The sequence below is a fragment of the Mustela lutreola genome, chromosome 17 (genome assembly GCF_030435805.1).
Source record: "Mustela lutreola isolate mMusLut2 chromosome 17, mMusLut2.pri, whole genome shotgun sequence".
NCBI classification, from domain to species: domain Eukaryota; kingdom Metazoa; phylum Chordata; class Mammalia; order Carnivora; family Mustelidae; genus Mustela; species Mustela lutreola.
Genome location: NC_081306.1, coordinates 44,368,233 through 44,508,151, shown reverse-complemented (window position 1 = coordinate 44,508,151; position 139,919 = coordinate 44,368,233). Strand labels below are relative to the sequence as shown.

At 56.8% G+C, this 139,919-nt stretch overlaps 2 protein-coding genes and 1 long non-coding RNA gene across 5 annotated transcripts; 2 read left to right on the top strand and 1 right to left on the bottom strand.

The window, feature by feature from the left end:
- The first annotated feature begins 55,828 nt into the window (after positions 1-55,828).
- On the top strand, positions 55,829-104,371 carry CASTOR2 (cytosolic arginine sensor for mTORC1 subunit 2). Its single transcript, XM_059154406.1, has 9 exons — positions 55,829-56,189; positions 87,307-87,377; positions 93,194-93,387; positions 93,793-93,925; positions 94,415-94,538; positions 95,219-95,329; positions 95,598-95,680; positions 98,821-98,915; positions 99,017-104,371. The coding sequence occupies exons 1-9, from the start codon at positions 56,077-56,079 to the stop codon at positions 99,080-99,082; spliced, it is 990 nt and encodes a 329-aa protein (XP_059010389.1). The 5' UTR covers positions 55,829-56,076; the 3' UTR covers positions 99,083-104,371.
- LOC131819379 (uncharacterized) lies at positions 74,818-80,331 on the top strand. The gene is made up of 3 exons (XR_009349173.1): positions 74,818-76,874; positions 77,894-78,039; positions 78,961-80,331. It is a non-coding gene; the product is annotated as an uncharacterized LOC131819379 (long non-coding RNA).
- A 2,623-nt stretch (positions 104,372-106,994) lies between the features above and the next one.
- On the bottom strand, positions 106,995-131,636 carry RCC1L (RCC1 like). Of its 3 annotated transcripts, XM_059154748.1 has the most exons (12): positions 131,259-131,636; positions 129,029-129,158; positions 124,226-124,354; positions 123,333-123,399; positions 122,043-122,094; positions 121,597-121,701; positions 121,180-121,264; positions 118,747-118,928; positions 115,936-116,023; positions 114,695-114,868; positions 112,672-112,757; positions 106,995-107,720 (listed from the first exon to the last, which is right to left on the bottom strand). In XM_059154748.1, the coding sequence occupies exons 1-12, from the start codon at positions 131,577-131,579 to the stop codon at positions 107,643-107,645; spliced, it is 1,497 nt and encodes a 498-aa protein (XP_059010731.1). In that variant the 5' UTR covers positions 131,580-131,636; the 3' UTR covers positions 106,995-107,642. The 3 variants fall into 3 exon arrangements, with proteins under 3 accessions (XP_059010731.1, XP_059010732.1, XP_059010733.1); XM_059154749.1 differs by lacking the exon at positions 121,597-121,701 and having other exon boundaries at positions 131,259-131,634; XM_059154750.1 differs by lacking the exons at positions 121,180-121,264; positions 121,597-121,701; positions 122,043-122,094; positions 123,333-123,399 and having other exon boundaries at positions 131,259-131,635.
- Positions 131,637-139,919: the final 8,283 nt, after the last annotated feature.

Genomic DNA, 139,919 nt, shown 5'->3' with positions numbered 1-139,919 from the left:
CCTTCCTTCAGAAAGAACCTACCTTGGGGAACCTTGATCTTGACTTCCTGTCTCCAGGGCCATCAGACTATATCTGTCTGTTGTTTAAGCCACTCAGTTTGTGGTACTTGCTACAGCAGCTCTCGCAGACTAATACAGACTACAAAGAGGCTTGGGGGGACTTCAGAGGTGGTAGAAATGTTCTATACCTGGGTTAGGGTAGTAGTTACATGAGTATACATATTTACCAAATCTTGCCCAACTGAATCCTTAAAGTAGGTATATTTTATTGTAATAATCCATTTTATTTCAGTAAAGCTGATTTGGGGATGCCCGGGTGGCTCAGTCAGTTAGGCATCCAACCCTTTGTTTCAGCTCAAGTCATGATCTCAGGGTCCTGAAATCGAGCCCTGCATCAGGCTCTGTGCTCAGTGGGGAGTCTGCTTTTCCCTCTCCCTCTACTCCCCCCTCCACCCCCCATGTCTCTCCTGCTCTCTGGAATAAATAAACAAATGATTTTTCAAAAAATAAATAAAGCTGATTTTTAAAGTGTTTTAACAAAAAACTCAGGGCCCCTGAATCAGGTCACATTGAGAAGCAAGGAGAGCCCTCCCCCCAAACTACTAGCCATGGGCCTCAAATACACTATCACCTGTAACCTTCACAGTGGTCCTTTGGCAAGGGTACTGTCTTTCTCATTAGGGAGGCTCAGATGCCCTTTAACAGACGAATGGATAAAAAAGATGTGGCCCATATATGCAATGGAATATTACGTAGCCATCAGAAAGGATGAATACCCACCATTTGCATCAACATGGATGGGACTGGAGGAGATGATGCTGAGTGAAATAAGTCAAGCAGAGAGAGTCAATTATCATATGGTTTCACCTATTTGTGGAGCATAAGGAATAGCATGGAGGACAATAGAAGAAAGGGAAAATGAAGGGGGAAAATCAGAGACAGAGACAAACCATGAAAGACTACGGACTCAGGGACACCAGCTGAGGGTTGAGAGGGGAGGGGGGTGGGGAGGATGGGTGAGCCCACTGATGGGTATTAAGGAGGGCACAGATTGCATGGAGCACCAGGTGTTACATGCAAACAATGAATCAAGGAACGTTACAACAAACACTCATGATGTACTATATGGTAACTGGCATAACATAATATAAAAAAATTATTTAAAAAAAAGAAAGGTTACTTGCCCCAGGTCACACTAGCTGAAAAGTAGCAGAGCTGCCTGTCCCTTGTACCCAGCCTGTCTGACTTCCTGCTGCCTTCAGGCCAACCTGAGGTTCAGGTGTTAGTGGGTTCGTTGCAATTTTATTTCTTCCCCAATATCCTGGAACTCTCAGGATCCTATAAATACAGATAGCTCCTAGGCTTTCCGCTCTGCAGAGAAACAGACTTTTGACAGCCTTGCCTCCACCATGATAAAGGACTTTATGAGACCAGGAATAAAAATGCCTGGAAGCCAGCCACCACCTGCCTCGGGGATGCAGGCGTGACTCAAAGAAGATGCCTCCGTCCTCTCTTGAACTCCCTGTGTACGAGAAGGGGAAGGGGCCCTGCAGGAAAATAAACTAGAGAGATGACCCTGAAGCATCGAGAAATAATTAAAAGAAGATGAAGGGAAGACAAGACATGGCAAGAGAAGGCCCACAGGAAGTCGGGCAGCATGTTACGTAAGGACTATCAGGCGGTGTTTGGTCTAGTTCGGGGATTTTCCGAAAGGACCTGTTTCCTTGAGCAGACTGGAAGCTTCCCTCGGTTCTGGCCTCTACTACCTAATGAGTTTCAGCCCTGTACATCTCATATGAGAAGCTGTTTGCTCACTCAGGGAGGGTTTGGGTACCAGCCTCTTGGGTGGGGTCCAGAATGTCTTGACAGAGTCCATTGCACAAGCTGCAAAAAGCTGGCAGTTGTCCTGGATCGAAGGGTCACACAGAGAGAGGGAGGGGACCCCACGGCCTGAGCCCAATTGCCAAGTGTATTCATCCAGGGGGACTTAGAATCAGAAGAAAACTCTGAACCACAGTTCTGTTCATTTGCTCCCCCAGAAGCAGAGCCTGAGACAAGGATTGAGACCGCAAGTAGCTTCTCGGGGAGGTGGTCCTAGGAACCTCTGGTAGGAGACAGGGAAAGCAACCAGCCTCTAGGACACTGTGTAGAACACGCGTCTTGGAGTTTTCCCATCTGAGGGATGAGGAGGCTGGGGCAGTTTTCCCTCCGACCCCCACCAACATTGGTGAGGACTGTTGGGGTCATTCTCCAGAGCTTAGGGTCCATTGGGTCCGCCCAGAGAAAGCCTCAGGAGAAGGAACAATGCTGGCTGTCACAGGTGTGGTAGGTAGAAGAAAAGGGAAGTGCCCAGGCGATACCAGTGGGGTACTGCATGGGTCAGCCAGGGCTGCCGTGACAAAGTACCGATCTCCTCGAAGTCCTGGGGCCTGAAGCCCGAGATCAAGGCGTCAGCTGTCGGGGGGGACCTTCTGAGACCTCTCGCCTTGGCTTGTGAATGGTTCTCCCCTCCTCTCATCGCTGGTCCTCTGTACTTGTCTGTGTCCTGATCTCCCGTCCTTACAAGGACACCAGACAGATTAGATCAGGGCCCACACTAAGGATCTCGTTTTAACTTAGTTACCTCTTTCAAGACCCTATTTCCAAACACGGTCACATTCTGAGATTCTGAGGGTTAAAGCTTCGACCTGTGAAAGTTAAGGGGACACAAGTCAGCCCATAACAGGGGCCACCAGCTTCTGCTACAACACTCAGCAAGAGGTGTCAATGGAGGTCATAATTTAGAAAGTCGGGGTCAATATTTATATATCAAACCATTATGTGGTGCACCCAAAATTAACAATTAATCATCAATGAAATTGATAAATAATAATAACAACTAAAAATCATAATTTAATAATAATAAAATAAATACATCATAAATTTTTATCATTTAAAATAATATAAAATATTACATATTTTATTACTGTATATAAATAATATATTCTAAACAAACAGTATAAAATATTTTTATCATTTAAAAATGATAAAAATGGCTCAGTGGGTTAAAGCCTCTGCCTTTAGCTCAGGTCATGATCCCAGGGTCCTGGGATCGAGCCCCACATTGGGCTCTCTGCTCAGCGGGGAGCCTGCTTCCTGCCTGCTTCTTTGCCTGCTTGTGATCTCTGTCTGTCAAATAAATAAATAAAATCTTAAAAAATAAAAATAATATAAAATTTAAAAATTTTATGATTTAAAAATAGTATAAAATTGTAAAATGAATATAATACAAAAAATGAAATAAAAATAATTTTTAAATTGATAAATAATTTAAAAATAAAAAATAAAATTAATTATAGCTCAAGGTTTTTTTTTAATGTTAATAAAGACGGGCAAAGTCAAGGTGGGCATCAGGTTTGAAACTGAGCGGCCCTAGCAGAGAACATGCCCCACGCCATAATCCCAAGGGCTGTTGGGGACTCATGTCGGTTAGGAACAAGAGCTGGGAAGGAGGCCATGGTTCTGGAGCATTGCTTTGTGTGCTGTTGAGGTGATCAGCATCTGTTGGCTCCTTGGGCTTCCAAAACTACGAGCAATGGGTCCCAGACCCTGTCACTCCCCAGTACAGGCTAATCAGCCAGCAATCGGATAGGTCACTTGCGCCGGTGAGCGCGGGAGAGCCCACCGAGGCCCTACCTTAGGGTTATGGGCTCAGATCTCCTCTCTGTGGGACAGCAGGCAATTCGCTTCACCATCTCAGCCTCTGACCCCTGATATGTAAAATGAGAGGGACAAAGTCTGCAGTGATCATAGCCCAGTGCCCAGCACACACCCAGCCTCAAGGTTCTCCGTCTCCCACAACGTCCCTGGGCGTTCAAAACAGTCTGACCACCTTTCAGACCGGCTGGACGGTGCCTGTGACAGCTACAAACACTGCCGTCCTATGACCCAGCCCCTCCGCTCCTAGCGATGAACCCATCAGAAAGGACGGCCTGTGTCCACCGAAAAGTTATATACCAACCACATTCACCGTCAACTTCCCCACGTGCATCTGCTGGAGACCAGGTGCAGACAGCAAGAAAGGCATAGTCAAAACATCCCAAACGGGAATGTGGGGAAATAGCCCCGGGAGCTCGCTGCCCCCATACGGACAACCACCGAGAGAATGAAATTTCCAAGTCAAGGCTCCGGGCCTCGTTCATCCCTATAGTTCAGCACGCCGTGCGGAACGGGTGCCCGGTATGTGGCTTTTGGAACCCACAGATGCCTTCGCCTGTGTCCGCCCCCATCCACAGCCTTCGAGCCATCCACTCGCCTTCAAGCAAGACGAGTGCCAGCTGCCGCCATGGTCCAGGTCCTGGGAAAGGACCTCACGCTGGCTCTGCAGCCGGTGAGCCAACATGAGGCGTTTCTAATCAGCTCTCCCCACGCCGCCGGCGCGTGCAGCAGCTGGCAAAGCCCCACTAACCCCACACCCCGAGGCGCACCGAGGCGACGAAGGGGGCCCAGGGGTGCGCTTCTCCAGGGTGGGGGCGGAAAGCCTCCAACAGTGCTCTGCTCCTGCGTCGGGCTCATGGCTCTCCAGGCTCTAATTCCGCCGACAGTCCCTGGAGGTTGACCTGGCGTGTAGCAGATTTGCTCACGGATCCCAACCATCCAGCCGAGCATCTGGAGGCTGACCCCGAGGGCGGTGTGTGCGGCTCTAAGTCTGCGCTCAGCCCGCCCCAGGGCAGAGGGATTAACAGGGGGGAGCGCGCTTGAGAAAGCCCGGTGACCCCGGTCACCCCCACGCCACCAGAGCATCGCGCGGGGACCTCTCCTAATGCCCCTCTCCCCGCTGGCCCCGGCTTGCAATATGACAGGAGCAGGACTTACTCAGAGGTGGGATTTCCTCCAGCTCCTCCCGTCTCGCCACCTCTCCCTCATCCTGCTAAAAAAAAAAAAAATATCTTTGTCAGCCGGCACCGGGGTCCTTGGGATGCCAGGCGAAAAGAGCTAAATTGATCTACGTAATGGAAAGGGGGGTGGGCGTGAGATACACCAACACCAGCCCTGAGGAACGGAGAGCCTGGGCGTGGCAGGTGATGGTTCTAGAACTGCCCCTGGAAATTGGAAATGCAAGCAGGAAAGGGTGGCCAGGGTTTCTAAGGTGGGACCTCGCTGGTGTTCCCTGGGACATCCCAGCTGGCATTTCTGTTCATTTCCCCCGAAGGGACCCGATTCTGCATCAAGCACTAGTCGGGGGAACCTCTGCTTCTATTTCCGTTAGATGGTTAGCGGGGTCATGAGCTGATTGTCACGCTAGACTGCGAGGTCCCATCCAACGGCTGGACCAAGTCCCACCTGCGAGGACCTGGAGGCGGGCCAGGTCAGGGTGCCGCGTGCTCGTAAATGGGTTCACGGGTGGCCTCACGTCAGAGCCTCTCTGACAGCCGGTACATGTCTACATGCCACATGGGAATCAGTAGAACAAAGACCACCCTGTCCTGTCCCCTTGATAGGAGCCTACGACCCCCTGACCATCATCAAATGATAGCAAATCTGGACGCAGTAAGGAAACCGTCTATGCAAAAGGATTATTGCGGGGGTGAGGGACTTTTGGAAAAGGAAGAAGGCTCTGACCCTCAGGTCTTTGAGCTTCTCCAAGACCTGAGCAAAGAGATCTTTCCTTTCACAGGAAGGTTACGGAGGAGGTTCGAAAGAATGAACGTTGTGCGGGGAAGTGGAGATGCAGTTGGATGGGAGACTGAGACAATGTCTGATCCCGAAGCCAGGCTCCTCTCGGGAGGGGCTCTCGGCTGCCAAAGCTCAGGAGTCTGGGAAGAGAGCAGGTTAGACCGAGGGTGGTCGATAAGCATTTGTCCCAGTCAGTTAGCGGGGACAGCATTTCAGCGGATCATTTGTGAGGGAAAAGGTGGATCTTCGGAGGCTGTAGGTCTGGCCTTGTCCCGGGGAAACCACGGGAACGTCTGTGCGTCTTCTCCGAGGCGTATGGAGAAGGGTCGTTTTCGGTGGGAAGCCATTTTCCAGAACACAAGAGGGCGAGGAAACTTTCCAACCTACAGGGAGAAGTCAACACTGTCAGAATGGGCCCTTGACCTCGTGAGCCCATAATGGCTCCCTCCGTCCCACAGTTGAGCCACGTGGGGAAAGACCCGTTCTCGCCGGCCAAAGCTTCACCGAAGCACAGGATGGCGGATTTTGGTGGTGGCAGAGACACGGTGTAGACGGCTCTCTGTGGTCTTTCTGCATCAGTAAATAGTTGAGGGGCGCCTGGTCAGTTAAGTATCTGCCTTCAGCTCAGGTCATGATCTCAGAACCCTGCATCGGGCTCCCTGCTCAGCGGAAAGCCTGCGTCTCCCTCTCCCTCTGCCTGTCGCTCCCCCGCTGGCGCCCTCTCTCCTTCTCTCTCTGTCAAATACATAAACAAAATCTTTAAAAAAATAAAATGAAATAAAATTAGTCTAGTATGAAATGCGGCAGCCCTACCGCGAAAGGGAAGCCATCCGTGTGTCCCCGTGCCCCTGTCCCTGCTCTCCGAGGAAGACGATCACTGTCACTGCGGAGGCTGGCACATCCCCGGCCCTGGCAGGGGCCATCGTGAGCTCGGCAGAGAGGCGCAACGGTCCCCGTGACCGCATCAGCTGTCGTGTCGCTCTTCCCAGTCTCGACGTCACAGAGAACAGGAGACGGCAGGGGAGAGCCCCGACAAGGGAGAAGCGTTGCGCTGAGCCCGTCCCTCTACCCGTCCCCACGCATTTACAAAGAGACACCCACGAGACCCCTGCGCGGACTCCCTCGACACATGTCTAAACTGGACTCTGATACTTCATTCCCACATTCATTCACTATGCACGAAGCCCCGCCGTTACGGGCTGGATTATGTCCCCCCCAACTCCAACCCACAGGACCTAACACCCAGGACCGCAGACTGTGACTGTGTTTGGGGAATGCGCGTCTTCGGAGGGGGGTAAAGTTAAAATGAGGCCCTTTGTGAAGGCTGTAATTCAGCCTGACCGGTGTCTCCATAAGAAGAGGAAATCCGGACACGCAGAGGGACTCCAGGGAGGCACACACACAGAAGACCTCACAGGGACACAGGAAGGATGTGGGGTCATCTGAGAGTCGAGGAAGACGCCTTGAGAGAAACCAACCCTGTCGGCCCCTTGATCTCAGACTCCAGCCTCCAGGACGGTGAGAAAATAGATTTCTGTTGCGTAAGCCGCCCGGTCTGCAGTCCTGTCGCCATGGCAGAAATCTCTCCAACCAGACCAGCATCCTGCACTTATCTTTACTGTGGGGAAACCCACTTCTCTATCCAGCCAGCCCTGGCAAAGCCGTGCCCTGGGAAGTCAGCCAACGGGCCATGTCTGGGACACGAGGCAAGGACCAGTGTGCAGGGGACAAGGCACTGAGCTGGCAGTGAGATCACACAGGGCATGCCCCACACACAGTGACACGACATCCTCCAAGCCCACCGTCACCATAAGACACTTTGTCAGCGCTCGGCCGGACACAGAGTGGAGACTCCCAGTCTTTTATTATTTGGAAGAGGAAAAAAAAAAAAAAGATGTGTAATTGGCAAGTGTTTGTAGCATACAAAATAGTGCCGAGTTCAGCCCTCAAGGAGCTGATAAGCAGAAGGCTTTCCACGATGACCCAGAACATCAGGCAGATGTGTGATCAAGGGACACTGGTCGTTAGGGCAGAGCGGGGCTGCAGAGTCTAAGAGACGGGAAGCCTGGGTCCCTGATTTTCTGTGGGCCTCTGAGCAGCCCCTCTCTCCCTGGCAAGACCTTATTTCACCGACCATTGACCTTCTGACTCCTGGTCTCCCACAAAGTGTTATAGATCTGATCCCTGATCCCAGCAAAGAGGCAGGACAGGATCCCCCTGTCCTTTGGCCTGAAGGAAAGACACTACCATCAGAGGTTAGACTGGCTTCAGATCCTGGACTCGCTGGGGAGGGGGACTTAGGAAGCATGTGGGGTCCCAGCTCCGGGGTCCGGTCCACACACCTTGGGCCCTCCTAAGTCTCCGGGGCAAGCACTGAGCTTGGGCAGGAGTTGGGGCAAGATGGTGGAAACCAGCTGGGGCTCTGGTGTCATAGCGGGGGTCTTCAGAGAAGCAGAAGCAACAGGATCTATACAGATACATAAAAAGGGGTTCATGATGAGGGATCGGATCACGCAGTTATGGAAGCTAAGAAATCCCACAACCAATGTGAAGGCCCAGGAGGGTCAGTGATGCGGCTGCGGTCCAGACCCATAGACCTGAGAACCAGGAGCGTCCATGTCCAAGAGCAGAAAGACATGGATGTTCCAGCTCAAATGAAGGACAGAGTCACTCTTCCTCCCCTCTTTGTTCTATTCAGGCCCTCAATGGAGTGGAGATGCCCACGGCACTGGGGACCACACTTCTTCATCATTCAGGCTACCAAGTCCAATGCTAATCTCTTCCTGAAACACCTTCAAAGATGAGGCCAGAAATAAGGTTTTACCAGCTATCAAGGCATGCGTTGGCCCAGCCAATTTCACTCCCGGGCTTGAGAATGTCTCCTTGCCAGCATGTACCACCCGCTTTCCAGCCCCCTTTTCCATACATCTCCTGGCTCTTCCACCACCCATTCCCAATAATTTCATCCTTCATCTGTGAGAACAAGTGTCAACTCCAGACACCATGACCTACTCCAGCACTGCTCCTCAAGCAGACCAAGCATGTCCCCACCCCTGGGTCTTTGCACTTGCTCCTCCCTGTTCACCACTGGGAACACCTTGTCTAAAGGAGCACCTCAGCCATCCTCAATCACTCGCCCCCCCCACCTCTGCTTCCTTTTTCTTGAGAGTCCTAATCCATGCCTGACAAGACAGTATATGTTTCCTGTTCATCCTTCTGTTGTCTGTCACCCATCGAGAAGAAGAACTTCTTGTGGTGATGACTTCAACTGTCTTGTCCATTGCAGTATCGCTACCACTTCTGATAATGCCAGGTACACAGTAGGCACCCAGAAATATCTGTAGGATGGTTGGATTATGTCCACAAACTGCCCTTGAGCAGGTGTTCAGTGAGGTTAGATATAATGGTGACAGTCATAGTGATCAAAATTCAGTGAAAGCTCAAGGGCCTGGGTGGAGGGGTGTCCCCAGAGGATTTATGCCTTTCCTACGGGGCGGTAAGAAAATCTTCAAATGCCTCCCTAGGGCCAGCCCAACTAAGACCTCAAATGAATCCTTCCAAAGGTATCTAGGCTTAAGACAAAAGAATGACATTCAGGACCAAACTGAATCCTGAGAAAAGGAGCCAGGCCTTCTGTACTTCCTGCTAGAAGAAGTAAGGTGACCCCATTCTACTCTTCTCAGACTCACAAAAGCCCTTAAGTCCTTAAGAAAATGTCAAGTGCCTTCCACGTGTTCAAGGGCCAACCTCAATGTTTCCCCACAAAACCAGCCTCCCTTTCACCCAAACTGAAGCTTTGTCCATACTGCAAGTAATTGAATCTGCCTGGAGACCATCCAAGGGGGCAGAGACTAAGCTGGTGGGTACCCTGGGATCCCCATGCCCTCCCAGGAGGCCCACCCCCTCTATCTCACACGTACTTGTGTCCATGTGTGTGCACACACACACATATGGGAATGCACACACCACACACATACACATGCACACACACCACCTGTGTACACATTCCCCTTTGACTCCCTCCCTGGAGCTGAACCACTGCCCCTCAAAGACTTTGGAGAGCCCAAGATACTAAGCGGTCCGCCGAAACCCGCCTGGCGAGCTCAGGCCATATGGAAATCAGACGGGGTCCTTGAAGACATGTGGGAAGAAAATACACCCAGGTCATGTCTACAGGGTACCAGAAACCGCTCTCACTGCTACGTGGAATCCTTAGCTAGAAATAGATCAGAAAGTAAAAATGCAGGGCAGAAGAGCATTCCCGATACGCTCCAATCCCTTCCAGCTGGTGCGCAGATGTGAGTCGCAGACAAGCCAACAGGGAAGTGGGGGCTCCGCTCCCGGGGCGTGGACTGTGTGGGGCTGGATCAGAGCCCCCTGGACAGCCGGCTCCTGTTACAGATGAGGAGACTGAGTCTCTGAGAGCCCACCGCCCCTGTCTGCCAGCTTGACACCGTCAGCCCAATCTGGGGTGTCCTCAAACTCGGCATCCCCATACCTCTGAAAACTTCTGGAAGCTTCTTTCAGGATGCGGGACCCTAGGTGCCCTCCTCGCTCTTCTCCTTCCCGGTCTGCTTCGTCCTGATGGCCACACTGGAGCAGAGCTGGGCAATGTGCCCCCATGGCCTGGGCAATTTGCTCCCATCTCCAGGCGCTGGTCTCCCGTCGGTACCATGGGAGGGTCGCATCGGTTCCCTTCTGGCTCCGAAGCTCCCTGACCCTGTACCACCCCACAGAACCAGCAAAACTAAGAAGTCCACCCTCTGTTGCCGTTATGTCCCCCCTTCTCAGGACTTGCTTCTCAATCTTGCTCTCACCCCACAGAAAAGCCCAAAGCTCTAGCGCTATCCCAGTTTCTTGGTCACAGAGAAAAGACCCCTAGGAACAATGTCTCACAAGATATAGGAAACCAGAGCTCCCCGGCGTGGCAGGAAAATAATCAAGCCCAACCCTAAAACCGGGCCATCTAACCTCCAGCTCAACGCCCTCCCCAGGCCACCTCCGCTGCCTCCGGGTGGATCCTAGGGTTGCAACGGCCCCACACTCAGCGTGCCTCCATCTCGGCCTCCTGGGTCCAAGCGTCTGACACATGCACATGTTCCAGAACGTTCACTAAATGCAGATAACAGGTCCTGTGGGGGAGACCCCCCTAAGCATCTGACTCTGCCAACTCTCGTCCAACCCTTGGTGCCATGCCTGCCCCCACGGGACCCATGCTGTGGGAGTTTAGACCACCTCCCAGGGCCACCATCTAGTGTCGGCTCCTGGCACCACGCTCCTCTCCGTTCCCATGGGGGGCCGCCCTGTCGCCACGTGGCAGAAGACCCTCCAGGCCCAGGCCACGTATGCACCACCTGGAAGGAGGGCAATTAATGCCCAGCAGGGCAAAACTGGCCAACAGGAGCCTCTCGAGGGGCTATCCTCAGAAGAAAGAGGGGACAACCTCTGGGACAGCTGTCCCCTCCACTCACCCTGCCCAGCCCGCACCAGCTTCTCAAACAGGCTCTGCCCTCCCCGCTTCCTCACCGCTCTGTCCCTCTCTTGCTCCCTGGGACCCCCTCCTCTCTCCTAAAGCCAGAGCATGCTGTGCTTTCCCAAGAGCCCCGACTGACACCCTCGGTGGACTTCTGTGTCTCCTCTGCACTCACAGGACGTTGGCATGTTGTTTGCCAGGTGCTGTGCTGGGCACCGTGGGGGCCAAGAACAAAAGCCCACAGCTCCCCCCGCCCCAGGGGTTGGCGGGCCCAGCAGAGAACGGACGGACACGCAGAGAAACAGCCACAAGGAGGCTGGTGACACCAAGTTCATCTCTTCCTGCTAGAATTTCCACCTGAGTACCAAAGCCATTTGGACCCACACGGCTGGGCAGGAGGAGGCTGGGAAGAGAGAGAGGCTTCTCCAGACCCTGGGTGGGTGCACCCCTGCCTGTCTGCCCGCCCATCTCCGCTCCACCCTGGGGCTGCATGGCATCACCCACGCAGGCTCATCTTCCCAAGGAAGGTGACAGCAGTTAGAAGAAATGCCTTTGGGATAAGGGACAGCTAGGGGAGCAGGAGCAGGGACTCTGTGCCCCAGTTTTCCCATCTATAAAATGGGTACAAGGTACATACTCGTCTTAACTTCCCGTCCCAAGTTCAAAATGAGATGGTGGCATGAAGTGTTTAGACCAGGACCCAGTACCTAGCAAGAGCTCAATAAATATGAATCCTCATTATTCGTCTGTTCCTCCCAGGGCACATATGTGCACAAACACACACAGAGACAAGCGACTCAGATTGCACATCCCTGTGAGAATAAAGTCCCCATCATCTCTCACAAGCCATCTCTCTGCCCTCCCAAGGGGCTACGTACTCCCCCATTAACGGTGCTCCAGCCCTGCTGGTCTGCATACACACCAGGCTCACTTCTACCTCAGGGCCTTTGCACTTGCTGTTCTGGCTACTCTTCCCCCCAGAGGGAAGACCAGCTTCTCATCCAGCAGCTCGTACCCGCCTTCCCGGCCCCCCGGTCTAACCCAGCTCCTGCCCCTTCCTCCCACCTCTCCAGGGCACCCTCTCCACATCGGTTTCCGTGTAGCAGCTTCAGCACCTGGGGTCTGGCTTGCTTCCTGCTGTGTCCCCGACACCTCGAACGGTGCCCGGCACCCAGGAGGCTCTCCATAAGCACGCTGAGCGCACAGACAGACACGGTGCTGCTGGGCTGACAACACAGACAGATAGTGAGGCTTTCTAGAACACAGAAGAATACTCCCCATCCTGGCCCTCTGAGCTGATCTGCCGGAGAGGACCGTGGTGAGGGGGAGGGAGACACGAGGGGGAATGGGAAGGGCCTGGGTCTTCGATATCTGCCCCCAACACGTGCACACACGTACACACCTGGAATCAGGCAGCTGGAGTGGAGGTTAGGCACAGCGGAGTAGGGCCACGGAGGGGCCATCTCAGCCCCAAGGAGGAGGGTATAGACCAAAAACCCACTGACTCTGCCCCTGCCCACCCCCACCATGCTGCACAGCAATGCCCACATAGGGTCAGTCGTTTATTCTTTCAACAGTGGATATACCAGAAAGACCTTTGCCCCTGTTCCCAGCTGAGGCCTGATGAGCGGCCCTGGCCCTCCAAGCCTCGGGGTCACCTGTCCCGAAGGCTCACTTGTCCCCTGATGACCACGAGCTAGACCCGGAGCTGCGCCCTCACCATGCACCGCAGCTGCGTGGCAAACCCACAACCCTACTGAATGCCACCCTACATCCTGCTGGTCCGGACGCAAGCGAGGGCGGCGGTGTCCACCCCCATCTACCTGCCACAGCAGGGCCAGGCCTGCTGGACGGACGTGGCTGACGGCGGCACCCGGCTCAGGGAGAGCAGAGCCCTCCTTCCTAGCCGCTGGTTCTGGGGCCTTCCCCAGGGGCATGCGGTTCTGGGAGCCTGAGCACACCGCGCCTGCAAACCTTCTCCATGAATCAAGAGAGACACCTGGTGGCGGTCAGGAGCGCTCCTGCCACCCGCTCAGCCTGGCCTTCTGGACACCTCGGCCCAGATCCCACCGTGCACGCAGCCTGTCCCAGCCGGCCCTCCTCCTGGGGGCCAGCTGTCTCCGAGGGACTTCAGATCCTGCCATGCTGGGGGCGGGGGGGGGGGGGGGGGGACTCAGCTCTGAAACCCAACCCATGTGGAGTCCAGGCGTCTTCGAGCGGAGCTGGTGGTCCCGCTCCAGAGGGAATCTTACTGGCAGAAGAGGGCAAATACATTTCCTATGAGTAGAATTTCCCCCATGGGGAACCCTCAGAAGTCTTGCCCTGGGTCCAGGAGGCCCTGTGCATCCCCTCTACCTCCCCATTAAGGGGACCTGGAAGACCAAACACCCCCACCCCAAACCTCCCCAGCTCCTGTCCCCCAGAAATGCAGCTCCCGCTTGTGGGAGGTCCGGATAAGGGAGGTACTTCATTCTTCATCTTTGACTGGACCAGAACCTTCTGGACTTCCTCCCAGCATGATCCGACACTGTGAATTTTTTTTTTTTTTTTCAGTGAATGAGGACTTTGAATGCATGGTTGCAAATGGTGGGTTCTACAGAAGATGTATGGGTTTTGTTTTGTTTTGTTTTGTTTTTTTAATTGTGGCAAAATACACAGAACACGAAATGTCCCACCTTGACCATGTTTCGGTCCATCTGCCTTGCCCATCCCCACCATCCATCTCCAGAACTTCCCCATCTCCCACCAGCAGACACTCCATCCCCATGAAAGACGTGCTCCCCATCCCCTCCCCCGGCCACTGACAACCCCCCACTCTCCAGTGAAACCGTGAATTAAACTGCATCTATTTTATGTTTCTTTTGCCCGCCCCCACGATGCGACGGGATTTCTCTGGTCCCTGCACACGCATTCTGTTCCCAGCGCCAGGCCCTGCCGGACCCAGGAGGACGGTGGACCCACTAGAAGTTCCTTGGTTCCTGCGTTTCAGGAACATTCTTGGAGCCTCCCACATCCGCTGGTGTTTCTGGTGCTGGAGACACGTTGCTCTCTGGCAGCGCTCAGGGAGCTAGGAGGGCGGGTGTATCTCGCTGGGGAAATCAAAGAGGCTTCCCAGAGGAAGTGTCACGTCAACGGAGTCCTCCCGAGAGAGAAAGAGTGTCCTATGAAGGAGGAAGAACAGAAGAGGCCAGAGGTATCAGCTTCTTGCTGCTGCTGTAACAAGCATTCACAGGGCAGTGGCTGGAAGTGACACAGACCCGTCCCTCTTCTGGTTCTGGAGGTCAGAGGTCTCCACATGGAGATGTCAGCAGGGCCGGGTCCATCTGGAGGCTCTAGAGGAGAAGCCACTTCCTTGGCTTGGCCAGCTTAGAGGCCACCTCCGTTCCTTGGCCCGTGGCCCATTGTCCATCGGCAAAGCCAGTTTGTTGTGGCCTGTCCCCCGACTCCTCTTTCTCTCTCTTCCATCATCACATCTTTCACTCTATCTCCAATAACCCTGTTTCCTTCCCTCCTTTATAAGGACCCTTGTGACTCCATGGAGCCCACCTGAATAATCCAAGACCTCATCTTACTGGAATGACCCACAACGTCCTCTCCGCGGGACAGCTTCAAGGTCAGGACAAGGGCACCTAGACAAACCGTGATTCTGTCTCCCACAGGGGAAGCTGGGCATCTCCTTTCTCAAGGGGGCAAGGGATATGTATGTCCCCGCGGGGAACGTGATGGCCACCATAGGGCGGGACCCCTCTTTCTTGCTGCCATTTATTAAGTGTATGATCTCAGCTGCTCTTTCTCATTTAATCCTCTCATGACCTCGAGACGTGAGCAGCGCTGTGGCCACCACCCCCCTCACTTCCCAGGCGGATGCATGGGAGCCCGGCAGGGCACAGAGAGGATGCCCTTAGCACCCAGCCTGCCCCGTGGCGAGGCCGCAGCAGAAGGTCATGGTGGTGGCCATGCGGGCAGCCGTGCTGGTCCCCCGTTGTAGGGGCACCCCCTCCTTCAATCCGTTAGCCCCCCACGCCGCAGTGGGATGCACCATCCCCGCCCTGACCACTCACCTGCTTCCTCCCACGCCAGAGCCCAGCCCACTCCCGAGCCTCCAGCCTGCAGCCCCCCAGCCAGTCCTCCCGGAGGGGCACCTGCTTCCACTGGAATGTATGGAAATGCAAGGAATTTCTGATTCTCGTCCAGGACCTGCTAAGTCAGAAATGCTGGCCATGGTCCCCCACTCCAGGTTCAAACAAGCTCTCCGGGTGATTCTGTTTCCTTTCGGGACCCTCCCGACCCCGAGCTCGGATGGGCACAGAGGCCTGCGCCAGGGAGACCCTCACCACCACACCCCACGGGGGCTCTTCGCTAGCCTCGTGGGGGAGGGGGGCAGCGACGTCTCCCAGCTTCTCTCTAGCCTGGGAGCAGGAGGGAGACTTTGACCTAGCCCTCTCCCCGTCACTGTGCCTGTGTGCTCTGTACACGTGTGTGTGCGTGTGTGTGTATGAACGTGTGTGTGCGTGCTTGCACACATGAGGACACGTCTCTCCACGCTCCCCACTCCGAGCTCCAAACTCCTCTGGGGCCGGGCCTGAGTCTTCACGGTGGATTCGAGAAACAGAACAGACACTAGTCAACCAGATGTTAAGCGAAGGCCACTTCCCTGTGGGACTTCCTGAACCACGAATGTGGATGCCAGGCACGCTCTAGGAATGGAGACGGGGCACCGACCTTACTCACGACCGCGACGGCACCTTCCTCGGTGGCTTTGGAGGAGCCGGCACAGCTGATGGGCCAAGAGAAGGGCTCCATCTGCCCTCAAGGCTGGGATCACGGGGCCCCATCCCCCGCAGGTGCCACAATCCTGTCTCTGCGTGAACCGCCCAAGAGAGCGAGCCTGGTTTCTTCTGTGGTTTTCCAACCGTGCCCCATGCAGCCCCGAGAGTGCCCACGGAGGAGAGGGGAAGGCGAGGACCACAGACAGACAGACAGAAAGCCCCCAGCCACCCGGGCTTTGTTTCGTCCACAGCATCTCTGTGTGTCCCAGAAGCTGTGTAAGAAAGAGAAGCAGCGCCCCGTCACGGAGGGGCAACAACTGTGAAGCAGTCTCATCCATGCGTGTGTTGGGAGCCTCGCTGGCTGCCCTGGACACGCTCTGTGGGATACTGTACCCCCGGCACCCTTCCAGGACGTCTCAGACGACCCCAGCATCTTCCAGGCATTTCTGGCTACTCCGGTCCAATCCCGTCACTCAGCGATGCTAACTCACCTTTTCTTCTTTCCTGGACATCAGGCTTCCTCCCACGGGTCTCGAAGTGGGGAGAGAGGGTGGTCTCCTGGGCCCTTCCAGGACCCTGGCCCCTCTGCTGTGTTTGGGGTGGGAAGGACAGAAGGACAGACAGCGTCAGCATGAAGGCAGAGGGTTGCCTTGCTAACGAGCAGCCCACTGTCGGTGGGTCCCACTCGGGTCTGCGCTCCATTGGGCATGGGGGTCCCTGCAAAGGGTTTGCAGGTGTCGGTCATGATGAGCAATGACCTCGGCCACATCAGGCACCTCCCAGACCTCAACTGGCCGAGGCACGCACCCCCCCCCCCGCCATGTCACAGGCTGCTGGGTGTGGGCTGTTCGCCACCCACTGTCTCAATATTGCTCCAGAAGGAAAGAGAGACCCAGCAGGCACGCCGGCTGTGCACCACGTTGGCCCAGAAGGGACTCAGTCCTTTGGCCAGAGCTAGTCAATGGCCCCAGCTAAACTTGAAGGGAATCCTGGCACCGCTCACAGACTGTTGAGTGAGAACCAAGTGCATGTGCCCAGCGTGCAAACGTGGGGGAAACTATCTCCCGGCCTCCTCCAGCCCAGGGGACCCACAGAGACAGGGACCACCAATGGGCTCTGCTGCCAGCCCCTTTCCGGGTGTGGTGGCCGTCCGTCGGATGGCCGTCCCATACCCAGGGTCCAGCTTCTCCCCCACTTTCTCCCATGGAGTCACAGAATCCTTGGGGTCTCCTCCCAGAGCCACAGAGAACTGGGGGAGGGAGGTGCGTGTCTTACAGCTGCAGAATTCTCTAGACCAGAGACAGAGCACAGTCGCGTCAAGGTCTCCCAGCAAACCTACCGGCCTGCCGCAGGCCAGTCTGATGTCCGGGGCTGGAGCACTTGAGCAGACGCACAGCTTAGCCAAGGCAGGAGCAGGGAGTGAGCCCCCCTAGCCCACCACCACTCCCAACCCCCTCCAGTGATTTTTTTTTTTCCTGCTCTCTAAACTTGCTCTGGAGACGGTGGGCAGGGCGGCCGGGGAAGGACACAGGGAGACGCCGGAGAAAGCTCTTTACCTCGATTTTGACACTTTCCTCTCCACCATCAGGTACCATAGACCCAAGAAGGGGTGGAGAGCAGAGACAACACACCTTGGAGATAGTGTAGGTTTGGCTCCAGACCACTGCAAGTAAAACAAACATTGCAGTAAAACAGTTATAATCAAATTAAAACAATTAAAAAATCAAAGAATTTATTTTAAAAATGAATTTTTCCTTCCCGGTGCCTAGAAAAGTTAGGCTTCCACTCCACTCCATGACGTATGCCACAGCATTATGTCTTCGTTTTGAAAAATACCTTCTCGGTAAAAACTGCTAACCATCCTCTGAGCTTTGAGGGAGTCCTAATCGCCGATCACAAAAAACTCAATCATGAAAAAAAAAAAAAATCGAAATACTGCCAGCCTTGCCAAAAGGTGCCCCAGCGACAACCAGCGAGCAAATGCTGTTGGAGACACGGTGCAGAAAGACTTGCTCGACCAAGGGCTGCCCCACCCTGTCAGGCTGGAAAAAACACAGTATCTGCCCAAAATGGGGTATGTCTGTGCTGTTTGGTTCCAAGAGGGCGTGGCGGGGGCCGGAGGGGTTGGGCAGAACTGACAGCTCTCTCTGTGCAACGCGAGGGAGGCAATAGCTTCCTTCCCAAGTCAAAGCAATAAAAAAAAATTCGCTGTTCCACCAAAGCCCTCCATAGGAGACGTCACCAGGATGACACGTTTGCAGTTCGCGGTGATGGTGACCCAACCTAGGGGGGGGTCTACGTGTTAAAGGGGCGCACCTGGGGTACGTGAATTCTATCTCAATGCTTTCAACGTGAATGGGAGAAGATGTCACCAGGAGAAAGGATGCTAAGGCTGAAAAGAGCTTCAACCCACAAGGCCGGCTGCTTGTCTACACCCGGGCACAGGTGTGCTGTGGCCGCGGGGGCTCCCCGGGTTATTAATGGGGCACCACTGCCACCTAGTGCTCATCGGGGTGAACAGCAAGAAAATGAGAGTTGGGATGTTGCGGAGGGGTTGGGGGGAACCCAAGGCAGGAGAGGGGCTGGGACAGCCTCCATCCTTCTCCTGCTCCCCCCCCCAGAATGTTCTCACCTTCCCTCCTCCCATAACGACACCCCAGTAGGGATCAGGCAGGTGCGTAAATAAAACTTGGTGAGTACAATTCGAACCCACTTCTTTGGGATTATATGAACCAAACGGGGGCAGCTCTAGGCCCAGAGAGCTCCTGGACCTGCTGTGAACCTCTGGATCCCTTACTGCTTCTAGAAGCTTCTATGGTTGTCTCAAATGAAAATGAAGAGGGTGGACCCATCAGGAGTTGCCTACTTAGTGCCCGCCTGGCCAGGCAGGCTCCCCCGGTGAGGGGTCAGGCCAGGTGAGGCGCCGGCATCCTTCCCCATCTCCGTACCGACAGACCAGCTCCAGCAGGATCCCTGGCCCAGGGGGGCCAAAGCATCTGTTCATGAGGAGAGACAGGCATTGAGACAACAGGCGACATCCTTCATGTTTTTCTTTGTCACTGGTGTGTTTTTCAAAGTCTTTGACCAGAAGATCATCCGTTATGACCTATCCCTGCCACAAAAGCATAAACCTGCTTGGAAAAACATCAGACGAACCCAAACCTTGGGTCATTCTACGCAACTACTGGCTTGTGCTTCTCACAGATAACGAGATGGAAAAAGACAGAAAAAGGTGGCTAGAACTAGAACGGATAGTTTGGGAGAAAATCACCAAAACTGAATTCTGTCGGTTAAAGATTAGATAAGGGTATTGTATCACAGCTGCCTGCATTTTGTTTTTTAAAAGACTTTTTAAAGTCTTTTTTTTTTTTTAAGTCTTTTTAAAGACAGAGAGAGACAGAGCGAGAGGGAACACAAGCAGGGGGAGCGGGAGAGGGAAAAGCGGCTTCCCGCCGAGCAGGGAGCCTGATGTGGGGCTCGATCCCAGGACGCTCGGATCATGACCTGAGCCGAAGGCAGAGGCTTAACGACGGAGCCACCCAGGCACCCCAATTTTTTCTTTAAGACGGGAAGATCCAGCCCACAGACCACCACTTTCCACCCTCAAAGTTAAGTGTCCTGCTGCCAGGGGCGTGCGGGTCCGACACAGCGTGGAGCAGGGCAGCCTGGCAAAGCCGGGGTGTAGGAGAAGCCCGGGGCTCTGCCTCATCTCACCTCTTTCTCTGCTCCTCGCTGTCCCTTCCCTTGCTCGGTGGGAAGAGGAATTCCTCTTGTCCTTCCCTGACTCACAGGCAGGTCCGAGGTGCTGCGCTGCGCAGGCGACCGTCCCCGCCCGTGAGCCCGCGGTCCAGTCCCCACGGTGCCTCCCAGTTCCCCGCCGACCTTGAGTGAGTCCCGGTTTCTCTACGTAAGAGGGGGCAGCCGCCCGAACAAGGTGATATCCAGGGATGGGGGGCCAGGTCTGCACAGGGAAGCCCGAGGAGGGTCCCATGACCCTCGGAGCCACCCGTGGGGGGCAGGAGTGTGGGGAGGGAAGGCGCATACCCCTGCCTCCATCACACCCAAGTCAGCCTTCCTGGTGCTTTGGCTGCTTTACATCCTTATAGGGTGGGAGGTGGGGAACAGGAGCGAATAAATCCTGACCGCTGGGTGGCAATGCCCAGGGGACAGGGAGGACAGGTGCCTTGGCCACCCCCTCAGGGTGGCACCTGAACTTGACCGGGTCTTCGCACGCTGCGCCCAGCTGCTGTCTCACACTTCCCGGGGCTGCTGAGGGCCCTGGGGTTGGGGGTCCCTGCCCTTCAGGCTTTAGGGCCCCAAGCTAGAAACCAGGTCCGCCCGAGAGCCCCATATCTGATCAGCCTCTCCCATGGCTCTCACAGCCCAGATCTCCCCTGCGCCCCTGCTGCGTGGTCCTCAGGCTCGTCTTTCAGAACAATGTCAACATCTCCAGTCTGCTCCCTGGTCTGGGCTCCGAGCTGCCTTCCTACTGCAGACAGCACCATTTACTTGGGAGAGGGAGAGACTGCGTGCACGAGAAGAGGGAGCAGTAGAGGGAGAGGGAGAAGCAGCAGACTCCCCGCTGAGCAGGGAGCCCCATGCAGGGCGGGATCCCTGGCCCTGAGCTGAAGGCAGACGCTTAACCAACGGAGCCACCCAGGCGTCCCTAAACCATAAGAGATGCTTAAGGACAGAGAGCAAGGGTTGCTCTCTGAGGGTTGATGGAGGGAGGTGGGTGGGGGCTGGGCTGGATGGGGGCTGGGCGTTCAGGAGGGCACTTGTTATGGGCCCTGGGTGTTGTCGGTAATGGGGAGTCCCTGAGTTCTCCTCCTGAAACCAATACCACCCCGCATGGGAACGACTTTTTTTTTTTTGAAATTTTGGAAGAAAAAGAAATTGTCCAACAGTGCCCGAACGCACAGGGTCCACCCCACCCTGGGGCACTTCATACGAGGGGAGAACATACCAGGAACTCAACTGAAACGCATTTCAGGTCTCACTCCTTCAGTGCTTTTGGGGGTGTTTTCGGTTGAGGACCGGCGCGCGCGTCACTTACAGATCCAAACGCACGTGTCTCAAGGGAGCCTGGTTGAGTCTTCGACCCACAAGGGTGCACAGTCCGAAAAGCCGGATGAAGGCACAGACCCTGCTCTGCCCGAAGTCTCCCAGTGACGGAGCCAAAGGTCAAGATCCAGACTGTCCAGCCCCAAAATCAGCACGTCCTCCCCGCCGGCAGGCGCCCGGGAAAAGGTGGGAATGTCAGGAGCAGAGTGAACCGTTAACGGATTCGGATCAGGCCCTTTGTGAAGGGAGGCAGCCCCGCTGCGAGGAGGGGTCTCGTCTCACTGGGGGCTCCGTGCATGCCCCTGAGCCCCTCGTGCCTAAAATTCACCCCTGCCCTCGGGGGACCCGTGGCCACAGCCCTGTAACACTGCTGGGGGGTGGGGCCAGGAGTCAGGAAGCTGGGTTGGAGCCTGGCGGACTCACCCATGGTCCCTCTAGGGGCTCCTGGCTTCCTTCTCCTGGTCTACACTGGAGATCGGGCTCAGCAGTGCTGGGGTCCATTTCCTGCTCCCGAGCGCTAATGCTCCCGGTGGGGGACCTGCCTCACCTCTGCTGGTCCTCCCTGGCACACCTCCCTGCGCGACAACAAGATGTGGCCAGACGCCCCCTTCACGCAGGCCATCCAACCCCCTGTTCCAGCCACCACGGTTTTCTCAAATCAGCACAGTTTTATTTTCAAAGAAGCCCATCTAATTCTCCTGGGGAAAGAAATCTTAAAAAACCATAATAATAAAACCCACAAAACTGCGTATTACCAGTTAGTATTGTTTGCTGAAAGAATGAAGTGATATAAAATGCGGGCCTCCTAGAAAATTCTGGATTCGCCCGGAAGCTTCTTTCGGCTGTCCGAGACCGTAAATCCCACGGACCCCCTAGGCTCCATCCACCGCCCTCCAAAATACCAGAAACTGAAAACCGCCAGTGAGGACGCTGGCCTGGGTAGGCACGGTTGTGAGTACACTTGGGGAGGGGCGGGTGCGGTTTCAAGTGGCTTGGAACCTACTGTGGAAAGTAGTTCACGGTGTAGACACTGTCCCCACGCCTATTCACACACGCTGAGGCTTACGGGCCGACCCATTAGTTCTGCCCTGGAATTCGTGGGCCACATGGAAGACAGACAGGAAAACGTGATTTAAATTTTTCATTTAAAATGACTTCATCAGGCGCCTGGGTGGCTCAGTGGGTTAAGCCACTGCCTTCGGCTCAGGTCATGATCTCAGGGTCCTGGGATCGAGCCCCGCATCGGGCTCTCTGCTCAGCGGGGAGCCTGCTTCCCTCTCTCTCTCTCTCTGCCTCTCTGCCTACTTGTGATGTCTGTCAAATAAATAAATAAATAATCTTTAAAAAAATAAATAAATAAAATAAAATGACTTCATCGTTGGTTTTCCCAGAGGCAACAGGCAGATATAACCCGGTCCAGAAGCCCAGCTCGGGTCACCCCCGTGCCGCCTGAAGGGGAGCAGGGTGGGCTATCATTAGGGGCTCTCGCCCAGCCTTAGCTGGGCTCCTTAGCTCAGAGCCCCAGCCGGGGGGCTCCTGTGCTCTGTTCGGATGAGTGGGCGTGCGGCCGGACGGAGGCCGGGGGCCTGGAACAGCACAAAAGCCTCTGTCGAATTTTCTTTCTCCTCTGTGTAAAAGAGAATAGCGGTCTCTGACCGTTAGCGTTTTGCCCATGGGTTGGGACGCTGGGGACAAGACACCCGTGACTCTGGGTGGGGCTCTCCGGACAGGACGGACAGGGTCTCTGTGTGCCCTTTCTTGGTCCCATCAGCTCTGTGGCCAAGCCGGCAAGAACTTCAGGAGCAAGAAGAGTCCCTCCACCACCCACCCCCCTGCCACAGACCCGTATTCCTGCATCTAGTCTCCTGAGACGGACGGACAGACAGATGCATGACACACACAGGCGAGGCCCCCCAGCGAAAGTCCGTTGTAAGGGGGAGGTGGTATTTATTCCCGTCTTCCAGAAGAGGGAATGGGGCACAGAGAGGTTGAGTAACAGCCTCAAGCTCACACAGGCAGGAGGAGAAGAGCCGTCTCAACAAGCCTCTTATCAACTCCCAGTGGACCCCCCCGCCCCGCCGCAGGCGATGTCCCCCTGACCCCTGCCATCCCCTCCCTCACCTGGCCAAGGATCTGGGCAGCCTCCTCCTGGGGTGGAGTGGTCCCCCAAAGATTTCACAAAGTATTTTATGACCCCAATGAGAAAGTTCCCACCCCACCTGGGACACAGTGTTTGTGCCTAAAACGTGATTCCTAGAGCCGCGTGGAAAAACACCTCCCAGTCCAGCCTGAAGTCGCCCCTGTCCAGAAGAGAGACTGAGACAGACCAGCCCAGCACCTGCCAAGCCCCACCCCCGGCCCAACCCTGAACGAGACCGGAGGAGGAGGCCGGCTCCCCCGGAGACATGCAGGACCCGTCCACCCGGTCCTGCCAGGCCAGAGACACCAAAGGTGGCCCCCAAGAAGCCCAGAGCTCAGCTTGGCCCTATCCAGCAGCCCAGCCCAGCTGCTGAAGAAGTCTGGTGCGGAGCTCCCAGAGCCCAGCCCCGTGCTAGGCACAGCCCAAGAAATAGTCAGCCAAGGATCAGAGCCCAGCCCAGCCCAGCCCACCGTAAAACCAGGGCTGCTCAGCAGCATGTCAGCTACTGACCAGGTCGGGGCCACCACCTCCTCCCAGGAGCCAAAGCAGCTCAAAGCCTCACCAGCGGCCCCCCACCAACCCCCACCCTGCAGCCCAGCCCAGAGGGCCCCACCTCAACAGCCTCACAAAAGAGCCCAACCCCAGCCACCTCCCCTCTGCGCGGCCCAGCCTGGCTGCCTAGTAGCAAGGGGGCCTTCCTCGGGGGACAAACAAGAGGTCTGGGCCTTGGTAGGCAGAGCCGGCCGAGCAGACCGTCTGCAAGCTTCCAGCGGCAGCCCCCAGTGAGCTGAGCCGCCTGGAAGCAGAGAGGCCGGTGTTCCTTCCTCCCCGGGTTGGAACAGGTTCCCGAGGAAGGAGCTAAGAATGTCCAGGCGTACCCTGGACTTCCAGGTGTTCTGAGCGAGAAGTGGACATCCGGCGGCTTCTCTGGGTGAGGCAAGGATCCTGCTGCGGCGTCCCCGCGCTAAGCAGGGCTGTGATTCCCCAAAGTCCAGCACCACCCAAGGTGGTTGGAAGCCCCGCCTCTAGAAACATCACAGGTGACACCAACTTGACTTCCTCCTTCTGCATCTGGGGAGTGGACGGTCCGCAGGACCGCCTCTGGGATCAGATGATCTGAGTTTGGGTCCTGACCCGTCTACCTCCACCTGTGTGACCTTGGGCCACTGTCCCCACCTCTCTGTGCTCCCCACTCCCCTCCGCTATAAGATGGGAATAGACACGATGTAACTCAAGGTATTTATTTATCTGCTAGCATCACCCGGCCACCAACCCCACAGGACACACCTGTGCTGGGGCGGGGTCCCCAGAAGGGCCCTGGAGGGCCTGGAGCTGACCCTTCTGGTGGATCTCAGAAAAACTCGGTGACTAAGATAACTGGGGCCAGAGGACCCCAGTGCAAACGGACCGTTTGATAAAGCAGCCCTAGTTAGCTGGTACTACTCCACGCCAAGCTGTGTAGGGCACGGCCATGAGACCCCTCGGCCTGAAGGAAATTCTTGGGATGGGGTTCAGATTGGAAGTAAATGTGCCTTTGGACTTGAGGTCATTTTTGGAACAAATGGAGACCTCCGGAGCTCCTTGGAAGATACCAGGCAAGGAAAGGAAGTGCCTGGAAAATCATTTTTTCCACTTTTGTTGGGACAGCCCTGTGTGCATGGAAGGTGCACAGAATCATGGCTTGACTTACGGAGGAGAAAGGATGGCCACAAGAAGACTGGTTAGTGTCCACCATGTCATATCGGTTAAAAATATTTGGGTGGGGGGGCACCTGGGTGTCTCAGTGGGTTAAGCCTCTGCCTTCAGCTCAGGTCATGATCCTAGGGTGGTAGGATCGAGCCCCGCATCGGACGTCCTGCTCGGGGGGAGCCTGCTTCTCCCACTCCCTCTCCCTCTGCTTGTGGCTTCCCCTGCTTGCGCTCTCTCTCTCTCTCTCTCTCTCTCTCTCGCTCTTTCTGTCAAATAAATAAATAAAATCTTTCCAAATAAATAAATGGCTCCAAATTGAGTTTGTCTGTTGGGTCTAATATTCTAATAGCCCCTTCCAATGCCCCTCCTTTCTTAAAATGTTATTTTACAGGCTAGCCCCTCTTTTGCTAGATGGCGCCGCCGTAACAAGCAGGACCCCCCCCTTGTCTCGGTGACTCACAACGGCAAAGGTCAGCTGTGGCAGCTACCGTGGCACTGCTCCCTGAGTCTTCTCAGACGGAGACAGCCGTCCCCATGAAGAGCATCCTTGATGTGCTCACAGCAGCGGGAAAAGAGCAAGAGGGCCGTTAGGAAGTCACGGTGCCGCATAAAGCATTTCCCCGGTGGTGGTGCATGGGCCATCTGCGCCCATGCCAGTGGTCAAAGCAAGTCGCGTGACCAGGTCCAGTGTCAACGGACATGGGATGCCTCTTCCTCCCACAAGAAGAGCGGCCCTCGTATGGTAATGGACAGGATGGGTGATTCCCTTACAGAAAAGGGAGAATGAGTGGCTGGGAATGGAGACATCATTTCACCACGTTCCTCCAGGTGACTCTCTGAATCTCCTTTGGACAAAAATACACCGAAAATGCCTTTGAGGCTTTCCATATACACGTTACTCAATATATACACGAATCTGGAAATACTACACCTCTTACAGTCCTGGACCTCCCAGGCAGAAGCATGCATGACAAACAGGGTGTCGTAACGTCATAAATATCCCGCCTCCCTCTCGGTCCCTGCGCGTGTGAGTGTGTGTTGGCGTCCACCATGAAGACAAGCGTGGTTCCCGTTTGGATGGAAGAGTAAGTACAAAGATAGTGTATCGTAGAACTAAGTATCAAGTAATTATCGCTCTTCTGATGACAGGACTCCTTTCCGAGCTGGGGACCGAGAGGAGAGATCAGAAATGGGAAAGACCATCGGCTAAAAACCCCAGGAAAGATCTGAAAGGAGTACAGTGAGGAGACGGGAACTACTGGAGTGTGTCATCGCTGCCGGGATTACCAGCAAAGTGTTGATTTCGAAGTCTTAGAAGAGGCTGAGTCGTGCCTGGGCCTGGGGACCCCGACACCCATCCTGGGACAAGCAGGTTCCTCCAAAAGAGAAACTCCGCTCGCACGAAAGGGAATGCCAGTTTTTAAAGGGTCCCACCTCGCGGCGACCCTAGACATGCAAGTGAAAACCACAGTGAAGAATCACGAATATGGGGTAGATGAGCTCAGAACTCTTCGCTTCGTCATATCCGGTGCCAGCGCGGCCGTGGCGAGATGGGAATCTGGCAAACGTCGCTGGAACGGCGTCCGATGAGAAGAGCTCGACACGGCGCCTTCGAAGAGCATCTTGACCACGTACATCAAGGACCTCAAAAATGCTCGGACCCCTTGACCCGAGACGATCCCACGTCTGGGAACCCGACCTGAGGATCTTATTCAAAAGAAGATTAAAAAGCCATTTTTAAACGTGTGCTACAGTTTTGCTTGTAAAATCTGAAAAAAAAAGAAATACCGTCTTGGGGACAGAGAAGGGTCCGGTTTCCCGAGGAAAGAACAGACTCCCATCCCGGCTGTGCGTCCTCCCGTCGTGCCTGCATGTCTCACCCACCCTCTCCCAGCCCCTACTTCTCGGCTGTGCTTTGTAATAAACCTCCCAGGTGGTGGGCAGGACTGAGTGACACAAAAGACACAGCTGTTTTGTAACTGAACATAAAGGGTATTTTTGTTGTCCGGTCGTCAGAGCAAAGACTCGGGGAGAGCCCGTGCGAGCAGCGGTAGGAAAATGTCAGATATGTTTATGATGTCTCCCCCCCAGCCCAGGGGAAGCACGCAGCCCTCCAGACCGCGAGTACGGAGAGGGTGGAACAATCTGGAAGAACGCACCGGATGTGGTCCAGCAGGAAACAGTAGGATGTTACAACAATGTGAAAACTGTGCACACGGGGCGCCTGGCTGGCTCCGTGGGTTAAAGCCTCTGCCTTCGGCTCAGGTCATGGTCCCAGGGTCCTGGGATCGAGCCCCGCATCGGGCTCTCTGCTCAGCGGGGAGTCTGCTTCTCTCTCTGCCTCTGCCCCCTGCTCAGTCTCTCATTGTCTCTCTAATATAAATAAATGGGAATTTTGAAAGAGGGAAGGAAGGAAGCATGTGCACATGAATGAGAACAGGGAAGAAATCGGGAAGCGGGGCAGGAAGTGAGAACGGTTTCTGCGTTCAGGTGACTGGTTGCAGGCAGTTTTCCGTCTTTTTCTCTTTATCTCACTATTGCCATGATCGGTTTGTGCCGTAAACAAAAGTGCGGGTTGGGGGAGAAGAAACGCCTCCTCCCGTCTTCTGAGAGAGCCACGTGCTTCGTGACCTCTCCTGTGGACGGCATGGACGGTGGAAACTTGCCCCAGCGATCCCACACTCCGTCCCCGGGGGGACCCTCACCGGATCCTCGTGTATCCCGTTTCATTGGATCTGAAAACTTTTACTGAGCAACTACTTTGTACCAATTACAGCAACTAAAAAAGAAAGGAGCTAACGGAGCACGTGCCTCGGTGGGGGTCAAATCCTGGTCCTCAGAAGCAGAGAAGATCCATAGGGTAAGGGTGTCAGAGCCCAGGACAGGGCTCGGCACATAGTAGGAGCTCAATAAATACACGTGGCATTGAACTGAACTGAACTGTGTTGAATGGCGGAACCATATTTCCAATCAACCTCTTCTACTCCAGCCCAGAATCGAGGAAGAGCACCGGCCACCCTGGGGAGCCCCGTGTCTGACCCCCAGTCACGCCCTCCACCACGGCCTCACCCAAACCTCGGGTCCCAGGCAGTGTGCTAGAAAGAGGCCCTGCCTGCACCCTACAGACCTCCAGGTCTTTGGTCCTTGGTAGATGAAAACCCCATACCTGGGGAACACCGACAGAGAACACGTCCCGATCTGTACAGTCATTCGTAAAACACACACACAAAGAAACCAGAAACGATCACACTCCGGTTTAGATTTAACGACCCACGTTTCTTGAAAAGAACGAAACTACCAGGGAAGAAGATAAAATTCCAGGAGAAAACGGTGCGTGTGTCTGCCTTGTGCCCTTTGTCACTCATTCTCTGTAGGAGCTGGAGATGCGTCGTCCCGCCCCCCCCCAACTCGTCTGAAGGGCCCACCCCGACTGGTGACTGCTTATTCCTGTTAATGGTTTCCAGGGCGCTTTGGAAAGCCACGGAACAGTCCACGTGGCCAACCACAGGCCATCTTGCAGCCTCTGTGGTGAAGCCGTCTCCTGACCACACCGTAAGGGCATGCTGGCCTGGCGATGGTCACCTGTCTTTAAAAAACAGAATTCCTCTCAGGCAAGCAGGTCTGCAATACGTTCTTCTCTCTCTGACCTTGTTATTCACTTTTATGCTAAAATCACATTTTATGATTAAGGAATTCCAAACAGGGGGCGTCCGGGTGGCTCAGTCAGTTAAGCGTCTGCCTTCGGCTCAGGTCATGATCCCGGGATCCTGGGATCGAGCCCCGCTTCGGGGTCCCTGCTCAGTGGCGAGCCTGCTTCTCCCTCTGTTCCTCTGGTCCAGGAGAGGCTACCCCCGTGTAATGCGAAGCAAAGAGCGCCCCCTGGAGTTGTGCCATGGGGAAGTTCATAAGAGAATGGAGATGATCGGATTTAACGTTTGGTCTGATCACCTCCGCCCGACAAACAGCGGAAGCCGACACTGTCAGGGGAGACCAGGAATGAGACTCTCATCCCCCTACCCCCTCGCCCGCCCCGCCACCGTCTCGGGCAGGTTGCTACCCCCTCACCCGACAATCCCTTGCAGCCCCGACATCGTGATCCTGACGGTCGTTCTGAGAGCGTGTGCCGCTAACACTGTCCACCCTTGTCTCGGGGAAGATCCCCTCGTGAGCGCGTATGGAGACACATGTTGGTTTCTTGAGGGAGGTGATAATTTATGGGGAAATCAGAGACCCCTGGGGATGCAGAGACCCCTGGCTGCCCCATTTTTTCTCATTTCCTCTGGACTTATCTGCCCTGAGGACAACAGAATGAAACGGGGAAGCCTTCGTTTTCAATCCCTGCTTAAAGTCGGCCTTAGGGTTAGGGTCAAGGTGAGGGTCTGGCTTAGGGTTATGTTCAGGCTCGCCTTTTCCTCGACCGATCTATCTCCCCCACCAGCTTCGAGGATCACCCCGTTCGTTCTCTCTTCAGTCTTCAAACGCTGATGTTCCAGAGCCTCTGTCCCTCCTCATCGCGTCCTTCGAGATCCTGGCCTGCAGGACGCGATGGGGAAATCCACTACCCTTCACGTCACGTCCCCTCCTTCCAACTTCCAGCAAACCGTCCCAGCATGCTGACCCTGCTCCTCGGATTTCTTTATTTACAGTTAAACACCAGGATCTTGAGTTGACCGTCCAGCCATTTCCGACCAGCACACACTCCGGGTAACTGGGAACATCGCATCCCCGTAGAAAGTGGACCTGTGTGTGTTTACCCCAGGATCAACCGTTGATCCGGTTCCTGTCGCTATCAGTTGGTTTTTCCTGTCGTAGAACTTAATTGAAATGAAATCGCTGGCACCTGGGTAGCTCGGTCCTTAAGCCTCTGCCTTCAGCTCAGGTCATGATCTCAGGGTCCTGGGATCGAGTCCCGCATCGGGCTCTTTGCTCAGCAGGGGAGCCTGCTTCCTCCTCTCCCTCCGCCTCTCCCCCTGTTTGTGCTCTCTCTCTCTATCTCAAATAAATAAAATCTTTAAAAAAAAAAAAAGAAAGAAGAAGAAGTGTCTTATCACCTTCCACGTGTGGGCTGACCTCTGAAGGCCAGACGGTGGACACCACCCCTCCCCACCGCAAGGTTCGGGTGAAGGAGGTGCCCATCGTGACCACGAGCAGAGCTGCTGGGACAGAGAAGTCAGTGCTCGCCGAGCGTGCCACCTGCGTCCCCGTGTTTCCCAGCCTCGCTTACAAATAGGCAGGAACAGAGTAAAAGGTTTTGGCCAATGGATTATGAGCAAAAGCGACACGTACCTCTTCCAGGCCAGGGCGGCTAAAGCCAGCAAGCCTCGTGCACCCCTCCCTTCTCCAGGACGCCTCCCTCCGCCTGCCCTCGCCTCCCCCGGAAGTGGCGATAGGAGCAGTGGCACCTGTCACTCTCACTGGAGACGCAAAGGGAGCTCGAAGGAAGCGTTTGTGGCCAAAGCTCTTCTGTAGCGACAACCAGCAACAGTTACCCTGACCCACCCAACTAACTATGTATCAAGTATCTTCCAAACATCTCCCAGCAGCCTGCACCAGCCCCAGCAGGAACCCTCGTCAAGGACCAGTGTGTCCTACAAGCGTTGAACAGCTCCAAAGAATTCCCTCTGGAAGCACAACATCAGCAATGTCTGAAACACCTCCCTGCCTAGGGACCCCACACACACACACCCCCGCCCAGATGTCAGCTGTCGCCCGAAGCCGGGCGGCTGGCCACCGGTTCCATCGCTGAGACTGCACCTCATAAACATTTTATGGACCTGTTCAATGGCCAAGCGATCCACGCAATTAACTCCCATCATGGTTTTATTGTGGAAAGATGTTGCAAGCTCCAGCGTGAGAGCAGGACCCTGCGTCGGCTCGGGAAACGCGGCCGCCAGCGCCCAGTGGGGTCCGTCGTCAGAGCAGGTGGAGAGCTCAGCTCGGCGGCTCGCGGCTAATGGGGCTGCTGCCGGTCTTGCCCAGGGTTCAGCTGGACCTGAGCCCGACGCTTCATCCTTCCAGCAAAGGTCCTGGAAAATGCTGGACTGGAACCAGCCCCCCTCCCGTCTCCCACGTAGCGTGAGGTGATGCTGAATTCACCCCCGGAGGGATGCATGGGTCATAAAAAATCTGGGATGTTCGTTCAGCCTTGTTGGCCGAATCCTGTGCCCACGACAGACCCACTTCCTAGACTGCTGTGTGACATCTGTGGGGTAGCACCCATTAACGAATGACAGAAAAAGAGAGAGAGAGAAATAGGATTTGGACCACTGGCCGGCAGGTACCCCCTCCCCGGTCCAAAGCAACCGACAGGAGCGGTGTTGCCCCAGCAACAATCTCTGATTGGTCACCAGCTGATGTGAGTCCTGACTGGTGTGTCCTCAGTCCCCCCGCCCCCACCAGACAGAAACATGTAGAAGAAGCTCGGAGACTCCACTCGGGACGCCGCCCCCACCCCCTACTCCAAGGCTGGCGCAGACCTTGAAAAGCTCTAAGCATTGAACGTGGTGATACCCCGCTGTCTCCCCAGCCCAGCTCTGCACAGGTCCCAGCAAAATGGTATTTCTCCGAAGGACACTCAGTTTTATTAACGCTCGAATTCTAAGGGTCTCTTTCTCGATCGGATTGCAGAATTCGGGATGAGCTTCTCAGAAGGGAGCTCTTCTCCGGCACTGTGTGCGTGTGTGCTTTTGCGTGAGCGCAGAAACGTGCAACTGGGTGGGCAGGAGACAGCGTGTGTGGGAGTGTGCTCCCCCAGACTTTCTCCCTCTGAGGACGGCCCCCAGACGGGCTCTGCCTGCTCCGGGAAACCATTTGGTTGGGGAGGTGGCCAGAGAGTCAGGAGGACCTACAGAGCGGAAGCATGCCTGGCAGAGGGGGTGGAGGGGAGGGCGGGGAGGCAGGATGCCGGCGGGGCTGGACGTGAGGATGGAGGTCCTGAGGTCTGTCCAGCGAGGGTGCGTCCCTGGACGCCCACCCCCCACATCAGGTAAGTGGGGAGGAGGCACTCAAACCGAGCCTGCCTCACCATGAAGACGGTTTTGTTTTTGCGAGGCACCCTCCAGGGGCTAAGAAACCTGGTCTTCGTGGTGGCAGGATGGAGCAGAGGCTGGGGACAAGGAAGCCGCGCCGCCAAGCAGTGAGAAAGCAGGGAAGCTCATGAGAAAGGCCCTTCGGGGTCTTTCTGGCCAAGGAGCATCTTGGACCAAGGCATGCCGGGAGTCAAGCCGGAGACCCCTGTCTCTGGGAAGGGAGAGGGGGCAACCGGACCACCATCTCTTTTCTTTTTTAAGATTTTATTTATTTATTTGACGAGAGAGACACAGTGAGAGAGGGAACACAAGCAGGGGGAGTGGGAGAGGGAGAAGCAGGCTTCCCGCTAAGCAGGGAGCCTGATGCAGGGCTCGATCCCAGGACCCCGGGATCATGACTGGAGCTGAAAACAGACGCTTAACCCAATGAGCTACCCATGTGCCCCAAGGACCACCATCTCTTGTTGGAAATACTGCAAGTTCCAGCAAAACAGACTCCTCTCCCTCCCCAGTGTCAGCCACGCACAGCCCGGCCCCTCCCCGTCTTGAGTTTGACCATCTGCAGGGTGACAGCGATGTTCCAAGCGTCCTCACGACGGGGACCCATAGCCATAAAGTAACGTATTTCTGAAAGTCGGCGAAGTCCTTGGAGCCTCGCGGGTGCTCTGAAGATACAGATCTTTGAATGGCCGGGCCGGCCGCCGGATGGTCCCTCCTGCAGCTCAGCCCCAGCACACGTGGCCGCCTCGGTCATTCAGTCTGCAGGCGTCCTGCCTAATCACCGCTTGTGCCAACGTGGGGCCCTGACCTTCTGCTCTTTGCATGTGTCTCATTTCCCAGATCTGGGGATTCAGATCCTTCTCTCCCTCCAGAAAGGTCTGAAGACCCAGATCCGCCCTGACCTCCTCTGCCCCACGGAGAGAGGGACCATCATTCCCTGCTTTTCTGTCCCGCAGAACAACATTGGCTCAGGCGTGCTGCGGGGGGGACAATCTGCCCACCAGTGACACGCCACCTCTTACGAGCAGAGAAGGATCTCGTTGGGAGGACCAGCGAAGGAAGGACCCTGTGTTATCCTGGCCAGAGGCGGGCCTCACGGCGTGGCTTCACCTGGGGTGGGAAGCCACTGGTGCATCTGACCCGATCACCATCAAATGCGGGCGAGGTGAGCTCGCACATCAGAGGTTTGCAGAGCAGGGCCATGCGGGAGAAGAACATCAATTATCTGTATTTCCCCATTAACCACCTGTGAGCAAGGCCTGCCCTGCGTCTGGGTGCCGCTTGCCCAGATAGAAAACGAAAGCATTGGGCTAAATCATGGGTTCTCAGCGGTCACCAGTCCCGGCTTTGAGAACCGCTGGCCTCTGTCCCCTCCGGGTGCCCTTCCATGAGGGACCACCCAGCCCTCTCCTGGCCCCACTTCCCAAGCCCACGGGAAATTGGCTGTGATGAAGATGGTTTAGACCAGCACTCGGGGGCTAGGAGGCTTCCCGTCGCCAGGCCTCCCTGGTGCTCCCCGCCAGGCGGCTGTGTGCAGCAACGCCATTTCCTAGCTCTGTGCCACGGCCAAGTTCTTGATCTTCGTAAATGTCTGTTTCCTGCTCTATGATATGAGGCTCAAGGGAGGACAAAAGGCACGAAACAGGGAGAGCCCTTCGTGCCTGGTGCTTGCCAGGTTATCCTAAGTGTTAGCAGTTTGGCACAGGTGCCCCGTCCTTAATCCGCACCCTGGGGAAGCCGCCAGAAGAGAGTGTCCCCACCTTCTCTGCCTGTTATGGAGGGCAGCCTTCACTGGGGGAGTGAGGGTCAAAATGGGGTGTGTGAATCCTGGTACCCACAGGATAAAGGGGGCACCTCTTCCCGGATCCTCCTCGCGGTGGTAAGCCATTTCAAAGTGCTTCTCAAATTTTAATGTGTGGGGACAGCTGGTAGACCAAGAGGTTAGGCTACAGGAGCTCTCCCAGGAGACCATTCATCCCAGGGGGAAAGAAGCCAGCTTGACCCAGGTGCTAGACCTGCTGTCTTTTTTATTAGGGTAGGGCGCATGGTTCTGCATTTCTCATAAGCCCTCAGCTATGCCCAGGGTCCCGAGCCATAGACCACACTTTCGGTACAGAGTTCAAATAAAATTAAATAAAGATTTTTTTTAAAGATTTTATTTATTTTACTTGGCAGAGATCACAAGTAGGCAGAGAGGCAGGCAGAGAGAGAGGGGGAAGCAGGCTCCCTGCTGAGCAAAGAGTCTGATGTGGGGCTCAATCCTGAGACCCTGGGCTCGACCCCAAGACCTCAGGATCACGACCTGAGCTGAAGGCAGAGGCTTTAACCCACTGAGCCACCCAGGCGCCCCTAAAGATTTATTTACTTATTTGAGAGAGAGAGAGAGAGCATGGCAGAGGGAGAGGGAGAGAGAGAAGCTCACGCAGACTGCATCCACACCCAGCACAGAGCCCAATACAGGGTCTGATCCCATGACCCTGAGATCATGACCCGAGCAGAAAGCAAGAGCTGGACGCTTAACTGACGACACCACCCAGGCGCCCTGAGAAATAAATCTTAAAAGAAGAAAGAAGGAGGAGGAGGAAAAAAGGAGAAGGAATACGGGGCGCCTGGGGGGCTCCGTGGGTTAAGCCGCTGCCTTCAGCTCAGGTCATGATCTCAGGGTCCTGGGATGGAGCCCCGCATCGGGCTCCCTGCTCAGTAGAGAGTCTGCTTCTCCCTCTCCCTCTGCTACTCCCTCTGCTCATGCACTCTCTCTCGCTCTCACTCGCTCAAATAAAATCAAAAAAAAAAAAAAAAAAGGCACTCGCCATCATGAGGTCTACGTCACCGCCGCCGTGACCACCACCGGCTAGAGAACCCGTGTCAGAAGCCTTCTATGGGGCTTGGGGTTCATGGCAGCTGGCCAAAGTGGTTCATCCTGCGTCCTCTGTACACCCCGCCCTTGTTCCTTGGCTCACCCATCCTAGGCTCCCTCTCCCCCATAGGGTCAGCTCCCCCAGGGACCTCCCCAGACCACCCAACCCCCTCTGATCTGCCCAGTCTTGTCTTCCCAACCCTACCGCCTTGAAAGGGATGGCCACGTGGGTCCACCCCAGATGGCTGCCATGCTGCACCCCAGATGGCTGCCATGCTGCGCCAAGCCTGGTGTTGCCACGGAGAAAGCTGAGCAGGGGCAGACTTGGGTCCTGCCCCTGTGGACTCCTTCCCTGTAGACCCCAAAGCCTGACAGGAGGGCCACAGAGGAATGAACGACCACAGTGTAGTCAGGAAACTGAGAGCAGGAAAATACATGCCCAGCACAGAACCAGTTAGTGGCTCAGGATGGGCTTCAGAGAAGAAGGTTTTGAAGCATTTATAGGAGTTCGTCACAGGGCATCCTGGCTGGCCAGAAACTCCTATTTCATCGTTCTGCAGCCAGTGGTTCCCAGAGTTCCTACGCTTGTACCTGCACCTCTCCCATCTCTGTGTCTGTCTTCATGGGGCCTCCTGTTCTCCCCGTGACTGTCCCCTCTGGGTGTCCCTCTGTGCATGTCTAGGGACACTTGCCATTGAATTTAAGACCTGCGCAGATCATCCAGGATGACCTCATCTCAAGATCCCTAACTTAACTACGTCTGAAAAGACCCTGTCGCCAAATAAATTCCCATTCACAGGTTCTGGGGGTTAGGATGTGGACATGCATTTTGGGGGACCACCAGGAAACCCACTACAGTGTCATCAGGAAATTTTATTGATTTATTTGACAGACGGAGATCACAAGTAGGCAGAGAGGCAGGCAGAAAGAGAAGGGAGGAAGCAGGCTCCCCGCTGAGCAGAGAGCCCGATGCGGGGCTCCATCCCAGGATACTAGGATCATGACCTGAGCTGAAGGCAGAGGCTTAACCCACGGAGCCACCCAGGCGCCCCTCTTGAGCAAGTCTCTTAACCTCTCTGAGCCCCAGTTGCCTCTTCTCCACAGCAGGGGGTTATAACCTCTACCACCCCGGGGCTGGCGTCAGGAGGAAGGGCAGTCACATCCGCTCAGAACATACTGCGGTACCCTGCACACAGAGACCCATAACAGGTGCACACCCTCCTCCCCCCTTCTCTCTCAGCTCCTGCAGAAACAATCTGTCTCTCCACATTGTCCTGGGGTCACTACCCCGGATGGCAAGGGGTGGTGAGTTCTTCCGTGTGTCCCCTTCCTGGGGAATGCTGGAGGACAGCGGGACTCCGGGCTCCCACTGGACCTGTGTGCTCTGCAGGGCGGTGGGGGGGACCTCAATGCCACTCTGCACAGAAGGCCTCGTGTGGACAGTGCGCGGTCTGAACCAGAGCATTCCAGAGCATTCTCCGTGCCCCACACGCTAGGTGGCAAACACGGGTCAGGCCGCCTAGCTCTCCTCCCACTTTGTCCTCCGTCCCCACCGGAAAGCCCCCCTGGGGGCCTTTGCAGAGAAGCCCTCCCTGTGACCAGCATGGCCAAGCCACTTCTAGAACCGCAGAGGAAGTAACCAGGCTTCCCAGGCAGGGCATGGGGGTGGATTCTGAGGCTTTTGTTCTTGTTGTTGGAGCTTACTTAATAGTAGCTGGGAATTTTGCCTTAGTGAAATGCAGTTTTATCTTCTTAAAAAATTAAGATCCTTGTGATTTTCAAGAATATTTCAGAACATTCCAAAGTGGGACACAGACCCGTATGGTGTCTGAGCAGCACTACCCCACCAGAGAAGGACGTCCTGTTCGGAGCGAGGAGGCAGGGCAGAACCTTGACCTCCCTCATGGGCCTGTGGTCTACAGACTCACATGACTGCTTGGGATTGGTAGGGACAGAGGGCAGAGCTGGGCCAGGTCAAACCAGCTACTCTAAACCATGTGATTTTTGCTTCCGGTAGCAGAACGTCCAACTCAGAAACACCTCAAGAGTCAGGGGTCATTATTCCCGTTAACGAGAAGTTCAGAGTAGGGGGTTTCTTGAGTTATTTCCATGGCTTAGTGATATTACCCAAGACCCAGGAGTTTTCTGTCTTTTCCCTCTGCCATACGTCTGTCCTCATGGTCCCCTGATGGCTGCCACTGCTCCAGACTTCATACACAGGAGCAACCATGTCCACTGAAAAGAAGGGAAGGTCTTATTTCCTGCACATCTTTCTTTTTTTTTTCCCTCCCCATCATTCTGCTTCCTCCTCAATCCCTCTTGGCAATAATCACCATTCTGTCTTCATGATAATGTTTTCCTTGCTTTTCTTCATAATTTCACCAACTATGTCATCTATGCAAGCATTCTTGATCGGTATTTGGTTCTGCCTGCTTTCAGCTTTATATGCTCGGAATCCTGTTGTGCATATTCTTTGTGTCACCGTTGTTTTCAGACTGTGGGAAGAATGTACTAGAATGCATCTGCCCACTCTCCTGCCGGTGGATGCTTGGGTCATTCTGGGGCTACTATGAACAATGCTGCCGTGAGCGTCCTTCTGACACAGGCATGCAGCTGAAGCCCAGCTCCTGGGTCGTAGGGTCCCATAGGTCCCGTAGGGTCCCGAGGGCCACAGGTAAGCTCTAGTATTGATTTCCTGCTGTCCATACAACATCCGTTCCCTCCAGCACAGGGGAAGACTCGTCCCTCTGCATCTCTGCCATCCCAATACTGATCTTTCCAAACATGTGAACCAGATCTGTCATTCTCTTGCTTCAGGTCCATTTTACTTAGAATAAGATCCAAACCCTGGGCCTCGGGGGCCCCAGCTCTCCCATTGTTCCCACCTGTCACCACTGGAGAGCAGCCTCCCGGCTACCATGCCCTGGCCACACGGGCTCACGACGCTCAAACCAGCACCTAGGTAGAAATGGGAACCGAGGCGACTGGAGAAGGGGGCTGGGCCAGGCTCAGGAGCTATGCCAGGACCCCACGGGGACTTCTACCATACAAGACACCCCGTGGACCCTGCATTCTGCCCCTCAGGGGATCAGCAGCTCCTCAGCCCTAGTGGGGCTTCTGTGATCTTCCCCCCATGGAACATCCCCACCACCTAAGTCAACCATGTCACCAGGAGCAGAGACCAGTTCGAACCCCAACACTGGAAGAAAACCTGCTGCTCGGAGAAGAAAAGAACAACAGGGATTAAGAGAGCGTATGGACAGAGCCAGAGAGAGACCAGGAGAAGGAACCGGGGAGGACGTTGTGAAAGTGAAACCGAAGCGTCAAAAACTCAGACAACCGTCCTTCCAGAACATGTCAGAATCGATTGCTCAAATCCCAGATTTCCAGGAAACGACATATGTCAACCCTCTGTGAGGTCTGCGTTGCCTGGCGGGGAAGGGGAAGAGCTCTCCGTTTGGTTCTGTTTGGTTTTGTTTTTTTCTTACCCGAGCTGAAGTGACAAGTATTAAGTTGAGTTACTGAATGACACTTTAGGGATGCCTGGGTGGCTCAGTGGGTTAAAGCCTCTGACTTCAGCTCAGGTCATGATCCCAGAGTCCTGAGATGGAGCCCCGCATCGGGCTCTCTGCTCGGCAGGGAGCCTGCTTCCCCTTTCTCTCTGCCTGCCTCTCTGCCTACTTGTGATCTCTCTCTGTGTCAAATAAATAAATAAAATCTTTTTTTAAAAAAAATATTTAAACAAGGGTTTATCTTCACGAGAATCCTGACGGAGATCAGACTCCTCTCCCCAGGTACTTTGTCTGACTAAAAATGGGAGCTCTTCTCAAAGTCAACTGAAATGACTGGAAACCTGGGAGGAAGTTGGCCAAACACCCAGTCCAGGGCTGGAAGAGCCAGCAGGGAGAGCAAACAGGCTTTGCCCCATCCCCTGATCGTGCAGAAGCAGGAGCAGAATGAGTTAGGACAGGGCTTAGGCTGGTCCAGAAGGTATGGCCGATTGCATCTCCCAAAGATGGCCACAGCAGTGTCTCCCATCCCCTATGCCCTCACTCAAAGGGGCAAGTCCATTCCACCAGCAGGAGGTGGGGTCCGGGTCCCCTCCCTTGAACCTCGGCAGGCTCAAGACTGCATCTACCAAGAGAGTATGGTGGAAGTTATGGGGTCCCTCAGGCCTCGTCAGAGAGAGTCCTGCCTCTGCCCCCTCACTTTCTTGGATTGTCCACCCTGGAGGAAGCCAGCTACTAGGGCAGAAGTCAACCTCCCAGAAACTACCACCCCGGGGACCCCACAGCCAGTCGGCATCAACCGCCAGCCAAGGGAGTCCGCCATCTTGGATAGCCGGCCCGGTTGTGCCTTCGGATGACTAGGTTCGCAGCCCACAGCGACCTCAGCCAAGTGAGCAACCCCAAGGGAGAAGTGGCCTGCCGAGCCCTTTCCCAATCCCTGTCCTACAAAATAGCAAAATAAAAGAGGCACTTGAAGCCGTTTCGTGGGGGGGGGGGGGGGTAATTTGTGATGCAACAGGAATAACCCAAACCAGAAGGCGAGGGAGGGAACGTGGAATTGCAGTGAGGAGACAAGGGAGGGAACGTTGGCCACGGCAGCTCAGAGGATGGGGAAGAGCAAAAGGAAGACGAGACAAAGCTTGGCTGAGTCCCGCGTTCCTTTTCTGATTGGTTTTGCTCGTTTGCTCCCAGCCCTGGCAGCAAGGGGAGGGTCTGCTCTTTTCTCCTGGGTCACCAGGCTCTCCTGGAGTCTTTCTTTGACTTCATCACACTTTGATATACAATTGTTGGGGGGATGGAGGCGGGGGACGTGTTGGATCCCAAGTTCCTTTCTATCCCTTCCTTTCTCAACAGACCCTTCCAGAACGCACACACCATTGTGCTCGCGAGTCAAAGACAACCTTCCCTCCCCTGACCCTGCTGGCCGCTGGAGGCTGCCGGGAGTCTGGGGGGGGGGGGGGGGCAGGCAGCAGCCCGGCCATCTTCCTTCTTTCCCTGCATCTGTAACCACGTGACTACGGACAGCAAGCCAACTCCAACACAGGTATGTCTACTCCGTAGGAAACAAAAGCTGAAAACAAACCAAGAACAAGAAAAGCAGGATTTAGGAATTCGGCAAAGGGTGGGGTTGAGGTGTTTGGAAGAGTAAAGCGGGCATTTTGGCAATATTGCTTCCCCTTGGGGTATCTTACTGGATGCTCTTGCCGTGTAAACTGTCACTTTGAAAGGAAATTTCTCGCTCGATAATGACTGGAGCCCGGCCACTTGACAGAGAATCGGCAGAACGTAAAGGAGCTTCTTTGGAAACGACATTCTGTATTGTAATTTTCCTTCTGTTTTATTTTTAAATTTCCTTTTTATGACACGTCTTTCAAATATGCCAGCCAAGAAAAAGAGCGGGTGGGGAGAACTTGGCGGTGCTAGGTGGGCAGCGTGGCGACCGTGATTCGAGCTAGATGATGGGTCCATGGGGGTTCATTGAACTACTTGCTCTGCTTTCCGCAGATGGCTTCAGATTTTTCCGTTATGAAAAGTTCATTGTTTTTCCTTTTGTCTCACCGGAAATGAAAAAAAAGATATTCCATTTTAAATGTCAAAACGCGCAAGGCATCTCATGAGCATAAAAGCGCATGTGCACGCAAGGATTTCGTTGTTCCTCTCTCTCCAAACATACACTTCAGACCCACCCCACCCTCGGTTTGAGTCCCTTAATAAATCTACATCCAGCCTAATGTCTCCAACTCGAGCACAATTCTGTCCAATGCTCGCTGGAGGGCCATACGGTTTGATCTAAATGCAATGTCATTCAGCAGCCATGATGTCGTCGACACAACCCTGGGGACACCTCACATTGCTCAGCATTTAGTTGTTGATCCCCATCTTTCATTTTTATCTCAGTTTTGTTGCTTAAAAAATGGGCCCCCACATCCACGGAGTTGCTAAATTCAGCCACCGGCAGATGGATCTTAGGGGCTCTAATGCCCAGAGATGATCAAGGTGTTTGCTGGCGTGTCCATTCCACCAGCAGGAGGTGGGGTCCGGGTCCCCTCCCTTGAACCACGGCAGGCTCAAGACTGCATCTACCAAGAGAGTATGGTGGAAGTTATGGGGTCCCTCAGGCCTCGTCAGAGAGAGTCCTGCCTCTGCCCCCTCGCTTTCTTGGATTGTCCACCCTGGAGGAAGCCAGCTACTAGGGCAGAAGTCAACCTCCCAGAAAACACCACCCCAGGGACCCCACAGCCAGTCGGCATCAACCGCCAGCCAAGGGAGTCCGCCATCTTGGAAAGCCGGCCCGGTTGTGCCTTCGGATGACTAGGTTCGCAGCCCACAGCGACCTCAGCCAAGTGAGCAACCCCAAGGGAGAAGTGGCCTGCCGAGCCCTTTCCCAATCCCTGTCCTACAAAATAGCAAAATAAAAGAGGCACTTGAAGCCGTTTCGTGGGGGGGGGGGGGGTAATTTGTGATGCAACAGGAATAACCCAAACCAGAAGGCGAGGGAGGGAACGTGGAATTGCGGTGAGGAGACAAGGGAGGGAACGTTGGCCACAGCAGCTCAGAGGATGGGGAAGAGCAAAAGGAAGACGAGACAAAGCTTGGCTGAGTCCCGCATTCCTTTTCTGATTGGTTTTGCTCGTTTGCTCCCAGCACTGGCAGCAAGGGGTGACACAACGTGTCCAAGGAGATGGAAAAGCTCTCAAGAGCAGGAAGTCAGTGCTGGTGGAAAGAATTGGGGTCAAGGATGCTTTTTTTTTTTTTTTTTTTTTTTTTAATTCTGTATTTTGGTGCTGGCTATGAAACATGAAAGCCAAATGGAACTCATTCCAGTGACCCTGTTGAGGGGACGGCCCCTGCGTGGTCAGCCAAAGATGCTGAAGTGCATAAGCTTTGCAAGCTATAAAATTGAGTGGCTGGAGTTCAAGGCCACTTGCATTAGCGATGTGCATTCATGGCGGTAGGGTGAAGACTGTTACGGGCTGAGTTTATTTCCCCAAAATTTATATGTTGAAGCCCTAATCCCCAATAGCTCAGAAAGAAGTTATATTTGGAGATGGGGTCTTAAGGGGTAATTAAGTTAAAAGGAGGTCCTTCGTGTCCTAACTCAATATGACTCATGTCCTAATAAGGAGATGGGATTAAGACACCGTCCTGCGTCCCTGCCCAGAGACAAGAGCATGTGCGCACACAAGAAGACAGCTGTCTACACACCAAGGAGGGAACCCTTGGAAGAAACCAGTCCTGTCAACACCTTGATTTTGAACTTGGAGCCTCCAGAACTGAGAAAATGCATTTCTGGTGTTCGAGCCCCCCCTGCCTATGGCTTTGTTACAGCAGCCCAAGCAAAGCCTCTTGACGTAGAGAACTTAAATACGGATTGTATCCAATGCTTCCGCAGTACTGAAAATATTTTTTCTAATAATCTATAGTAACCACCGTGTAACTATATACCAACTCCAGTAACGACTCTAGTAACTAACCATGGGCATTAACTTCTTAAACCCTATTTGCATTCCCAGGGTAAACCTCACACGTTAATAGTGAATTCTTTTCTATTTATTTCTAAGTTCTATTCGCTGGTAGTTAGAAATTTTGCATCTTCGTGTATGCGTGAAATTCGTATGTGTTTTTCTTTTTGACACTTTATCAAGTTTTGCTATGTAAATTACTGCGACTTCATATAACTAACTAGGTCCTGGTTCATCATATTCTTCGCCTCGGAAGAACTTCAGTAATTGTAGTTATATGTTACTTAAATCCTAAAGCTTATTCACGAAGCAACACAAGGGGACAAAAAAGCTTAATAAGCGGGACCAGTCCATCAAGAGGCAAAATACTAGAACAAAACTTTCTTCTGTGGGCAGAATGAGGCAAGAATTTTGGAAATTAAAAAATAATAAAAGAATGAATTAATTAATTTTTTTAAAAGATTTAGGAAATATTGGGAAATGCTGAAAATCAAGGAAAGGAGTCATTTTTCAGATCAAGCTTACAACAAAAAGGCCGGCAGGTGCAGCCTTCCTTGGCCCTTGATGGTGCTCTGGGCTTGTCCCACATGCCTTATCAGGGTCTGAGGGACCTTATTTATTTATTGAAACGCTCCTGTCTCCATGACAGCGAGGATCGTGCCTGTCTTATCCACTGTTGAAGGCCCAGCGCCTAAAAAGGCAGCAAGTTGGCTCCCAATAAATATTTGTTTAATGAACGAACCGGTTCGGGGGGTTAACTCTCTAAGGCAATGCTGCTCCCTTTGGTGGCCACTAGTCCCATGCAGTTGTCCACATTTAGACGGAGTGCAATTAGGTTTCTTTTTTTTTTTTTTTTAAGATTTCATTTGTTTATTTGACAGACAGAGATCACAAGTAGGCAGAGAGGCAGGCAGAGAGAGAGAGAGAGGGAAGCAGGCTCCCAAGCAGGGAGCCTGATGTGGGGCTCAATCCCAGGACCCTGGGATCATGACCTGAGCGGAAGGCAGAGGCTTAACCCACTGAGCCACCCAGGCACCCCAAGTTTCATTTTTTTTTAAATTAAACTGACCATACAATTCACATGCCCAGGGGCCACGCGTGGGTGGGTGGCCTGCCTATTGGACTGACGGCCACAGACCCTTCCCCTCACTGCAGAGAGTTCTACTGGGCAGCACTACCGTCCAGGATCCAAATGTGTATGTGGAGGGGGCGGGGGGGGGGGGCAGCTGCAGACTCTCTCAGAGTCGGGGCGGGGACAGGGAGATGGGGGCACTGTTATCAACACTGGGAACGATGACCTCCCCCTCCCCCTGAGCACCTGCTGGATGCTGGCCCTGGCTTGGATGTGTTAGTAACGCTGTCCCTTCTGACAATCGTGCAGGACAAGTAACGTCAGCACTAATCACGACACGCTATTCGTGATACAGTAGCATAGGCCAGTGACCCCAGGAAAGAAAATTCCGGGTCGGGGGCCGGCAGGAGTGGGGGGGAGGGGCTTCAGGGGCCCAGCCAAGTTGGCCAGATCTCAGGGAGGATCAGCGGCCCTAGTGGGGAGCGAGAGCATGAGATGAGAAACCAAGGCAGGAGCTGCCCTCTGGGGCTGCGGTGCGTCACGTGGGAAAAGGAACCCATGTAAGTGGGTGCCCAGGGCTCTGCTAGCCACTGGGTCCAGGCCTGAGGCCTGAGGCCTGAGACTCAGGCCTGCCTCAATGCCAAGGAACAGAAGCCGCTGATCCCTGCACCGCCCAGGGCCAGAGCCCCGACCCCACAGAATGAGTATTCGGGACCCTGGCTGCACACGGCTAAGGAACGCTGGAAAGAGCAGAATGGCCCAACCTCCAGGGCGCCCTCGAGACCCCAGGGCTGGCCATTCCCAGATCTGTTGCCCGGCTTCACGGTCGGTTTGCCCAGTCCTGGAGCAGAGGACCTCCCGGACACCAAGCAGCGGGGAGGGCACCTGGGTTACAGGGACCTCAGTGCCCCAAAGGGGGGGACCTCCATCTGACGCTGGAGTCCCCCTGCTCCGGACAGGAAGCCCCAGGAGCATTAGCAGTCTGTTGCCGGGCTTCCACGAGAGACAGAGCTCTGACTCCCGGCTCCGCTCCCCTCCAGCGTGGGTAGGGGGGTGGGGAAGGTGGGGGGGGGGGTCCCATGCCACCCTCAGAGGGCCCCTGAGGACTGACCCTCTCTTCTTCTCTGGGGCCCAGGGAAGCCAGGCGGGAGGCAGAGGCCCTTTATGCACCAGACAGGACCGTTGTCAAGGGACTGCAAATCTGCTTGAGGTGTCACAGGTCTGTTTTTAGAACAAGAATGTCACATCAGCAGGAACCAGTGGCCAAAGATGGCGGGGGGGGGGGGGGCGGGGGGGGAGACAGGAAGATCAGTGGCAAAGAAAGGGGATGAGCATCTGCCTTAGAGTTTCGGGGCTGCTGCCCCCCTATCTGGGGCACTTTGCACAGCCCAGAGGGCTATCCACCCCCCAGCTTTACGAAGGAGGCCCTGTGCATGGGTTAAATCGCCGTCTGCTCACTACAAAATGACAGGCAGGTGGCATTGTCCCTGCACTGTGGACAAGGGCTACGGCTTCCGGGGCTGGGCTGAGACGGTGCCCCAGGCTCCCGATTCCAGGGTCCAGGATACAGCATCTGCCAAGGGCTTTCTCCCGTCTCTGACCCTGTTGTGCCCTAGAGGGCCAGGGACAAGTGCCCCAAAGGTGACCCTTGACGGGTGACAGATGGGAGTTGGTACCAAAGCCCGTCAACAACCTCTCCTCGCAGGAGGGACAGGTCTGAGAGGCCCCCACGAGATTCAGCTCAGCGGCCACCGTGGCGACTCACTTGCTTATGTCCCTTTATTGGCTGTCTTCCTTGTCCCTGTCCGGCTCCCCCCACCTGGGCTTCCGAGACATCTCGTATTTGAATCTTTGTCTCAGGGCCAGTTGCCGACGTCACTCAAGCCAAGCAGAGAAAAAAAGGAGAAAGCTGGCCATTGGGGGCCACGTCACTGGATAGCCTGGACAGACGTGGTCTAGGGGAGGGGAACCTGGCTCACGAGGCTGGCCAGCGGAGTGTGTGGCCCAGCAGCAGAGTCTCCAGGGAGGGAAGCTGCCCAAATTAGTGTTGGCAGAGGATTCTATTCTGGGTAGCCCGTCCAGATGACAGCAGGACCTGGGGACAGGGAATCAGGGTCCAGCCCTGGGCAGCTGGGCCAAAGCTTGAGGACCTCAGGGTGCAGCCTCGGTGCACATCCCAGCTGAGGCAGAGGCCCGGAAGCGTTGATACAGCACACCTTGTGGGTGAGAGGCAAGGCTAGCACTGGGGTAGAGATGGGATTCTTGGGCTTGGGGCCCACAGGACAGCTGACCCACCCAAGACCCCAACCCCAGGACAGCTGACCCACCCAAGACCCCAGCCCCAGGGGTCAGCATGAATGGTCTCAGGCAAAGGGCAGGTGAGTTCGGGGCAGAAAGGTCTCACCTGGACGAGGATAAGCAAGACTAGGGCTTGCACCCAGACCTCTGTGCCCTCCCCCTCCCCACCAGCAGCCCACTGCTGTGCAATCCATCACCTCTGGCTTGGGCCCTAAATACGTCTCCCTTCGTCCTCTCTCCCTCCTGTCCCGCCATCTCCACTGCCAGCTCTTCGGTCCCAGCCGCTGCCACCACTCTCTCTCCCAGGCTGGAGCAGGCTCTGAGCTGGTCTCCTCTCTCCAGACCTTGCCCTTCTCCTGTCCTCTGCTGCACAGAGCGGCCAGAAGCGACGGCCAATGGATCGAGTCTTTTCTTGACCTGAAGCCTTTGGTGGCCTCCAACTTCCAAGGCTCCCTTGCTCCTTGGGTGCTTCACCTTCTTGCCCTGGGACCCTTAGAGGCCCTGAACCAGTCCCCACTGGACCCCCACATTCCCTTGTCCCTGAATGACATCCTGCTGCCTTTCAGATCTCCAAACAGACATCGCTTTCTGAGAAGAAACTTCCATGAAGCTCCATTCAAAGAACCATCCTGTTACCGAAGGCATCCTGACCGCCACGAGGGCACAGAGAGCCAAAGGGAGCATCGCACAAGGAACAGTTAAGAGAACTGGAGGACGGATGGAGGGGCTTCCGCATTGACCTAAGAGACGTTCCAGAGGAAGAACAGGAGGAAACAACAGTGGAGAGGCGATAGGTAATGGGACAACTGCTGAGAATTTTTGAGAGCTAAAGACAGACTGTGATTTGAGGTCGCAAGTCAAAAATGCACTCCAAGAAGAGACAACATAAATTAAGATAAATCTGTATGTGGCTCTATGATAATTAAACCACAGAATATGGGGGCACCTGGGTGGTTCAGTCGGTGAAGCGTCTACCTTCAGCTCAGGTCACGATCTCGGGGTCCTGGGATCGAGCCCCGCATCGGGCTCTCTGCTGGGCGGGGAGCCTGCTTCCCCCATCCTCCGCCTGTCTCTCTGCCTACATGTGATCTCTCTTTCTGTCAAATAAATAAATAAAATCTTTTAAAAAAAAGAAAAAGAAAAGAAAGAAAGAAAGAAAGAATGTAAAGAGGCAATGTAAAGAAAAAAACCCAAATGCCCAACCAACCCATTAATCCTTCTCACTAGTAATCAGGGAAATTGCAAAATAAAACAATGAGGTACCATTTTACACTCATGTAAGCAGAAGTTAACGTCTGGTAACACAGTTATTGGTGGAGATGTAGAAAAATGAAACTCATACACACGGGAAGGGAAAGTGTCAGTTGGTATTAGCTCATGGAAACCACATCGAAGATGTTCATAGACTTTGCCTCACCTCTTCCATTTACTATCCTAAGTAAATATCCTAGAGAGAAATCTCAGCCCCTGCCCTCCAGAACACATTTATGTTTATTGCAACATTGTTTATTTTTTTTAAGATTTTATTTATTTATTTGACAGAGAGAGATCACAAGTAGACTGAGAGGCAGGCAGAGAGAGAGAGAGGAGGAAACAGGCTCCCTGCTGAGCAGAGAGCCCAATGTGGGGCTCGATCCCAGGACCCTGAGATCATGACCTGAGCCGAAGGCAGTGGCTTAGCCCACTGAGCCACCCAGGCGCCCTATTGCAACATTGTTTAAAACAGAAGAAAAAAAGCGACACAAAGTAATGTGTATAACTGAGTGTATACAAACAAACCAAGATAGAATGTGTATTGGATAGAATGTATATTGGAGAAGTATCTAGCCATGGAAATGAACAAGAGCTTCCCCTATCGTTATACACATAGTGTCCGTTTGTATAAATCTCAAAAATCATTAACGGTGAGCAAAATAAGTTGCATAAGTATACATACAGCACCATACCACTAACTTAGAACGCTTTTAGGTTCGATATTTTTGGCCTAGTTTACTGAGATATAATTTACATCCAGTGAAATTTACTCTTTTTGGCATACAGTTCCGTAAATTGCAACAGAGGCATACCGTCTGTGATCACCCTCACAATCAAGATATAGAACTGTTCCATCCCCTCTCCAAATTCCTCAGTGCCCCTCTGTGGGTGCCAAATCCTGTCCCATCACCCCCAACTGCTATAATCATACTCTATGTAGCCTTTTGGGTCTGACTTCATTCACCGTCCGTAATGTGTCTGAGATTCATCTATGTTATTGTGTATCACCAGTTTTTGTTGCTAAATAGTATTCCACTGTACGGATGTACCAATGTATTCATCCATTTAACAGTTACAGTGCAATGAGATTGTTTCCAATATGGGCAACTGTGACTAACCCTTCTGTAAGCTTTTGTGAACTGGTTTGTGTGCAAATGTAAGTTTTCCTTTCTCCTGGATAAACACCCAGGAGTGGGCTTGCTGGACCATCTGGTGAGTGTATATTTAGTTTTATAAGAAACCAGAGAACCAGGGTGCCTGGGTGGCTCAGTCAGTTGGGCGGCCACCTCTGGCTCGGGTCATGATCCCGGATCAAGTCTCGCATCGGGCTCCCTGCTTAGGGAGGAGTCTAATTAAATTTAATTTTCAAATGTTCTAAAATGAAGAGTACCATCTTAAATGGGATGAAGGAGACCCAAACTTCGAGTTATAAGATAAATAAGATAAGATAAGTCACTTATCTTATAAATCACAGATTTATAAGATAAATCACTAGCCGAAGACAGAAGTTACCACTGCTGGGTGATACACAGGGAAGTTAACAGCCAATCCTAAGAGTTCTGATCACAAGGGAAAAGACATTCTTTTTCCTTTTCTATTTTTGTATCTATAGGAGATGAGGCATGTTAGCTCAACGTAGGGGCAACCATTTCACAATGTGTGTAAGTCAAGTTATTACGCTGTAAACCTTAAACATATATGCCTTTGGGGGCTCCTGAGTGGCTCAGTGGGTTGAGCCTCTGCCTTCAGCTCAGGTCATGATCCCAGGGTCCTGGGATCGAGCCCCACATCGGGCTCTCTGCTCAGCAGGAAGCCTGCTTCCCCCTCTCTCTCTGCCTGCCTCTCTGCCTACTTGTGATCTCTGTCAAATAAATAAATAAAATCTTTAAAAAAAAAAAAAACAGAACAGGAGCTCCCTGACTGGTTTTGGCTGGTAGAGCATGCGACTCTTGATCTTGGGGCTGTGAGTTCGAGCCGCACAGGCGATGTAGAAATGACTTAAAAATAAAATCTTCAAAAAAAAAAAAAAGAAAGAAAGTAAGATTAAGAATGGACTTTTGGGGGGAGCTGGAGAAACAGGGTCTAGGCTGAACTCGCAGACCCTACCGTGGGGCAGAAATTCTGCAAACCACAACTTTTCCTAGGGACCGCCCCTTACTAAGTGGCAAGTGATTCCAAAAATGACTGAATAGGGGCACCTGGGTGGCTCAGTCAGTTCAGTTTCCGACTCTTGGTTTGGGCTCAGGTCATGACCTCAGGGTCGTGGGATGGAGCCCCAGGTCGGGCTTTGCGCTCAGCACAGGGTCTGTCTGGGATCCTCTCTCTCCTTCTCCCTCTGCCTCTCTCCCCAGCTCGTCCTCTAAACAAACAGATAGATGGATAAAATCTTTTTTTTAAAAAATGACTTCACTAAGAATTCCATCTAACTTGCCCCTCAAGGTGATTCTGCCATTCCTTCACTAAGAGGGGAAGCCTACGACACCACCACCCCCTCCCCACCCCCCTGTCTTGACTCCAGACAGATTGTGCCTGTTTTGACCAAGAGGGATACCATGAAAGTGACGCCATGGGGTATCTGAGGTTTAAAAAAAAAAGGCCCTATGGTTTCTCCCTGACTCTCGTGGAACTCTGCCTCTGGAAATGCTCCCTCTGGGGGTCCAGCCTCCACGCTGAGAAACCCAGGCCATGCACAGGAGAGCTCCCGTGGACAATCCCAGCTCAGCCTATCCAAGCACTAGCCATGTGAGGGCACAACCTCCAGATGATTCTAGCCTCCAAGCCCTTAAGTCACTCCCAGGATCCAAGTTCTCCAGGTGAAGTCCAGCTCAGTATCTTGGAGGCCAAGCCTAACCGCCCCCACGTGCCCCGTCTGCTTTCCCAACCTGCAGAATTCATGCATGGGCTCATAACAAATTGTTGTTCTGCTCTGCCAAGGGTAGGCTGCGTGTCCCACAGCAGTAGTCCCCAGGAGGAATCCTGCCACCTTCCTGTGCTGGGCTTCTGAACCCAGATCTGAGCCCCGTCTTCCGCTGGTCTGATATGCCCGCACCACAGCCAAGAGGGAGGTCTGGAAGCTTCTAGAACATGGGAAATCATCCAAACGTATACTGGGTGGCCACCACAGAGAGATGACCACTAGCTCCAGCCGAGGGAGCTAGTGGCTTCGGCTCCTTGTGGGGGCTGAGGGCTTCTAGCCAGGGACAGAAATGACCTCACCCGTCCCCCAGAACTTCTACAAGACTCCGGATCCAGCCACGTTGCTCAGGTGCTGACTTTGCTCTTCTGCAAAGGCAGTGGCTCTCCAACTCGAGACTATGTCAGCGTCTCCTGGAGGGCTTGTTCCAGAGACCTGAGGGTCCTACCTCCAGAGTTCCTGACTGAGCAGGTCCAAGATGGGTCCTGGGAGTTTGCATTTCTAACAAGTACCCAGGTGTTGGTACTCTTGCTCAGATGAAATTTGAGAGGTGGGTGTGGAGGCTTAGGGGTGGCGGTTTTCGACCCTGGGGGCACATTGGTAATCACAGGGAAATGTCCGATCCCACTCCAGATCAATAGAACCAAAGTAGCCCGAGTGAGCACGTCTCAGCCTGTGGAGAGGGGCCAGAACCTTCTCTGAAGACAGTAGACAGTAGCCCATCTTCTGTAGAGGAGGTGGGTTCTTAAGTTTAGGAACTCGAGGCAAAGGCCTTGCTAGGCCCCAGCCAGGCAGACTGAGAAGTCCTGCCTACCTTCGAGCATCGCTTTCTTGGGTCCGGAGACTCCAGACTTAAGTGGAAAAGGGGTTCCTGGCAACCACACTCCCACACCCCATCCCACCACAGCCGGGTGTTTGAGGCCTGGGGGTCGATAAAGAACAGAGGCCCAGGCTCGTTGAAGCAGGAGATGGCCTGAGCCTGGGTATTTCTACCTCCCATGATTCTGACACTAAATACAGCCTAAGAGCCACTGAGCTAGAAAAGCCCCGTCCAAGAAAATATAATGCAAGCCATATGGTCTTTGGAAGTTTTAAAAAAATGAAAAAGGAACGGATGAAATCAATTTAATGATATATTTTCTTTAACCCAATATCTAAAATACTATTATTTCAACATGCAGTCGATATTAAAAAATTGAGATATTTTGCATTCTTTTTTTAATGCCAAGTCTTGGAAAGTCAGGGTATACTTTATTTTATTGTACATCACCATTTGGATGCTTAACTTTCACCTACAATTCTTGATCTGGGTTTTAGATTTCACAAATTTCCATAACCAAGTTGTTTCATAGTCGTGTGATCAACGTGTCCTGGTTTACCCCATGTCCTGAAATCCTCCCCGGTCCCCGAGAAAAGAGCACAGTTAAGCACGCTATTCCAAACACACTTGAACTCTTTTTTTTTTTTTTAATGTTTATTTATTTAAGTCATCTCTACACCCAACATGGAGCTCAAAATCACGACCCCAAGATCAAGAGTTGCACGCTTTCCCCACTGAGCCAGCCAGGAGCCCCAAGAACATTTTCTAATAACTGCTACTCAAGTAGCAGTTTTTTAATTTAAATTAAAATGAACTGAAATTAAGACATCAGAGTCTCATGGCACTAGCCACATTTCAACTGCCCAATAGCCATATGTGGTTAATGGCTACCATATTGAAAATTGTTCTAGGAACCAGGAAGCTTTTTCATTTTACTTAAGACCAGCTGTGGAGGATCTGAGCTTAGTTTTCTTAAGAGAACTGTGGTTTCCTCCTGGGCCTTAAAGGACATCAGGCAGTGTTGTTACAGGGGGATAGGGTCACAGAGTAGAGCAGCTACCCTGGGAACGAGAGATAGATAGAACGGTCATTAGGACCTTCAGGACAGGGGAGTCATGCTCTGACATGGGATCGTGGTGGCCATAGTGGAGAAAGATGTTGGATTAGAGATATATGGTCTATAAAATCATTAGGACTTGGTGATTGTTCAGATATAGGGGTTGGGGTGGGGGTGGAGAGGCACCCAGGTGGCTCACCGGTTAAGCGGTCCACTCTGATTTTGGCTCCGGTCATGATCACAGCATCATGAATTGGAGCCCCAGGTCAGGCATCTGTGCTAGAGTCTGCTTAAGTTTCTCCCTCTCCCTCTCCGTCTGCTCCACCCCACCTTAAAAAAAAAAATCTATCTGTCTCTAGGGTTGGGGGAACAGGAAGCGAGAGAGAGCCATCTAGGACAACTGTACAATCAACTTCCTCCATTCCTCTCCCCCAAGTTGATCCCAGAGTGTTCCAGCTACGGACTGCGGATTACCAAGACATCTCGAAGTGTAGTGGCTTAAGGAACAACATGGATTTCATTATTGCCTCTCAGAGTTGTAGAGGCTGGGCTTAGCAGGGTGGTTCTTGCCTGGGTGGGGCGGAGGGAAGGTGTCTCATGCATTTGTGTCATACAAATTCTCCCTCACCCATCTGGTAAGGATGCTGGTGGCCAGCTGAACCTCAGTGGGGCCAGAGTAGTGCTATGGGTCAAATTGTGTCTCATGTCCCCAAAGTTCCAAAGTCGAAGTCCTCACCCCCCAGGACCTCAGAATATGACCATATTTGGAAGGGTGACCACCTTGGAAGGGTGATTAAGTGGGGTCTTTAGCAGGGGCCCTAATCAATATAACAGGCATCCTTATAAAAAGAGGAGATGAGGGCACCAGATACACAGAAAGAGGAAGACTGTGTGAAGACACAGGGAGAGGACAGACACCGACAAGCCAAGGAGAGAAGCTTCAGAAGGAACCAAACTTACCGACAATCTAATCTCAGCCTTTGAGCCTTCAGGCTGTGAGACATACATTTCTGCTGTGTAAGCCCCACCCCAGTCTGTGGTGGTTTGGTACACAGGCCTAACCAACCAATACCAACACCTACCTGTGGTCTGTGTGGCTCGTGCTTCCACAGAGCATGGCAGAATGGTTCCAAGGGAGACCATCCTGAGAGGACCAGAGGCAAACAGTATCACCTGTGAGGACCCGGTTTCAGAAGTCACAGTCCTGCTCAAATTCAAGGGGAGACAACATAGACTCACCTCCTGATTGGCATGTTGCCAGAAGAACACGGAGGGTGGAAGACCATACTGCCGCCATCTTGGAAAATGGTGCCACACCAGGTTGGTAACTTGAGAAAACAGGTCTGGTGTCCTTCACCAAGACAGGGATTCCAGGAGGAAGAGCAGAAGGGGAAGGTCAGAGGTGGGTCAGACAATGAGGTCAGGTTCAAACAGGTTGGGTTGGCAGAGGCTGTCAACGTTCAGAAGGGGGTAGCCAACCGCTAGGAAGCCAGACGCATCAGTCAGGGCCTCTGGAACACATTCTCATGGGGGACTATCAATCTGGGGACCATCAACATATCAAAGCCAGAGACTCAGTCCACCCAGAGTGAGAGAAGATGAGGATTGAATTATCTATTGCTATATAATGAACCACTCCAAATCTTAATGGCTAAAAATGACTATTTGTTATTTTTCTACAGGTTGGCTGGCTAATTGCTTTTCTGGTCAGCCAGCTTACTCGGGACATCGCATTCATCTGGACAGCGAGCAGGAAGGTCCAAGAGGGACATGTCGGGTAGTTGAGGCCAGCTGTAGGCCAGGAAGAGCTGGCCCACACTCGGGCCCCTCCTTCCCCGTGGTCTTTCATCCAGTCTTCTCCACAGCACGGTGGTCTCAGGGCAGCATTCCAAGAGGGCGAGTCCCACTGTATAGGACTTATCAAGCACATTGACCAAAAAGGTCCTAGAGCCAAACCCAGAGTCAACGCGGAACGACTTACCGGAAGGCATGATTCACCGGCTGCCATTTTGGTAAAAATACTCTGCAGGAAGGAACATCAAGGAGGCCTCCATTCATTGTAGGGTTGGGCAGAGAAGAAACCACAGCTGGCAAGTGGAAGAACCAGAGGGGCACCAGAAGGGCACAGCGCTAAGGAATCAAGGGAGAGGAGTGACCACCATGACGTCAAGGGTGCCTGGTCTCACCCTAGTCCCAGCCCGAAAACATCCCCTGGACTTGGCAGCCCACAGGACAGTCTCTCTAACAGCTCAACACTGATTTCTGTAGTCATCTCCCAAAAACTAGAATCACAAATACAGCTGAACAGAAGCGATTCTGCAACGCAAAGCCATACCATCAAAATTGCAAACGTTATGATGGTCTGGCTTGACCAGAAAACCCGCAGAACTGTCAACTGCTTTCGAGTAAGACCACAGTAAGAAACACCTCTGCAGGGAGGTTCGCATGTGGACACGCAGGCCAAAATTCAAGTTTCCTGCGACTTGGAAAACACAGTAACCTAGCCTTGCAACGTGCAAGGCCCCGTGCCGTTTTCTATTCTTGTTTTGTTTGGTCGTTAATGCTAGTCGGTCCTGCAGGACTGATTTCCCCGTCCGCTCGTGGGTCTTAGCCTACAGATTCAAAAAACACTGACTGAGGCCATCCAGTGCAGAAGTCAGAACGCAGACCGTGTCCTACCTTTAGATTCAAGTGCTTGCTTTCCTCTGCTGGTGGTTTTGTGGGGTTTTTTTGTTTTGTTTTCTTTTGTTTTTAATAGAATGTGATGCCTTCAAGCAGGCTTCCCTTCCCTGTTCTACTTAGGACTGTCTGATACCCAACTGGTTCACACGTCTCTAGTACTTGCCTGGGCCCTGAACGCGCATTTCCGTTTGTTTGGGCCTCGTAGACCCCTAGACCCCCAAAGAATAGGTTTTGCATTTGCGCACCCCATGAATATTGAAACGCCTGTGCCTCACAGGCCAGCCACATCGCAAGCAGTGGGAATTCAGCAGAGAACAGATGAAAGCCAATGCCTTCATAGAGGTGAGATTCTGTAAGAGGGAGACAGACAAACTAACAAAAACAAAACAAAAAGTAACTATATTCTTTATTATAGGGTGATAAATTCTTCAGTGAAAACAAAGCGGGAAGGGGATCGGCCCGCTGGAGGAGCTCCCAGATTGCAGGTTTCACACCCCTTTGTGGAAATCAGGGAGCCTCCTATGTTCCTACCCACCCGAGGCCAGCCTGGAGAGCCCATGTGGGAGAGCATCCCTGGAGTTTTCCCCCAGAGAGAGCCTTGACGGCCTGCCCCAGCAGCTCAGCCTGACCCACCCTGTCCCCAGGTCACTCTGCCAACGGGAGAAGCACCGGCGACCTTAACCTAGACCATCTCCCAACCAGCCGGCCACGACGGGGATGCGCCGCAGGCCACGGTCACCGCACAGCGGCCCCGGGGTGGGAACGAGCCCGCGGACTGCGGCCGACTGCTCAGCAATTCGGCCGTCACGGTCCCCGTCCCCCGCTCCCGCGCGGGCCCCACAGCCGCCTCGTTAGATCCGCACCCGTGACCCCTCTCGACCGGACTCCCGGAGACGACGCCTGCCTTATCTCTCGCCTCTCCTCCCTCCCATTTTCCGCTCCAGCAAAGCCAAACAGCGCTCGGCGGGGGCTTTCACGCTTCTGTGCTCCGGACACGCTGTTCCTTCGGCCTGGAAGGCCCCGGGCCGCGCCCCGCCCCCCTCCGCGGCGAGCTCCCGGGCGCCCGTCCGCGCCCCGCCTGCAGGACCCTTCCTCCGGGAACGGCCCCCGTCCCCGCCCCCCGAGCCAGACGCCGAGGGCCCCCCCCCTCGGTCCGCGGCCCCCGAGTCTGCGCGGCTTCCGTGCGCTCTGACCACCGGTTCCGCCCATCTCGCCCCTCCCCGACCCGGGCCTCCTCCCCCGGACCCCGGCGCGGGAGCTGCGAACCCCCGACCTCGGGGTGGGGGGGGGGGGGAGAGCTCGCAGCCAGCTAGGCCCCAGCCGCCCCCCACCCCAGGCGCACCCGCACCCCCCGGCTCCCCGCGGCCCCGCGGGCGCGCGCGGTCCCGCCTTCCCCCGCCGCCCGGCCGGCCCCCACGCGCGGCCGCCCCGCCCCCGCCGCCCCCGCCGCCCCGGCCGCGCGGGACTACAAGTCCCGGCAGGCCCCGCGGCGGCCGCGCGTGCGCAGCGGGCCGGCGTTTGAGTGGCAAGTTGTTTGTTCCAGCGCACACCAGCTGCTCCCCGCGCCGGGCGCCGCTCCGCCCGCGCTGCCGCCCTCGCCCGCCGCCGCCCGCCGCCGCCCGCCGCCGCCCGCCGCCCCTCGCGGCTCGGCGGGCCTCCCCTTTGTCCGCCCCGGGGCCGCCCGGCGCCGAGCTCCCGGTCCTCCCCACCCCCCCCCCCCGCCCCGGGGCCGGCCGGCCGCGGCGCTCGGTGCCGGCCGGGCGCGCAGGGGGCGGGGGCCGCGGCTCGCCCCCCGCCGATGAGCCGCGGCGGAGCGCGGAGCGCGGGCGGACGATGGAACTCCACATCCTGGAGCACCGGCTGCAAGTTGCCAGCGTCGCCAAGGAGAGCATCCCGCTCTTCACCTACGGCCTCATCAAACTTGCCTTCCTGTCCTCCAAGACCAGGTGAGCGCGCGGGGACGCGGCGCCGGCCGGGCGCAGACAAAGGGGCGCACCCGGGCGGCCGCCGGGCCGCGGGCGCCAACTCCGAGCCCCGGGGAGCGCCCCCCGCCCCGCCGCCCGCCTGCCGTCCGCGAAGCCGCCGGGCCTGCCCTCGAGCGGGGTCCCCGCGCCCCGGGCCGCCCCCCACCCCGCGCGCGGCGCACCCCCGCCGCTGTCGCTCTCGCCCCCTCCCCGCCCCCATCTCGGTCCCCTCCCCGAGATCCGGAGGGCCGGGGCGGGCGGGCAGGAATGAATGAACGAACGAACGAATGAATGAAAAACAGGTGTGAGGACGCGGCGGTGGCCAGCACAAACGAACGCCCCCATCCCCCAGGGCCTCGGCTGGGCCGGCCCCCGGCGCCGGGGCCGGGGGGAGGGATTCTGCTGAGCGCGGCTACCCGGAGCCGAAGATCCTAAAATCGTTAGTGGGTGTTGATCGCTAGGTGCCCGCGAGGGTTGCGGACGGCGCGGGGAGGCCGGGGGAGGGCCCGGGAGGGGCTGCGGGAGAGGGTCGCGGCGCTGCTTTCTCCTCCAGGTCCGGGAAGGTGAGGAAGTCGGGGGGGGGGGGGGCGGGGGGGTGTTGCCGAACCGTGGAAGGGGGAGGAGCAGGCGTGTTTATGGCTCAGCCTCGAGGCTGGGCTTGGATGCTGCAGGGGGAAAATAGTTGAAGGCCTTGGGAGATTGGGGAAGCAGCAACCACCTTTAAAAAAAAAAACCAAAAAAAACCCCAAGTTGGATTTTCCTACTGCCAGGGCAGGCTCTGACTTTGCGAGCCCTCCCCACCCCCCGCCCTCGCCGGGGATGCCTGGGGTGGGGTGTGTTTTTGAAGGAGCCCAGAGGAGTGTGAGCTGCGCGCTGGCCGCTGTAACTTAAATCCCTTGTTTGTCCATCATGGCACTGTGACCCGTCAAAGGGTGAAGTTGTTGCTGGTTGGGTTTTTTCCCAGGGTGGGGGCCGAGGGGGGTTCTCCCCGGCTGCAAAGTGAATGAACATATTCCAGGTCAAGGTTAAGGTTGAAATGACTGGCCCCCTTCGGCTGCCCCCCTTGGGCTCAGAGCTCCGGGAAGCTCTGGGGATGCAGGGAAATGATCCGGTCCCAGCTTCTTCTCTGCCTGTTAAAGTTCTTGCCTGGAAATCGCACTTTGATGTGTGTGTCTGAGCGGGCAGCTCGGTCCCGCCATTGTTTGCGAGAAGGAGCGAGCCGCTGGTGGCATCTTGTTTACTTTCTTCTCCGGCTGCTCCGTGGGGTATGGAGCGTCGAAATCCTCTCCTTCCCCCTCCTTCCCCCGAGCCCTGGCTCCTTTGATTGCAAAGGTAATTATTAAACAGGTCATTTGAAAACAAAAGCCGGCAGCTCAAATTCTGAACCTTTCCTTGCCCCCTTCCCCCCGACGCCCCCCACGCCCCCCCCTCCGTTGACACCCCCTACATCCCGCCTCTACCTGCCCTCTGCCCACCACCCCCTAGCCTGTCTGGAGCTTCCAAGGTTGGAGGTAAGAGAAACCGGCCTTGTTTTTCCAACCCTTTCCTCGGCCCCAGGCAGCCCCCTGGCTGATTTGTCGCTACCATTCAAACAGGGAAGATGACTCAGACTGCGGCTGGGGCCTGGGTGCCGGGAGGAGGGGGCATCTGGGGGCTTCTGAGAAAGGCAGCAAAGAGCCACTCCCTCTGCCCCTCAACCTTTGTCTAGGGACTGGCCCTCTTCCAGCATCCACCCCAGGGCCCAGTTTAGGAGACTGACATGACAGATAGACATGGGGGGTGTCGGGGGCCGGCCGGCAGGGGGGGGCAGTGGTGAGCCCCTGCTGACCTTCCTGACCGCGGGAAACCTACCCCTCATTGAGTTCCCCTTTCTCTCTCCCCTGCTGGAGGCCACGGGTCTGTGGCCCAGGTGTCCAGTCCAAGCTCAAGATGCCTCAGAGGTCAAAGGTCACCTCCTTGTCTCCAGGGTCTGGCTCTGGAAGGCACTGAGCAGCCCACAGCTGAAGGCCTCCCCCGCACCCCGGGCCGGGCCGCTGGCCTCAGGTTGTGGCCAGCCCCGCACTTGCCTGCGTGACTGTGGCAGGGTCCCTTTCCTCAGGGCCCCCACTCTGTCCCCCTGCCATGAAGACCCCCCCTCCCCCACCCCACCGTGCGTAGCATGCGGTGCTTGTGGACGCTGGCTTTTTAGCGAGGGGTAGTCGAGTGTGGATGTACTCCTGGAGCATTTTGAACAGTCAGTCCTCCAGGGCGAACTTTTGCTCCTGTTTGGTTCCCCCACCAGTGGTGGCCCATAGCCCTGTCACTTTCCCCACCCCACCCCTGACCTAAGTTTAGCTTAGGCTAGCCCAGGGGCCAGTGCATAACACACACACACACACACCCCTCAGTGTCCCCGTGCTGCTGGGTCACACGTTTTCAGCTGCATCCTGTAGGGTCGCATCCTCGGCGTGGTGTCTGAGGCCCGGTGGAATCTCGACCGGGAATCCTCGTCAGCCACTCAAGGCAGAGACTCTGGTGAGCCACAGTTTACTTAACTTTCCCTTCACACCCCTGTGCTTTTGGACTTCTGATCTTGCCTGGAAGCAGGTCCCTTTCCCAGTCAGTTTCTCTTCACCCTTCAAGATCTACTGATATCACCCCTGAACCTTGCCGGAACCCCCTGCCCTTTGCTTCACCCCCAGCAGACTGAATCACTTTTTCCTTCTTGTGTCCATCTGGGTGGAGCCTTGGGGAAGGACGAAGCATGGGAAGGTGCTCCGTCTGTGTGAGAGTGCGGCCGAGACTGAGCCATGCTGAGATGCCCCTCAGCTGGGGTTGCAGACAGGTCTGGGGGATTGCCATTGCCTGAGGGAGCCTGGGAAGCTTCCTGGAGGCGGCGGCACTGGATTTTAGGGCTTTAAAATAGGAATTAGCTAGGTGGGAAAGGGGATCCTGCTCCTAGATCCCACACACACCGCCGCACAGCTCTGTGAAGTGGGTTTAATACCCATTTGCAAAGAAGGAGGTTGGGGCTCAAAGGTGAAATGACTTGCTCAAGGTCACACGGTGAGCGGGAGAGGCGAGGGTTTTGAATCCGCATCTTCTGGCTTCAGCTCAGAGATTTGCTATTATAGGTTCAAACGATGCCCGTATCCAACAGTCCGTCCAGCTCTTCTGTGGGCAGCACACAGTTCTAAAGGCTTCGGGACACAGACCGGAGGCTCTAGGCTTTCTGTGTCCTTTCCGTCCTGCCTCTGTGGACCTTTTCTCTCCAGGAACGCTCGGCCCATCTCACCTACCGGCTCGCCGCCCCGCTCAGATGCTCCCTCCCCAGAACCTCTCATCGCTGCTCAGCTGTCTGTCACAGCATATTGTCGGCCTCTCGTGGTCCCACCCAGGTGGGAAGCCTCCCCCCCAGGAAGCTTTCTGAGCCTTGTTTTACCCACTGCTTACGCCCATGCCCGGCCAGCCCCGGAGAGAAGCAAGCCACCCGTTGATTTCACATCTCCCACAAAGAGGCAAAGGTGCCGGGTTTGGAGAAGGAACGTGGCTTGGCTCAAGGTCACCCAGCTGGGAAGAGACAGAATTGGGATTTGCACCAGGTCCTTTCTCTGCCGCGCTCAGCACACTGCTTTGTCGGTACTTAGTAACCGCCCGTTTGATAGATGTCCGACTCGTGCGTGGAGTGACCCAGATTTCAGCCAGGGCCTCCTGTGAGCGCCCTGGGGGCTGGAAGAGGCACGGTGGGCAGCAGCGCACCTGGAGAAGCTGGGCCCGGTGCCCCTGCCCCTGCGCCAGGTTCAGCACAGCATTTGGGTATGGCTGGACCCACGGAGGCCACTTATTCTAGGCACAAAGCCGGAGGGCGAGACCGTGGGCAAACAAAATCAAGGCTGCCCACAGAACCTGTCCTCTGCCCTGGTGATAGCCTGAGGTTCTGTAACCTGGCTGAAGGCCCCCCCACAGCCCACCCCACCTCTGGCTCTCCAGCCTCACCTCTCCCTGCCCCCAGCCACACAGATTGTCTCACCTGCGTGCACACACGTGAACACACAGACACACACATATACACACACGCTATGGTGTCCGCAACCTCAGGCCTTTGTTCTGGCTGCCTGGAATGTTACCCTTTGCCCTGCTCCCTTTATCGGCCTGCTCATTCTTTTGGATTCCATTTCACCTCCTCCAGGAAGTCTTCCCTGAGTGCACAGGCTGAGCTCAGACCCTTCTCCCGCCTGATGGGCTTAATCTCAAGCAGAGGAGATGAGACCAACCCCGGGATATCAGCAGGATGCTTTGGGTTGCAAATACTTTGCTGGCTAAGTTTGATAGGTTTGTGTGATAAGAGGCTGTGAGTCAGGTGCTCTAAGTGTGGTAACCTAAAGGCTTGATGATGTCCTTAAGGACCCAGGGCTTCCTGTCTGTGTTTGGCCATCCTTGGCATGGCAGTGCGGCTCCCTCTGGAATGGCCCCGGGCCGCTGTAAGCTTTATTGTCCGATGGTCGGAAACCCAGAGTTGGGAAAGGCTCCTTGCCTTCAGAGTGTCTCAGAAACCTCTCCAGGAGCACACCCTACTCCTGCACGACGTCGTCTCATTGAGCAGAACCGGGTCACATGGACAGGCCTGCACCAATCCCTGGCTCAGGGAATGAGACCATCACAGACCAATCAGGACCCACTGCTGCAGGGGGTGAGGAGGGGGAGCTGCTGCCTGGGGGCTTGCGGGGGGGAGGAGGCCAGGGGCAGACAGAAGCTCTTGCTACTCTTGTGGGACTCAGAGTCACTCCCTGCAGCCGTCCAAGGCGAAACTGGAGCACGCTGGCCACCGACAGTGAGTGTATAGTAACAACGAGGCCAACGCCAAGCTGGAGTTGGGATGTTCCCATTTTACAGATAAGGACAGCGAGGAACTTGAGTGCCCCGGAGCACACAGAAGTGGCAGAGCTGGGATTTGAACCCAGGAATTAAGGCGGTAAGACCTGTCCTGGTGGGCCCCTGGGCAGCACAGACGGTTAAGCGTCTGCCTTCCGTTCAGGTCATGATCTCAGGGTTCTGGGAAGGAGCCCCGCATCTGCCTCCTTGCTGAGCGGGGAGCCTGCTTCCCCGTCTGCCTCTCCCTCCGCTTTTGCTCTGTCTCTTTCTTTCCCACATGAATAAAGATCATCTTAAAACAAACAAAAAACTGTCCCAGGGACCACTCAGCCAGGCCTAGGAGCCCACCAGCTTGGTTGCCCCAGGGGCCACATAGCAGAGGTATTGCTGAGAGCTCGTCCGTCACCATGAAGGGGGCGGAGCAAGGTCATTATCCCCGAGTCCGTTCAGGTTGCAGGAACCTGCAACACACTTTTTTTTTTTTCCGCCAGTAAAATGCGATTGTCTTTAAAGTCCACTCTAGAAAGAAAGTCCCTCTCATTTGGTTGGCCAAGAAAGCACCTCGGTGAGTGTGAGGACGCCCACGCCCACAGAGACCCGCACTGCCTGCCTGGTGCCTGGTCCCTGGTGCCTCGTGGCCCGCGGTCGGGCGGGCGGGCATGTTGTCGCCTGCGGGAAATCTTGCCAGCAAGCCTCGGCGAGCGCTCAAGACTTCAGACCCGTTTATGGGGGGAAAAGCTCAGAATCGCCAACAGTCCATCCAAAGTCCATCGGTTTCCTGAGTGCGCGGGGCTGAGCCCCATCCCCCACCCAGCTTGCACCTGGCTTGACCGCGGCTTAGGGAAGGACGCGGGCCAGTGGCCGCGGTGAGAGGCCCCAGCACCCGGGCCCTGGGGCAGAATCCCGGCGCTGCCCCGTGCGACCTCGGGCCAACTGCTTGATTTAGCTGGGCTGTCACTTCCTTACCTCTGAAACAGAGATAACCATCGCGCCTGCTGCCTGGCCTCTTGCGAGGACTTTGTGAGACGGACAAGCACTTCCACAGAGCCTGGTCCACTCTTAGCCCCACCCGGCGCTTGCCGAGAGCAGGGGCCCTGGTTAAGCTGGCCAAGGCCAGGGCCGAGTCGGAGAAGCCCAGGGTTAGGAGGCTTTACGGCTCCGCACCCTCATACACTGATTCTAGCAAGGGGAGGTTCTTTCACGGCCCTCCAGGAACCTACCTGGGGACACAGGTCGCTTGGGCCTCTGCAAAGCGCCTGCAAGCCCGTAAGGCTTCCCAGAGGAGGTGGCAGCGGGTGAGCCGAGTCTAGACGGAATGGAAAGACGTCAGGAGGCGGCGGTGCTGGGGATGAAGGAAGACTGGTCCGGCGGGCCGCAGGAGTGGCCACGCACAGTTGGGGCTGCGGTGGGTGCGGGTGGAGAGCCCCAGGCTGAGCCCCCGTGTGAGCCCAGCTTGGGGCGTGGCTGTCCACGCAGAAACCCTGCACAATGCACCTGCTCCAGGCCGGGCCCAGCGGGGAACACACACGGAGCCTCCATCCAGTGGGAAGGAAAGGTGTGTTCCCCACCAGAGACGGGGGGTGAAGGCCCCAAAGACCCGGAGGAAAGGGACAGCTGGGCACGGCTGCCGCTCGCCCCACTAGAGTTTGGTGCTGGGGCGAATGACACGGTTCGCTCTGCTTTGCTCAGAGCCCTTCTCTGACTGCCCCTGCTTCTCAGCAGGCGTTGTGAACATCCCGTAATCTGATTTCTTCTCTCCTCCGTGGCTCTGTCCCGTGTCCACACCGCGCATACCTGATTTTGTTAACTGTCCCCAACCCTTTGGCACCTTTCTCTCCTAGAGCTAGGGCACCCCTACCTTTAAGTGGGGTCTGGATTAGTGACTTTCCTCCAACCAGCGGAAGGTGGCAGAGGTGATGGTGTAGGCCTCTGGGCGTAAGCAGATGGCGTCTGCCTGGCCGTATCTCCCTGTCTCTGTCTCCCTGTCTCTCTCGGATCTCTGGCTCCGTGGGGGCAGCTGCCATATCGTGGGGACACAGAAGTAGCCGTGTGGAGAGGGATCGAGGCCTCCCACTGACAGCCAGCCTGTGCCCGAGTCACCTGGAAAACAGACTGCTGCCCCGGGCAAGCCTTCCAGTGACCTCAGCCTTAGCCAGCACCTTGACCATGACCTCGTAAGAGATCCTCAGCCACAAGTGCCCAGTGGAGCCGCGCCCAAATTCCTCAACCGTAGGAACCGTGAGAGAGAGAAGTTTGTTGTTCTTCTAAGCCATTGAGTTTTGGGGTGATTTGTTAGGCAATAGGTAATACAGGGACCATATAATTTATCATCCCCACGGGACACTCTTGAGAATAACAGGGAGCCCTAAAAAAAATTACCCTGGACAAGAGGGCAAACCAGAACATGTGATCAGCAGTCCGACCTGACAGCCCTCACGGGTGCTCAGATGACTCTTAGAGTTGGTTCAAGCATCACCTCCTCCAGGAAGCCCCCCTGGGCTGGGTGTGTGGTTTCCTTGGATCACTTGGGCAGCGGGGTATAGGCTAGGAGGACCGGTTCCCTCTCCTCACTCCACATGTGTGTCCAGGCCTTGGACCAAGGCACTGTGGTACTGATGTGTCTCCCGTGGGACCAGAGTAGTCATAAAGGACAGAATTGGTCTTTCCGGAGCCTGCATATGGCTAACAGGTTTTTTTCCTTATTATGACCTCTGCTACAAGGAATCAGCCCCACCGGGGCCTGGAGCAATCGGATTCTGGTTGTCCGGCAAGCAGACAGGCCCGGGGAAATGTCCAGCAGCTGACAGTACACTAATTTTGGGGGGTGTGTTTGCTGGGAGCGTGTTCAGTTAAACGTTTAAGGGGAAACTTACCTTTAGATGCCTTATGCCCCTTAAATAGACTCTCTTAGATGTGCTCCAACCTCTGAGATCTGTGCTTGAGGCCTGGGGTCTGTCTTGTCCACTCACATGTCTGCCCGTGGAATTCACAGTAGCCCGAAGGTGACACCTCTCATGTCCGTCCACGGGCCAAGTGTGGTACGTACATACAGTGCAGTATTGCTCGGTCTGCAGAAGGAAGTCGATTCTGACCCCTGCTACGGCTCAGATGAACCCTGAGGACCTTACGCTCGTGCAGGAAACCAGTCACAAAATGACAAAGACTTCACGGTTCCACTTACATGGGATACTTTGAGTAGACACGTAGAGTAGGATGCCAGGGGCCGGGGGACCCCGGGGGGACGGAGTGGGGACGTTGTTGTTTGTGGCTACTTAAGTCTGTCCTGCAGCATGGGAAGAGTCCCTGGGATCGGCTGCACAACCGTGTGTGACACACGTAGCTCTGCTGAACTCTACCCTTAGAAATGGTCAAGATGGTGGCTCCTGGGTGGCCCAGTCGGTGAAGTGTCTGCTTTCGGCTCAGGTCACGATAGCTCAGAATCCTGGGCTGGAGCTCTGGGTCGGGCTCCCTGCTCAGCAGGGAGTCTGCTTCTCCCTCTCTCTCTGCCCCCTCCCATTTGTGCTTTCATGCACTCTCTCTCTCTCTCTCTCAAACAAAAATAAAATCTTTTTTATTTTTTTTATTTTTTTTTTTTAAAGATTTTATTTATATATTTGACAGAGAGATCACAAGTAGGCAGGGAGGCAGGCAGAGAGAGAGAGAGAGAGAGAGAGAGGAGGAAGCAGGCTCCCCGCTGAGCAGAGAGCCCGACGTGGGACTCGATCCCAGGACCTTGAGATCGTGACCTGAGCCGAAGGCAGCGGCTTAACCCACTGAACCACCCAGGCGCCCCAAAATCTTTTTTATTTTTAAATGGTTAAGATGGTTTTATATTATGTATGTTTTACCAAAAAAAAAAAAAAAAAGGCCCTAGGAACTTAGCATGTGAAAACCAAAGGGCAGTGCGGCGGCCGGAGGGCAGTGAGCCGGGGGGCAGCCCACTTGGTCCTCAGTACCGTCCACGTGTGTACAGTGACCGGCCCCATGTCTCTGGGGACACTGAGGCACCACCCAGTTCACTTGCTTTCCAAGATCCCAAAAACCAGTAAGGGAAGAGTCGGGTCTTTTTCGTAACAGCTTTGTGGAGATCTGGCTTGTGGAGATAGAGTTCACGTACCGTACCGTCGGCTCGCTTCGAGGTTTCCCTTCACGTGTGTCCGGTACGTTCCCAGCGTTGTGCAGTCTCATTCCAGAACGTTCTCATCACACGCAAAAATCCATACCCACTAAGCCATCACCCCCGGCCCGTGCCGGCACCAGGCTGCCGTCTGTCTCTGCGGATTTGCCTCTTCCGGACATTTCGTTTAAATGCGGGCCGACCGTGTGGTTCTTCGTGTGACTGGCCTCTGTCACTTCCCGTCGTGTTTCCAAACTTCCTTCCAGTCGTGGCATTGGCGGGACGCCGTTCCTTTTTACGACTGAGTAATACTCCCTTTCTGGCTCTGCTACCTTTTGTTCGTTGGTCCCCAGATGGTCACTTGGATCTCGTCCACGTTTGAGCTCGCGTGACTCACGCTGCCGGGGACATTTGTGCACCAGTGTTGGTGTGGACGTGTGTGGTCGTGCCCCCTGGGTGTGCGTACGCCGAGGAGTAGTGGCCACACGGGGTCCCGGAGTGGCTCTGTGTGTAGCGTTCTGCGGAAGCCCCGGGCTGCCCTCCACCCCCGGCATTTCACATACCTGAGGTGGAGGGACTTGAACCCAGCACCGCGGACGGCGCCCCCCCAGAGTCCCACACAACCACGTTACCTTAATGTGGGGAGGAGCCCGGAGACCCTTTCTGGGCGACCCCACTCTCGGGGACCTCCTGTTGGTTTGAGGGCAAAGAGGGTTACGGGGAAGTGGTGGCCCACACAAGCACCCAGCCCAGAGCAGGCCCTTCCAGGAGCCCTCCTGGTCCCCTGGGTCCCGAGCTTATAGGGATTCGGTGTCACCGACACAGGCACACCCGTGAGTGGAGGTGAGGAAGCTCCTGTGTGGTCCTGGTGGCTCCTGGGGCCCTCGGAGGCGGCTCCCACATGCCTGCTGCTCGGCGGCAGTCTTGAGCAGCGGGTGCCCGACTGGTGGGCTCCAGGAGGCGGCCACACCCGGAGGCTCTGCTGAGGTGTCCGTAGGTGGGGGGTGGGCTCCCTCGCCGACCTGAGCTGGGGGCTGCCCGGAGACGAGCAGGGAGGGAGCCTGGGAGAGGCCGCAGACGGGTCAGCCGGCCTCTCCACGCGGGCCGGCCGTGTCTGGGGCTCCGACGCGGGGCTCATGCTCGAGGTATGGTTCATTTTCCCTCCCAGGCTGGGTCTCCCCTGACACCAGCCCGGGGCCTCCTGGACGCTGCCCTGGACTTTCCCCTCCGCCCTCTGGGCCTCTGCCTAGCTCCGCCAGGCCCGCCTTCCTCATCGCCGACTGCCGTTCTCGAGCCGGAAAGACGGGGTGGAAATTTGTTCTCAGAGTTCAGTCTTTTTTCCATCGGGGCTCAGAAGTCCCCGAGGCAGTGAGTGGTGCAGGGAGCTTCACGACAAAGCCTAACCCCAGATCTTTCTAAAGAGCCTACTGTGCGCTGCGGCTCCGTGGGAAGGAAGGGGGGCCCACCCCACTGCCCAGGACGCCGTGCCACGTGCCGGGTGACACAGCAGACACGGAGCACGGTGGGGTTCACGCCGGCTCCCCTGCTCGGGGACGTGCCTGCCACGGTCAGTCCAAGGCCACCGCTTACTTGCTGTGTGAACACCGGCAAGTTGTCAGCTACCTCACGTGGGACTCAGTGTCCCCATCTTTAAAATGGGCGGCATGGCATCAGTCACTGGGTTGCGGTGAGGACGGCGGGGAAATTTCATGCCGAGGACTCGGCGCCCAACCCGAGGCAAGCTGCTGGAACCGGTGGATGTTCATGGAGCCCCGAAGTGCCCAGGGCTGGACTGCCGGCGTCAGCAAGGGGGCAGCTGCCCAGATATCTGATCCCAAGGCCTGCCAGTGTGTCACCCACTCTGGGGCTAAGTGTGGCCCTCGGGGCCCCGACCTCTGCACTCAGCCTCCCGAAGCCTCCCCCCTACTTGTTTCTTGCTGCCCATCCCCCTGCAGTGCCCTGTTCCCCAACAGGGACAACCTCTCGTCTGCCTGCGTGCTCCCCTGCCCGAGTCCCCTGCCCCCCACCTGGCCCTGAGGCCCTCGTGTGGAAGACAGTCGTGTTCTAGGCAGCCTAAAAGGTCTGGCCCAAGTGGGGATGGGGGTGGGGGAAGTCAGGAGACTTTTTGGACTCCACCCCCCTTAGCTGCCTTAGGGGTGAGGCTGGGGCAGGTCACTCAGGGACCGGAGATGCCCACCTCCGCCCCCCAACCCCCGCCCTCCGAACCAGGAGCTGGGACCCGGCTCTGATTCTTGTCTCCCCTTCCCACCGCTTGGTCCCAGGCAGGTGCAGCCCTGGGGCGGGAGAAGGCCTCCCTGGTGCCCCTGGCGCCCCCCAGACAGGACCCCCCCAGAGCTGAGTGATCCTTTAGGGACGGTTTGCCCATGCAGAGTGTCGCCGTTGGGAGCAAGGGGGCCAGAGCGCTTACAGGGTCACCTGTAAATGACCGGGTGTCACATCAGCGCCGAGAGCCCCCGCCGGGTGGCCCAGAAGTCGGGAGTACCCCGCGCTGGAAGGCAGCGAGACCACGGTCTTTTTTTATCTGCTTTTTTCCAAATTCTCTCCAGAGGAGAGCCCTTCACAGTGACCCCCTCAGCTTCCCTCTGGCCGCTTCTTTCCCCAGCTCTTCAGTCCAAATCAGCCTGGTTTAACCGTCTGTAGCCGTTTCTGCCGAACAACAGAGAAGGCGCCGGCACCCGCGTCCTGGGGCCACACGTGGTCCCAGTCTGGGGCAGCCGTGGTTGTAGGGCCCAGGAATGAGGCCCCTCTCGGCTCCCACGGCATCCACCCCTGCTGCGGGCCTGCTTCGCACCCCAGTCGCGTCACTAGAATGTCCCAGAAAAGTCAAGTCACTGGAAAAATGCCCTGTGTTAAGGCCCCAAGGACTGCTTGTCCCCGAAAGCCAGGACCCCTGCCTCCTCCTGTAGAAGGAAGTTCTCTCGTGTCACCCGTGGTTCTTGCTGTGTGTCCCAAGAGGGCGGGTCTCCTCCACAGTCTCGTCCCTTGTCCCTCGAAGGGCAAGGAGAGGGAGGCCCCGTGGGAGAAGTCTGGGTGAGCGTGTAGTAAGAAAGTGCTGTTTTCCAGCCCCCCAAGGGCTCATCTGTCACCCCAAGGGGGCATCAGGCCCTTTGGACGGTGGCTGGGGAGGGGAGAGGCTGCCCCGTGGAGAAGGTTCGTTCTTCCTGTCTGTGATTTCCTTACACCTGGCGTGGGCCCTTGGCCCTGAGGCTTCCGAGGCCCCTTCCTCCTCCCCCAGTTCACAAGTGAGTCTTGATGCCAAGCCCGTGGTGAGTGCTGGTGCCACGGGGACTCGGACCCCATCCCTGGACGGGTGGACAAGCCAGGTGGGGGAAACAGCTCTGCAACCCCTGATCACCCGTCGTCTGGAAAGCGGGAAGTCCCCAAGGCACAGGGTAGGAGGAGGTGCTGAGGCTGGGGGGGCCGGGGAGGGCTTCAGGAGAGTTGGCCCTGAGCCAGACTGGAAGCATTAAGTGGGGAAGGGACTTCCAAGAAGGTGGAACAGCATGTGCGGACAGCGCGGTGGCCTGGGCCGTGTGGGACAGCCTGGGGGCTGGACAGCCTGGGGGCTGGAGAGAGTGGCCCCGCGTGAGGGTATGAGGGAGGGGCTGAAGGGCTGTGTCCAGGCTCCTTGGTTGGGATCCAGTCATTGGCCTAATGCCAGGGCCGGAGAAGGCTCCCGGGGAGGGCGGGGGGAGGTCAGACCAGGAGGAGGGCAGCTCGGGGAAGGGTCTGGTGGAAAAGGAAATGAGGAAGAGTCCGGTGCGGAAAGTGTAGGCCAGCCAGCCCCACTTCTGGCTCTGCGCAGAAGAACAGAGAGCACGAACCTTGAGGAGCTGTGGGCACACGCGCGCTCTCGGCAGTGCAGTTCACGGTCGCTGGAACGTGAGCACGCCGCACGGGCCGCGGCTCCACGAACGGGTAAGCAAACTGGTCTGTGCCTGCAGTAGAATGCTGTACGGCCTCCAAAGGGAAGGGCACTCTGCCACCTGCTGCAGCCCGTGAGCCTGGACGTGGCGCCCAGGGGAACCCGTCAGCCAGAGGAGGGCGGGCACCGTGTGGTCCCCCCACACGAGGGGCCCGGCAGCCGTCAGATTCGTGGAGACAGAAAGCCACGGGGTGGGTGCCAGGGGCTGGGGCGGGGGGCAGGGAGTTCCTGTTTAAAGGGTACAGAGTCTGAGTTTCACAAAACGGAAAGTGTCATGGGGGTGGACCGCGGTGTCGGCCACGTAGTAATGCGAGTGTGTTTATTCCCGTACGGCACATTTTGTGGTGTGTGCCTTTTAACACAGTAACACGTACGAAACGTTAATACAGAAATGCAGACGGAATAACGGGAGCAACCCGTCTGGCCTAGGGAGAAAGAGAAGGTTGGGGGGTGGGGTGTGGCTAGGTGGGGACAGGCCTGTCCTGGGGTGTGGACGGATGTGAGTTTGAATCCCTGCTGAATCAGCTGTATCTGTCTCCCGGGCAGCAGTAACAAAGAGCCCCAGGCCGGGCGGCCCACGGAAGAGACCGGTCTCGCAGGCGGAGCTGGGGTCTGGAAGTCCAAGGTCAAGGCGCCCACCGATGCAGGGCCGTAATCCTCGGGTGCCCCCCGGAAGGCCTGGGGCTCTGGGAGCTGCTCTTTCCCCCCCGACGGGCTGTGTTTGGGGATTCTCTTGCTGGGCCTGGGGCTCTGGTCTCCACGTAGGGGGCTGAGCGACCGCTGGGCCCCAGGAAGGCTTATGTGGGCGTCTGTCTTCCCGTGAAGCCTGCGGGTCTCCGATTTACGGTTTCCTCCACCCCTGTCGGGCCCAGGCTTCCCAGGGAGTGACCCGGCAGCTTCTCCTGGGACCCCTGAAGCGGGAGAAAGCAAAAAGCACCAGGGGCGGTCACCTGTCCTGTTGGATGGGTCAGAGTCCCCTGATCGGGGGGTGGCGGACGGCAGAGAAGTGCCGCACCCCAGCCTGGGGGGGGGAGCCCCTCTATGCTCCTGACGTCACTCGTGGCCAGGATGGCCCTGGACCCCGGGCAGGGAGTGACTGTCAGCGTCGCCGTGCGGGTGGACGGCTGGCTCCTGACGCCGTGCCTCGGGCCCCACTCCCTCCTTCCTGCACCTTCTCAGCACACCCCTCTTGCTCCCTGCCTTTGCAGTTCACCCTGGTCCCACCTCCTCCTCCTCCAGGAAGGCCTCCTGACTTCACTGTTTTGTTATCTTTTCTCGCTGTCAATTTTGGGGTGGATAATAAATTCACAGTTTATTAGGAGTCAAAGATACACCAAGGTGCCCGGCGAAAGCTCTCTTCCAGCCCTGTTCCTGCCCCCACAGACGGCGAGGTTTGCGGAAATGGGATTCTGGGGGAGACAGGTGTATATAAACTTGCATATCTGTTCTTTCCTCTGTGTTTTGTTTTGTTTTAAGCATAAATTGGTATTAAACCACGCTCCCTGCTGCCCGTCCCACTCTGGCTTTTTCAGCCGACATCCGTCTTCGCAGAGACGCCTGTTCCTCATTTGAACTGTTGCGCCATGAGCCACGGAACAGGTGACGCGCGTATCCCTGACTTGTCACGCGCCGCGGACATTTGTTCCCGGTCCTCTTTTGTTGTTGTTGTTGTTGTTGACGACCGTTAATGCTGTAACATACCACTCGGGGCGAGACCTCCCTCTGCATGCTTGGGGCTGTGTGTGCCTGCAGAGGTCCGGACACCAAATCCCCAGCCCGAGGCTCTGTGTCGGTGAGGTCCTCACGCAGTCCCTGCGGAGACGGGTTCTGAGTCTACACTGCCGGCCGGTATTCCGGGCCTGCTTCTCGTAGTCTGACCACCCACCTTGTCACCCCACGGCCCGGGAGTGGAAGGCCCCCCCGATGCCACCTTCTGTCCTGGGGGCGCCTGGGTGTGTGTGCTCATGCGTGTGGGTCCCGAGGTGCCTGACCGCCCTCTTGTCTGGTTCTTCGTCACTGTCCATCTTCCTCTCCGGCTGGCTCACAGGACCCCAGTGGGAGTTCTGTAGGCGTGCTTCGACTGGTGCCTGAACGTTCCAGAAAGTTCAGGGATCTGGGCCCACGTGGCCGGGGCCGCCGGAGAGATCAGCCCAGCAGGCTGTGTGCAGCGGAGCAAGGAGGGGCAGGCTGCGGTCTGGGGACAGAGCGGTCATGTCCACTGCTCCCCTGTCCCCTCCCGGAGACCCCCCCCATCGGGGGATGGGTAGCGCAGAGACTCCCTCATTCTTGGACCACCCTCGGTTCACATTTCATTTCATGGATTTGGGACGGAATCCTAGAAAGACAGGACTGACTGGCCGTGGTGCACGGTGGCCCCTCCAGTCCCCCCGGGGAGCGTCCCACACCATTTTTCAGAGTCTTTTCTACATTTCAGCTCTTTACTCTTCTTTGTGGGGCTTCTGTCTGCTTCCTTCACCAATGTGTCTTCTCAGTGGCCTTCGTGGATGCCGTGGGCCGAAGGGTTATGTCCACCCAAAACTCATAGGCTGAAGCCCTCACCCCAGATGGGGACTGTATTTGGAGGGAATTTCGGTCAAATGAGGTCAGGAGCGGGGGACCCGACCCCATAGGATGAGCGTCCCGGTGAGAAGTGACACCGGGGAGCTCGCTCACAGCGGGAAGGTGGCCACAGCGAACCAGGAAAGCATTCTGTCCAGAAACCCCACCAGCACCTCCGTCTGCCTCCAGCCTCCGGAACTGGGAGCGAGGCCTCTCTGTTTCAAACCACCCGGTGGCGGGTGCTTTATTCGGGAGCTCTGTGTCCCCTGTGTCCCCCATACAGCCTCCCGACTTCCCGGGCCCACGCAGGGAGGACTAGTGGAAGGAGCCCAGACTCGGGGTTTGTTCAGACCTTCCTCCACCGCTGACGGGACTGGGTCCTGGCCTCAGTGCCCAACCTTGGTAACGGGAGGGCGAAGAGAGAGGAGGAGCCCAGGGCTCAGGCACAGTGAACGGTGTTCCTGCCCTTTCTTCCCGGCTTAAGGCTGAGCTCCTTAAAAAGCGCTCAGTGCAGTGCTGTCCCCGAGGACTGTCCTGGGAAACATCGTGGTGCCGGTGGCGTGGGGGTTGACCACAGCACGGCAGTCAGCGGCCCTGGGGAAGCACGTGGGTCCGGCTCCAGGTGGAAGCCTTTGAGCAAGTGACGGACCGCAGAGTTCCGGAGCCCGCAGGCACACGTGGCTGTCCAAATTCAGATGAATTAACATCAGATCGAACCAAAACTTCTTCGCCGCACTAGTCGCATTCCCAAAGGGCTCTGTAGCCACGTGTGGCCAGTGGCTGTCGAGCCGGACGGTACAGGCGCAGGACATTTGCACGATCCCGGAAGCGCTCCCGGACAGCCCTGGCTTAGGGTTTAGAAGATTGGTTTGGGCAGCAAGAGAGAATGCCGGGTCCGTCGTGGCAGCGGCTGGCCTGGTTCAGGCATGGTCTCAGCGGGTCAGACCTGGTCGTGTTCGCCATCCCTGAGGGCAGGTCTGCACCGTGGGCCTCTCGACAGAGCAGTTGTGCGTGGTGGTGTCCATTGCTGTGGTTGGGCCTTGCCTGGCCGGGCTGGCAGGAGTCGGTTCCATTGGGAAACCATCAGCCACACACGGACTTAGCTTTTCAGCTTTGCGCCCAACACCACCTCCAGGAAGCCTTCCCTGAGCCCCAGAACCCTCCCTCCCAGTATCCACCACTGGTTCATTCCTGCTTCCTCCCTGCGTCATGCGCCCCCTCATATAAATACATCATCCCCTCTTCCTCCCCCGCAGACAGCCCTGGGCTGTGGAACCGTGGTGGACAGGCCACATGTTCTGACTCAGGGAGCCACAGGATACCAGACCAAAGCACAAGGGGGCACAGGACAAGCCCAGGGCGACCCAGCTTGCAGGGAGGGAGTAGCGCTAGGGAATCAGAGCTCACACTCCTTCCTGACTGCCAACCACAGGCCCTCCCAGGACGGTGACAGGCGCCCTGAGGTGTGACTGCCCGGACTCAGGGCTTGGGCACTATTGAGCTCCAGAGGGAGGCAGGCCCGCTAAAAGTCCCACTCAGGGTCCAGAGCTGGCTGGTTGGCACAGGGCATTCTGTTTTCTCTGGTTTACATTTTGCATAGCCGACTCCCGGCCCCTCCTCAGAGGCAGCCCCGGGGAGCTCTGAGGACCCCCCCATCAGAGCTCCAGGTGCAGGCCTGCGGCAGCCACTCCCACAGGCACCCACTGCCATCCGGGAAATGGACTCCCCCCAAACCCTAACCCCCAGACACTGGAGAACGGTTTGGGGTTTGGGAAGGGAAAACAAGGTATTTGGAGGCCAGACGTTTTTTTGGCCCACCCAGTGTGTTTTTAAAAAAGTTATACCAGCGATGGATGTTTAAACACTGAGAGAGCTCACGAAACTCTGGATTTCCATCTTCGCTGGAAACACTGGGAGGATCTTGTGACCCAGGGCCCATGGGGTAACAGTTTCCCCAGCAGGAAGGGCCCCCCTCACCCCAAGGCAGCCTCCCCCGTGGCCCCTTCACACGAGACCAGGTGCTGGGCCCATCTGTCATTGGGTCATGCCCAGCGAGTTCCGTGGGTACAGAAAAATTGTGTCTGTTCTTCTCGCCCAAAAGCAGAGTGAGAAGCCCCCTGTGTCTTGGTGCAGGTGAGAACCGTCCCTGGGTGTCCCCGGCAAAGCGTGGCTCACCCAGCCCCGGTTCTCCTCACCTGAGGAGCTCAGCTGCCTGCCCAGCCGGCCTCCGAGTGTAACCTCCGTTCTAGGCCTTTCCAAGCTCTTCCTTGATCGAGGGCCTCCTCCCCACCCTGTTTGGTTTCCTGTCCCTGGCAGCCCTGCAGGTGCACCTGTGTCCAGCTCCCGACCTTGGGGGGCTCAGGCAAAAACCGCGGACTCTGTCCAGGCAGTGGGGACTGGCGCTCCTGACCGTCCTTCGGGGCTCCCAGCTGGAGGGGCACGGGAGCTGGGGTCTGCCTCGGTGCCTGTCCAACGTGGCCAAACTCACAGGTTTCCGTGTCCAGCACCCGCATCCCAGAATCCCCCAGGGTCCCCGCTTTGGACTGTGGCGGATGGAGCCTGAGCTGCTCCCCCGCCCCGAGGGAAGACGGGACCCAAGCAGGAGCAGAGACGGGTGTGCAGAGATTGAACGGGGAGATTGCTGGGGAGATGCAGGAAAAAAATCTCAAAAAAAAAAAAAAAAAAACAAGCAAACCGGATCGGCTGCCACCCCCGCCCCTTCAACCCTGCCTTGTACATTTCAAAGCTTTTTTTTTTTTTTAATGGACTTGGGTGCACAGAATTCGATGACTCATCATCCTCGGTCCGTGACAGCCCTAGTGGTCCTGCTTTTACTTTACCTTTGTTTGTTTGAAGAACGGCACCCCCCACGGCGACCAGGACACGGATGGCGGCTGCCGCCTACCCACGCTTATCTTTCCCTTGACTTCTGCAAACAGCGCGCTCCCCGGCATCTATCTGAAAAAGCCATTCTGGCCGCGCCTCGCCTCCTGGGGCGTTCTCGTCCCCACCCAGCGTCGCGCTCCAAAGCGTAGACCGGCGTAGATGGTTCAGCCACACCACCGCATAAACATACATATCTTGGCAGCAGAAAGAGCCACCGGCTGCATAAAGCGAAACGGATTGGTCTCAAAATACGTTGGACCAAAGGAGCCAGACCCAGAACGGTCCCCACAGCACGAGGTCACGGCGACGGGGCTCACGAAGCAGTCCGACCCGTGCGGGTGGGAGCCGGGCCTTCCTCTCATGGGCCGGAGGGGTTGACGGGAGGGACAAGCGACCCTACAGTGACGGGAACGTTCGTATGTCGACCCAGCCGGTGTGCACGTGGGGGTGTCCGCTTGTCACAGCTCATCCGACACCACCCCTGAAATCCGTACGTTTCGTTACAGTAAATTGTGCCACAGTTTTGGAAGAGTTTGGAGTAAGGAAAAAAAAAAAGGTGTTGGAAATGATGATCCAAGCCCTGCTTTGATCTCGTGAAAAGCGTGTCTCGCCCAAAACGATGAGGGCCATTTGGGAGCTGCTGCTTGGCTCGGGCTCCGTGACAGGGACGTCACCAGGGGGCTTTGTAGAATGTTTCCTTCTCGTCAGCGCATCACCTCCTCACTGCCTCTCTGCCTTCCCTCAAACCTGCATCCGGGGGGACCCTGAAGGCCCACCCAGGGGCATGAGCCACATGGCCCGGCCGCTCAGTCGTGGCATGAAGGAGACCCAACGGGGACCCAAGCAAGAAAGGCAGCTTGTGCCTTTGGCCTCCACCCAGCACGGCCCCCCCAGACTGCTCCTCTTTGGTGGGTACGTGGCAGCCGCGTGGGGCATCACGGGTCAGACATCCATGGCTCTGTGCATTCCTGTAGCTCAGCCGCCCCTGGGAAAGCCAACACCCACGAAAGACCCGGTGCTCCCAAAGTGCCCCCACTTCACCCCTTGCAAAGTGTCCCCACTCGCGCACGACCCTCTCTTGCCCACTCCCTGTCTCGACCTCGCTTGCCTCTGTGATTCTGCCTACTCTGAGTGCCCGGGCTGGGACGGTCCCAGGCCAACCAAGACGGCTGGTTTCCGTAGTCACCTCCCTGTTGGTGACACGGTCCACAGGCACTGCGCGTGCCCAGCACAAACGCGCAGCCCTGCGAGGGGAGAGCAGAGCCTTCTTAGGCGGACAGTGCCCTGCAGGCAGGCTCTCGCCCAGCCTGGGCCAGCAGCATGTGGCAGTGGGTTCGCTCTGTCGAAGCCCCTGGCTGGGCAGCTGACCGGGGGCCCTTCCTGACCAGGAGAGCCTAAGCATCCAGCAAGGGAGGCTGGTACCACCACCCCCAGACTCTCTGGTTTCCTTCAACTTCGGTTGTACCTTCTAGAGCCTTACAGCTGAGTTCCGGTGCCTTCAGCAGTGAAGAGCTTTGCCCAGAAACCCTGTTCCCACTATGGGAAGAGATGGCGGTCCTACTGGACCCCTTCCCTGCCATTTTTACAGCCGGAGCAAATGCCTGTGGGTCCCTGAAGGACAGAATCAAGGCTAGCTGGGTATCAGTTAAGTGGAGACCACATTGATAGAACCTTCCAGAAATAAGCTACCCCAGGATGAAAGGAATTGCCTCAAAAAGGAGTGAGCGTCCCCTGCCTCGGGGTATGCAAATGGGAGCGGGGTCTCCATCTCTCCAGAGTCCATCACAGCAAGAGGTGACGTACGGTCGCTCCCCCCACCCCCGCCCCGGCTTGATTTTGTGCCCCCACTGTGTTCCCCTCCCTGTCTGGGGATTTCAGGGGCGTCCGTGTTCTGTGGCTTCAGGGGGGAACCTGTCGTAAACTGTCCCACAAATTAAACCCTCCAGCTCCCTCCCTCTGCTCACGGACCTGACCTCACAGATCGGAGCTCTCAGAGCAGGTCTGCTAGACAAGTTTGCCTGCAAATCTGGAAATGGCCCTTCCCGGGGGCAACACCCCCCCCCCGCCCCCGCCCCCGCCCTGCCCCTTGCCTCCTGCTTGAGGTCCGTCGCCGCCACGGGGCTCCCACTGGCCGGGGCTTGCCAGGATGGCCAAGGGGAGGCCGGTGTGAGGGCCCCGCTCTGCTGGGTTAGGAATCCGAGAGTAAACAGATCGAGTTTCCAGTGTCAGCTGGGCTTTTCCATAACAGGCGCCACAGCCGTGGAAAATGAGAATGTTCTCTGAGATGACTCAGCCGGCCGGCCCCCAGGTAGGGCAGCCCCTGGCCTCAGCTCGGCCCTGGTGACCAGCTGTCGGCCGAGCCCCAGGGGGTGGCTGCGGGTTTCCAGGCTCGAGGACGGTGGTGCACTTCACGGGGCTCTCTGTCAGGATGAGGGCACGTGCAGCCGCCTTGGCCGCCTGGCGGGTCCTCAGTTTCCCCATCTTCAAAATGGGATCAGCAGTTCCTCTCCCAGGGTGTGGGGGGAGGGGGTGTGACAGGAGACCAAGGCAGTGCGGGCGGAGAGGTGCACGTCGGAAGCTTGGGAAGAGAGCTTGGACCACAGCAGCGGGAACCCTGGGAGGGACAGAATTGCGCCCCCGCCGCCCCAGAGCCACCTTCATCGGGGAGGGGAAGAGAAGAATTACAGAAGAACCACAGAAAACGAAAGAGGGGCATCACCGTCAGGAGTTGGAGGCCGTGGGGTAGATTCCACGTCCAGGGGAAGGCCTTGGCCACCCGGGTGGGGTCTAGCCCATCAAAGACAAGGACAGGACAGGACGGCCGCAGAGAAGGGGGAGGGGTCGTTGCTGTACTGAACCGGATCCTTCCTCAGGCAGAGGCTGGCCAGTGACAATAGCCGGAGGGCTGGGGTGACCCGCTGGGGGAGGGGAAGGAGGAAGGTGGTGCCCTGGGGAGGCGGTGGGGAGGAGGGAGACTTTTTTTTAGGATGTTGGAAACTGAAGCCTGTTTGTAGTTAAGACCAGGCAGCCAAGAAGGAGCTGGAGTCCCGAGGGGGAGGGAGGCGCTTGTGGGAACGGCGAGAGACGCTCGCTGGGAGCTGGTTTTCCCTTTTCCCAGGCCAGAGACGAGAGATAAGATGGGTGAGAAAACAGATGTTTTGAGAGGGGCTCCTCCCCAGCTGGCCGAAATCATAGGACGCCTGGGGTGTGGGGTCAGGGTGCAGAGCTGGGGGTGGGGGCTGAGCCGATCCTACAGACGGGGCGGGAGCCGGGCCCTGGGGGGATTTCTGGCTGGAGGTCATGGCTGAGAACGTTGTTGCTGGACAGAGGTCATCTGAGGATGGGGTCGGCCAAGGGGGCCGCCCAGGACATCCTGCCCCTGGACAAGCAGCAGATGGCACAGAATCCAAGTGGCTGCTGGAGAGGAGAGGCACTCGAGTGACCAGGGAGCCCGGGGCCCTCAGAGTTGCCAGGTAACAGGGCAACCCCCCCAGCTTGGTTCTGCAGCCTGTAACAGCCAAACCCTCGAGGGGCTGTGATTTCCAGTTAAGAGTGTCCTGGACTTGGCGCGGGGGTTGGGGGGGGCGGCGCAGAAGACCACTACAGATGGCTTTGGGGTCCAGTATGTTGATGATGGTGTCCGGCATCCCGACCATAGGCCGGAAGGGTGGGTAGGAGGTTGTGTGTCTCTGTGTGTCCTCAGTGGCCATGTTGAGGACCAGGGAGCCTCAAATAAGCTTCTGGCTGTGTCAGGAGGAAACCAGGAGAACATCAGCCCAGAGCCCAGACGCAGAGGGAGGGAGAAAAACTGGGGTGTTGTAGACCTGGGGCTTCTACCCCAAGGGGGTGCTGACCTCTCACCCTGGCCCCCGCGATCGGGGGGGTTTGCCCCTCTCGATGAGTGGAAAGACAGGCTCAGGGGTCACATAAATATCTTTAGGCCACAGGGCTGTCACCATAACGGGGACTCACACCCAGGCCTCTGTCCCCGCAGAGCAGTGTTCTTTGGGGAACACAAGCATGTGGAAGCCCCTGCACCGTCAAAGGGTCAGATTGCGACTGAACTGTCGGGACCATGTCGGGATCAATCCATGGAGCTGAAGGGAACCCCCAGATCACTGACCAGCCAGGGCCGCCTGGAATGACCTGGCTCGGGGGAGGTCGCAGCCCTAGGACGGGTCCTGTCCACTCGTCCTGCCGCCCCTGCCTGATTCTGTCCCCCTCCAGTGTCTCCTTGCCGCGGCGGTGGTTCTGTGGCTGGGGCCGGACGGTCCCCTGGGTTTGACCAAGGGTCGCACCCGTCCCGTACTAACCCCCACCCCGGGTAACTCTGTTCTTCATTCCCTTGCTTCCTTTTTTTTTTTTTTTAAGATTTTATTTTATTTATTTGACAGGTTTATTGATTTGTTGGACACAGCGAGAGAAGGAACACAAGCAGGGGGAGTGGGAGAGAAGGAAGCAGGCTTCCCGCTGAGCAGGGAGCCCGATGAAGGCTCCATCCTGGGACCCCGGGATCGTGACCTGAGACAAAGACTGATGCTTAGAGACTGAGCCACGCAGGCACCCCCTCTGCTTCTTTTGTGTGTGTCTTGAGACTTCATGTGGTCTGAAAGGTTTATTTTATCATTTTTAAGAGCGGTTCCTTCTCTCTCTGCCGGAACAGATGCCGCCGTCCGTGCTGTCTGCGGACTGACTTTACCGTCTACCGGATTGTGGGCACTCACTCGTATTTTTGCAAGTCACACTAGACCGTTCATCCCGACGGCTCGTCCGCCTGCTTGCCCGGCGAGGGCCGTCTGGGTTCACAGCCGGCTTTCTGTCCCCGAGAACAAGTGGTTATCAATTCTCGTGTCCGCGGCTCCCGTGACACCTGTGGGAGAGGGCGGATGCCTCCCAGGGCACGTGTGGGGGCCACACCGGCCTCCCCGCTGTAGACATGGCCCAGCCTACTGGGCCCAAGGCTGTAACTTCCTACCCTAACTGAGCCTCGGGCTTCCTGCCCGCGAAGTGGGAATAATTAATTAGTTGGGCTACACGTCTGTTTGGTTAGTGCCGATGACGCACAGACCGCATCACCTCCTGTCCCAGCCATGCGGGGGCGGGGGGCGGCTGCGGGGAAGTCTCGGCCCATCTCCCAGGAGCAGGTGTGTCACTGAGCACAGTCAGATCTGGAAGTGAATAATCTTTCATGGTATAGTCACCGGGGAGGATGGGCCAGGGCTTGGACCTGCCTGGAGGTGCTGGGGTGGGGGCCGCGGGAATGGGTAGATCCGGAGTCAGACAAGCGTCATTTTACACCAGAGAAGCCAAGAACCTTCCCCTGCCTGCGAGGCCTGAGCACCGCCTGGACAGGAATGTTGCTGGGAGGTCCGGTTCCGCACGGTTCTGCAGGCCAGCTCCTGGACTCGCCACTTTGCATGACCACACGAGCCCAGGCAAGATCTGAGCACTGCCCTGAGTGTTCAGTTCCTCCTTCAGTCCCACAGTACCCTGCCAAACCTCTTTCAGAGATAAGAGAGCTGTTCCGGTCTTGTCTGGGGCAGGTGGTAAAGCCAAGATCCACACAGGGGCCCTTTCCGACTCCGACGCCCCCAGGGAAGAAAGAGAACCAACTACCAGTCAGCTCAGAGCTTGCCCTTGGCTCTGGGTTTGTGAAGCAAGAGGCTGAACTTCCCCAGACAGTGGCCCTATCCTGGCAGGGCCCTTCCTCCTCACCGCACCCACCCGGCTGCCCCAGGCCATTGGGACGTGCATAAGGAGACCTGTGGCTTTGGCCCTCAGTGCAGGACTAGGCCAGCCTGTTGCCTCACGTTCCCCAGGTCTCCATGGAGGAAAGACTGGAGGTGTCAAGGGAGATCAGGTTCAGAGGTGACAACAACCTGCCCGCTGACCTCATCTTCCCGAGGTGCTGAGTCTTGCTTCCTGGCCACCCACGGAGCCACGCCCACCACCTCCAGCCTGATCCAGGCCACCGTCGGCTCTAGCTAGTGGCCGGCTGGTCTTAGGGCCCACCCACTCCCTACAGTGGCCACCAGGCGTCCTCCCTGCCCCGCGACCTGTCCCAGCGCTGCCGGTCACTACTCCCCCACCACTCAGCCGCCCTGGCCTCTGTCACTCCTGGCGTGTGGCCACTCCTGGGACCATGGCACGCCAGCTCCTCCTCCCCCAGGTACCTTGCTGGTACCTGCTCAATTTCCCTTTTTACTGTGGCCACACGGACCTCACTGAATTGACCACTGTCGCCGTCCCGAAGTGCGTGTGTCCCTGGCATGGAGCGCAGTAGCACTGAGTTTCCTTCCCGCCGTCCGTCTCCGGAACTTTCCCACCATCTCCGACCACAGCTCTCCGTCCGTTCAGTGACCGCTGCCCGCCTCCCGTCCCCACAGCTCCGGGCAGCCGCGCCCTGCCCGGTCGGAGATCGCCAGCCCCATCCCCCGCAGCCCCTTTCTCCACTTCTCCGATTTGCTCTGTGGCATACGACGCTGTCTGACGCACTGTTTTTTGTTTCCACCCCAGCATGTGAACCCTGATTGTCCAATTCTTGGAGGTGTGTTCCCGAGCACTTGCCGCACAGCTTGACACATGCAAGCACTTAGTGACCTGTTTGTCGAATGACTGAATGACCTCGCCACTGATTTCAGCTCCTGCCTGGATCTAGGGGCTTCCCCCTTGCGCCCTGCCCATCCTCTTTTTGCCATCCTTGTCACCCTAGAACTTGCGAGTGCCACAGCTCACACGGTGATTGTCCTGGCCGCCCGTGACCTGAGCAGATTTTTTTCTTTCCCATCTTAACAGAAGAAAAAACTTCCCCTTTTCAGGATGACCCTTCAAGTCACGGACACGACGCAGGGCTTTCTCTCTACCTAAAACTTGGAACAGCAGCCTCCGGCTGCCAAAGACCATAGAAATGAAATGTCAGTAACACACGAGACCTAGCGAAGACCCAAGAGGAAGAGAGAAAAAGGCCACGGCCGGTCGAGGGATCAAAAGCCTGGACCAGCATGAGGCCGGCTCAGTGTCGCTCGCTGTGTACTGTGGAAGGCTCCCGCACTGTCGGCCATGGCCAGGGGGCCGGTGCAGGAGGCAGCCAGAAGCAGGGTGGACCCTGGCTCCAGGCCCGGGGGGCTAGCCTTGGTGAGAAACACTTCTGGCTTCCCAGGCTGAAATTCAAAACAGGCCCATGCACATTCAGAGACACCCCCCGCCCAGTGGAACAAAAGACAGTGTGTCCACAGGCCTGGAACATGTGGGACGCCTGGTCTCAGTCCTGTGCGCGGGGCCCATCCCAGTGCATGAAGGCGGGCCGGGCTGTCTTCCCGAAGCATCTGCACCTGTTCTGTGATGAGCTGGCAGGTGACCTCAGCAGGGTCTGGCCGACACGGGGCATCCTGACCCTGCAGGAAGCGGGCTCTGGTCCCAGACTGGTCTGGCTCCCGCCTGCCCTAGGTTGAGATCCTCAGCTCAGGACTCTGTGTCCAGACCACCTTTGCGGATCCCTGATGCATAAGGGGGTCTTTGTGGTGTCTGGAAACGAGGGGTAGGAAGCGGGGCACAGCCGGCCGGGACCCTCCACCAGCCAGCGGATGGGCGGAAAAGGCGAGGTGCGTGCCCACAGGAGTCCCCATCCCTGACTGCCCTGATACGGACACGCTTGCTCAGACACGCCAAACGTCTGTGAAGGTCCCTCGGCCTCTACATGGCATGTCGGGGCGGGGGGTAGGGGTGCTGGGGTCAGGCCTGGGGCCACAGAGCCCCTGGGATCTCGGGCTGAGCCTCTAACGTCATCACCCATCATGCTGGCTCCCTGGTGGGGGCTGGGCCACAGGCTGGGTGGATGGAGGCTTTTCAGCCAGAGCTTGTGGCGTGGAGGATCAAGTGTGTAAGAGCCAGCACCACGTCGGGGGGATCTCCCCACAGAGACCCCATCCCGCCTACAGCCCCTCAGAGAACTGCCGGCCCACCGCCCCTCCAGCCGGCCCACTGCTCTCAAGCTAGCTGGCTTTAGAGCTTCTCTTCCCTGGGAATACAGGCTGGCCTCCGCATCAGCTCCCTCTGCCGTCCGAGAGTAAATAGCCCACCTGTGGTGCTGCGTGCTAACTACACGTACACTGGGTCTTCGCTCATTGGTGTCCTTCAGCAACAACCCTGGGAAGTAGGGTTATTGTCCCCGTTGTATACAGGAGGAGACTGAAGCACAGAGAGGGTAAGCAACTTACCTGAGGTCACACAGCCAGGAACAGCAGCACTCCTTCCGTCCTATGGAGCACAACAGCCACAGAGGAATAAAGGTGGCGGCTGGACTCTTCCTCCAGGCCGATGAGGTCACAGTCTGCAGTCCCCGGGCGTGCTCTGTGTTGACCATGAGGCTCTGAACAGACACATGCTTCCTGGCATGGCCTGCCTACATCTAGTACCCCTGTTGTGTTCAACACAGCACAGCAGTGCATTGTCCCCCCCTGGATGGGGGACTTGCATGATTCTCGGGGTGTGTCCTGAACCACAAGTTGCTGCTCCCCAGTCTCCCTGCCTTCATTGCTCAGAGCTGTAGAGTTTTATGTCCTGTTTACCTGATGATGGCTCCAGCAGAACCTGTCAGGTGATGGTCATGCACTGTTGCATGGGTTGTGCACTGCTCAACTGAGAGCACTCTTCACAGAGACCATGCAGTGAATGAGCCCTGCCCCCAGAGCTGTGATGCACCACCTGCCCCGCTACCCGGATAGCAGATCCGTCTTGGGTTCTGATCGGAGCTGGTTCGGATTTTGCCTGCCCTTGAACGGTGTTTTCCAGACAGACTCCATGGTTCTAGGATCATCTTTCTGTGCCTTCCTGGCCAGGTTCCTCAAGGGTGCCCTGCTGTGGACCTGGTGGGGTTCCATGTGGCCCACGCTGGAGCTGGATGGGAACCAGTCCACCTTGAACCTGGCCCTAACTGTACAGCGGAATGAAGCAGCCCAGGGCTCACCGCCCCCAGGTGCCAAGCTGGGACTAGTACGCAGGCCTTCACACTTTCCCAGTCCACTGTACTTTCCTTGTTCCGTCCCGTTCCCGAGTACCATGAGGGCATCCAGAGGGCACCCCGCTCTCCTCCTCCTCCTCGGACTTCCTGACAGCACTGAGCAGAGGCCGGCTAATCGCTGGGTTTTGTCCTTTCTCATAGACAAAGTAGAGGGAGGCTGCGAACGCGGGGGCCCCGAGCATCTGGAGTGTGGCTCTAGCCATGACTCATTAGAAGGTCAGGACTGGAGCCTTCAGTGTCTCCCAGAGGAGGGCAGGTCAAGGCAGTGCCCCGCAAAGGGCCAGCAGGGTTTGTCCAATCAGGGCTTCTCTGGCTTGGGGATAAGTTTGTGGCCCTAGTGCACTTTTTTGCTCATTGAACAATGAGTGTTGATTCTCTTCCCAGCCTATGCCAGGGACTAGCTGTATGTACAGAGAATCCACAGTCCTCGCCAGAGAGAGCTCTTGGTCTGCTGGGGAAAATGAGTATTATTTGTCATAGGTTGTGGAAATGACCTAGGACCCTCATCATGCACAGTTGTTCAGACGGTGCACTGCTAAACTCTAAGGGCAGACTTCACATAAACCGTGAGATGAGCGAGTTGTAACACACCAGCAGCCCAGCTGTCCGCGGGGGCTCTAATGTCCTTCTGTAGACATCGTATAAGGCTGTAGACTGTCAAGGGAGGACCACAGCCCTGCAGTGGGAGGTGAGGGAGATGGGGCGGCTGGTGCCAATCTGAAAAGGCTTTACCCCAACGAAGATGCTTGCTGGGTCTTAGAGAATGAGCGGCAAGTCTCCAGCCGAGAAAGAGGGAAGGGTGTGCCGGGCCGTGGAGAGACCATTTGTCAGCCTTTGGAGGTGTGAGGCGGAGAGGCAGGCCAAGCGGAGGGGAATGGGGGACATAGGAGGCCTGTACGGTCTCCAAGGCAGAGCTTCACGTGGAGGGGAGTGGTAGGCAGAGGGGAAACCTGAGAGCAACTCGGGATTTGGGGAGAAGGCTGGTGGGGTAGCGACATGCAGCCGGGGGCCTGACTCCCCGAGTTTGACCACAGCCACCGTGGCTGGTCCTTTGGGCTGACCAGCCCTCCCGAGGGCCTGCCCATCCCAGCAGGCACATATTTGGAGACGGATATCCAACAGCAGGGCCTCGGGCCCTCGACCCCGGGAGACAGGTCACGTCAACAACATGTATACCCCATTTACACGGAGGCCGGGGCTGCCTTCTGCTGGGGTTTCTGCCTTCTGGGATAGTTTATAGGGTCTATTTCTGGAACATCCCTCGCAGCCAAGAGGACATGGAGGGGGGTGGGGGCAAGTGCCATCTCTGTTCGCTGTCACAGATAGCCGGATGGCCACTCCCCATTCCCAGCAAGTACCCGTTCGCAGCAATCCGGTGACCGGTGGGGGGTGGGGGGACATGCTTCCGAGGCTCTTTCTCAGTGTACAGGGGTCCCCAAGAAGGAGCCAGGCCAGACCAGCGATTGCCACTTTCTGAGGTGACGATAATTTGCTGTCGCCCCGAGCAATTGCAGATCCCTTGTGTGCGGGCAGTTTGCAAATTGGGTGTGGGACGGACAGAGACAGAGACAGGATCTGATAACGGAAGAGCTGGAGGGAGATTGAGGCGTGTGTGGGTCTGGCTGAGCAGAGCGTCTGGGGAGAAGCTCGCCACCTCGCTAAGGACTCTGCTCTGGCGGTTTCTTTGAGGTCAGGTGCACTGATGGGGCGCCCGGCGGCTCGGCGGGTTGAGCGTCTGCCTTCAGCTCAGGTCGTGATCCCCAGGGCCTGGGATCGAGCCCCGCATTGGGCTCCCTGCTCAGCGGCCAGCCTGCTTCCCTTCCTCTCCCTCTGTTGAAAAATACATCTTTTAAAAACTATATTTAAAAAATTAAGTAAGGCACATTGGGGGATGATTTACATACAGTAAAAGTCACCCCTCTCAGGGTATGATTCTTGGAGTTTGGACACATGTATATGCTCTTACAACCAGCACCATAACCAAGATACCAAGCATTACTGTCACCCCAGAAAGTTCCCCAATGTCCTTCTAAAGTGGACCCCAACCCAGCCCCCAGCACCCGTGACTCCCTTCTCTGTCCCTAGCCTTGCGCCTCTCCCAGAACGTCCTCGAAATGGAATCAGGGGACGTGTCTGATTGGAGTCTGGCTTTAACTTCGGCAAAACACACTCGCGATCCCTCCGTGTTACTGTGCGAACCGGTAACTGACCCCTTGGGCTGCTGACCGGTGTCCGTGGGGCCGATGGGCCACCGCGTCTCCGGGTCTCCAGGGGAGGGGCCGACGCTGGACGTGTTCCCAGTTTGGGGCGAGCACAAAGCAAGGCCGTAAACACCTGCACGCGGGTCTCGGCGTGGTCCCGGGTGTTCGGTTCGCCCGTGGTCCAAGCGTGGGGTTGCTGCGTCACGCGGTCTGTGTATGTTTCCCTTCAGGAGAAACTGCCGCCTCCTCCCAAGGGCTGTGCTGTGCCTTTTTGCTCTCCTGTCGGTTCCAGGTGTTCCCGTTCCTTGTGAAAAATTCCAAGGACAAAGCACACGGGGCACCGGGGAGGTTGTGTGGCTGGGCTCTGGTTCCGCAGGGCCCTGACCGGGGGGTGGGCCGGCCCCACCTCCCTCTGCCCCCTGCCCTACAGCCGTGCGTCCCCTTCAGGATTGTCTTCCCCTTGAATCTTTGTAGAAGTACCGTTTGGGCCCCTGCGGGGGTTCCTGGTTGGTCCTCTTTCTGGTAGGGCTTCCCGTGATGGATGCGTTTCACACGTTGGGCACGGAGACCGCGCCGGGCCTCGCGCTTGAGAACCCAAGTGACGCCAGAGAAATGACCACAGGCTGTTTCCTGCTCGCCGCTGTTCGTGCCGCGCGCTGTCTCTCCCTGCAAGTGTCCTGGGGGCCGTTCTAGCTGGAGCAGAGACAGGGAGACAGGCGGTGAGGGGCGGTGACCCCCCCCGATCTGCTGCAGAAAGCCACGGAGCCCCGCGTGTCTGCGAGGCAGTAAGAATGACCTCAGGGACAAGACACAGAGGGACGGAGTGAGTGGCAGCCCCGGCCTTGGGAAACCGATGGTCTTGTTTGGGGCAGAAAGGGCAATGCACACATACACCCCAGGCTAAGCCAGCATCACCAAAGATGCCAGGGACCATCCCGGGATCCGTGCCGCCGCCCCCCACCCCTGCCGCACAGGTGGCCACACCTCGTTCTTGGGCACGGAGGAGAAGTACCCTAAAGGCTGGGCTGTTGGTCGGGTGACTTGATTTAGGTCTTAAATGACCATGAGACTCTCGAGTGGGTGAGGAGAGGGGCTGGGACCCACAGGTGTGGAGGGCCGGGGGGTGGGGGCAGCAGCAGAGGCCCAGGAGTCAGAGCGTGGGGCGCCTGCAGAAAAGGCAGTTCTCCCTGCTCCCTGCCAGTCCTCCTTCAGCTGCTGCTTCCCCGGGAAAGGTGGGATCGAGGACCCCTGAGCTGCATGGGGACCTAGAGGCTGGCCGGCTCAGGGGTCCCCCAAGGTTGGTGGGGGGCAGTGCAGAGGGGACGACCAGCGTCTCTGAGACCCCGGAGTCAGAACTGGAGGGCAGCGGAGGGGAAGATCCACAGCGCACGGCAGGTCACACGGCAGCCTCGGGTCAGAGCTCTGGGCAAACCGAGTCATCTCCCACAGGGTCCCAGGGTCCTGCCCGGTCCGAAGTGGCACTAACGGTGATGTTCTCTGTCTGTCCGTCCACCGTCCAGGTGCAAGTTCTTCAGTCTGACTGAGACGCCGGAGGACTACACCATCATTGTTGACGAGGAGGGGTTCCTGGGTGAGTGCTCTGTCACCCCAGACATTTCTGCCCCCGCCTGCCGCCTTATTTCTGCTCCCGCCCGCCGCCTTATTTCTCCCTCCCCCCCAACCCGCCACCTTATTTTTGCCTCCGTCTCCTGGCGAGTGGGTTAGAAGGTCAGCACAGAGTCTGTTTCCTTCTCTCCCTGTGCCGTGGCTGCTCCCCTTCCTTTCCGCTGAGGAAACTGCCCCAGGAAAGGCCCCAGAGCGGGAAGGGTCGGTCAGACGGCGGCGTGCTTACCCAGCTGGGAACTCCAGGCTACGGAGGAAGTAGCTACAGCCCTGGGCTCCTTTCGCTGAGCTCCCACCGCCGAGCGAGAGGCCGCCGGTCCTCCGTCCCTGGCTCCCGGGCAGGGCTCCCGTAGGCCCTGCTGCTGTCCCTTCCTTCGCGTGTGTCCGTCTTCAAGGCTGAAACACAATTCACGTAGCAAACGCGCGCCCTTCTACAGTGTCCGGCTCGGCGGTCTGTGGCCTGCACGGGGTTGTGTGGCCACGCCCACCGACCTCTCCCCTCCCCCCAAACAGCCTCATCCCTGATGGCATCACTCCCCGTCCCCCGTCTCCGCCGTGTCCCCTCCGTTTTATGCCGTCGGCTTATGATGTTGGTCCTGGTCTAAAGCGCCAGCGAGCGTCCGTTTGCGCGGCCCGCTGCCCACTCGTTTGTGAGAACGGGGCGTGTTCGCGTCCCGCCGGCGTGGAGCTGCGAGCGGGGGGCGGGGGGAGGTCAGGGGACCAGGCCCACGGCCACGGAGCGGGGCTCCCCCCAGAGCCGGCGTTCCCGCCGAGGCCCCCAGTTCCGTTCGGGAGAGCCTACAGAGAGCGCCCCTGGGTCCGCATTTTTACAAAAACCCCCATTCCACCCCAAAGGCAACTCCTGGTCACTCTTTCGCGTTTCCCTTTCCAATGGTACGGGGCACGAGTTGTCTCTCGTCAGTCCGCGTGCCGTCCTGTCCCGGAGAGAAGTGCTTGCCCCTGACACCGTGACGCGACGTTTCCTGCGATGTCACGGCCTCTCGCGGTCCACGCCGTGGTGGATGCCGCCTGCCTCCCTGCCCGGTCCCCCTGCGCTTAGAATCCAAGCGGGCATTCCTGGTTCTCCAGGGATACATTTATGACCTTCATTTCACTCCGGCTGATTCCTAAAATGGGGTCTGAGACCTGGTGTTCCGGGGTCAGAAGCTGTTTGTGTGGTTCTTAGGGCAAGTGGGGGGGGGGGGCCTTTTTAGACCATCCACGCCGGTGAACGAGGGGAGCTTGGAAGAATTGACTTCACCCCTGCTCTCCGTCGTGCTTACGCACCCCTACCCCATCATCAAAGATGTCTGTCCGGTCCATCATTCATCCATGCACAGACCCTTTGGGAGCTTAGGAGCCACAGACAGGAACTTCTGCCCTAACCACAAAGCACGGTCCCATGAAGAACGTACACTTGGGGACCCCAGACCCATCTCCATCTCTGTGTGGGTCCTGCTGAGAAGCACGGCACTTCGGATGCGGAAGGAGCGCCCCGGGATGTCTCTGCTCCAGGAGCAGGTACCCTCACGGCCCCGTCTCCCCAGACGAGACAAGCTCGCTCCATCTCGGGGCCACAGGCGAGCCAGTGCGGCGACCAGAGACAGAGGAAGGCTGTGGCCGCAGGACCCAGGGGGCCGGTTTTGCAGGGTTAGGTTAGGGTTTGCAGGCCCTGGAAACCCACGTTTGTAGGAATCCTCAGTCCCCTGGGAGGCATCGCGCAGGTGAATGGTGCCTGTCCCCAGCCGGCACCGCCTGCCCCCGGGGTTGCAGGAGGCGGCACTGACAGAGGCCCGCTGACCCCATGAGCCACGGGGTCTGCCAGCCCGCAACGCGGTTATTCGTGGTCGCAGTGGGTGCTGTGCGGAGACCCCGTAGGAGGGACCCTTGCAGTAGTATGCAAGCCAGCAGACTGGATCGGTTAGGAGCCTGAATCGACCTCTTCCGACTTCCCTCCCTGCCCCCGCGGGGCTTCTGGCTGTAGACACTGTGCTGTAGAAGCCCTGGGAAGGGCTCTTGCTAACTGCGTTTTATAGATAAGGAACCTGAAGTGCAGAAAAGGCTGTCACCGGCCTCTCCAGATGCCTCCAGGGGCCGGGCCCGAGGCCGGGGAGAGCAGAAGTGCGGGAATGCGGCCTTTGCCCCTCAGGGGCTTACGGCTCTGGGAGGACAGAAACACAGGAACCAGAATTGCGTTGCAGTATCAATAGAGAGTGGTACCCAGCCTGGCTGGCAGAAGTGCAGTCCAGGAGGACTCCCCAGAGGAGGCAGTGCTTGAGGCAAACCCAACTAAATGACTAATGAGCCCACCCGGTGAAACCCGTGACACTGGGAGTGGGGAGCCTTCTAGAATGGGGGGTCGCTGGGCATGCAGGGGAGAAGACAGAGGCAAGGGGGAGCCAGTGAAGAGGCTTATCTGACCGTGAAGGGCTTGCCTGGAGGAGAGCAGAGTGAGGAGGCTGGCGCGGTGAGGATAGAGCAGGAATCAAGAAAGATTCGAAATCTGAATTTACCGGGGACTTTTTCCTGAGCTGCACTGCTAACTAGCGGGGAGCCTCACGCTATATTTAAGTCTGGGAGAACCGGGGAGCTTTCAGCATGTCCCCTTCTGGGAGCTCGGAAGAGGAGACTTTGGGGGAGCTTAGGTAGTCAGGGAAGGCTTCCTGGAGGAGGCCGTTTTTGCTGCCCTTGAAGAGCTAGGGAGGGAGAGCGCATGTCAGGTGGGGGTGTATGAGTAAGTCTAGACGCGGAAGCAGAGACCAGGTTCAAAAAGTCGATGGAAAGACAGGTTCAGATTTAAAAAGGGGTGAGCAGGGTCCATTTGGACCTTGTTCTGAAGGCAGTAGGGAGCCATTGAAGGTTGTTGAGCGGGAGAGAGTCGTCACTGAGGCTGGACTCAGGAAGAGGCACCTGGGGTGAGTACGCGGGAGGCGAGAGGGTGACGTGGGGGCCTCCCTGGGGGAAAATAAGCAGGCTTTGTCCGAAGTGAGATCTTCAGGCCCAGGCTGAGACCCCGACTGACCCAGGAAGGGAACTACCCACAATCTTGAAACCCCAACTTCCCCTGGAGCCGTTAATAATCCCTTGGCCTCTCCCCAGACCTCTTCCGGTGGCCGGAGCAGTCATAGTGTCTTCAGTGTGGGGAAGGGGGCTCCGGGAGGGGGAGAGAAACCGGTGTAAGTGATTCACCCAGCCGGGGCTGAGAGGAGGGTCCGCTACCTTGCGGCGGCTGCGTAGGGGTCTCGCTTCCAGGCCGCGATTCCTGGTCGGCACTTGGGGCTGAACCGGGTACGGTTACGGGAGCGCGGTGTCTCTCGCATGCATGCTGGTCCCGAGGCAGGGGGAGGATGTCGTCCAGAAGCGACTCCTGGCCTCCCCGTGAGTGCGGACGGGAAGACCCGGGTTCAGATCCATCTCTGCCGCCTGCACGGCTGCTGGTGCTGGGTGTTGGTGTTGCCCAGAGTGAAGGCGGGTTAAACACCTCCCCCTCCTCCTGACCCCAGGACCCTTGACCCTGCTGCGGGCGGGGCAGGAGAAGCCCAGAAACACAGGCTGGGTGGGGCACACAACAGCGGTGGCACGCAGGGACCTGCAGCCCGGGGCAGAGGAGGCCTGGGGCAGGGGGGGTGGGTACCACGAGGAGGGTAGGGGGAGGGCTCTATCCAGCCACAGAGCCACCCCAGTCTGAAGCTGGGGAGTGACAAGACACCGTTAACCTCCATCACCACAGCTCCCAGAGGCTGTTTGTAGAGCCTCTGCTGCGTGCGGTGACAGAGACAAACAACCCATCTTGGTCTGGGAGTGGGTCCGCTTTTCCTCTAGGGACGGGCAGGCTCGCGGTCTCCTGGTCAGCCTCCTGGAGCTCATCCCCACAGCCCCAACAATGGCAGCTCGTCCCCCCCGAGGCTTGGCCCGGGGTGAGGATGGGCTCGGACAGGCCTTCCCTCCCTGCCGCCCACCCCGGTGTCACAGGTCCCAGGGGCCAGAAGCAGCGAACACTGTGGTTTCTGACCGCTGGTCCGAGCTGACCACTGTCTGTGGGTTCTACCCAGGGCCGAGAGCCAGCAGTGGCTGGCCCCGAGGCCTGGAGCAGGGCAGGCAGACCCATCCCGGCCGACCCGCTCGCTGCCCAGACTGGCCAGCAGTTGGACGGCCCTGAAGTCCTCTGTCCCCCGCCCCCTTCAGCCCCCGCAGGGTCCCACACCCCACTCTCAGCTGGCCTCAGGCCTGGGCTTCTCCCTGGGACGCATCCAAACCCGCCAAGAAACTCCCCAGAGCAGAGCCGTGTCTGCACCAGTGCCCCTTAAAAATGCACACACCCCAGCGCTTCACTGACTGGGGGGCACATGCCTTCCCCCCTGGACTGGCCGCAGCTTCCTGGCAGCCTCCGCCAGGGCGGCTGGAGCCCGGCCTGGAGTCGATCTGTCCCAGCCTGAAGCTGGCGTATGTCGCCGTCCGCCTCCCACAGCCTGCTCTGCCTAGCGGGGATGGGGCGGACTTCGCACAGCCCGTGTGCGTCCGTAAGCTGATGGGCAGCGAATGCCCTGTCCCCACTGGTGGGCCGGGGCTGGGAATGGCGCTCGCTCCCCCCTCGGGGCCCCGTGGCCCGATCCTGGGAGGTCGGGTGTGGGAGTAAGGGGTGATGGTGAGGCCACCCCCCAACCTCGGGCCGGCAGGGTGACCGAGCCCCGACAGGAGCGGGAGGGCAGGTGGGTCGGAACGTGGGGCCCGGACAGAGCAGAGGCAGGGCCGGCTGCCCCCGCCCCGTCCTCATCTTGCACCCCTGCGCGCCACGTGCTGAGCATAGACAAGGCCACCGCCCCGCACGGTAGCCGCGCACCACGTGCCCTTCGCAGAAGCAAAATGAATCCAAGTGAAATAAAACATACGCTCTTTTCTGTTGCATTAGCCCCGTTCTTCTGTCGCTCTGAAGCCACAGTGAGCGGCTGCGGTCTGGGGCAGTGCGGGTGTAGACGGACCCCTCCCTTTCTCCGCACAGAGCTCTCTGGGGAGAAGGACTTGGGCTCTTCTCCGAAGGATGAGGGAAGCCGCTGGGTGGTCTGGGGTCGCGAGGAACCTGGCAGCGGCGGGCAGAGGGCCTGTTCGCAAATGCCGGTGTGGCCTCTTGTTAATACGCAGCGACTTAAGACGTAACTGACCCTTCCAGGGCTTTCCCAAGAGGGCCGAATGGACAGGGGCGTTTTCAAGTGTCCAGCGTTAAATACATTAAAACGATGGCCGCTGTCGGGGCTGCGTGGCTCACACCCAGCACACAGGCCCCAGGAAGCCCTGGGCTGAGCGTTGAGCAAGGCTGGACCATCAGGATACCTGGCCCTCAGCGGCTCTTGGGGCTGTCTCTGAACTAGATGGCCAGATTGGGGGGCTCGCGGCGTTCTCCCTAGGTCCAGGCCTCTTAGAATTTCAGAACTGAGCTGCTGTTTCTGGGGAGTTTTCCTGCAGCCGTCAGACTATTTCTCTTTCAACACCCACGTAACAGACCGGATGCTGAAGCCAGAAGCCCAGGGCCCCCTTACCGGTTGGCGCACCAGGCTGTGGTTACTGCGCGAGTGGTCAGCGCGTCTGAGGTCCTCTGAGGGCCTTCCCTGCTCGGTCCCCCCGGGCTGGGACCTCTGATTCCATTCTGCTCTGACAGACGAGGGAACCGGGGCCCAATGGGGGGCCCTGGCAGGCAGCCGGCCCTGTCCCCGGCCCGGAAGACCCATCGCGTCACAGTCACAGTCACAGGCGCGCCTTCCATGTGTCATCCGCTTCCCCCCCCTGCAGAGCTGCCCTCCTCAGAGCACCTGAGCGTGGCGGACGCCACCTGGCTGGCCTTGAACGTGGTGTCGGGCGGGGGCAGCTTCTCCAGCTCGCAGCCCATCGGCGTCACCAAGATCGCCAAGTCGGTCATCGCCCCGCTGGCGGACCAGAACATCTCCGTGTTCATGCTCTCCACCTACCAGACGGACTTCATCCTGGTGAGCCGGGGCCCCGCACCCTGGGGCCTTGGGGGGCATCATCTGCGGGGTTCTGTGGTCCCCCCGTTGTGTGGTCAGCTCAGAGAGAGGTCAAGGGTACCTCAGGGTCATGGCTCAAGTGGCCGCAGGGCCCCGGGTGGCCCTGTGGGGCTCCGTTCAGCCCCGTACACCAAGTGCTTGTTGCAGACCGTGCCGGCTTGGACCCCGAGCCTCGGCTGTGAGGGCACACGAGGGTGGGGGGGGCGAGAGTGTCTGCTCCCAGGCCGCAGCGGGTCCAGACTCCCATCCCCCATGAGCACGGCGGGAGGGATGGGGGAAGCTGGTTCGGGGAGCAGAATCTCAGAGTGAAGGGAGGTGCCCCCCAGGGACCACGGGATGCCAACATCCTCGACTCCCCGTCCGTAGGTGCGTGAGCGGGACCTGCCCTTCGTCACTCACACCTTGTCATCGGAGTTCACCATCCTGCGGGTTGTCAATGGCGAGACGGTAGCTGCCGAAAACCTTGGCATCACCAATGGCTTTGTGAAGCCCAAGATGGGTGAGTTCAGGAGGCTCTTCCGGAGAGACCTCAAGAAGTCCCCAGGGCACCCTAGAGCACCCACAGAGCACCAAGTGTAACACAGGGTCAGACCCTGCTCTCTAGGTCTAGCAAGGACAGGGGAAGGGGACACAGTTGGCGATGTCCAGAGGCCACTCCTCACCCATCCAGGGTATCAAGATGGGCTTCCCAGAGGCAGCGACTCTCGAACTGAAGCTTAGAGCCCAAATAGGAGCTCAGCCAATTGGTAGAGGTTAGCACGGGCATTCATTCCAGGCAGCCAGCAAGGCATGTGCAAAGGCCCAGGGGTCTGGCAGTGAGCCGGAGAATCAGGAGAGCCGTGAGTGAATGTATTGGAGGCTGGAGAAGGCACAGGGGCCAGGTCCCCCAGAGCAGCTGCCGGCTCACCCCGCCTCTTGTCCCGGGCCCTCCCCTACCCCGTGCCACTCCTCCCCCTGGCCTCAGCACCCGCTGTCTTTGCTCTCACAGTCCAGAGGCCTGTCATCCACCCTCTGTCCAGCCCGAGCAACAGGTTCTGTGTCACCAGCCTGGACCCTGACACGCTGCCTGCGGTCGCCACACTTCTCATGGACGTCATGTTCTACTCCAATGGGTACGGCCGCCCCCTTGGACGGGAGAGGCTGCAGGGCAGGCCAGGGAGGCCAAGGGGACACGGCTGTGCCTGGGAGCCCCGGTCTGAGTGGGGAGATACCGAGCTACCCCTGTCCTGGAAGCTGGTCTGGGGCAGGGGTCATGACTGTACCCCAAAGTCATGCTCTGACTGGGGAGACATCCTTCCTCGGGAACCCCAAAGCATGGCGAAGCCCCAGCGCCACACGTCTGTGGATTCCACCCCCACGCTCCATCCCCGGAGCTCCAGCGGCAAGCCCGGTCTGTAGGGGCGCCAGGAGCCCAGGGCTTTTCTGCTTGGCAGACAGTAGGCTTTGCTGCCTTTTTTTTCTCGGATTTTAGTGGGGGTGGGACCAGGGACCCCAAGATGTGGGTCAGCGCAGGGACAGAGAAACCCTGTCCAGGAAGGGGCAGGGGTGGTCTGCAGCCAGGGCCGGCTGGGTGTGGGGCTCCGGGAAGCATGGTGCTCGCCTCTGTGAACGCCGCGGACTCGTCTGCCTCAGGTGGGGAGACCGAGCCTGGGGCCGGAGGTTCAGGGTCAGGATTGGGGCCAGGACTTGGCCGCAGCTCTCCCAGGCCGGGGGGCAGGCGAGCGGACCGGGTGGGGATCTGGGTGTGGTCAGGGTCCACTGTCCACCTCACCACGCCACCCCCCGCCCCCAGAGTGAAGGACCCCATGGCTGCCGGGGAGGACTGTGGCCACATCCGTTTCTTCTCCTTCTCCCTCATTGAGGGCTACATCTCCCTGGTGATGGACGTGCAGACCCAGCAGAGGTGAGTGGCCCTTCTTACTTACCGACGACAGGCAGCTCAGAGAGCTGGTGGCCTGGGGTCCCTCGGCCTCCCCTCTGGGGCTGGCGGTTGGGGGGGGGGCAGTGTTCCCAAACGCACTCCCAGCCCTGCTTTCCCGTTCCCCCAGATGAAGGGGGCGCTCAGGCAGGGCCTCGAGACCCCTGATCGTCCCGAGGGCAGCCACCGCTCCGACCCAGGGACCGTGACCAACGTCGGCCTCTGGGGTTTCTCTCTTTCTCTCCTTGTTAAGGTTCCCTAGTAACCTGTTGTTCACGAGCGCGTCTGGAGAGCTCTGGAAGATGGTGCGGATCGGAGGACAGCCCCTGGGATTTGGTGAGCCCCGGGGGGTGCCACACCAGCGGGCGGGGGCCTAGCATCTGTGCGGGCATTCCATCCGGGCTCACTCACCCTGCCGTGCAGCTGGGGAACTGAGGCTGGCGGGGGCCGGCGTCCGTGGCCCTCGACCGGCGAGTGACAGGAGGCAGGGGGCTCCAGACAAGAGGGCGGGAGGAACGCCTTCAGCCAAAGCAGCCGTACCTCTCCCCGGCTGGGAGAGCGCATTCCTGCCGCTTGTTAGCACGCCGGGGGCCAGAGTCAAACAGAAAGGGAAGGGAGGCCTGGGCGGCTCAGGCAGCTAAGTGGCCACTCTTGATCTCAGCTCAGGTCCTGGTCTCAGGGTCATGAGTTCGGGCCCTGCTGCTGGGCTCTGTGCTGGGCGTGGAGTCTGCAGCAGAGAAGGGAAAAAGTCACCTATGAGTCCCAGCTGCTCCCAGGCCGCGGCCGTGGTTCTGATGAGGGTCCTTCACGTAAATAAATGCCATCGCCGTCAGACTCGGACACCCCAGCATTCACCCCGAAATACCTCACCGTTCCTGTCCTGGGAAGGAGCCGCTTCTCCGTAACAATGACCTGACCCTATAGAGGACCTCTGTGGAGATTCCCTAAGAGTCTCGAGCCTCAGCTTCCACAACTGCCCAAACAGCGCCATTGGCGGCAAGTTTTGTCCACAGGCGTGTTCAGGGGGCCGTGGGGCTCAGGGTCCTTGGGGGTTAGCAGGCCTGCGGGGCACTGATTCGCCTGGGGCCGGGTGGAGGCCGCCGGCCCCACTATCAGGGATGCGCCGATCAGAAATGATTTCCTGCAGCTAGACCCGTTAGACCCCAGAGCTGGAACCCGGGACAGGCTCTCGGTCGTCTCCGGGAAACGGCATCCACAGACCCGGGTGGGATCGGTGAACCCTGAGTCCCCACAGACGGAGTGAAGGACATTCCCGACGAAGCTCCGACTGCTCCAGGGGTGATCACGTCAGCCCTCGGACGCGCGTTCCTAGGACAGGAGACGGAGGTGGCAGCATATGTTGACCTGGGGCAGAGGGGCAGTGAGGGACCCAGGTTCTGCCTCCGGCCTCACCTGCCCGTGGACACACTTGCAGGTCATGGTCACTAGCAAGACAGGACAGGTCCCCCCGACTCCGCTCGCATCGAGGCCAAAGCCAGAGCCGTCCTGGGGGCAGGACAGCAGGCTGCTCTGTGGAGTGCTAGGAAGTGTACACTGAAGGCTCCTGGTCCAACCCTGGCGACCAGTTTGCCTCTTGGCACGGGGGTGGGGGGCTCCTTTGCCACAGACCCTAACGTTTCTCCCGCCCACACTGGCTGCCCGGTGCCGGGTCGTGGGGATCGAGCGCTGGAACAACTCTTCACCAAGGAGGTTGTTAGAAACAAGCATGGCCGCAGGCAGGCATCCTAATGAGGAGGATGGTGGGTCCCTCCCCCGGGTGGGGAGCACCCGTGCATGTCTGTTGTACCGGGTGCTCTGCTGTCAGCGTCACAGTTAAAGCCCAAGTGGCCCAGGAGAAGACTCCCCAGAGAAGGTGACCAGTGGGGGTACTCCCTGGCTCTCGGGGAGGAGGAGGTAGGACGCGGCAGCCCCTGTCTGCAGCACCCGCGTGGCTCCAGATGGCTGTGCCCGGGGTGCAGGCTCCAGAGGTAGGCAGGGTTGAAGAACCCAGCCAGGTCAGCACAGGCAGAGGGACGGAGTCCTGAGGCCGGCCCGAGGGGTCTGCCACCATGTCTTCCTGTAGGCGGTGGGGAGCAGCCGAGCTCTGGCAGGCGGGGGAGCCGCCGGGGGGCAACCAGGAGCCCGAGTCCTTCACAGGGCTGCCTGTAAGACAGTCGTGGAATGTCTTGATGACGTGTCCAGATGTGTCGCCGGCGGCGCTGGCAGCTGCCCTCGCAGGGCGGCGCGGGGTCTGAGCCACCCTGACAGCCGGCAGGACCCTGCCAGGGAAGCAGCTCGCCGAGAATCTGAAGGGTTCCAGACCGGCGGGTTCCGCGTGCTTATGAGTGTGCTTTGGGGTAAACGCGGCTTCCCCCAGGACCCAGTGTGCCCGGTGCAGGTGGCTCCGTCCTCGCCCGGGCTCTGCTGTGCGCGCCCTCGGGGCTTCCTCTTGGCCACCCTGTCATTCTGCAGAGTGCAGGTCCCCGGCCTTCCGAACTGATGTGACACGGGGTCCAAACCCGCAGTCGGGAAAGCATCGTTCTCGACTCCCGTCCCCAACCCCCGTTTCTGTTGGAGTAGCTGTGTGCGTAGTGAAAGGATTTGGGGAGACTGCGCATCCCCACCACTCGGTGGCACAGGCGGTCACCAGATGCCGGGCTCGCCCAGCCGCCAAGGGCCTGCGTGTCCAGCCGGGAGCCCCGGCAGACTGAGCGGAAAGCAGGAGCCCAGAGTCACCGCACAGGTCCAGGGCTGGGCCAGGGAGTGAAGGAGCAGAGGAGAGGCTGGAAGGGATGGCAGTGGGGTGCCGCAGGCTTGCAGCCCCGTCGGTTCCCGGGCTCCAGCCTCAGAATCGCGCGGGGAGCTGGTGACCCGACCTGGACTCTCCCACCCAGTTGGGAAAAGGCATCGTCGTCAAAATTGGAATAGTGGATTTGGGGGAAACCACCTGAAAGTTTGGAAGGGGCTGTGTTGGTGGCAGAGTGGTCTTCAGACCCTGGAGGTCTTCCTGGAGGAGGAAGCTTTGAGTGGTGCCTTCAAATCAGGCAGGGAGCCGGGGGTGAGGAGGGGATACACCCCCGCTTTGGAGGTCTAGAGGGAGGTAGAAGCCCCATTCCCGGTGTTCGCAGGGAGGAAGTGACTTGACCACGGTCTTCTGGCTAGAAAAAGGGTCAGAGGGTGACAGGGAAGAGGGCCTGAACCCACGTCCTCCCTCCGGCCACACGGGCTCCGGCTCTGTCGCGGAAAACTCGAGAGGTGGTAGGGACGGGGAGCGGGGGAGCAGACAGAGAGTTCAGCTCTGTGGAGCCCTGCAGACGGACGAGAGTCCGTTGTGGGGGTGCGGTGGGGGGTCAGAGAAGGCTCCTGGGGGGGTGGTCAGAGCACCAGGGAATCCTGGCGTGGCATCCGGGAACCCGCGTGGTGGGCGTGGTGGGCAGCCAGGCCTAGCTGAGCGTCGTCCCCGCCTCTGTCCCCAGATGAGTGTGGCATCGTGGCGCAGATCTCCGAGCCCCTGGCCGCCGCAGACATCCCCGCCTACTACATCAGTACCTTCAAGTTCGACCACGCGCTGGTGAGTGTCCCGCGTAGACTGAGCGGAAAGCAGGCGCCCAGAGTCTCCGCAGGGGACGCCCGTGCGGGGCTCACGGCTCTTGCCTCCCCTGCCCCTCGCAGGTGCCGGAGGAGAACATCAGCGCCGTCATCAGTGCCCTGAAAGTCAGCCAAGCAGAGAAGCACTAGGGGGGCCTCCCCTTCCTCCCTGTCCGCCCCCAGGCCTGGGCCCGGCCCTCACCCTGAAGATTCTTCTCGCAGTATTTCTCAGACTGGAAAATCGGCCCCAGGGACCCCCAAGAAGGGGCCTCTGGGAGACGCCCCCGATCGCTTCCCCTGCCAGGCCTGGGGCGCCCAAGCCAAGGCCTCCCTGTGCCCTTCCTGGAGCCCCCAGACCCTCCAGAGAGCCCCTAGTCTCCTCCTCCCCCCGACTCCTCCTCCAGAAAATGAGGTCCGAGGCCCAGGGAGCTCGCGAGCCCGCCCACCTTCCCCCCTGGCCTCGCCCGCAGCGGGGGGCGGGTGCTGAAGGAAGCAGGGCCCTCCTACGAGACGAGGGGGTTCCGGTTCTCGTGTCATCTAGGGGAGCTGGCCGAGCAGGGCTGAGTTCATGGAGCCCAGGGAGGCCCCCGTGAGGACCTGGGCTGGATGTTGTGGTCGCTGGTCTCTGGTTCCATCAGCTCCGGGCTGGTTCCCGCAGAGTGGAGGCCAGTGGGCGGCCCCTGGGTCGCGTGCTGGGGCAGCTGGGACAAGCCTGGGTGGGCCCCGAGCTGGGGAGGACCCGCGCCGCCCAGAATCTTGCCTGCCATGCACAGGGTCTGTGCCCCAACTCCCAGCAAGACTGCCAAGGGGGCCCTGAACAGACCCTTCCCACTGTAAGCGCTCGCTCCGGGGGGCGGTTCCCGGGAGACCCACCAGCCTGGGCCGTGGGCGCCCGACCCCTCTTGCTTTTCCCTGGACCCTACCTGGGCAGGCAGAGCCTCGGTTTCCCCCAAGTGGGGGCATCCCCAGCATTCTGGACCTGGGGTTTCTTGGGTCACCCCCACTCCCCAGCAGTTGACTAGACCAGCACAGGCCTCCCCTGATATCCTGTCCCCTCCCCCACCCCACTTCTGGGGGATGCGGAAGGCCCCTGCCCCCGACTCGCCTGTCTGCCCGCCCCTCAGCTGGGGACTGTGGCATTAATGAGTACTTGACCTGGGGGGGCAGCTTATCTGAGCCTTAACAGAGAAAACTGTACCGTACGTTTTAGTTTCTTATTTAATATATTTGCGCCCAGGCTGCGGTTGGCGGCAGTTTTCGGGGGATGGGGCCTGCTCAGTTCCGTCAGGGGGCCCAGGGGCTCGGCATCACTCAGCTGGCGCCCAAGCAGGAGAATCGGGGGGTGTCCCAGGAGTGTGGGCCTCTCTTTGGAGCAGGAAGTGGGCCACAGAGTCTGTTGCAAGGCAGGAGTTCCCCCCCCCCCCCCAGGGCAGCCCCACTGACGGCACCCAGGGCACCGTGGTCTGTGTGAACATCAGAGGGGACCCAGAGGCCACGGGGCGGTGGCAGCCAGGTGGCAGGCCAGCTGAGGCGGTCTAGTACCCCTGCGAGGCTGACCTGGGAACATCGGGTGAGCCCCCGCGCCTCCCCTCCAGCCGGGGGTGCTTCCCAAGCGAGCTGGACCAGAGGGTCCCTTGAGGTCCGTGTCCTTCCTGGTGTTCTCAGACAGCGCGGCTGAACCGCCGTTCCCGAGAAGCTCAGAGGAGAAAGGACAGTCCCTTAGGCGAAGGGCTTGTGCAAGCCCCAGTCCCCTCTACTCCCAGCGTGAAGACGACCTCTGAGCCCCGGCAGCCCACCACGGAAGAGCCGTGGGTCTGGATCCTGGACGCGCTCAGGGCCCAAGCACTGATTAGGAACCCTCTTCTTCTTTTTTCTTTTTTTTAAGTTAATTCATTTTGCACAAAACTCGAAAACAACCAAAACGTGTCCACTGTTTGCTGGCTCCAAACCGGGGGGTGGTCGCGTGGGCAGGGAGAGACCCTCGGGGCCCCCTCTCTCTCCTTGGAAGGCCTCAGTGTTCCGTGGCCCGTCCTTCCAGACTCCCGTCGGGTCTCCTGATGGTGTCTGCTCTCCGCCCGCTCGCCCTGCCCAGCAAGTGTGTCGGCGCCGTGACCCCAGAAGCGTGTGCTGCCCAGACCCCCCCGAGAACGTATCGATTGTACACACCTATAAATACTTGTGTTTTATGTCGATATAGATATATACTGTAAATAGCACATATACTTGAGCAATATATGTTAATATATGCTGTGGGCACGCACACGCGTGTGCGCACAGTGCGCGGACGCCGACCCCGCTGTGTGCGCGCGTGTGCGGGCGCCGGGGCCTCCGCCCGCCGTGTCCCCGCCGCACACGGGCACGTTTCGAGCCACCGTGTGTTTTTCAATCTAGTTACGCAGGCAATACGTTAGCGGAGAAGCCGGGGCTTGAGAGCAAAACCAAACCAGCAGCCCAAGAGCGGAGCCCCCGGGGCCCGCCCCCCCAGTCCCCCCCGAAAGCTGGATTCCGTGCCATCCTGCACCCCCATTTCCATGGCCGGGGCCCCGGATACCCCCGTTTGGTCTGGGGGACCCTGGTACGGAGGGAGGAGAAAGGCTGTCTTCCCATCGCCCTGAGCCTGAAGACCTGGGCGGTGGGGAGGTCCCGGGGTGTTCCGACCCAGCCCTCCACCCGGGGTCCCCCACCCTTCAACGTGGCTATTCCTGTGACGTTTCACCCGCAAGCTCAGATACCTCAGGCTCTTCTCTCAGGCCTCCTCCTGCAGACGAGCCCCGTCTAGCCAGGAAAAGGACCGATGTCGGTGACCTTGTGCCCAGGAGGGGCTGGGGAGGCCTGGGCAGGAGCAGCCGCCCGGACCTTCCCCTTCCCCAGTCTCCCCCCCCCCCCAGCTGTCTGCATGACCGTGAGGAGCACAGTCACAGGGACTTGGTTTCCAGAGTTCGGTGGGGGGGGGAGAATGCCCCCCAGTTTGCATTGTGGGGGGGGGGGGGGGGTCTCCAGACCCGCAGGGCCAAAGCTGTCCTGGCTCTGGGTGGAGGGCACGTGGCAGGGGCAGGGAGATGGGCTCCTGAGCGAGGCTGCCGAGAGGTGGGGTGGGCTCTGGGCGTGTGTGGCTTGGTCTCTGTGTCCCTTGCCAGCCGAAGGCCACCCCTGCCCATCGCGTGCTCCATCCCTGCACACTACAGAGAGGAGGTGGGGAGAGGGGGAGGCGTGACCACCCCCTTCTCTCAACCCCAGTTATAAAAATCTGTCTCTGAGGTTCAGCCCTCAGCATGGGCTCCTCCGGTTCCCCAGAAACCCCTTCCTCCCTCTGCCCCCGCCGGGGGCTCCACAGGTCAGAGGTGGGCGGGGCCAGCCCTGCGCCTTCTTTGGGGTGGGGGAGGGTCTCCAAAGCCCAGAGGCACACATCCAAGCTAGAGAGGTGAGCGGACTTCCCCACCCCGGGATCCGGGGGGTCCCGAGTCTCCCAACCACCAGCTTTCTCCCCGCTCCACCAACTGCAGGCCACGGGCCCCTGGTGGGACCCACAGCCGCCAGCCGTGGCCTCCCCCATGGGGCAGCATGGCCTTGGTGACCAGTGCCGGGTCCGGAAGAAGATGCGTGGTCTGGCGAGGCTTGTCCCCTGTGAGATGATGGAGGATGAGGGCCTGGAGGTCAGGAGAGAAGGTTCTGGTTTGATGGGTAGGGTGAGGCCCCTGTCCCAAGCCAGGGGCCTGGTGGTCAAAGATGAACCCACCCCTGCCCCCACCAGCCCCTCCTGGCCGCGTTTCTCAGGCTGACCATTAAGGGGGGGTCCCTGGACCACCTTTCCGGGCCTCTGGATCTGGACGTGGGGACAACTTGGGCCCTTCCCAGACGGGGCTAAGAGGTACCTCGAGGACCTCCCAGGAGACAGCAGAGCGCTCCTGTGCTCTGTGGCCGAGTTTCTGATGCCACTTCCCGAGTGAACCCCGGGGGGAGATGGGGTAGGAAGAAACCCCCCGGTAGATGTGTCCCCTGTAAGCGGGGAGAGGGGACCCGCCGGTCGTGGCGGTCACAGCCGCTGGGGAATGGAGCAGGCGGTTGGCTTGGTGAGCAGAGCTTGAGCGGGAGGATAATGGAGTCTCCCCCCACTTCACACCCCCAAAGAAGGGAGCTTCGGCTTTTCAGGTTTTCCCAGATGCTGTGCTGGGAGAGGACTCGGCCCGGAGGGGCAGTAGCCTCCCTTGAAAGAGGCTGCAAGGCCCTCAGCCAACCAAGATGGCCCCGGGGAGGGGGGTCCTGGGGCGAGAGGCCCCGGGGTCTGAGGGCGGCTGAGCCCCACTCCCCACTCCAGATACCTGTCCCTGGTCCCAGAGCTCCCCAGGCTCATTTTTTTTTTTTTTTTTCCTTTCATTTTCAAATTAGAGGCCCCGCAAGGGCAAGCTTTTTTGTCTCTCCTGCTCTTTCCTTAAGCCCTGGGCTCCGAGGAGAAGGCCAAGGCCAGGCGGGGCCCAGCTACCAGGAGTGGCCCCGGGACAGCGGGGGAGGCCTGCAGCCTGGCCCTGTGGCCTCCGGGGGCAGGGAGGCAGTTTGAGGCTCTCGGTTCAAGGCGGGACAAGACCCGGAGCCCGGACGGTGTCGTGTGCTGGGCCCCGCGTGCGCGATGTCCCGCCTGCGAGTGTGTGAGCAACCCCGGGACCCACCCGGATCCCGGCGACGTGGGCTGCACGGAGTGAGGTTGGCAGTGTGTGGGTGGCAGGCCTCGCCCGCGGGGCTGCCCCGACTTCATTAAGCTGCTCGGAGGGGGCGGGGCGCGTCCCCCGCAGACAGCACTCGCCAGGAGAGGCTTTGGGTACTGGCGCCCCTCACCTGAGGGGGCCCCTGGGGTCCCAGGGCAGGGAGCGCAGTTGGTGGAGGCGGAGAAACAGGCCAAACTCGGGTCCCCAGAGAGAGGTCAAGCCCAGTGCATTTTCCAGTCCTCTGCCTCAGTTTACCTCCCCAGAAAACCGTCCAGGAAGAACTGAGCAGGGTTGGCTCCCCAGCGGGGGCCGGGGGGGGTGGGGTGACTGACAACAGAATCCCAAGTCCTCTTGCTCTATGCCAAAATTATTTCCGTTATCCTGAGTTGGGGGCGAGCGGATGGTGGGTGCGTGACGGGGCCCTGAGGGGCCTCCACCCCGCGCAGGGGGGCCTCGCCTCGGGGATCTGGCCCTCACCTGGCATGTCCCGGGTCACCAGCAGCCGTAGCAGGGGCGCGTAGATCCGTCCCAAGTTCTGGGGCGAGGGGGAGCACGGGGCCACCCAACGCCCCAGGGCCCTCACGCTTTTACCCTCTTTGTCGAAGACACACAAAACCCTCGAGATTCATGTACTGTATGACGGAGAGAAAAAAAAAAGTACCTAATGTTCCCCCCCCCCAAAAAAGACAGTATATTTTGTACTTTGTAAAGTGTTCATTAAAATGGAAACAAAAATGGAGGTTGGCTGACGAGTCTCTGGTGCGGGTCTGCGTGTGCTGATGGTCTAACCTTTCTCTGAGCCGCGGCCGGATGGGTGGCGGGGAGCACAGCCGGGGCCGGAGGGGGACGCCGGGAGGAGGGAGAGCAGGTCTCCCAGCCCCACAGCCAGAGTCGGAGAGGAGAGACACCCGCCCAGGGCGAGGGGGACCGTCACCGCTGCCCGGTGCCGTGTGACAAGCAGCCCCCGGACCTCAGGGCTGCATGGGCTCGGGCGGGGGAGCAGCTACGGCCGTTCTGGCTCAGGGCCGCTCAGTCACCTGAAGTCTTGGCCGAGACCGGAGGGTCTGCTCCCAGAGGCGGTTTAGTCCCAGCTGGCGGGCTGGGGGCTCCCCGCGGGGTGGCGTTCGCTCGCAGTGGGGAGCCTGACTTCCCCCAGAGCCGGGGACACGGGGGCCAGGTAGAAGCCCACATGGTCTCGGGATTCCCACAGACCACCCACCACCCCACTCCGTGGCCGTAAAGCCCGGCTCTGGTTTGACCCAGGAGAGACCCTCAAGGTCAGGGTCTCGGGGGCCGTCCTGGAGACGGGCGACTCCGCCCACACTCCTCCCCAGGCCTCTGGCAGAGGTGGGCCTGGGGGTCGGGGGGCCTGTGGGGTAGGACGGAGCTCCTTCCCCAAGCCCGGAGCCCTGCTGTGGACAAAACACACAGACACAGGGCCTGGGGGTCGGGGACACACACACACACACACACACACACACCCGCGCCCCCAACACTGCCTGGTTCTGGAAGGGTCGGTCCTGGGCGTCAGGGACACACACACACACAAAAAAAAAAAAAAACACACCGACACACACAGGGCCTGGGGGTCGGGGACACACACACACACGCACGCACGCACGTTCCGGAAGCCCAGGCGCGGATACCTCCACACAGGACACCCTGGAGGCAGGAGGGAAGGCACCCGCCCGGCGTCCCTCCCACAAGACTCTGGCGTCTGGCTCCTTGCCCTCTTGGCAGGTGGGCGTTACGGCTGCCCCAGCAAGAAAGAGGCCCTGGACCTCTCTGGTATTTTCCACGGAAGGAAGGCAGGTGTGAGCAGGGCAGGGCTGAAGACCCCGTGTCCCCATTTAGGCACCCCACCCACCTCAGCCCTGCCACCCTGAGCCCCAGGAAGTTCTGCTGCTATGAGGGCTTTTCCCTCTGGGGTCTGCGGACCGAGCGCCCTCTCAGGCGGTCAGAGGCCCTCTCCCTGTCACACCCGGGAGCTAGGACATCCGTGGGGACTCAGGTGGCCGCCGCTGGGAGGGTCAGGGGTGAGGGGACAGAAGCAGAGACACCAGGGGAGACGACAACTGTGGAGAGGGTCTTGCGTGTGCAGGACGCACTCCAGCCAGCCAGGCAGATGGAGCCCGCCTGCGAGAACCTGGGTCATGACACGTCCAAGGTCGTCCCTTTCAGTGCCCTGGTTCCTGTGTCCAAGACGGAGGTCGTGGCGGGGCCTGAACCTTGGGTGGGGGACTTGAAACCACTCCGACCTTCAACAGAAACCCTGCCCGGCACCGTCACGTCCTGGCCCCGAACACCAGGCTGGTGGGACGCAGGAGGCATGACCTTGACCTTCCGGGGCACGCGCCCTCCCTGAATCGGCAGGTGCTCTAAGACTGCACGGGGACGGATCTCTGTTCTCCACCGCCGGCGGGGGGCACGGTACACGGCCCAGCCAGGAGTTTCGGGAAGGAAACCGACAAGTCACTTACTCTCAAGTTTACGGAAGATCTTTCGTGGCAAGTGAAGGAGCCGGTTCTCCACGGACAAATGGAGGGGACGCGAGCCCAGGAGGTGGTCCCGGGGCTGCTGCCCCAGACACAAGGTCCATGGGACCTGGCTAGGTCCTCCGGCCTCAGCTCACAGCAAGGACTACTCAGTGACTGTTTCACTATTTAGAGCGGGCATGAGCGGGGGGAGGGGCAGAGGGAGAGAATCCCAAGCAGGCTCGTGCCGCCCAGCGTGGAGCCCAACAAGGGGCTTGAACCCACAACCCTAAGGTCATGACCTGAGCCGAAATCAAGAGTCAGACGTTCAACTGACTGAGCCACCCAGGCACCCCCTAAAGACTGTATTTTTAAGTCATCTCTACACCCAATATGGGTCTCGGACCCCCAACCCCGAGCTCCACGGACCAAGCCAGCCAGCCGCCCCGACCGTCCCCTTCCTGCAAAGCCCCCGCACGGCCAGCCCCGTTCCCCGGCTCTGCTGGTCTCCACGGCCCACGCAGGGAAGCGCCCTACTCTCCGTTGGGCCTGTCGCTGTGTTTCGCCTCCCAGAACGTAAGCTGTGTGGGACCTGCTTCCGGGGGCGTCGTCCCCGAGTGGTCCAGTGTGACCGACAGTAGCTGCCCCGGTGGGGACAGAGTATCTGTTGAGGGAATGAGTCAGAGGGGGGTGACCCGGTTGTCATTTTCTCCCAGCGAAGCCGTAGGGAGGCGACTGTGCAGACACACCGTTTTCAGGCAGGACCGTCTTCGGAAGTATTTGTCGCTGGCTTCTAGTCGTCTCTTTAACAAAAGCCTTGTTTTTGTGAGCGAATGTCTAAATGATCAAGTAAGTTTAAAAAAAAAACACCTCTTCAGTGCTCAAAAATAAAAAGGCAGAAAATAGACTTTATTCCAAAAGAGATTTTCCAAAGATGTTTTTAAACGAAAGGCCAAGTTGATGTTACTACCTCAACTCTTTTCCACGATTTCTGGATCTCTTCTCGGGGGCTCGCCCTCCAGCCAAGCTCCTGAAAGCAGGGGGTGTTCGGTGCACAAGAACCTGGCCTCGCTCTAACTTCTCCAAGCTTCTCAGCCCGGCTCCCGCAGTCGGGCGGGGACTGGCCCTGACGCCCACACGCTCACCATGAGCTCTGCTGGGGGCTGAGGCTTGCGGAACCCCTCCTGGCCACTAGAGCCGTCCGGCAACCTTCAAGCACAAACAGAACGGCACGGCGTAGAGCTAAGCTTCCCCCCAGATCAGCTGCTCGGGTCAGATGAGACACACAGCCCGGGGCCCCTCTCGCTGGTGCTTGGCTGGATGAGGACAGCCCCCCGTGGTGATGCAGCGGGTCCCACCCTCGGCCAGAGAGGGGCCTGAGTCCCAGGACTTGCAGTACGTTCTTGCTAAGGGCACTGGCAGAGAGCATCACGCGTCACAAGGGGTCTGGGTCTTCTCTGACCCCCGGCAACAGCCCCGCTGGGGTCTCTGCCAAGCAGTCCAAGGGGTTCTGAGGCCAGGTTCCAGGGTGGAGCTTCAGATGAAGGACTTGGCCAGAGTCACCATATGGTCCACACCACACGCCACATCCACAGGCTCCCCAGGCATGGTCACCTGCAGAACAAGACCCAGCACAGCGTGAGGGGACATGGTTCAGAAGCCGCCCAGCCTGCGCCTGACCCCGGCTCTGCCTCTTGGTGACTTGACCCACCTGAGCCCAGCAGAGCAGTTCTGATGACCCCGGGGTCCTACCCAGCCGACGGCAGACGTGACTCTTCCTACCCGCCCGTCGCAGAGGCTACCAGAACCCGCAGCTCCCACAGAGGCTACTCAGCCCTGCGGTCAACACCTGTTCCCAAGCCAGGGGCTTGGTGACCTTTCCTGGGGGTCGCCCCCATGGCTCCCTGAAGCTCAAGAAGCCCCAGCTCCCGACGCGGGGTCCACTCTGGGAAGGAAACCCCTGGCTGTGCACGCCGTCAGCCTCAGCCCCGGGCCGGCTGCTTCCTGCACGACGTGCATCCCCGACAAGGAAGGTCTCCCGTGTCCCAGAGGGGGCTACAGGCCCTGCAGACACCCACCCACGCAGACGGCATCGCCGTCTAGAATTATTGTTCTTCTCAATACGTAAGACCCTCTCCTGGGCACATTATAAAAGGACATTCAGTGAAAAAGAATGAAAAAGATATGAAATCCCCTTTTTTTTCTAATTTTATTTTTAAGTAGTCTCTACACCCGCTGTGGGGCTCGAACTCTCAGCCCCGAGATCAAGAGTCACACGTTCCACCCACTGAGCAGACTGGGCACCCCGGTATTAGGTACCTTTTAACCCCACCCTGTCGGCATCTGTCCCTTTACTGGCCCCTTCCCTCTGGACCGGAACCCTTCCCGCCGCCTCTGCAGAGGTTCCTGACACAAACACAGCACGTGTGCAAAATGCCGATTTTCAGGAACGGCTTGCAGGTCCGTGCTCCCGCCCTGCTGAGTGCTCCGACCCTCCCTCGCAGGACGCTGAGGCTGCTGTGGTGTCCACGCAGATCCGAATTCGGCCTCCCGCCCCGGTGGCCGTGCTCTACCGGGCGGCCTGACAGCCGGGACGGGGATCTGTCGCAGCCTGCGGAGTTGACTGAGCACAAGACCGGGGAGCGGCCTCAGCCAGAGGGCCTGGCCTGAGCTCCCGGGGGCAGCCGCAGGGACCCAAGCCGGGTGCCTGCATGCGAGGACACAACTCCATTAAGGGCTCGGGGCCACCAGGCAGGCACCGCCTGCTCCCCTCCCCCAAAGAAAGGTGTTTCACGACACCCACAATAGAAGTCAGTAAGCAAATCAGCAGCAGCACCCCAGTCCGCGGGTTCCTCACCGAGGCGTGGGGGCGCCGATCACGTCCCAGTCTGGCCGTGGGAGGGGGAAATGCGCCACCTATGTGATGACTGGCCCAGGTGACCTCCTAGCTACATCCCCGGGCATCACCGGGGGGACCACTGCCCTCGGTGCACCTTCCCCTGGCCCCGACTGGCTGGCGTCTGCAGCCCCTTGACCCCCGCGGTCCCCACTCCCCCGGGCGTGAGGGCTCTCGGTCTCTGAGGATCTCTGAACGGAGTCCCAGACGACACTGCCCTCGGCCACACGAGCGCTGGGTCCTCCTCCGGGAACCGCAGTGTCTTCTAAACCCACCTGCACTCGCTGCATTCTCGCAAAGGGAAACCCAGTTCCGAAACCCGCACCACACCGGGCCTGCGGGGCTCTTAGCGGCTCTCGCAGGTGTGAGCGCGGTCGGAGCAGGACCGTCCCCCTTCACGAGTTCTCGGCCGCCCCCGGAGAAAGGCGGGGGTCGGGGGCTGAGAAGGAGCCCTGAACAGCGGCGCTGGCTGCTCCCCGACCTGGCTGCACTCCATCGCGGCCCCCACACGCCCGCCCCCCAGAGGCCTCCCGCCCAGGGTCCGGGGCCATGCGGGAAGAGGCCTGGCAGCCGGAGGGGTGGCCGGCCTGCACGCGCCCCAAGCCCGCCCGGTCCGACCCGCGGGCGCGCGGCGAGGGGCGGCAGGTCTGCATGCAGAGCCCCTGGTTCCCGCCGCGGGGCAGCCCCTTGGATTCCTGACGTCAGCGACCACAGGGGCCGGCCGGGGGTGGGGATCGGGGCCCTCACAGGCTGTCCTGGGCAGGGAACGAAAGCAAGAGGCCCTCAGACAGGCAGAGACGTCTGGGCACTTCTGCGTGGTGACAGGGCAGGGGGAGGCCACTCCAGTTCTTGCCCTGGTGGCCTGATCCCACAGTGCCGCAGGGAGGCTGGAGGGGGCCCCACAGAGACTTGGGGGCATGTCCCTGCCTCCCCCCGCACCCCGCCAGCTCCGAGGCCGTCGCACAGCCTGGAACTCAGGCACCAGGGAAGGGTCAAAGTCAGACACACCAGAGGCTGACCCTGGGCCCTGCCTCTTGCTGGATGAGTGGCCTTGAAGAGCTCCCTGACCCGCTCTGAGTGTCAGTGTGGGGCTCGACAACCTCCAGGGAAGCTTCTGGAAAGAGAGGTTGGAGTCGGGGGTGGAGGCGCGGGTGTCCCCAGGGGAGCCTGCAGAGGGTCAGGGCAGCCCGGGCTCTGGGAGTCTGCGAGACACCAGTCATGCTGTTGCAGGGGCTACACACAGGGCTCTCCTCTCCTCTCCCCTTCCCGGAACACTTTTAAAGTGACAGAACGGTTCCCCCACCGAAGATTAGTACGAAAATACAAATTGTTAAAAAATAAAAATCACAGGGCGCCTGGGTGGCTCAGTCGGTGAAGCCTCTGCCTTCGGCTCAGGTCGCGACCCCAGCGTCCTGGGATCGAGCCCCAAGTCGGGGGGGGGTCCTCGCTCAGTGGGGAGCCTGCCTCTGCCTGTCCCCCCTCCACCCACCACGCCTGTGCTCTCTCTTGGTACGTCTTTCTCTCTCTCTCAAATAAATAAATAAAATCTTTAAAAATAAATAAAATAAAAATTAAAATCATGTCATTTAAAAACAACAACAACAACGACAGAGAGAAAGTACAAGGAACAGTCTGGAAATAAGATCCCGCGACCCGGCACGAGACAAAGTCTGATCTTTAAGGACTCCAACCCCGTGGACCCCAAACCCAGTTCCTGCCCCGCCGTTGCCCAGAGCCCGGGCTGGCAGCTCTGGGCCCGGGGGACACGGGGAGGGCCAGGCCCTCAGCAGCACACCCGGATCTCCTCGGCCGCTCCCACCCACCCGCAGGCAGGGCTCCACCAAGTGCCCGCGGGAGGGCAGTGCTTGGACAGGAAAGCAGCTGTCAGGGGGGCGGCCTGGGGTGTCCCTCCCTGACAGCAGGCGTGCAGGGAGCGACGTTCCCAGAGGCCACCTGGTGAGCGAGGAGTCCGTGGAGGGGACTCTGGCCTGAACAGCAAGTGTGGCCTTGGCACCTGGGCGCTTCCCGCCCCACAGCGGGCACCACCCCTGGCCAAATCAACGGGACAGTGCCAAGATTCCATATCTTAATGCCCTGCTGATCTTCACTGTAATCTGAGGGGAAGGCAGGCCGGAGGGAGCCCCCCACACCCGGCACGGCGGTACGCGTCCAACCCCAGCCACACGGTCGCTTCCCCTCGGCGAGAAGCGAGGATCTGCCACGAAAGCGAGTGGGACCTCCGCGTCACGGGCGTTCATGTCACCTGTCCTGACCCCCACTGTCCACCAAGCAACGGTCCATTCCTCACCAGCAAGGGGATCCCAGGCTCGGGACGAGCGAGAAGCCCGGCCGGCCCGCACCCCTCCGGCGCACCACCACTCTCTCTAGCCAACAGAAAGCCCCCGTTCTGACCTGGTTTCCTAGAGGTGGCACCTCTAGTCTTTATAAAGGGGGCAGGGCCTGCCGAAGTCACCGGGAACCAGGACAGCCTCAGCCAAGGGAAACAGCCCCCCCCCCAGAGACTGAGGTGCCTCGAAACGTCTTGCAGAGGGTTTTGGACAAATCCTGATTTTATTTAAGTTATACACTGCTTCCACCTTTTCACCTGAGGTTTTAAAAAATGCTCTGCACTATTTCAAAACACGTCATTAAAACCAGCCTTCAAAGAGCCTTGAGCACGTACACACACGCACGCGTGCACGCACATCTCAACGCAGAGACTGTCTGGAAGAAACCCAAGAAACCAGTGCCAGCGGCCTCTGGGACAAGAGATGGGAGACTCATTTTCTATAATACCTCTGCGACCACGTGGGTACATACGGTCTGTATGCAAAAATACGAACCGCCTTTTTTCCCTAGGAGAGCTTCATGAACATCACTGAGATAAGCTACAATTTAGAAAAGAACTTTTTTCCCCTTTAATTTTGCAATGAGCCTTTTTTTTTCTTTTTTTTTTTTTAAGATTTTATTCATTTATTTGACAGACAGAGATCACAAGTAGGCAGAGAGGCAGGCAGAGAGAGAGGAGGAAGCAGGCTCTCCGATGAGCAGAGAGCCCGATGTGGGGCTCGATCCCAGGACCCTGGGATCATGACCTGAGCCGAAGGCAGAGGCTAAACCCACGGAGCCACCCAGGCGCCCAGCAATGAGCCTGTTTTGTATAATCGTACCCTCCCCGTAAGGAGAGCTTTCATCCTCTGACTCCGGCAGCTGTGCAGGCTCTATGAATACTGAACACCCTTTCTTCCCGATTCGCTGTAAGACTTTCCTCCGCACAGGCTGTAAACGGCTCCCGCGCAGCAACTTCGACGTTTCCAACCTCTCCCTCTCAGGGACCCCCGGGCACCCGGCCTGCATGTGGCCTTCTCCTTGTGGAGGCGCTGGCGTGCCTCTGTTTCCCCATCCCACCTGCCCACAGACAGCCTCCGACGAGGGACTGGAACCCTCGGCCCGCCTGCTCCCCTCTCCAGCAGGCCGGGGGACAGCGCTGAGGGCGGTGAGCCCAGCGAGCCAGGCGCCCTCCCTGACTCCTCACCACGGCAGGGCCCCCCTGGAGCCGCGGGGCAGGAGGGGACAGCCGGGACCTGAGAAGGGGCGCCGTGGCCAGCCGCACGCTGGGGGAGCCCCGCGCCGGGGGCGCGCCCGCAAGCCCACCCGGCACAGCCTTACCCTCCACGGGAAATACTGGTCTTCCAGACGGCCGACGCCCAGGCACCCGCGGATGTTCTTGCCCCACACAAACAGCTCTCCTCTGTCTGCAAAGAAAGGAAAACGGTGTGTGGTTGGGGCTACACCAAGAGCAAGTCTCCAGGAGGAGGGTCATGAGAACAGGCTTTCTAGAACCAGGGACCAGGAGGGCCCGAAGTCACATTCCAATCTCCAGCGGGCCTTAATGCTCTCCTTTGAATGGACACGTGCTGCGCCCGTCACATGGGGGACGAGTGCACATGCGGAGCTCTGAGGCCAGCAGCTCCGCACAGCCCGCTCTGCTCGCCCCTCCTCAAAGCCTAGCAGCCGACCCCCTCGGGCCCGAGTCACACCCCAACAGAGTGAGAAGCAGGACGATCCGTGATTCCTTATCTGGTTTCTGTACCTCGGGACCATGTGGTCCAGAGATACGCAGTGACCAGCGCCTCTCTGGGCCGGGTCTACGTCCGTGTGCCAGGAGCTGGGACAGGGCCGCGACTGAACACGCACGCTCCCTGCCCGCACGGGGCTGCGGCGACTCAAAGAGCAAGACCTAGATGAGGGAGCAGAGCTCACCGTAAAAACGGATATTCACCGATTGTATAAAGCGCCGTGAAAGAGGACGGCCCGGCAGACTGAAGGCAGAGGGGGCCCTGGAAGTGCCAACCTGCAGGACGGACCCCAGCCCCGGCAGCGCACCGCCCGCACCCCCGCCTTTGCCGCAGATTTCCGTCCACGCCAGCTGGGGCGCTCCTCGGCCCAGAGACCCCATTCCTGGCAAAAGGCTGCGGTCACAGGGAATAGAAGAAAAGTCCTGGAAAAGCCAGGACTACAATAATCCAGGCTGATTAAAAAGGAACCCCTTGCTCCGGGCTGTCGGCGCCGGCTGATCCCACTGTCCTCCTTGGTCACCTGGTCACCCCCGCCCGGATCCGAGCCTTTCGACGGGGCAATTCAGTCTGGCCCCCGCTCCGGAACGAGAGCAGACCTGGGGGTAAACCACCACCGCCAGCCAACCCCCAGCTGGCCAGATGCAAATGCGGGGCCCACAGACGGGGCCGAGCTCCAGCTCTGACGCTGCCCTGACTGCGGGGCAGCAACCGGCACGTGGAGGCGGCCACCGGGCGCTGGGGAAAATCCACGGGACCCACAGCGGCCGCATGGCCTGACAGCAAGCGGGAAACAGTCCCCCCGAGTCGAACACGTCGTACGGGCTTCCAAGCATGCGACTCTGCACGTAGCGTAAGCCGGAAACGCCCTGGAAAATACACCTTTGTTACCCCCGAATTCGGCCGTGTGGCTTCTTATGGGCTCAGGCAAAACGGCTTCAAAAACCTGCCGTGACTCAGGGTGACCCAAACTCACCGTCCCAGCCCGGATGTTCCCAAAGAAAACAATTACTTCCCATGAAATGTGATTTTCCAATCGCAAGGAAACCACCAATCTACTTGAGAACCACAACGGGAAATGAGCGTCGCTCAGCCTGACCGTTCACGTCCCGTTCACGTCGGCGACAGAGGCAAACCGATCCGGCCGCGCTTGTGGAGGCGGCGTGACCGACGCGGCGACACACCAGCCAGAGGGCCGCCGAGCCACGGGTCCTTTACGGCTCTGTCGTCTGGCAACACTCGGCGAAAACCTGCGTCTGGGCCCTGCCTTTGATCCCGCTGGAGGACTCGGGCGGCCTGGCCCCCGCGAGACCGCAGGACGGGCTCCCATACCCACCTCCGGCCACCCCTGTCGCCTCCTGGTCACCCACTGTGGATTCACCAGCCCGCAGCTGGCTTCCGCCGGCACCCCGACACGCTCGACCCTCTCCCACCGCCAACAGGTGTCCTCACGAGGACACTCGCTTTACCATGGCCTGACCACAGAGCCAAGGAACTCTGGGATGACGGAGACGCACATCATACGCCCTCGAGGCCAAGCACCTCGTGGCTTAGCCGCCCTCCTGAAGGTCCGGAAGCTCAGCCACCCCCAGGGCCGCCCGGGCCGGGCCACTCACTGGTCAGGGCGGCAAAGTGGCTGAGGCCACATCGGATTAGGGAAACGTGGACTCCTGGGTTGAACTCCGTCAGGCCGAAGAGACTGGGCGGGATCACCTCGGGAAGGGCACTTTCCACAAGGTTCGGTCCTTTCCCAAGAATTCCGTAGCCCCAGACGAAAACATGTCCTTCCCCTGCATTAGAGCAAACACCACAGTCAGTCGGGCGAACGGGCGCGGCCCGCCCTCCCTGGAAATTCAGATCAAGCCGCCCAAATCCTGTGTCCACGCGGGTGGGTTCGTCCCCCCTCCTTGCTTGTCAAGAACGCACAGACAGAGATCTACAACTGCGTTTCTTCTCTCCCTCTGTCCAAGTCCTGCTTGTGGCAGATGTCCAGCCAGCGAACCTCACTCAGGACGCGAGCTTCGCACACCTGGAGCTCACCGGGACGGGCCCGGGGCGCCAGCCGCCCCGCTGCCCGCTGAGCACAGGGGAGGCTCGGGACGGTTTCCCCCACCCAGATGTTCTGCATTGCACACCGACGGCAGGAGCAAGCCGAGGACACGACCAACCTGTGGCCACATTCCTAAAAGTCTCAGAAACGAGTATCTTGGTCATAGAAGGTTTACTGCTTCTCAGCGGTGCCTGGCGTTTAATTGGGCACAGGCCTTGGGACCCACACCCCATGGCTCTCTTCTCTGCCTAGTGTCTTTGGGCACAGCCTCCCTGGGGAAGGCGGGGCTGAGTCTCTGGCCCAGGGGGAGGGACAGGGAGGAGGAGACCCCAGAGGTCGGCTATCATTACGGAGGTTGGAAGGACTCCGTCCTGCTGCTGTTTGACTGTATCTGAATCCTGGCTCTCATCCTCAGTCAAAAACATCTCCCTCACCGCCTATGAAACTGAGCCCATGGGGCGCCTGGGTGGCTCAGTGGGTTAAAGCCTCTGCCTTCGGCTCAGGTCATGATCTCAGGGTCCTGGGATCGAGCCCCGCATCGGGCTCTCTGCTCGGCAGGGAGCCTGCTTCCCCCCATCCCCGGCCTGCCTCTCTGCCTACTTGTGACCTGTCAAATAAATAAATAAAAATCTTTTTAAAAATATTTTAAAAAAAAGAAACTGAGCGCAGGCTAACCAGACCTCCCACGGCCACGCTCCTCTCCCTCCCGCGGGGTGAGGGCCGCAGCCGCGACTCCAGTGGGCCCTGAGCCATCCCCAATCCACCCACCTCCAGCTTCCCAACAAACCGCACGCAGGAGGGTCTCACCATTTAACACGGCACAGCCCGTGCCGCCGCAGGCCGCCTGCTTCACCTTCCCCACTCCCGAGAAGGGTAGGCACCGGGGGACGTTCACCTGAATCAAAACCAGAGCCACAGTGTTAGGAAGACACGCCGGTGAGAATGCGCAGTGCTCCGTCTCGTGTGCAAAGCAGAGAAGTCCCCGGTCGTTGACTCCGAGATCTCCAAGGCATGCCTGAACGTCCCAGATACACTGAAGACCTAACCAGGGGCCGGGGATTTGACAGGAAGGAAGCGACTTGGTCCCTGTCCCCGAGCGGAGTCCGGAGGAAGAGGTAGGAGCCTGGCCAAAATGAGCCCAAATTAACTTGCACCGAATGCAGCGAAGGAGACGGAGTGTCACGGAACCGGATCTAATCTGGGGGAGCGCCCGAGAAGGCTTCGTTTTATCCGGGGTCCCGAAGGATGAGGAGGGGTGACAAGGCCAGGGGAGAGAGGCCACCTCAGAACAGAGCTGGCAGGCACCCAGGGAAGGGGGTCAGAGGGGCACCTGCAGGGAGTCCGACCAAGGTCAGAGAGGCTGAAGCAGGGGCACAGGCGGGATGTGGACACACCGGCTAGAGGCTGTCTGGTGTGGGGCCGGACCTCGTGAGCGGCTTCTAAGGAGCAGAGCGCCAGGGAAAGCCAGGGCAGGTCACTGCCAAGACTAAATGATAAAACGCGCCATGGTGGGAGCTGCGCACGGAGAAGCCCACGTGGCCAGGAACCGAGGACGGCCGGGCCAACAGCTAGTGGGCTCACCACCTGCGAGGAACCGGGGCTCCAGGCCAACGGCCCACGAGGACCTGCGTCCTGCCAACAACCGCCGGTGTGGTCCTGGAAGCAGAGCCATCTCCCGCCGAGTCCGAAGAGGACTGCAGCCTTTGAGGGAGGGCCAGAGGACCCGGCTGAGCGTCCCCCGGATTCTGGACCCACAGAAACCGTGAGACAATCAGTGTGTGCTGGGCGAAAGCACGAAGTGTCGGCGTGCGGCCGCCTGTCACGCCGCGGTAACAGTGCCACCAGCCTGGGTCTGTCCCCCGTGGGAAGCCCTTGGGAGATGCGGTTCTCAGAATTTGGGAGCAGGAAGAGCAACAATTTTCCTGAACGTGTTATTTGTTTCTCTTCTAGAAACAATGAATCATTTGAATGGGCGTGTTTTCTTCTCCACTTTGGCTACTAGGAAGCTCAGAACCCTATCAGCTATGACTTCTAGCCACTGGGCCGGACCACAGGGAAGGCTTCTCCTCATCCTGTTCTCGGCTTTAGTTTTCCTCTGGGCTGATCTCTTTACTAATACACATTTAAGGGGAACCTGGAGGCGTAGTCAGTTAAACGGCCGACTCTCGATTTCAGCTTGGGCCGTGATCTCAGGGTGGCAAGATCGAGCCCCATGTCAGGCTCCGTGTACGGCTGGGAATCTGCTTGAGATTCTCTCTCTCCCTCTCCCCCTACCCCTCCCACTTCTGCTCTACAATGAATACGTAGCTCTTTAAAAAAATACATATTTTAAACCTTCTGCATGTTGTCAGAAGTTTGATGGTATTAAGGAATAAAGTATATTTTTTAAATAGTCTTTCCCTTTTAGAGATAGATGCGGAAACTTTTATGGATAAAATATGATGTCTGGGATTTACTGCAAAATAATCCAGGGCAGGGGTGCCTGGTGGCTCCACCAGCTGCACATCTGAGTGCCAGTTTCAGGTCAGGCCATGAGCTCAGGGTCATGAGACTGAGGCCTGTGTCAGGCTCCATAATCAGCCGGGAGTCTGCTTGACATTCCTCTCTCTCTCCCCCTCTGCCCCTCCCCGCCCCATGCACACGCTCTCTCCCTCTCAAAGAAAAACAAAACCAAACAAATCCAGGGCAGACAAGCAGATGGCAACAAAACTGGCCACTGGGGATGCAGGATTATTTTTTTGTTGGGGGGAGGAAGGTAAAGTAAAACTTTTGGAATGAGACGGCTGCACGACTTGTGACTACACTAAAAACCACTTAAATTCTACACTTGAAAAAGGTGAATTACGTCTTGGGTTTTTCGCGGCTATTTTTGGTTTGGGGCCATTAGCTGAGAACTGCTGAATGTGGGTTAGAGGGAGGTTCTTCATGCAGTGGAGTTTTTTATTTTTATATCCAATTCCCCTTCATGTCTAAAATCCTACTGTATTGTACTGATGGTGGCTCCCTCCGGTGAGAAGGCGGGGGCGGGGACAGGGAGGCCACAGGCAGTGGCTTCTGGCGTCCTGTGCGTGTCCTACTGCGGGGGAGGGCGGGGGGGGAGCAGGTGCGCACCAGCGATCTATGTGCCGTACGTGGCACGTGCGTCACCCTGCCAACAGGAAGCACATGGCGACACCACGGGAACTCACACCCCCCTCAGACCAGGACAGGGCGCACAGGGGCACCTGTCAGCCCGCTCTGAACCAGTATCGCATCGAAGGCTTGATAACGATGGCTTTGAACCCCAGCAGCCTTACAGGTGGTCGGACCTAAACAGCACTTCCCACGTCGCACTTTGCTGAAGAAGCTCTTTTCTATCAAGATGTGCTTATTTATTTGAGAAAGAGAGAGCACGTGCCCACGCACACCAGCAGGGGAGGGGCAGAGCTGCAGCAGACTCCCGGCAGGCCGCGGAGTCCAACCTGGGGGTCCATCCCACCACCCCGAGACCATGACATGCCCAAGAGTCGGACACCCAACCAACCGAGCCGCCCGGGCGCCCCAGAAGAACGTCTTACAAACGCCCGTGACCCTCCATGTCTACCAAGCTCCCAGGCCCGGCTGCGCGCGGCCCCGTACCTGTGTGGCGTCGGTGACAGCGGCCAGCTGCAGGTACTCCGAGTTCCCCCATCCGAAGAGGCCGCCCTCGGCAGACACGGCCAGGCAGCAGTCACCGTAGGTGGCCACCTGCACGACGTTCACTCCGGCCAGGTCCCCGCCCAGCTTGGTGGGCACGCTGGTGATGTTGTAGTGACCCAGACCTGCCGCAACGGCAAAGCGTTACTCCCAGTCACAGACTCTTGGCACAGACGCTTCCAGGGGCTTCCTATGTGCCGAGCACAGTTTTAAATGCTTTACGAGCATCGGCTCGGCATGGCTAATCTGTTCCTCTCCGTACTCTACAGCTTCCTGCTCCACGCTCTCTCAGAGGAGGAAGAAACAGAAGAGTAAGCGTTTATTTTTAAAACCCCAGAGACTTTCTAAGTCTGACTCAAGTTAGAAACGTTTACGAGACACAACCGCACGACACAATGAGGCCAGGGGACCCTGTGGGAACACACACACGGACCTGTGCAGCCAGCGATCTCCAGTGCACTGCTGGGCTTACCAGAAAATGAAGGAACTCTCCCAGAGCCCAGTCCACCCCAGCTCCCCATGTCCCCCCACCAAAATAACAGTAAGCCGGAACTGGCCCACCGGCGCGGCAGACAGCAAACAGGAGAAAAGGCAGGTGGCCAGAGGCCAGTGGAACAAATGGTACCGTCCACGCCGTGACGGAAAGGGAGCCCTGGCAGCAGGACCAAGGCAGAACGCACACCCCAGACTCCCACTGTAAATCAGGCTTCGCAACGGGACCCAGGGCAGCATCAGACTCGCAGCACCCCTTAGCGACAGACAATCGCGAACCTGCATCCTCTCTGAAGGAGAGCATCTCCGTTTAGGCCCCTCCAGTTTCCACAAGGTCAATTCAATGAAACAGGAGCCCACGGTCAAAAGTTACTCAACCCATAAGGAAGGGTAGGCTTGTGCCAAGGCCCTGGGGCTGCAAGAGGCCGGCTCCAGGAACCGACTGCAGGGGCCTGCAGAGCTGGACACCAGGCCCAGCAAGCAAGGGCAGGGAGGCCAGCTGTCACCTACGACGGCTCGCTTCTGGAACGGACCGGGAAGCTGGTAAGCGCGGCCGTCTCCAGCGAGCGGGGCTTTCACATCTCCCCTTATTCCTCTCTGGGCTGTCGCAATACATCTGTCAACGAGCTTCTTATTTTTGTGAAAAGCTGATTTTTCGGGGCAGCTGGGTAGCTCAGTTGGCTAAGCCTCTGTCTTCAGCTCAGGTCATGATCTCAGGGTCCTGAGATCGAGTCTCGCATCGGGCTCTCTGCTCAGCGGGGAGCCTGCTTCCTCCTCTCTCTCTGCCTGCCTCTCTGCCTACTTGTGATCTCTGCCTGTCAAATAAATAAATAAAATCTTTAAAAAAAAAAAAAAGCTGATTTTTCAAAAATGACCCACAGCACAATTTTTAAAAACAAAGAGAACCTTCGACTTTATAGCTACCGAAAAAACGCATGTGAACAGACTGGCACAGGGATGAAATCAGCACACTTAGACAGACAGTATTTGTCGCTGGAGAGCTTATGGCCACCATGGTAACTTCTGTACGTGGCGAAGGACAGTACGGGCCGGTGCGATGTTTAGAAAACAACCTAATGATACATTCTGAAAACGCAAAAATATTCTCCTCTTCTGATCCACTCCTGGGAATCAATCCTACGGCAACAATCCCCCAAAAGAAAAAGTGTGTGTATACACGATAAATGTCATAATATCTTCAATGACCAACGTGGGGCTACCCCCGCCCCCCCCAAAAATGTACCTCCTGACAACAGGGTAATGATTAACTAACGATTTGGTAAGTAACGAGTCATTTATCTCACTGTAAATGAGCTTGATGCTGTAGCGCACAAATTATTCAAAACGCAACTGTGAACACTGTACCGACAAGAGAAAACACGCGTGTAAAAGTCACACCTGTGCTATTGTCACAATACAAAAGATGTGCACGCATGAACAAGAAGAGAAGGAAACACGAGCCCAAGCACAAAGGTGACCTCATGCGGTGGGGGTCTCACGGAGGACGTGTGCAAGACTGGAATCTTACATTTCAAGGCCCTCCCTCCAGACAAATTTCAAAACACAGGAGGATTAAATGAGCAAGGTTAATAAAGCTTATCCCTCATTCCTCCCGATTTCCAGCCCATTCTCCTCGGAAGGGTTAAAGCCGCGCTCTCTTTAGCTGGCCTTTGTGAACCTTACGTCTCCAGCGGCATCTGGCATCTTCCACCCAACCCTTTCCGGGATGGTTGCCATGGGCGCTGGGGGCGAGGGGAATGAGACGGGACAGGCCGGCCGGGGCGGTGGGAGAGGGATGAGCCTCAGGAAGGCAGGTGCTCGCCCACAAGAGTCCCAGAGCCCCTGCTCCCTAGTGCGCCAACCCCAGTGGGGGAGGACCCCTACCCGTTTGCCCGTCGGCGCCCCAGCCGCAAGAGTAGACTTCTCCTTTGTCCGTCAGGAACAGGCTATGGTCCTGGCCACAAACCACCTGCCAGACGAACAGAGGGGAGGCTGATGAGAAATCCTTGGGAGCTCGGCATCCCGGTGGACGGACCCAAAGCTCGCCACATACCCTCCCGACCAGTGAGCCGGCCGGGCCCAGGCAGGCTGCCCCGCGCGGCCTCCGCACCGGACTCTTGCCCGGTCCCCTCCTCCATAGGCCTTTCTCTTCCCCGTCCCCTCCTCGACCTCCCCACCGGCCTCCGGTCTTGGTCACTAGCTCCCCATCCACCCTTGTAAGCCCTCGGGGCGCCCCCTCCTTCTGCCATAACCCCTTTCCGACCAGCCAGCCCCGGCCTGTCTGACCCACGCCTCTGTCACCTTCTCCGGGGTGCCTTCTGTCCTCCCCTTCCACCCCCGCGAGCCTGAGCGATCCTCCTGCGCTCTCAGGGCCCTTCCCATAAGCGTCCGCTTACGCGCTGAAGCCTGTATGGTGAGCACGGACCGTGTGCCAGGCGCGGCACCAGGGACGGGAATAAAACGGTGAGCACGACACGGCCAGCCCGGGACGCACACACAACTGACTGAGCCTGGGCCTCCCCCCGAAACCGTACTAAACTCTGTACCCCCGTAACCTGGTGGAAACCAATACCCTCCTGACCTACAGGAGGCGGGCAATCATTTCTACTAAAATAATTGATTAACTCAGATAATTGCCCCGACCCATCTGCCGTCACCACCCCCCCACACACACCTTTCACCCCTGCAAAAACACCTCCAGGGGCCTGGAGGACAGGCTCTCAGCACCTCTCTGGGGCGTGCCCTACCTGAACCACCTGTCCGTCGAAGTCCTGCATTCGGTTGACTTTGTGACTTTCGCTGCAGCCACGCGCCATTTAGGGAGAAGCAAGAGGTACAGTCGTCATAAGCGCCGTGTGGTTCCGCCCCCGCCTGTCGCCCCTAACTGACAGCCCCCACGTGCACACAGTTATCTGTTAGGGCAACTCTCAAGGTCAAATACAGGGGAGAGGTAGGCCAAGGCAGGAGAGTAAAACAGGACAACACCCTTTGGTGATTTTTTATTTTTAAATAGGCTCCGTGCCCAACGTGGGGCTCAAACTCACAACCCCAAGATGAAGAGTCACGTGCTCTACAGACTGAGCCAACCAGCTGCCCCGACTTTGGTGATTTTTTTTTTTTTTTAAGATTTTATTTATTTGTCAGAGACAGAGGAAGACAGAGAGAGAACACAAGCAGAGGGAGTGGGAGAGGGAGAAGCAGGGCCCCTGCTGAGCGAGAAGCCCCATGCGGGGCTCGATCCCAGCCCTGGGACCATGACCTGAGCCAAAGGCGGACGCTTGACCGACTGAGCCACCCAGGTGCCCCCCACTTTGGTGATCTTAATATACTGCCCAAAATGAGACTCGTACTCAGACCCAACAGCAGAGTGTGAGAAAAGAGAAGGAAATCTTTTTAAAGACCAAAATCAGTAAAGGTCTAGCTCACTGGGTTGACATATGACTCTCAATCTGTGAGTTTGAGCCCCACGTTGGGTGTAGAGATCACTTAAAAAAAAAGTCTTGGGGCGCCTGGGTGGCTCAGTGTGTTAAGCCGCTGCCTTCGGCTCAGGTCATGATCTCAGGGTCCTGGGATCGAGCCCCGCGTTGGGCTCTCTGCTCAGCAGGGAGCCTGCTTCCTCCTCTCTCTCTCTTTGCCTGCCTCTCTGCCTGCTTGTGATCTCTCTCTGTCAAATAAATAAATAAAATCTTTAAAAAAAAAAAAAAAAGTCTTAAAAAAACAAAGATTGAAATAAATAGGATAGAGGGGAATTTTTAAAGTTAATCAATTCGGTAAAAGTAAAAAACTAATTCGGAACAAGTCCGACGCACCACAGTCAACGCTCGACCACCCTCCCTTCCACCCAGGCACTCCACAGAGCTCAGCCCTCCGCGGAGCGACCCCTCCACGACCCCTCCACAGCCTTCCAGGGACTCTCACCTCCCCTCTCAAGCAGGGGGAAGCCTGCCACTTCCTGCTCTGTGGGTCCATCACTTACTAACCACACGGGAAATGTTAAATGCTTAACACGATCCGGGGAAGTCCTTTGGGGAACTCACCTATAAATTTCATTTTCGACCACGTTTCTTCCACATTGCCCGTAAGAGTTGTTTCCCATGCTGAAGACTGCAGAAAAGACCACCAGTGAAACCCACTCTGCGGGCTCGTGGGATCCCTGAATGTCAGGACTTGCAAGGGGATCTCGGAAGGGGTCTCGCTCCAAACACGCAGGCTAAGCGCCCGGTTGCCTTCTCGGACACCCCCAGCCTTTGCAGGTGCACCCGTAGGCCAGCTGGGGCCCGGCCCTCCAGCAGCAGCCTGGGCCACCTTGCCAGGCCCCTCTGCCTTCCCCTGCAGGCCCTTCTGAGGCGAGCACCTCCCAGGGAAGGCCCCACAACCCCCACCCCGGGACGTGTCCCTAGAGGCTGCCCCGCACGCCACAGCTGCTCTGGAAAGAGTTCCTGATCACCACGTCTGCCTTTTCCCACGAAGCACGCTTAGCTGGAAAATGAAACTGGGAACATTTAGGCAAGACGGCCTTTCCCTAGAAACACTTGCTCTTCGGGAGAGAGTCTGTGCTCTCTGGATTCTGGAAGCAGCCCCCCAACTGAAGGAAGCGCCGGCCAACAGGCTCCTTTCAGTACAACAGAAAACGCCGTCTACGGGCAGCCTAGTGACTTCATGGCAAAGCGAGCAGGAGGCCTTGTGAAGGCGGCCTGGTGGGCGCCGTCACGTTTACGAATACGTGAGGTTCTCTAAGAATCACAGAGAGCAGAGAACACGGAAGAGCTGGCAGGAGCCCCCAACGGTGACCTTGAGCCACCCTACCGGTCTGCGCGGGAAATGCCAGTGGCCTCCCTAGTGACACGTGTTTCCATCAAACCACCCGGTTTCGACCCAAGGGCACAAAGTGGCTCCCCGGCTCCTCCATGAACCCGAGAGGCCAACTCACCTCCTTCGCGGTCTGTCAGGATGAGAGAGTGAGCTCGGCCGCAGGACACCTGCAGCACCTGTGTCTCCTGAGGTCTGTCCAGAGGCAGTGGGACAGGCGAGGGCTCCAGTACGTACTCATACCCCCTGGCTGGAAGAAGAACGAGCAGGTTCAGGGCCGGCCACACTGACCCAGAGGGACGGCATTCCCGGCATCGGACCTCACGCTGTCCGACCCCCACAATGCCCCACAGAGATCAGAGGGACTCGTCAAGCCACCTGAGCGAGTGGCAGAGCTAAGACTGGAACCCCAGGCCCCGGGCCGGGACCCGCGGCACCCCGCTGCCTCCGGTGAGCCTTCCTGGGTCAGTCACGCCATCTGCATCCGAGGAGAGCAAAGGCGAAGACCCACTACCATTTCCCAGTAAAGCGAAGCGCAGCATGTACGTCACGATACCGCTCATATCAAAAAGTGGGAAAAAGGATACGCGGGGGCCTTTGCTTGTGTACGCACTGCATCTCTCCAGGAGAAACTGGAAACTGTTAACACAGGTTGTCTTCAGGGAGAAAAAATGGGTGGCTAAGAGGACAGAAGCAAAAAGCAGCCTTTTCTCCAAAATATTCTAGTGTACCTGGAGGTTCTCAAATACACAAATATGCTCTCTAGTCAAAGAAGAAAATTGTAGGGGCGCCTGGCCCTATGCCTGGTAGAGCATAAGACTCTTGATCTCAGGGTCGTGAGTTCGAGCCCCACACTGAGCACAGAGATTATTTCAACAATAAAATAAGATCCCTAAAATTAAATTTTTCTTAATTGATTAATTAATTACAGTGAGTTCTACACCCAACGTGGGGCTCGAACTCATGACCCTGAGATCTGGAGTTGCGCACTCTACCAAGGGAGCCACCCAGAGGCCCCTGAACATTTTAACTTTTAAATAAGCGAGTAAGGGGCGCCTGGGTGGCTCAGTGGTTGAGCCGCTGCCTTCCGCTCAGGTCATGAGCTCGGGGTCCTGGGATCGAGCCCCGCATCGGGCTCTCTGCTCAGCAGGGAGCCTGCTTCCTCCTCTCTCTCTGCCTGCCTCTCTGCCTACTTGTAATCTCTGTCAAATAAATAAATAAAATCTTAAAAATAAATAAATAAATAAATAAGCGAGTAAGGGGAAAGTTCTTTAGAAGTCACTCTATAGAAGAAACTTATACTTTTGTTTGTTTGTTTTAAAATTTTATTTATTTGACAGACAGAGATCACAAGTAGGCAGAGAGGCAGGCAGAGAGAGAGGAGGAAGCAGGCTCCCCGCTGAGCAGAGAGCCCGATGCGGGGCTAGATCCCAGGACCCTGAGATCACGACCTTAGCTGAAGGCACATGCTTCACCCCCTGAGCCACCCAGACGCCCTGGAGAGAGCTTTCTATCAGCATGGAGTAACTGCTTTATCACACCGAGATGTTGTGATTCTAGGCGACATGGAAGAAAGCAGACCACGTTGTTGGTGTATACATCCTCCAGTGCTACCTGCACAGACCCCTAAGGGCCTGGGAAGCCTTCAATGTATCACATAAGGGGAATCGGGCCGTAAATACAGCTATCAGAAGTACAGAAGATGACATTAGACGGAACCACAGCAAACTCCAGACTGGAGAATTCTATAGGCTAAACAATGTGATCTCTTTTTCTCTTTTCTTTCGTTTTTAAAGATTTTATTTTTATTTATTTATTTTTTAAAATATTTTTTATTTATTTGACAAAGAGAGAGAGAGATCACAAGTAGGCAGAGAGACAGGCAGAGAGAGGGGGAAGCAGGCTCCCCGCTGAGCAGAGCTCGATCCCAGGACCCTGAGATCATGACCCGAGCTGAAGGCAGAGGCTTAACCCACTGAGCCACCCAGGTGCCCCTAGAGATTTTTTTTTTAAGATTCTATTTATTTATTTGTCAGAAAGAGAGAGAGTGAAAGCACGCAAGCAGGCAGAGAGGTGGGCAGAGGTGGAGAGAGAGGCAGGCTCCCTGCTGAGCAAGGAGCCCGATTCGGGACTCGATCCCAGGACCCTGAGCTGAAGGCAGAGGCTTAACCCACTGAGCCACCCAGGCGTCCTGAGATTTTATTTTTTTTTTTTTTTTTTTTTAAAGATTTTATTTTATTTTATTTGACAGACAGAGATCACAAATAGGCAGAGAGGCAGGCAGAGAGAGAGAGGAGGAAGCAGGCTCCCTGCCGAGCAGAGAGCCCGATGCGGGACTCGATCCCAGGACCCCGAGATCATGACCTGAGCCGAAGGCAGCGGCTTAACCCACTGAGCCACCCAGGCGCCCCTGAGATTTTATTTTTAAGTAACCTCTACACCCACTGTAGGGCTCAAACCCACACCCCCGAGATCAAAAGTCACACACTTCACCACTGGACCAGCCAGGCGTCCCTATTCCTTTTTTTTTTTTCTTCCTTAAGAAAGTAAGCCTTGGCGGGATGCCTGGGTGGCTCAGTGGGTTGAGCCTCTGCCTTCGGCTCAGGTCATGATCCCAGGGTCCTGGGATCGAGTCCCGCATCGGGCTCTCTGCTCAGCGGGGAGCCTGCTTCCCCTCTCTCTCTGCCTGCTTCTCTGCCTACTTGTGTCTCTATCAAATACATAAATAAAATCTTTAAAATAAAATATATAGGGGCGCCTGGGTGGCTCGAGTGGGTTAAGCCGCTGCCTTCAGCTCAGGTCATAATCTCGGGGTCCCGGGATCGAGCCCCGCATCGGGCTCTCTGCTCAGCAGGGAGCCTGCTTCCTCCTCTCTCTCTGCCTGCCTCTCTGCCTACTTGTGATCTCTGTCTGTCAAATAAATAAATAAAATTTTTAAAAAAATAAAAAAAATAAAATATATAAAATAAAATAAGAATCTAATGACATTTATGAGATAATTAACAATTTTGAAAACTGGGTATTTAGTAACACAAAGGGATTATATTGTTCATTATTTTTAGGTGTGAAAATGATGTCGCATTTACTTTTTTTTTGAAGGTCCTTATTTTTTTTTTAAGATTTTATTTATTTATTTGACAGGCAGAGATCACAAGTAGGCAGAGAGGCAGGCAGAGAGAGAGGAAGAAGCAGGCTCCCTGCTGAGCAGAGAGCCTAACGCGGGACTAATCCCAGGACCTGACCCAAGCCACCCAGGCACCCCAAGGGCCTTATTTTTTTAGATGCATACTAAAATATTTACCAACAAAATTAATAATGTTGGGATTTGATTCAAATTAGTGAGGGGAGGGGCACCTGGGTGGTTCAATTATTAAGCATCTGCCTTTGGCTCAGGTCATGATCCCAGGTCCTGGGATCAAGCCCCAAATCAGGCTCCCTGCTCGGCGGGATCCTGCTTCTCCCTCTCCCTCTGCCCCTGCTTATGTTCCCTCTCTCTGTCTCCCCGTCAAATAAATAAAATCTTTAAAAAAATTATTGAGGGGAAAGTGCGGGAAATGAACAAAACCAAACGGGCTGAGTTGGTACGTAAAGCTGGCATGCCTCCCTCTGTCCATTTGTGTGTGTGCTGAAACGTGATCCCAGGAAAAGGTATAACAAATTCAATGTGGCGTCTTACAGCTAATACAGCCTTCAGTGCTGACTTCTAAAAGAATTCTGATACAGAATTAAGTGAAAGGCAGAAGATACCCACTGACCAAAACCGTGCAAAAATGTTATTTGCCCATGAATGAGAAAACAAGAAAAAAATGAAAAGGTTTATCCAGACAGTAAAGGTACGTACGGTCCAGTACAGCCGAACCCCCTTATCCACAGGGGATACATTCCAAGACCCCTTGGATGCCTGAAACTACAGACAGGACTAAACCCCATATACACTCTATTTTTTTCTTTGGCATACCTATCTATGATAAAGTTTAATTTATAAATTCATATATATTTATATTTAATTAATATTTATATTTAAATTTAGAAATAATTTATAAATCAGGCTGGGTGTCTGGGTGATTTGGACAGTGAAGCAGTCGACTCTCGATTTCAGTTTGGGTCATGATTTCATGATCCCGGTATAGAGCCCCACAGCAGGCTCCATGCTCAGTGCGGAGTCTGCTCTGGGATTCTCTCTCTCCCTCTCCCCCTGTACACATGTGCGCACACATACACACTCTCTCTCTCTCTCTAATAAATAAATAATATCTTTTAAAAAAATTCATAGGGACGCCTGGGTGGCTCCGTGGGTTAAGCCTCTGCCTTCAGCTCAGGTCATGATCCCAGGGTCCTGGGATCGAGTCCCGAATTGGGCTCTCTGCTCAGCAGGGAACCTGCTTCCTCCTCTCTCTCTGCCTGCTGCTCTGCCTACTTGCGATCTGTCTGTCAAATAAATAAATAAAATCTTAAAAAAATTTTTATATATCAGGCACAATAAGAGGAATATCTTTACTTATCATCAAAGCCTCTTTTGCCTACAGGTCCAGTGTTATTACCAAAGGGGCTCACAAGCAATCTAGTCCAGACAGTTCCAAATAACATTCGTGTAAGACTCCCTCTATTCTGTTTTGCCAGTCTGGTTTGTGTCATCACATTCTTTTTTTTTTTTTTTAAAGATTTTATTTATTTATTTGACAGAGAGAGATCACAAGTAGGCAGAGAGGCAGGCAGAGAGAGAGGAGGAAGCAGGCTCCCTGCTGAGCAGAGAGCCCGATGTGGGGCTCGATCCCAGGACCCTGAGATCATGACCTGAGCGGAAGGCAGAGGCTTTAACCCACTGAGCCACCCAGGCGCCCCGTGTCATCACATTCTTGAAAACAAAAGGGAGAGCCCCCTCAGACCAGTCGCAGCACAGAGTAGCCAAGGGGAGCACACTCACTTTTATCTTTGCGGCTCTGGTGAAATCCAAGCTGGGAATCTTTGTTGAGCCCCATACCCCAAACTTTCGTCACATCCTTGGTTTTAGAGGACAACAGTGTGAATCCATAGCCACAGGCAGCAGAGGAAATCTGCAAAAGAGTTCCCATAAAGCATGAGCTGATTTGTGACATTGAGTTTTCTCTGCAATAAATGACAGGTTGTTTGCCCAAAGAACATATAGCACTGGGGCGCCTGGGTGGCTCAGTCAGTTAAGCATCTGCCTCCAGCTCAAGTCATGACCCCAGGGTCCTGGGACCGAGTCACAGTTTGGACTCCTTGATCCTCCCTCTGCCTGTTTCTCCCTCTGCCTGCCACTCCCCCTGCCTGTGCTCTCTAACAAATAAATAAATAAAGTTTAAAAATATAAATTAAATAAAATAAATAAAAAATGAAAACCATATTTAAAGAACTGAAAGGCTGGCTGACAGTCCATCTGTAGCGCATGGCAACTCTTGATCTCAGGGTCGTGAGTTCAACCCACACTTGGGGGTAGAGATTACTCAAAAAAATAAATTAAATAATAACTCTAAAACCGTATTACTGGGCTTAAAATGTAAATACATATCACAATAACCCTACAAGGGAGAGAGGAAGAAACAGAGCTTTGTTGGAACAAAGGTGCTATCGTTTTTTGTTTGTTTCGGAATGAGGTCACTATCAACCTAACATAGACTGTGATAATACTGTATCGTAATGTTGTAATACTGACATAATCCCAAGAAAAACCTCAAATATACAGCAAAACACCCAACAAAGGAACTTAACCCACTGAGCCCCCAGGCGCTCCCCCAACAAAGGAATTTTAAAAGGTATTCTATTTATAGGACGCCTGGGTGGCTCAGTTGGTTAAGCGGCTGCCTTCGGCTCAGGTCATGATCCCAGCGTTCTAGGATCCAGTCCCACATCGGGTTCTTTGCTCCACGGGGCGCCTGCTTCTCCCTCTGCCACTCTGTCTGCCTGTGCTCGCTCGCGCTCTCTCTCTCTGACAAATAAATAAATAAAATCTATTAAAAAATAAATAAATAAAAGCTACTCTATTTAACACAAAAGAAGGCAGCAAAGGATGAAGAAAGAAACAAAAGACCTACAGAAACAAACACCAAGACGGCAGATGCGATCCAACCCTATCAGTAATGACATTAAAAGGACATGGACTGAGTGACATCAGTGAAAACGGCAGATCGACAAGAACACTGGCAAAATGCCAGAATCTCTCCCCCCCCCCCCCAGAACTCTGGAAATCAATCAAAGACTTCAAGCGATCTGGGGACTGTTGACTCCAGAAAAGCAGCTGAGTCTCCCTAAGAACAGCAAGCTTTGTGGTTAGAGAATATGCATTTCTTTAACCTCGGCAAAATGCTTTGCAGCATTTCAACTCGACCTATTCCCATTCCCCTCCGCGAAGCTCTGCGGTAGCTCTGAAAAGGAACAGGTCACAGTGACCGCACAGGCCAACAGTCCGGCCGCCACTGCAAGAGGAAGAAAAGGGTTTGGAGGAACTTCAAAGCCCCATTCCCAGAGCGTTCTCCTCTCATCCGTCCCGTGGCTCCCTGGAAGACCCCATGCGCCCGGCTCTCCTCCCGTGACCTGACCCACGTATCACCCAGGGCAAACAGCCTCCTCCCCAGGGCTATTTGCTGAAAACAATCAGCAGCTAATGTTTGACCACTGCGGCTGCCTGAGGTGGTGGAGAACAGCTGGAGCAAATAACAGGTCAACCAAGGAGTCACTAACCCACTTGACCTGACATCAAGCCCCCCCCCCCCGGGCCCCGGACCATGGCAGAACGCTCATCCCTTTCCAGCACACGTGGAACACTGTCCAGCGCAGGCCCCAGGCCAGCCTGTAAAACGGAGTCTCAATGCACTTAAAAGGGCTGAAATTAGAGAAAGTATATTCTGCGACCCCTGGGAACGTAAGTGTGACTCCGGTGACAACCCCCTGCTCCGGGGGTGACGTGCGGATGACGCCAGTCCGGCACTGCAGGGGCGCATGTCGGCCACTCGTTAAACGTGAGACCCTAACGCCCTCCCCCCACCCACCTGGGCCTGCAGCCCGCTGAGGGTCGTCCTCCCCGCCGCGGGACCACCCAGCGTCCCAGCTCCCGGCCGAGGGCCTCGGGGAGCAGCGGCGGAGGCCAGAGGGCGCTCCGAAGGGACAGAGCAGGGACAGAGCCGCGCGGCCCGCACCTTCTGGTCCAGCTCCAGGCGGTAGGGCACGGGCTGGATCCTGCGGGGCGGCCGCGAGCCGGCGCGAGGCTTGGGCCCCGCGCTGGGCAGCACGAAGGTGGGCACGCCCAGCGCCCCCGAGAAGCTGAAGCCCCACACGAAGATGCGGTCGGCACGGGCTGCCCGCTCGCCCACGTACTGGAACACCGGGGCGTCCGCCTCGCGCGAGCTCGGCGAGCGCCCGGCCGCCGTCCGGTGCCCCCGCCCCGCCCGCAGCCCCGGTCCCGGTCCGCTCAGCAGCCGCCCCAGCCGAGGCCCGGCCGCCAGCGCCGCCAGCGCCATTCCCCGCTTCACGCCTCAGCGCCTCCTGGGCGCCGCCATCTTGAGTGACCCCTGAACCCACGCTCTGGCGGAAGAGCCCCAGGGCTCGTCGGCTATTGGCTGAAGGCAAAGGCGCCGAGGGCCGCCAGTGGCTGGGGAAAGGCGGGGGACGGGGCGGGGCCTGGGAGCCTCGGACTCGGGGGGGCGGGGCTCGGGGCGGGGCCTGGGAACCGCGGGCTTAGTGGGCGGGGCGCTGTGCTGCAGCGCGCACCTGTCCCGCAGCCCCGCAGCCCGCCGGGCGCCTGCCCTCCGCATCCCGCGCTCCTTGCGGAGGGTCTTCCCGACCCTCGGGGGGCGGCGGGCGCTTCCGTTCCGAATACCCGTTGCGGCATGTCTGTCCGCAGAGGTAAAGCGTAGTGGTGGCCCGCTCTGCGCGGCTCCCACGGGGCGCTCTCCCCCGCCCCGGTTTACCCTCCTCGCCGCGGCCCCTCGTCGTCCCCAGCGGGCGCCGTCGCAGACTCCCCCGTCCGCTTCCAGGCCGCTCAGCCGGGCTCCAGCCCCAGCGCGCGGGAGGGCAGCCCTGCAGGTGCACCTGCCGCGCCCGGCCCCGCAGGGAAGCCGCACCGCCTGCCGCAGCGCGTGGTCCTCGCCCCCCAGCCGCGCGCTGCCCCGGAGTAAGGGGGCTTTCCTCGTCATTTCCGAATCCCGGGGCCGGCTCAGGGCTGCCTGCTTAGCACCGGGGGCCCCGCATGTCCTCCCGGCCGCGCTCCTCCCTGCAGTGTCCAGCCGACTGCCAGCCATCTTCTGAGATCAGGCACCTGCTCCCAAGTTCCCAGGAGGCGGGAACGGACGGGGCGGGGGGGTGGGGGGTCCGGGGACCTGGGTCTAGTCCTGGCTGTGCTACTCCCTTGACACGAGGCTTTAGCAAGTTGTCTCCCTTCTCTGGAGAGCACCTCTAAAGTGAGGAGGGTAAGGGGGCGGGGGGTGGAGTGAAATAAATTTTTTTAAATAAATGAGATCTGAGATGTTTGCGCTTTATGACCTGTAGGATTTTCTGCGGCCCATGCTGACCCATGATGGACTAGTCCCAAAAGCTGAGGACAGACGACTCTGAAACTAGGCATCCTACAGGATGGTGGGGTTCCAGAACGGCAGAGCCAGGTGGCTGGACTTGACAGAAGAGGCAGCCAGGGCAGGGTGGCCGCCCTAGTCCCTGGCACCATTGGTCTATGGCTTGGCTACCTGACCACGGTATTCCGAAGAATGAGGTGTAAGTTCCTCCTTGACGGTGTATATAACCAGAAAAAGATCTGACTCTGTTCTCAGACCGGAATCCAGCAACTGTAGGGGAGGCAGAATGCACTTAAAGGACCCTGTGGAGCCAGCACGAGTAGAGGCAATAGCTAATCACTTCCCAGAGGAATTTGTGGGTATTTACCAGGGTTCCTATACACTAGAGAAATGAGAATAAGCAGATCTCCCCAGAGCTTCATAGAGGGACTGAGATGACAGTGACTCCAGGAGACCCGAAACACTGGCAAGGACCGCAGTTAGACCGGGAGCTTAAGGAGCCCGTATAGGCACGGCTGTGCGTGGGTCAGTGTGTCCCTGCACCGGCCCCTTGAAATGCCTCGGGTTCCTGAGTCCACAACTGGGACAGACAGACATCCTTAGCAACTCATACTGGTTTCCTCATCCTGTCCTGACCCAGCCAGTATTAAATCAGAAGACATACTGCATTGCGGGTAGAATCGCACCTGAGAGGCATCTTCAGAAACGCAGAGGATGAAAAAAGAGAGAAGAAGAAGGAAATGCAGAGGCTCCTGGTTCCCGTCATTATCCCATTCGGCTCATATGCTTGGCTCCTACACAACCCAGGCAGGTTATGACCAATAATGTGATAAACTATGTAAACTTAACCAAGGGCGTAGCCCAATCCTAGCTGCTGTGTTGGGGGAGAGTTATTCTAGAACAGACCAACACAGCTGAGGACCTTGCTGTGGGATACTGATCTGGTGGATGGGTTCTTCTCGATTCCAGTGGTAAAGAGCCTCAAAGGCAGTTCAGCTCTAAGAGAAAGGACATTATTATTCATTAATTCTCCCTGACTTTTGGCTCCTGCTACCTCCCAAATTAAGTACCCGTGTACAAGATCTTGTCTCCCGCTCTGCTTTTATTTACAAATCAGGGGCTCCCGGGTAGCTCAGTCTGTTAAGCATCCGACTTTTGGTTTTGGCTCAGGTCATGATCTCAGGGTCGTGAGATCGAACCCCGATCCAAGCTTCATGCAGGGCCAGACGCTGCTTGGGATTCTCTCTTCTCCCACTGCTCGTCCCTGCTCATGGTCTCTCTCTTAAAGAAAAAAAAAAAAATCTGAGACTTGGGGGTGCTTGGGTGGGTGGGTTAAAGCCTCTACCTTTGGCTCAGGTCCTGATCCCAGGGTCCTTGATCGAGCCCCACATTGGGCTCTCTGCTCGGCGGGGAGCCTGCTTCCCCTCTCTCTCTGCCTGCTTGTGATTTCTCTCTGTCAAATAAATAAATAAAATCTTTTTTTAAAAATCTGAGACTTATATTGGTGAAGAAGAATTACGTAAGTACCATCCATTAGTGAGGATTCTCCAGAGGTAGGAGAATAGGGGTCCCATGATCCGTCTGCAAGCCAGACACTCAGGAAAGACAGAGGTAGAGTTCCAATCAGTGCAGACGTCTGAGAACCAGGAACGAGCTGATGTCCCAGCTCGAACAGCCAGGTGGAAAGAATTCAACCTTCCTCCACCTTTTTTGTTCTATCCTGGCCCTCGGGGGTTGTACATGTCCCACACACATTGGGGAAGGCCATCTTTATCCAGCATGCCAGTTCCAAATCTGCTCCTTCCAGCAACGCCTTCACAGACACACTCAAAAATAATGTTTAACCACGTCTTTGGGCATTCCCTAGCCCAGTCGAGTCGGCACATTTACCAGCATAACTAACTGGTAACTAATAACTAGTTATTAACGTAGTTATGAGATGTGTATCTGTTCACGAGGTGTGTATCCAGTTTTTAACTGTTCTTCCGTGGGACTTTCCTTTTATCTGAGTTCATGGCCTCTCTGGTTTTTTGGTTTTAAGGATCTTTTACAAACTGGCGATGATGGTAGATAGGTTTTTAAAAAATCCTTCCTTGGGGTGCCTGGGTGGCTCAGTGGATTAAAGCCCCTGCCTTCGGCTCAGGTCATGATCCCAGGGTCCTGGGATCGAGCCCCACATAGGCTCTCTGCTCAGCGGGGAGCCTGCTTCCTCCTCTCTCTCTGCCTGCCTCTCTGCCTGCTTGTGATCTCTGTCAAATAAATAAAATTAAAAATTTTTTTTTTCCTTGTCAGAATGTTTGTCAGAATTAAAAACCTGAGGGGCGCCTGCGTGGCTCAGTCGGTAAGTGTCTGACTTGGGCTCAGGTTATGATCTTAGGATCCTGGGATCCAGCCCTGCCTCGGGATCCCTGCTCAGCAGGGAGTCTCCTTCTCCCCGTCCCCCTGCTCATTCCCTCTCTCACTTGCTGTCACTCTCAAATAAATAAAATAAATCTTTAAATAAACAAAGAGATAGAAAAAGAAAGAAAGGGAAGGGGGAAGGGAAAAGACTCTTTTCTTATTAAAGAAAATATTTTTAAGATTGAGAGGGTCCTGGCTGGCTCAGTCAGAAGAATGCAACTCGATCTCAGTGTTCTAAGTTCGAATCCCGTATGGAGTGTAGCCATTACTTAAATTTAAAAACTTAAGAAAGAAAAAATCGATAACCCTATATAGGCCTCTTAAATTTATTTACTTATTTTTTTTAAAGATTTTATGCTGGGGCGCCTGGGTGGCTCAGCGGGTTGCACCTCTGCCTTTGGCTCCGGTCGTGATCTCGGGGTCCTGGAATCGAGCCCCACGTCGGGCTCTCTGCTCAGCGGGGAGCTTTCGCCTCTCTGCCTGCCTCTCTGCCTGCTTGTGATTTCTCTCTCTCAGTCAAATAAATTAATAAAATATTTTTTTTTAAAAAAGATTTTATATTTTGGGGCGCCTCGGCTCAGTCCTTAAGCATCTGCCTTCGGCTCAGGTCATGATCTCAGGGTCCTGGGATCAAGCCCCGCATTGGGCTCCCCGCTCTGCGGAGAGCCTGCTTCTCACTCTCCCACTCCCCCAGCTTGTATTCCCTCTCTCACTGTTTCTCTCTGAAATCTTTTAAACAAAATTTTTTTAAATAATAAGTAAAGATTTTATGTTTTTATTTCCACACCCAATGCGGGGTTCGAACCCACAATCCCAAGATCAAGAGTCACATGCTCCATCATCTGAGCCAGCCCATGGCCCTGATGTCTTGAATTTATCAAACATTTGTCTTCTAACAAATACCCAAAAGACGTACCATCGGTTGGAGATTTTAGGGGACAAAGGGCGCCGTGATAAAATCTGCAATGTGAGCCTCAGCCACTGGGTGGCGATGCTTGCCCATCAATTTTGTGTATTACTCAACCAAGGAAAGCCAGTTTGGGCCAATGGAAAGAGCTGGTTTTGTAGCGACAACCGGGCTTTTATATTTTATTGTTAAAACCTGGTTGTTTTATATATTGGTTGTATGCTGGCTAATACTAGTCCATATTGTTGCTTGGAAAAGATGGTCCCACAGCAAAATACCAGCCCTCCCGGAGTGTTAAGTCTGCTGTCGGTAACCAAGCTCCATTTCCCTAAACTGATATTTTCCTGCGGACATTCTAATCTTTTTTTTTTTTTAAGATTTTATTTATTTATTTGACAGACAGAGATCACAAGTAGGCAGAGAGGCAGGCAGAGAGAGAAGAAGGAAGCAGGCACCTTCTGAGCAGAGAGCCTGATGCAGGGCTCGATCCCAGGACCCTGAGATCATGACCTGAGCCGATGGCAGAGGCTTAACCCACTGAGCCACCTCTAATTTGTTTGTTACACTGAGATAGTTAAAATTCTCTGGTCTGGGGAAGAATGAACTTCACTTATGTATTCTAACTATTATTATTAAACTTTTAGTTATATAATTAATATATGATGAAGTGCCTTTGTAAAAAAATAATAATAATTACTTAGGTGTTCTATATGGATAAAAGGAAAGGCTCCTTTAACCACAGCCCCACATATATAGAAATATATAGAATAAATAGAAAAAATTAAATTAAAAAATAAATAGAAAAAATATTCTTAAATTTTTGTTGTGTGTGTGTTTAAAGAAAACAGTATCATATGTATCTTATTTTACCACCTCTTTTCGCTCAAAACTTTATTGGAGACACTTTCATAGTAATTTGCTTGCACTTGGCCCATTCCTTTCCAGCCTTGCGTATTAGTATGAATAAGTTTGTTTATTCTTCTGGTGAACAGTTAGGTTGTTACCTTTCTTTTTTTCTATTACAATGTTACAGTGAGTAACAGTTCCTTGTAGATGTTTCCTTTGGCATCTGTATAATGGTATCTTTGGGTAGATAGTAGATAGGGATAAACAGAACTGCGGTCATAGAAAATGCTCATTTTATTATTTTTTAATATTTTTTCTTAATTTTATTTTTTATACTTTATATATTCATTTGGGAGAGAGAGAGCGTGCAACCAGGAGGAGCTGCAGGGGCGGGGGGAGAAGCAGGCTCCCCACTGAGCAGGGAGCCTGATGAGGGACTCCATCCCAGGACCTTGAGATCATAACCGGAGCTGAAGGCAGCTGCTTTAACTTTTGAAATGTTTGTCAATCCCGATACCTAAAGCACATCTCTTGTTGATTTTTCTTCCGTTTCTGTAATGTCTTGGGAAGGTAGAACACCTTATGGTTACTGGCATTTCATGTTTCCTCTACCAAGAGTTGTTTGGCTCTTCACATCTTTGGCCATGTTTCTGCTGAATTGACTATTCTTAATTTATAGGAGAACTTGATATAATTGCGTGGAAACCTTCTGTTACATGTTGAAATATTTTCTCTTTTCTTTTTACTTAATTTATGGTGTCCTTTCTTCTACAAAGTTTTATTTTAGTGAGGTCAGCATTAATCTTTTTTTTTTTTTTTTTTTTAAGAGAGAGCATGTGAGGTGGGAGGAGGGGGGAGGGGCAGAGGCAGAGATAGAGGGAGAGAGAGAATCCTAAGCAGACTCCGTGCTGACATGGGGCTCGATCTCACAACCCTGACCACGACCTGAGCCAAAATCAAGAATTGGACGCTTAACCAATTGAGCCACCCAGACATCCCTACGGAGTTGATTTTTATGAGTGGTATGATTGTACATTTATTAATATCTTATCAGATACATGATTGTCCCCAAATAATTAACTGGCTATAACATACTTTGAAGATTTTAAAATGTCATTTATAACATGATGCTTTTCTGTATACGGGCCAGTTTCTGGAGTCTGTTCCTTCTGATCTATTCTTTATCTGACTGCTGCAGTTTTATATTATACTCTGATTTTTATGCAGTCAAGTCTTCTTTGTTCTTTTGCCTTTGCTACTCATAACATTTACTTCCATATAAATTTTAAAGTCATCTTGTCAATTGAAAGAAAGATCCCACTGGGATTTTTATTAGAACTGTATTAAATGGATGACCTAGTTGAGATAAATTAATAAATGACATTTTACAATCTCGAGTCTTTCTGTATCACATAAATGTGGCGTACTCCAATATTATTGGTTTCACTCATCTGCTTGAATGAATTCAGCCCTCTGTTTGCAGATGAAATCTTCTGTTGGTTTTCTGACAACAGGATCTTCCAAATTTTTAGAGCAATAATCTCCACATTATTTTTTGAACTCTTCTTTTTTAAAAGATGTTTATTTATTTGACAGAGGGAGACATAGCAATAGGGGGAATACAAGCAGGGGGAGTGGGAGAGGGAGAAGCAGGCTTCCTGCTGAGCAGGGAGCCCGATGTAGGGCTTGATCCCATAACCCTGGGATCATGACCTGAGCTGAAGGCAGACCTTTAACCTACTGAGCCACCTAGGCATCCAGAGAGAGAGAAACTTAATTAAGTAGGCTCCATCTCATGACCCTGAGATTGTGATCTAAGTGGAAATGAAGAGTCAGACTCTTAACCAACTGCACCCCCCCCAGGAACCCCTCTTTTTTTTTAATTAATTTATTTTTTAAAGTAATGTCTATGCCTAAAATAGGGCAGGAAGTCATGACCTTAAAATCAAGAGTCACGTGCTCTGCCAACTGGTCCTGGGATCGAGCCCCACATCAGGCTCTCTGCTCAGCAGGGAGCCTGCTTCCCCCTCCTCTCTGTCTTCCTCTCTGCCTCCTTGTGATCTCTCTGTCAGATAAACAAATAAAATCTTTAAAAAAAAAAAAAAAAGATTCTCTCTCTCTCTCCCTTAAAATAAAAGAATCATCTGAAGACGAGTTAAGGACAGACAAGGTAAGGTAGACAAAGCAGGAATCTAGTGCAGGAAATGACGCTGGCCTGGACCAGTGCGGCGGCAGTCGCAGGGGTCCGAGAGGGGTAGAATCTTGGGAAACAGAGCTGGCAAGGTTGTCAGGATCAGGAACACTGAAGGATCAGTGTCACTGCGTCAGAGGAGGGAGGAGTCAAGCATACTTGCAAGGCTTTGGCCTGAGTAACTGAAGAACGGTGTTTCATTCCTCGAGGTGGGAAGGGGCTCTAGGAGAATCCAGGGAGAGGATGCACACTGTCTTGCTTGAGATGCCCCTTCCTCCTCCACGAGAAAATGCCGAAGTAGACAGCTGGTCATACAGACGGGGGTGGTGCTGAGGGGGCTGGGCTAGAGATACAAACTTGAGAGTCCTAAGCAGACTGAAGGTCTTTCAGGATTGGACAAGGTCATGTTAAGGAGTGAGCAAAGAGAAGTAAGCCAGCCCCGAGCTACAGCACTACTCAAAAGGTCGCGGGCAAAGAAGGACCTGCAGGAGACTGCTGAGGGCCGGAAGGGCAGGCCGGGCTGCAGAAGTGTTGCAAATTGGACACAGTGCACGGTAACATCCACTGCGGACAGATCGAGCCATTCACAAACTGAAAAATGCCTGGCAATGACCTCGGAGAGAACAGCTTCTGTGGAGGAGTGAAAGCTCGCAGGAGAATGAAAGGAGGGAAATCAAAGCGGGGGGTGCACACAACACATCCTGAGGTCAGTTCTTTCAAACCAGTCACGTGTATTTTGACCCCATAAACCGTTCCAAACACATTGGAAAATGGCTTCCAAGTTAAGTTGTCAAGTTCGAGTCTTACCCACTGATCGTTTTTGGCAACAAAGCAGAGGCGACCGCATTATGCATCAATTTCATGTTTGTGAATTTACCTGCTCGCTGACATTGATGGGTAAACCCAAAACCACTACAGCGCGCTCCCTGGTTCTTGGACAGGCGCC

Coding starts and splice junctions, on each gene's coding strand:
- CASTOR2 (XM_059154406.1), top strand. CDS start 56,077: ATGGAACTCCACATCCTGGAGCACCGGCTGCAAGTTGCCAGCGTCGCC. Junction 93,926..94,414: donor CTTTGTGAAGCCCAAGATGG/GTGAGTTCAGGA, acceptor TTGCTCTCACAG/TCCAGAGGCCTGTCATCCAC. Junction 98,916..99,016: donor TCAAGTTCGACCACGCGCTG/GTGAGTGTCCCG, acceptor TGCCCCTCGCAG/GTGCCGGAGGAGAACATCAG.
- RCC1L (XM_059154748.1), bottom strand. CDS start 131,579: ATGGCGCTGGCGGCGCTGGCGGCCGGGCCTCGGCTGGGGCGGCTGCTG. Junction 121,265..121,596: donor CAGAAGGCACCCCGGAGAAG/GTGACAGAGGCG, acceptor TTCGTCTGGCAG/GTGGTTTGTGGCCAGGACCA. Junction 112,758..114,694: donor CCACTTTGCCGCCCTGACCA/GTGAGTGGCCCG, acceptor CTTTCTTTGCAG/ACAGAGGAGAGCTGTTTGTG.